Genomic DNA, 120,957 nt, shown 5'->3' with positions numbered 1-120,957 from the left:
ATACATGTATTACATAAGGATGCAGTCGATGATATAGAGTACAGTATATACGTATGCATATGAGATGAATAATGTAGGGTAAGTAACATTATATAAGGTAGCATTGTTTAAAGTGGCTAGTGATATATTTACATCATTTCCCATCAATTCAGTGTCAGTGTGTTGGCAGCAGCCACTCAATGTTAGTGGTGGCTGTTTAACAGTCTGATGGCCTTGAGATAGAAGCTGTTTTTCAGTCTCTCGGTCCCAGCTTTGATGCACCTGTACTGACCTCGCCTTCTAGATGATAGCGGGGTGAACAGGCAGTGGCTCGGGTGGTTGATGTCCTTGATGATCTTTATGGCCTTCCTGTAACATCGGGTGGTGTAGGTGTCCTGGAGGGCAGGTAGTTTGCCTCCGGTGATGCGTTGTGCAGACCTCACTACCCTCTGGAGAGCCTTACGGTTGAAGGCGGAGCAGTTGCCGTACCAGGCGGTGATACAGCCCGCCAGGATGCTCTCGATTGTGCATCTGTAGAAGTTTGTGAGTGCTTTTGGTGACAAGCCAAATTTCTTCAGCCTCCTGAGGTTGAAGAGGCGCTGCTGCGCCTTCTTCACGATGCTGTCTGTGAGTGGACCAATTCAGTTTGTCTGTGATGTGTATGCCGAGGAACTTAAAACTTGCTACCCTCTCCACTACTGTTCCATCGATGTGGATAGGGGTGTTCCCTCTGCTGTTTCCTGAAGTCCACAATCATCTCCTTAGTTTTGTTGACGTTGAGTGTGAGGTTATTTTCCTGACACCACACTCCGAGGGCCCTCACCTCCTCCCTGTAGGCCGTCTCGTCGTTGTTGGTAATCAAGCCTACCACTGTTGTGTCGTCCGCAAACTTGATGATTGAGTTGGAGGCGTGCGTGGCCACGCAGTCGTGGGTGAACAGGGAGTACAGGAGAGGGCTCAGAACGCACCCTTGTGGGGCCCCAGTGTTGAGGATCAGCGGGGAGGAGATGTTGTTTCCTACCCTCACCACCTGGGGGCGGCCCGTCAGGAAGTCCAGTACCCAGTTGCACAGGGCGGGGTCGAGACCCAGGGTCTCGAGTTTGATGACGAGCTTGGAGGGTACTATGGTGTTAAATGCCGAGCTGTAGTCGATGAACAGCATTCTCACATAGGTATTCCTCTTGTCCAGATGGGTTAGGGCAGTGTGCAGTGTGGTTGAGATTGCATCGTCTGTGGACCTATTTGGGCGGTAAGCAAATTGGAGTGGGTCTAGGGTGTCAGGTAGGGTGGAGGTGATATGGTCCTTGACTAGTCTCTCAAAGCACTTCATGATGACGGAAGTGAGTGCTACGGGGCGGTAGTCGTTTAGCTCAGTTACAATAGATTTCTTGGGAACAGGAACAATGGTGGCCCTCTTGAAGCATGTGGGAACAGCAGACTGGTATAGGGATTGATTGAATATGTCCGTAAACACACCGGCCAGCTGGTCTGCGCATGCTCTGAGGGCGCGGCTGGGGATGCCGTCTGGGCCTGCAGCCTTGCGAGGGTTAACACGTTTAAATGTCTTACTCACCTCGGCTGCAGTGAAGGAGAGACCGCATGTTTTCGTTGCAGGCCGTGTCAGTGGCACTGTATTGTCCTCAAAGCGGGCCAAAAAGTTATTTAGTCTGCCTGGGAGCAAGACATCCTGGTCCGTGACTGGGCTGGATTTCTTCCTGTAGTCCGTGATTGACTGTAGAACCTGCCACATGCCTCTTGTGTCTGAGCCGTTGAATTCAGATTCTACTTTGTCTCTGTACTGACGCTTAGCTTGTTTGATAGCCTTGCGGAGGGAATAGCTGCACTGTTTGTATTCGGTCATGTTACCAGTCACCTTGCCCTGATTAAAAGCAGTGGTTCGCGCTTTCAGTTTCATGCGAATGCTGCCATCAATCCACGGTTTCTGGTTATGGAATGTTTTAATCGTTGCTATGGGAACGACATCTTCAACGCACGTTCTAATGAACTCGCACACCGAATCAGCGTATTCGTCAATATTGTTATCTGACGCAATACGAAACATATCCCAGTCCACGTGATGGAAGCAGTCTTGGAGTGTGGAGTCAGCTTGGTCGGACCAGCGTTGGACAGACCTCAGCGTGGGAGCCTCTTGTTTTAGTTTCTGTCTGTAGGCAGGGATCAACAAAATGGAGTCGTGGTCAGCTTTTCCGAAAGGGTGCGGGGCAGGGCCTTATATGCGTCGCGGAAATTAGAGTAACAATGATCCAAGGTCTGATATTAGCTTATATCATAGAACAAAACGTATAAGATCTCCTAAGCCTGTGCTTAGCAGACCTTAATTTCAGCGTTTATCCAAAAACTCCATACATTTTTCCAAAGGCTTCATTCAAAGAACCACCATGGTTAGTGCCTACAAAAAGACGCCATTGCTATAGTCCGCCATAGCGGACGCGTTTTTGCCGCCTTTCATTTTTCACATTGTGAATTTTACAAAATGTTCAAGTTAATTGTGTATATGTTGTAGGCTTATATTGGCATGACGTTTTGATAGCTGTGTAATTCTCTAGGACAAGGTGAGTTTTATTATATTTGCCTCAATTTACTCTTAAATTCACAATGCAAATGATTGATTCCAGTTAACTGCGCACATCTCTCTAGGACAAGTTATCAAAACGTCAAGCCAAGGTAAACCTACACAAAACACAGACCTTATATAGTAGGTCTAAAATTGCAGATGGAAAAATGTATGGTGAAAAAACAATTAGAACCATTTCCGGGTTTTATGACTCATACTGTGGCACCCAATTGAGTCTGGGTAATTTAAAATCTGTAAATCTGCATTCCAGAATAACATATGACATGCAAGCCATTGTAAGTGTTTGATGTAATGTAATTTCAGGTAAAAATGTAAGTTTGTTATATTGCCCAACCATTCAGCAAATATACTTTCGCTTTGAAGCTAGGTGCTCTTCTAATGACACCGAATTAATAATGTTTCAGTTTTGATGCCTTCCCAACCCAGTAAATTATTGCTGATCGTGTATGGAATTGTGAAAGTGACAGAGGATTCGTTAGTCAGTAAATGTTATTGGGATTTCAAGGTCTGTTTTTTCATTGCATACTTTTAGAAGCAATGTTGGTAATGTATCTTTTGTAGAGGCTATACATTGGAAAAAAAGTCAACGCATCGTTAGAACAGTGAAAAAAATAAATATATTTTTAAAAGAAATAATACATCCGGGACATTTGCATTGCTAACAGGACAACCAAAATCCCCTCGTGTCGAGAAAACAAAGCACATTCCCAATCTCTAATCCCAATTGAGGGATGAATCACAAATCAATAAATTAACCAGTTAACTTTGATAAACATTCCAGATATAGCTGCTGATTTTCCAGTTAATTAATAAAAAGGTTCAGTTAAATATGGATCATTGAAGATATTGAGTCAGTTGCACGACCTCAATGAGTCAATCTTTCTTCATGAACTAGAAAGTTGAGTGGTTTGAGCTGGCTAACAATTTGATCCTGCTTTGAAATACAGTGCTTTCAGAAAGTATTCAGACCACTTGACGTTTTCCACATTTTTCTTTACATTACAGCCTTATTCTAAAATGGATTAAATAAATAGTTTTCCTCAGCAATCTACACACAATAATACCCCATATCGACAAAGCAAAAACAGGTTGACATTTTTGCTCTTTTATTAAAAATAAAATACTTTATTTACGTAAGTATTCAGACTCTTTCGCAATGAGACTTGAAATTGAGATCAGGGGCATCCGGTTTCCATTGATCATCCTTGATGTTTCAACAACTTGGGAGTCCACCTGGGGGTAAATTCATTTTATTGGACATGATTTGGAAAGGCACACACCTGTCTATAAAGTTCCACAGTTGACAGTGCCTGTCAGAGAAAAAAACCAAGCCGTGAGGTCGAGGGAATTGTCCGTAGAGCTACGAGAATGGATTGTGTCGAGGCACAAACCTGGGGAAGGGTACCAAAAATTTCTGCAGCATTGAAAGGCCTCCTCCATTCTTAAATGGAAGAAGTTCGGATCCAACACAACTCTTCCTCAAGCTGGCTGCCTGGACAAACTGAACAATTGGAGGAGAAAGGCCTTGGTCAGGGAGGTGACCAAGAACCCGATGGTCGCTGACAGAGCTCTAGAGTTACTCTGTTGAGATGGGAGAACCTTCCAGAAAGACAACCATCTCTGCAGCACTTCACCAATCAGGCCTTTATGGTAAAGTGGCCAGATGGAAGCCACTCCTCAGTAAAAGGCACATGACAGCCCGCTTGGAGTTTGCCAAAAGGCACCTAAAGTCCATGAGAAACAAGATTATCTGGTCTGATGAAACCAAGATTGAACTCCTTGGCTTGAATGGTAAGCGTCACGTCTGGAGGAAACCTGGCACCACCCCTACGGTGAAGCATGTTGGTGGCAGCATCATGACGTGGGGATGTTTTTCAGCGGCAGAGACTGGGAGACTAGACAGGATCAAGGGAAAGATGAACAGAGCAAAGTACAGATGAAAACCTGCTCCAGAGCACTCAGGACCTCAGACTGGGGTGAAGGTTCACCTTCAAACAGGACAATGATGCGAAGCACACAGCCAAAACAAAATAGGAGTGGCTTTGGGACAAGTCTCAATGCCCTTGAGTGGCCCAGCCAGAGCCCAGACTTGAACCCAATCGAACATCTCTGGAGACCTGAACATAGCTGTGCAGCAACGCTGCCCATCCAACCTGACAGAGCTTGAGAGGATCTGCAGAGAAGAATGGGAGGAACTCCCCAAATACAGGTGTGCCAAGCTTGTAACGTAAAAAAAACGAAGACTCGAGGCTGTAATCACTGCCAAAGGTGCTTCAACAAAGTACTGAGCAAAGGGTCTGAATACTTATGTAAATGTCATACCAGGTTTTATTTTTTATAAATTAGCAAAATTGTCAAACTGTTTTTGTTTTGTCATTATGGGGTATTGTGTGTAGCTCGATGGGGGGGAACTATTTAATACATTTTAGAATAAGGCTGTAACATAACAAAATGTGGAAAAAGTCAAAGGGTCTGAATGCACTGCACCTCTCTGGACTCATCCCCCCCATCTCTTGCATTACAATCTCCCGCATTTGGACCTTAACTTTTAATTAATAATTTACAATTTTGTTAGCGTCCCAGAGGTAGGAATAAGTTTGAAATCCTCTGGAGTGCAAAAACCCTGTTATTTCAAGAGAAACATCAGTCTCAGCTCAAAAGAACAGAGAGGGATTGATAGTACTCTGATAAGACAAACGTGTGACAAGAGTGAGGGGAGAGGTTATGGATATCGTACTCCTAGTTATAAAACATACAACACAAAATAAAAATATATGTTAACTCAAGATTTGGGTGAAAAAGTCTTCATTATTTCTTAGCATATAAATGAACATGAGCACATAAGAGTGAATGCAACATTGAATACTGAACTTAATCTGTCTTGATCTAGGAACGATGTAGAACTGATGGCTATGGCTGTTTTGGGAGAGAAGGGAGTCCTTCTACCAAGCCACAGAGCAGATCATGGTGGAGACTATGTCCCTTAACTCATCAAGTGAAAACTCCTCTGTTCATGACATCATTCCAGGAAAGTTCACTGTGGTCACCTGTAATCGAAGAGAAAAACATCTTCCCGGAACACTGACATGATTCTAGAGCCTCCATCCACATTGGAGTAGTAAGTGTTTGTGAGAAGGAGAGGTTGAACTCAGTAACCCCAAAGTTTCAGTGCAAAATAGCTTACTGTTTGTTGCATCATTAAGTACCACCATGGTCATGGAACAATATAAAAGTGTTTGTACAGCAATACAAATAAATACTTTTCAGTTCATTCCCTCTTTCACTTGTAAAAAATCCATAGAAAATACATTTAAAAAGTGTAAAAACGCAGAGGTAAAAGGAGAGGCAGGAAGTCTCTGTGACCATCTCCAGGTCTGCCTCTCCTCACAGAGTTAGATGGAGGACAACCCCTCCATCCATATCCCGCCCCAGGCCCTTACGCAGGCCCCAACGTCTCCACATCAGTAAGAACCTGATGGAGGATCTCGTCGATGACTGGACAGTCGTAGTTGACTTGTTCAAGGTCCAGCGCTGGGACAAACGTGACAAGGAGACGACCAATGCTCCTCCGAAGCTCCCTCAGCCTGAGAGACAGACAGACAGACAAAGAGAAAAAGGGTGTTCATGTACAGTGCCTTCAGAAACTATTCACACCCCTTGACGTTTTCCACAATTTGTTGTGTTACAGTCTGAATTTAAAATGGATTAAATTGAGACTGTCACTGGCCTAAACACAATACCCCATTATGTCAAAGTGGAATGATGTTTTTACAAATTAATAAAAAATGAAAAGTTGAAATGTCTTGAGTCAATAAGTATTAATCCCCTTTGTTATGGTAGGCCTATATACATTCTGGAGTAAAAATGTGCTTAACAAGTCAGGTAATAGTTTTTTTTAATGACTACCTCATCTCTGTACCCCACAGATAATATGTAAGATCCCTCAGTTGAGCAGTGAATTTCAAACACAGATTCAACCACAAAGACCAGGTTTTCCAATGCCTCGCAAAGAAGGGAACCTATTGGAAGATGGGTATAAATACATTTTAAAAAAGCAGACATTGAATATCCCTTTAAGCATGGTGAAGTTATTACACTTTGTATGGTGTATCAATACACTCAGTTGCCGGAGAGGAAGGAAAATGCTCAGGGATTTCACCATGAGGCCAATGGTGACATTAAAACGGAGTTTAATGACTGTGATAGGAGAAAATTGAGGATGGATCAACAACATTGTTACTCCACAATACTAACCTAAATGACAGAGTGAAGAGATGAAAGCCTGTACAGAACAAAAAATATTCCAAAACATGAATCCTGTTCGCAAATAAGGCCGTTTCTGTCCTGAAAATAAAATGCTATGATTAGGACAAATCCAACACAAACATCAATGAGTACCACACTTCATATTTCCAGGCATGGTGGTGGCTGCATCATGTTATGGGTATGCTTGTCCTTGGCAAGAACTAAAGAGTATTTTAGGATAAAACGGAATAGAGCTAAGCACAGGCAAAATCCAGGAGAAAAATCTGGTTCAGTCTGCATTCTAACAGACAATGGGAGACAAATGAACCTTTCAGCAGGACAATAAACTTAAAGTGGCTTGAAAATATATGGCAAGACAAAGGCTGTCCAGTAATGATCAGCAACCAACTTGACAGAGTTTGAAGATTTAAAAAAAAAACAATCATTTGCAAATATTGTACAATCCAGGTGTGCAAAGCTCTTAGAAACTTACCCAGAAAGACTCAACTGTAATCACTGCCAAAGATTATTCTAATATGTATTGACTTGGGTGTGAATAATATGTACATTTCTGTATTTCTCTCTCCCTTGTGGCAAGGATATGTAGTACAAACACTACGGGAGATAATAATTGTGCAAAAATGTCTAAAAACATGTTTTCACTACTGTCATTATAGGGTATTCTGTGGGTGAGAAAAAAACAACATCCATTTTGAATTCAGGCTGTAACACAACAAATGGTGGAATAAGTCTAGGGGTATGAATATTTTCTGAACGCACTGATGATCTGATGACCATACAGGAATACTGAAGGAAACAGAAGTGAAAATCTTATCCTCACGTCTGGGGTGCCTCCGAGGTCGAGCCATTAGCAGCACTAGTGGCCGCTACGTCTCCCCTCTCTGTCTGGGCAGCTGCAGCCTGAGCTGCTTCTCTCTCCTGTTTCTCTCTCTCCTCTTTCTCTCTCTCCCACTCTTGTTTCTCCCTTCTCAGCTCCACCACGTCCAGCTGCAGCGTCTCACACTGGGACAAGAGGTTGCCCTTTTCCTCTTTCATAGCCTCCACCTGGGGGTGGGAGAGTAGACAGGGACACAAAAGGGAATGGACGGCAGATGATTATGCGGAGGAAGATAAGAAATCACACCAGATAGACAAACCGATTCATGTTCACTTACACACAGTATGATGCATTGCCCCATCACCACCTCTTCATCCTCCACAAACCTGGTACATCAGGTTTCCATCAAACTAGCCTTTTTCACGGTATGGTAAAATATCAACAGCATACTTATAAAGGTATGGGGGATAAAATGGCCACTCACCTGGGAGCGTAGCATGTCACGTTCACAGTTGGCATTGCTGAGGTCCTGGAGCAGAGTGTCTACCTGTACAGCCAGCTGGTCACTGACCTTACTCCCCTCTGCCTGCTCTCGTTCTCCATCCCCTGCTCCAGTCTGACAGGCCAGGTGGCATTGCTCTCTCTTCACAGCGGCCCGGGAATGCTCCTGCATGCTGCCCTCCAGGTCATGGAGCTGGCAGGTCAGCTTGTGGACCTGTTCCTTGAACTGGTCCCTCTCATGGGCTGCAGCCTGCATGAGCTCCAGCAGCTGATCTTGCTGCTCCTGTGCCTCTGACAGGTTACGGAAGTCAATCCGAGGAAGGTCTGATGGGTCTGGGACAGATGGGCCAGCTGAGAATGGGCCTGCAGAGGATGGGCCAGCAGAGGATGGGCCTGGTGTGGATGGGCCTGGTGTGGATGGGGCTGCAGAGGACGGGCCTGCAGAGGACGGGCCTGCAGAGGACGGGCCTGCAGAGGAGGGGCCAGGTGTGGAGGGGCCAGGTGTGGAGGGGCCTGGTGTGGAGGGGCCTGGTGTGGAGGGGCCTGGTGTGGAGGGGCCTGCAGAGGATGGGCCTGCAGAGGATGGGCCTGCAGAGGATGGGCCTGGTTCTGTTCTCTTCCTATCTCTTTCCTCCTTCTTCTTGTTGTCCTCTTCTTTGTTCTTCACTTTTGTCCAGTTCTCTATTCTCTCCTTCTCCTTTTCCACTTCCTCCTTTTTCTTTCGCTCCTCCTCTTCATCCTTCACTTCGCCCCGTATGTCTGTCTGGGTGGTGATGCTCATCTGCTCTGAGGAAGGTGGTAGAGGGGAGAGGTTGGTCGCTGCGGTTCCCGTCTCCACGGAGCTTGTTCCTATGCCATTGGTCCTAACGTTGCCAGTGCCAGAAGGTGTTTCCACAGCCCTACTCTCTGACTTTACCTTGGCCATGTCAAAGGTTGCCTTCTTTGGAATAGGGGTGCTATTGGTCTCCAAGATAACAATGTCATCGTCATCCGTGATCTCATCATCGTCATCGTCAATCGGGATGATGACTGATGGGGATGACACATTCGTCTCTGCTGTCGTTGATGCGGATCCCATAGAGGTGTTTTGGTGGAAACCGTTCACCCTGGGTCTTTTGGTGTCCCTTTCAGAGGTCATGGCCAATGTTCTCTTCATTCTACAGAGGATATGGGGGCTTATTATGCACCATTAAACAAATAACAATGATTATTGACAGAATTTCTCTCTCCCTTGTGGCAAGGATATGTAGTACAAACACTACGGGAGAGAGACAGAGAACGAGAGAGAGCATACAAGAGAAGAGAGACTACCACTCAGACAGTGGCCCTACCTTGAAGGTGTTGAAGGGGCTGGAGGGGTTGAAAGAGAGCACACGCTAGAGATGATGGGCATGTGGTTGGAGGAAGGGCTGGTCCCTATGAAGAGAGAGATACATTTATATCAACACCTACATTATCAAAAACATCCCCATCAACATAACATACGCAGTTCACAGTAGACGTACCTGATTGAGTGAGGGGAGAGATCCTGAGAGGAGATGATCTGGGCCTAGCACTGAGTGGTGATGCTGTGGTAGCCCTGGTGCTCAGTGGTGCCTTCACATTAACTCTGACTGTGGGGGGAGCAGAAGCTGGAGACATCTGTACAGCTGTCCTGAAGCTCTACAAATGACAGAGGAAAGGAAGGACATGAGTAGGAAGATTGTATTGGCTGTTTTTATTCAACTAGCTAGTCGTCCTCGCCTCTGTACTAGGTGCTGCTATATGACATATCTAGACCCACCGATGTCTTTATAAGCTGCAGTTTCAGGTCCTCCTGTTGGCGCCTCAGAGCTTCGTTCTGCCGAGCCAGCGCTGCGATCCGCATCCGCTCTGCCTTCTTCTGCTCATCTTCATACTGACACACACACACACACACACCAGAGCCGGGCATTAGGACACACACAACAGGGTACACAAAATAAAAGGTAGAACAAATCATGTGTAGGCATGAACGGGGTGTGACACATACATAGACAGGCAGACAGACACACACAGAAAAAGCTAACCTGTTGTCGTTTCCACTCCTGCTGCATTTTGGTGTTCCTTTCACTGTGAAATAGAGCACAGTTTAATTTGATTGAAAATGAAAAGCCATAATTGCATTAATCTCACCTGCTGACATCATACACATTCTATGGAATCGCCTATCAGGTCCGAAATGATTGGCACCCTTGATAAAGATGAGCAAAAGGTTTTCAATGGGGTTCAAGTCAGGAGACAAATTTTGTCTTCAATTAACAATTTCTCGATTTTGATGTGTGCTTGGGGATATTGTCTTGCTGGAAGTTGCACTTGCGGCCTCCAAGTTTCAGCCTCCAAGGGGAGGCAACCAGGTTTTTGGCTAAAATGTCCTGGTATTTGGTAAAGTTAATGATGCTGTTGACCTTAACAAGTGCCCCAGGACCAGTGGAAGCAAAATAGCACCATAACATTTACATTTTAGTCAAGATCCACCACCATATTTTACAGTAGGTATGAGGTTATTTTCTGCACATGCATCCTTATTTTGTCGCCAAACCCACCACTGACTGGTGTGCATGCCCAAAGAGCTCTGTCATCTGACCATAGCAGCGGTTCCAATCCAAGTGGCAATGCTGTTTATCAAACTCTAGGCATGCACATTTGTTTGTTGCTCTCAATAAAGGCTTTTTCTTGCAACCATTCCAAGGAGCCTATTGGAATGGAGGTGGCATCTAATTGTAGATTTGGAGATGTGGTGACCCGGTAATGTGACAAAGTTTTGTAATTCTCCTACTTTGGCCCTTTTATTTGCCTCCTGAACCATCTTCCTCACTGTGCGTGGAGACAAGATACACATGCGTCCAATACTAGGCAAGTTTACCACTCTTCCAACGGTTTTAAACTTAGAAATTGTTGCCCTAATAGGTAGTATGTATTTGTTTTGCCATTGCCAGATTTATGAAGGTCAACAACCATGTCCCTTTTCGTTTGTGAGTTCTTTTCCTTTTCCCATTGTGATGGATGACAGGGAATTTACATGCATGTTACCTGATGTTTATACCCCAGTGAAACAGGAAGCCACGAAAGGCCATAATACAGTTCCTTAAACTGAGATGAATTTACAAAAGTAGACTGAATTAAGAATTTTTATGAGTACAAATACTTTTGACATGATCTCTTTTAGAACAAAACATTACTTGTTAAACAAATCTCTTTCTCTAAGCAATGCATATATAAAAATAATAATGGACCTGACTGTAGAACATCAACTCCTTGCCTACTGTGTTGCAAAATGAAGTGAGAACTTGCACATTAATCTGTCAAGTCAACAGTCAGGTGTAATTGCTGAAGCAGTTGGCAAAAAATTTGTCCGCCACTTTAAATCTTCGACATACTTCTTATTCTTTTGCACGCTACTCCTCTTACACCGTTTGGATTGAGTTGCTTATATACAACTTTTTAACATCTTTAATACTTTTTAAATTGTTAAGATTTTTGTCCTTATTTTTGTCCTCCATCCACTTTCATGGGATTTCCTCAACATTCTAAAAGGTCCCAGTGTAACACCACTTAACATTCCATTCACTGTAAATGCAAATTGACACAAATTAGCTACTTCTCTGCTTTTCAAATCTGAAATCGGAACCATAATATATTCTACCGATCAATCAATATAGTGGTTTTACTAACTGTGCCAAAGATATATAAACAACTGAAATTTTAAACATATGTCCAACAAGTTAGAGGGCATGACTTCTTGGTCTACTTATCTGCTATTCAAATCTGGAAACAGAACAGATCGATCTGTTACCAATCAAAAAGGACAATTGTTTGAGTAACAGCATCAACTACTTTGTCTGAACTTTTACAAACTGAAATTTTAATTAAAAGTCACAGCTGTTTAAAGTGACAAAAAGTAGCTAGCTAACATCAGCTTCAGCTCTCTCGTGTCATCATTGAGCAGCCCAAACGGAGCAGTTACTACGGATACTCACAGTGCATGGGGCAGCGCTGGGAGCTAGGGACAGACAGACGATCAGCTATAGATACTAATGAAGGAAGTTACTGTATTTCTAATTTCGGGTTAGGCAATCAGGCCTGGGTAGGGCTTGCCCTAAAAAGTCATGCCCATGCAGGGCTCTAGATAGAACGTAGCACTGGTTGCATTAGCCCAGGGCTTCGGGATACAGGTGTGAAACACTACATGTATCCACACACACACTTTATTTTTGCTTGATTGAGCTTGCCTGGCTTAATGGACCAATAGAATAGTCCCAAAATTGCAAACCCTGGCCATCTGACACTCCAGGCAGGCTAGAGAAAACTCTCAAAAGTATAGTATTTGAACATACAGTATTTGATAGACTTTTCTTTCCTAACAGGTCTGAAGGAAAAGTCACACAATCTTCTGTGTCCCTGTCCGATTACGTAAATCAGACAAAATCATGTCATGAACATTTCCTGCAAATTTTATCAATTTGTTTTGTTTATAACTCAAAGTAGATTGAAATTGAACTAGTGACTCGACTTGTGTATCCCCCTGGGGGTAGAGGAGCTATGAGGGAACGGGTGCCCTTATCCTGTCAGTGGGTCCCTCTTCCCACTGATCCCGATTCAGCCCAGAGAACTTCAAGAAAATCCTGCTGTTGTCCAAACCATTGTGATAAAATTTAAATTTAAAACTTCAATCCCTCCTTGTCTCCGGTACTCTATTATCACATTTTCCATATACTGTGGTATTCTAGGAGTGTATTAAAAAAGTGTAGTAGTGAGAGTGTAGTTATTTCTGATCAAATGTGTGATCCGATTGCCCCACAATCCAATGTATTAAGGTTGACACACTACATGACCAAAAGTATGTGGACAGTAATGACGTTGGGCCCGGGAACTGCTACAGCCTCCCCCGCTGCCTCGGGCGGATCGCCGGGCTCCCCCGCTGCCTCGGGCGGATCGCCGGGCTCCCCCGCTGCCTCGGGCGGATCGCCGGGCTCCCCCGCTGCCTCGGGCGGATCGCCGGGCTCCCCCGCTGCCTCGGGCGGATCGCCGGGCTCCCCCGCTGCCTCGGGCGGATCGCCGGGCTCCCCCGCTGCCTCGGGCGGATCGCCGGGCTCCCCCGCTGCCTCGGGCGGATCGCCGGGCTCCCCCGCTGCCTCGGGCGGATCGCCGGGCTCCCCCGCTGCCTCGGGCGGATCGCCGGGCTCCCCCGCTGCCTCGGGCGGTCCGCTCCTGATCCCCGGGTTCGTCCCCTTTGACAGCGTCCTGCAGCTGGAGTCACGCATCGGAGGGGGTACCGTCACGTGTACTCCCTCTCTGGCCTCTAGGTCATCAGGCTGCTGATTATCCCGCACACCTGTCACAATCGTCTCGCGCTCCTGCGCCTCATGACACTCACCTGGATGGACTCCTTCACCTCCTTGATTATCTTCCCTATATCCGTCACTCCCCTTGGTTCTTTCCTCAGGTGTTATTGACTTTGTTTTCATGTCGGTGCGTTGTTAGAATTACGTGTTTGTTTCATTTATTTAAACACCCACTCCTTGAACTTGCTTCCCGCTATCATCCAGAAGGCGAGGTCAGTACAGGTGCATCAAAGCAGGGACCGAGAGACTGAAAAACAGCTTCTATCTCAAGGCCATCAGACTGTTAAACAGCCATCACTAACATTGAGTGGCTGCTACCAACACACTGACTCAACTCCAGCCACTTTAATAGTGGAAATGGATGGAAATTGATGTAAAAATATATCACCAGCCACTTTAAACAATGCTACTTAATATAATGTTTATGTACCCTACATTACTCATCTCATATGTATATACTGTACTCTATATCATCTACTGCATCTTTATGTAATACAAGTATCACTAGCCACTTTGTTTACATACCCTACATTACTCATCTCATATGTATGTACTGTACTCGATACCATCTACTGCATCTTGCCTATGCCGTTCTGTACCATCACTCATTCATATATCTTTATGTACATATTCTTTATCCCTAAACACTTGTGTGTATAAGGTAGTAGTTTTGGAATTGTTAGGTTAGATTACTCGTTGGTTATTACTGCATTGTCGGAACTAGAAGCACAAGCATTTCGCTACACTCGCATTAACATCTGCTAACCATGTGTATGTGACAAATAAATTCGATTTGATTTGACTCTCAGCACACTCTTTACAGACAGACATTTTTGTGATCTAACTGCCCCACAATCATAATTAAATCAGGTTGATATAGTAGTCTATCAAAGTAACCAGACCAATTATATTACTAAATGTAACTGACTATATGTAACTGCATTGCTTCTAATAGTAGATAAATGTTTTTATACTTCTTCCACTGCCACAAAAATACTTTTAAAAGAGAAAGCAAGCCCCACAACTTTACTTCATGTAAAGTTATCATCTAGTTATAATTAGATTTCTTCCATCCACTCTAGAGCTTAAGCGATTTAAGTTATGAATACAAAACAAACTTCTAAAACCTACCGGCTGCCCCAACTTATATTGCTTGAGACATTTTTTTGATAGCATTTAAACTTTTTGTACTACAACAACATTTAAATGAGCTCTCAATGCTTTTTATGACAAAAAGGCCCATAGGCTTGAATGCTAAAAAAAAAATCTCCTTTTACCGTTTAAGCTATCAACTCCAAACCAATGTTCACACGTGCAGAATTACCTAACTTAGATTTCTTGCATTCAGAATTTCGATACCATATATACTTTTTGAACTATAAGCATTTTAATTGTTAATAAAAAAGCTCCATAGGCTTGAATGGGAAGTATTTGAATTTGCCACTGCTCATTCACCGTTTAAAGGGTAGGTAGTATAAACATAACCACATGTAACATATGGATTTGCATTAGTATACACATCAAAAGTCCCAACGCAAAGTTACCTCAACTTGAAAAATGGAAAGTATTACATAAAACCAAATCAGAATTCCTTAGAATGTCAAATTAATGTCAGAAATTAAATCAAATCGTTTGCACTCATGACTACTGGTTTAAATGTAATTTCTTGTTACAAATCAGCTTGTATGGTTGTTAGCCCTACCAGCCTGCTAACGTTACATTAGCACTGTGTACTTCAGCCAGTTGCTATCAACACCTAGTTACAGCTACGTTTTGAAATAGATAACGGCATCTAACCAGTTATCAAATAATGTCACCGGTATAAGCAGATTCCAGAGGCCGACCCAAAACAACGCTGCTGGAGGAGAGGGTGCCAGAGCAGGTTTCTAGTGAGGCTACACCACCCAGAGTATATTACTCGCTAACGTCCAGTCCCTAGTAGACCAAATCAAGGCAAGAGTTGCTTTCCAAAAAGATATCCGGGATTGTAACATACTCTGTTTCACGGAAACATGGCTAGCTGGGGACATGCTGTCGGAGTCTGCACAGCCAACAGGATTTTCAGTGCATCACGCCGAAAGGAATAAACATCTCTCCGGTAAGAAGAAGGGCGGAGGTGTATGTTTCATGACTAATGTCTCATGGTGTAATTGTAACACACAGTAACTCAAGTCCTTTTGTTCACCTGACCTAAAAATCCTCACAAGCAAATGCCAACTGTTTTATCTCCCAAGAGAACTCTCCTAGGTTATTGTCACAGGCGTGTATATCCCCCCTCAAGCGGATACTAAGATGACCATCAAGGAACTTCACTGGACTTTATGCAAACTGGAAACCATATCTCCCGAGGCTGCATTTATTTTAGCTGGTGATTTTAACAAAGCTAATTTGAGAACAAGGCTACCTAAATTCAAATCAACAGAGAACAACACAGTGCCACCGACGCAGCCCGCTACCAAAGACTGGGGGCTCTCCTTCTCCGTGGCAGATGTGAGTAAAACCTTGGTTTCATGCATGTCAACATTAGAAGCCTCCTCCCTAAGTTTGTTTTACTCACTGCTTTAGCACACTCTGCTAACCCTGATGTCCTTGCCGTGTCTGAATCCTGGCTCAGGAAGGCCACCAAAAATTCTGAGATTTCCATACCCAACTATAACATTTTCCGTCAAGATAGAACTGCCAAAGGGGGAGGAGTTGCAGTCTACTGCAGAGGATAGCCTGCAAAGTAATGTCATACTTTCCAGGTCCATACCCAAACAGTTCGAACTACTAATTTTAAAAATTACTCTCCAGAAATAAGCCTCTCACTGTTGACGCCTGCTACCGACCCCCCTCAGCTCCCAGCTGTGCCCTGGACACCATTTGTGAATTGATTGCCCCCCCATCTAGCTTCAGAGTTTGTTCTGTTAGGTGACCTAAACTGGGATATGCTTAACACCCCGGCAGTCCTACAATCTAAGCTAGATGCCCTCAATCTCACACAAATCATCAAGGAACCCACCAGGTACAACCCTAAATCTGTAAACAAGGGCACCCTCATAGACATCATCCTGACCAACTGGCCCTCCAAATACACCTCCGCTGTCTTCAACCAGGATCTCAGCGATCACTGCCTCATTGCCTGTATCCGCTACGGACCCGCAGTCAAACGACCACCCCTCATCACTGTCAAACACTCCCTAAAACACTTCTGTGAGCAGGCCTTTCTAATCGACCTGGCCCGGGTATCCTGGAAGGACATTGACCTCATCCCGTCAGTTGAGGATGCCTGGTCATTCTTTAAAAGTAACTTCCTCACCATTTTAGATAAGCATGCTCCGTTCAAAAAACGCAGAACTAAGAACAGATATAGCCGTTGGTTCACTCCAGACCTGACTGCCCTCGACCAGCACAAAAACATCCCGTGGCGGACTGCAATAGCATCGAATAGTCCCCGCGATATGAAACTGTTCAGGGAAGTTAGGAACCAATACACGCAGTCAGTCAGGAAAGCAAAGGCCAGCTTCTTCAGGCAGAAATTTGCATCCTGTAGCTCTAACTCCAAAAAGTTCTGGGACACTGAAGTCCATGGAGAACAAGAGCACCTCCTCCCAGCTGCCCACTGCACTGAGGCTAGGTAACACGGTCACCACCGATAAATCCATGATTATTGAAAACTTCAACAAGCATTTCTCAACGGCTGGCCATGCCTTCCTCCTGGCTACTCCAACCTCGGCCAACAGCTCCGCCCCTCCCCGCAGCTACTCGCCCAAGCCTCTCCAGGTTCTCCTTTACCCAAATCCAGATAGCAGATGTTCTGAAAGAGCTGCAAAACTTGTACGGGTCCAGATCAGCTGGGCTTGACAATCTGGACCCTCTATTTCTGAAACTATCCGCCTCCATTGTCGCATCCCCTATTACCAGCCTGTTCAACCTCTCTTTCATATCGTCTGAGATCCCCAAGGATTGGAAAGCTGCCGCAGTCATCCCCCTCTTCAAAGGGGGAGACACCCTGGACCCAAACTGTTACAGACCTATATCCATCCTGCCCTGCCTATCTAAGATCTTCGAAAGCCAAGTCAACAAACAGGTCACTGACCATCTCGAATCCCACCGTACCTTCTCCGCTGTGCAATCTGGTTTCCGAGCCGGTCACGGGTGCACCTCAGCCACGCTCAAGGTCCTAAACAATATCATAACCGCCATCGATAAAAGACAGTACTGTGCAGCCGTCTTCATCGACCTTGCCAAGGCTTTCGACTCTGTCAATCACCATATTCTTATCGGCAGACTCAGTAGCCTCGGTTTTTCTGATGACTGCCTTGCCTGGTTCACCAACTACTTTGCAGACAGAGTTCAGTGTGTCAAATCGGAGGGTCCTGTCCGGTCCTCTGGCAGTCTCTATGGGGGTGCCACAGGGTTCAATTCTCGGGCCGACTCTTTTCTCTGTATATATCAATGATGTTGCTCTAGCTGCGGGTGATTCCCTGATCCACCTCTACGCAGACGACACTATTCTGTATACTTCCGGCCCGTCCTTGGACACTGTGCTATCTAACCTCCAAACGAGCTTCAATGCCATACAACACTCCTTCCGTGGCCTCCAACTGCTCTTAAACGCTAGTAAAACCAAATGCATGCTTTTCAACCATTCGCTGCCTGCACCCGCACGCCCGACTAGCATCACCACCCTGGATGGTTCCGACCTAGAATATGTGGACATCTATAAGTACCTAGGTGTCTGGCTAGACTGTAAACTCTCCTTCCAGACTCATATCAAACATCTCCAATCCAAAATCAAATCCAGAGTCGGCTTTCTATTCCGCAACAAAGCCTCCTTCACTCACGCCGCCAAACTTACCCTAGTAAAACTGACTATCCTACCGATCCTCGACGATGTCATCTACAAAATTGCTTCCAACACTCTACTCAGCAAACTGGATGCAGTTTATCACAGTGCCATCCGTTTTGTTACCAAAGCACCTTATACCACACACCACTGCGACCTGTATGCTCTAGTCGGCTGGCCCTCGCTACATATTCGTCGCCAGACCCACTGGCTCCAGGTCATCTACAAGTCCATGCTAGGTAAAGCTCCGCCTTATCTCAGTTCACTGGTCACGATGGCAACACCCACCCGTAGCACGCGCTCCAGCAGGTGTATCTCACTGATCATCCCTAAAGCCAACACCTCATTTGGCCGCCTTTCGTTCCAGTTCTCTGCTGCCTGTGACTGGAACAAATTGCAAAAATAGCTGAAGTTGGAGACTTTTATCTCCCTCACCAACTTCAAACATCTGCTATCTGAGCAGCTAACCGATCCCAATTTTACCTACCTCATCCCCATACTGTTTATATTTATTGACTTTTCTGCTTTTTTGCACACCAATATCTCTACCTGTACATGACCATCTGATCATTTATCACTCCAGTGTTAATCTGCAAAATTGTAATTATTCGCCTACCTCCTCATGCCTTTTGCACACAATGTATATAGACTCCCCTTTTTTTTCTACTGTGTTATCAACTTGTTAATTGTTTACTCCATGTGTAACTCTGTGTTGTCTGTTCACACTGCTATGCTTTATCTTGGCCAGGTCGCAGTTGCAAATGAGAACTTGTTCTCAACTAGCCTACCTGGTTAAATAAAGGTGAAATAAAAATAGATTTTAAAAAAACATTTAAAAGTGTTAACCCTCGCAAGGCTGCCAGCCCAGATGGCATCCCTAGCCGCGCCCTCAGAGCATGTGCAGACCAGGTGACTGGCATGTTTATGGACATATTCAATCCCTGTTCCCTGTTCCCAAGAAAGCTAATGTAACTGAACTAAATGACTATCACCCTGTAGCACTCACTTCTGTCATCATGAAGTACTTTGAGAGACTAGTCAAGGATCATATCACCTCCACCCAAACTGTTACCCGAGATCCACTCCAATTTGCTTACTGCCCCAATAGGTCCACAGACGATGCAATCCTCATCACACTGCTCTATCCCATCTGGACAAGAGGAATACCTATGTTCATTGACTATAGCTCAGCATTCAACACCATAGTACCCCGCCCTGTGCAATTGGGTCCTTGACTTCCTGACGGGCCGTCCCCAGGTGGTGAAGGTAAGAAACAACAACTCCACTCTACTGATCCTCAACACTGGAGCCTCACAAGGGTGCGTTCTCAGCTCCCACCTGTACTCCCTGCTCACCCATGACTGCGTGGCCAGGCACGGGTCCAACTCAATCATAAAGTTTGTAGACAACACTACAATGGTAGGCTTGATTACCAATAACGACGAGACAGCCTACATTGAGGTAAGGGCAGTCGGAGTGTGGTGCCAGGAAAATAACTTGTCACTCAATGTCAGCAAAACAAGAGATTATCGTGGACTTCAGTAAACAGCAGAGGGAGCACCCCCGTATCCACAGACGGGGGCAGTCGTGGAGAAGGTGGAAAGTTTTAAGTTCCTCTGTATACATTTCACAGACAAACTGAAATGGTCCACCCACACAAACATTGTGGTGAAGAAGGCGCAGCAGCGCCTCTTCAACATCAGGAGGCTGAAAAAATGTGGCTTGTCACCAAAAAAAAAAACGCACTAACTTTTACAGGTGCACAATTGAGAGCATCCTGTCGGACTGTATCACCGCCTGGTACAGCAACTGCACCGTCCACAACCGCAGGGCTCTCCAGAGGGTGGTGCGGTCTGCAAAACGCATAACCGGGGGCAAACTACCTGCCCTCCAAGACCCCTACAACACCCGATGTAACAGAAAGGCTAAAAAGATCATCAAGAACAATAACCACCGGAGCCACTGCCTGTTCACCCCACTACCATCCTGAAGGTGAGGTCAGTACAGGTGCATCAAAGCTGGGACAGAGACTGAAAAACAGCTTCTATCTCAAGGCCATCAGATTGTTAAACAGCCACCACTAGCACAGAGAGGCGGTTGCCGACCTACAGATTTGATATCACCTGCGTCCAGCAAAACATTTGGTAGAATTAAAATGTTTTGAACTAGAATAAATGGCCTGGCAACTACCAAACGTTACTGTGGTGGGAAAACTCGCAGCATAATGAAAACACAAGCAACTTGTGCCACGAACCAGTATGGGAAATATGTTGCCATTATTTTGCTTCCATCAACAACTCACACAAAGCACTGTTGTCAATCTAACCGCATTTTGCGGAAGACCTAATGTTGGTTTTTCACTCCATGCATAGACAAAATAATGATGCATGTTTCAGCCTTAAGGTCAATTATCTGCAAATAGCCTAGATATACAGTTATGCATTGAAAATATCTTTAGATGCAGCATTAATTGTTCATTATAAACTGGTTGGTTCGAGCCCCGAATGCTGATTGGCTGACAGCTGTGGTATATCAGATCGTATACCACGGGTAAGACAAAACTTTTTTTTAAACTGCTCTAATTACCATGGTAACCAGTTTATAATAGCAATAAGGCACCCTTAGCAGCTAAGGGCTGCATCCAAGCACGCCGCATTGCATCATGCATAAGAACCGCCCTTAGCCGTGGTATATTGGCCATATACCACTCCCCCTCGTGCCTTATTGCTTAAGTATATGGTAGATGGTTGGGTTCTCACTGTTGCTTGTAGGTTTTCTGGTATGAAGGTTGGTCATCATCGGAGTCTTCAGGCTCTTCCTCTACCATGCAGCTCCTGGAAAGGCAGGCAATAATGAATGCCTATATACTGCCGCGGCAACGTCAACACACACAGGTACACACACAAATACATACACTCCGGTAGGCAAGTAGACATGCGCACAAACAAAGACCGAGGGGGCCCAAAGGCAGGGGGAGTGGGGGGGGTCACACAACATGTTACAGCACTTTATAAACATGTTCATTTAATCTAGGTGGGTTCGGGACACACCTGAATTGGGGGTCGGGATTCATGTGGCAGAACCACTTCTCTGGGAGCAGTCTGCAATCAATCCCATCTGGCAGCTTCCTCCAGCGCAGGCAGGTGTCACATTGCACCCAGTTCTGGTCCGGGCGCTTCCTATGGGGGTAGAGGTACGCAGAGGAACAAGTTAGAGGAGGGATGGAGACACAGAGGAAAGGAGAAAGGAAGATGGAGTAGTGTTTTACTTACATGGTGTCTTCCACTGGTACGGTGCTGTTAGGATCTTCTTTGTCTCTTTTAAAGCGGATCTCTTTCCAGTAGTCCTCCAGCTTAACCCCTAAGTTGTTGATGGTTTTCCTGCACAAAGAAAATAAGAAATAAACTATGACAGTTCACGTAGTGCCACTTTATCCAGCTAAATTATTAAAAGTACACCATCTTTAAAGTATGTGGGGAGATGGCCGCAAAACAGTCCGATTGTTTTGTTTCATTGAATGGAAAACGGTTCTTCAGGAAGTGTTCTTGAAGGGAGCACTCTCTTCTTCACCTATATGCGGTAAGAGTCCTTACCTGTATTTGTCGGTATTGTCAAAATCTTGCTTGTTGTGGGTGGGCTCCAAAAAGTTACACTCGATAACCCCAATGACCCCGAGACCTTGGATGTTGGCCTGAAGGGGGTAGAGGTGGTTATGAGTCAGTGGTGGAGGACATGAGGCATCCGATTACCACAATGGATGGCAATAATTTTTCTTATGCACAATCCACACGCCCAAACATACAAAAACACTATTTTACCTTGAGTTGAACGCCCACTCGCTCATAAGGTTTTATAAGGCGGTTCTTGTGGTACATCATGATGCCGTATTGGTCTTTGCTCTTGGTGTTGTACCCAAACGTGATGGGAATACGTCTGTTCTGGTACAGGACTTAAGGCCTCAAACAGGAAGGAGAAAAGATGACATATCCTCTTCGCTTTGTGAAAAAGACCATATTGTATCACTGTGTTGAACATGAAAATCTAGCTATGGAATGTATTGAACTAATAGTAGTTAAACATAGGTAAGTGATTATTATCGCAAGCTTATAAAAGTATTGTGTCTATGGCAGTGGCTGACGGTATTTCTTGTATGTAGAGTACCCATGTTTTCCTATTTCTATTTTGCCTCCAAAAGAAAACAAAATGAGTGTCTCGAGGATGTGACAACACGAACGCACAGGAAAACACAAACACGAACACACACAGTAAAGCCATCCACGGAGGCTCCTGCGTGGGGTAGGATACCACAAAGTTGGGCTTGTAATAGTCCTTAGCGATGTATGCCAGGCTCTTGGAGATGAGCTCAGTCTTCACTTTCTGCCCTCGAATGACGATCTGCATACGCGGCTTCAGGTACAGAATACTGCAGTATGCCTGAGCACACAAACAGAACATTGAGAGAATACAATAAACAATCAAAATACAACACTAGAAAAATGGGAAATAAAATTTCACACATACAAATGATAATGCACATGTCCAGTGTTTACAAACTCTGTCCTGGGGACCCCAAGGGTTGCAAATGTTGGTTTTTGCCCAAGCTTTACACAGCTGATTCAAATAATCAACTGATCATCAAGCTTCGAGTATTTTAAAATCAGCTGTGTAGTGCTAGGCAAAACCGAGTTTGGAAAACACTGCACTAGTCAAAGGATAAAGTATTTGAATCTAGCTAAAGCTACGCTGTCGTGAGAAATGCTGTATGGAATGTCAATATACTAATACTCACACGTAGCGAGTAGTAACTCTCTGGTTTTGTGAGCAGCTCCGACCGCCTGTATTGCTCACTGGTGCTCTCCAACACATCCAACGGGATTCTGATGTCGTAACTGGATGTTGTGAAATCAAATTCTGTCTGTCCTGTTAATGTCCTGTGGACAAAAATAAACACTTACTGTATAGACTCCTACTCAACCGTTTTGCATGCTCCATACTTCAAAAAGGGCCTCTGTGCCGACCCCTAATGGTGGAATTTTAGGTTTTGATTATGTTCAAGGAGAAAACTAAAGTGAAACCTACAATTCCACCAAGGGAGAAATCTGATGGCCAAGAGAGTGGCAATTCCAAAGGAGAAGTAACATTTGAAAGTAAATTCCACGTAGTGAAACTCAATAGTTGAGGGAGAAAGAAAGAGGGGAAAATGTCCTTATGCGGACTGTGTAAGAGAGGAATACCCAGGTGTGTGTGTGTGTCTGACCTGCGCAGGCTCCAGATGATGATGCGTGTTCCTGAAGAGCCCATGGAGCAGGTGGAGTTGATGGCTTTGAGCTCTGTGAGCAGCTCGTTCTCCGTCTTAAAGAGAGAGTAATACAGGATGTCCTGCAGACTGGCCTTGTGCTTCTCATTCACACGGAGTGCAGAAGTCAAGGACAACACACACAGGGACAATACAACCGACAGACTATAAAATGACACCGTGTACAAGTACATCTATAGATCACCGTCCCACCTGTCCAAACTGTTTGAAGGTGATGACAGTTTAAGCACTATGACGTGTGTGTATGTGCAGTGCGTATGTGTAGTCTCTCTATAGAAGGATATACTGGTTGTGTGCAACGCGTTGGAAGGAGACAATGGGTACGATGATCTGCTCTGCTTTAATCTGTGCCAGGTAGCTCTGTGAGAGCATGCCTACATGCATGGTGTCTCCATCTAGAGACTTGGAGAACACGATGGCGTCTCGTCCCAGACGCATGGACCCCGACTTGAAACCGTTACCGTAGAGACCAATCGGGTGCTGGCCGTTTATGACTGTCTTGTCACTGTAACCGAAGCTGAGGAGGGAGAAAGATAGAGAAACATGGTGGTTTTCTATGTACATCAATCAGAAACATGCATTCTTATAGCACAGCAGACATTCATTTGTTTTTTACTTGTCCCTGGTTTGTTCCGGGGACGTCCCTTAGGACGTTTTCTGAACATTTGTTTTTCCAGTTGTCAAGACATTACATGATGGTCCCATGGGAATGTTCTCTGGGAGGACTTCTGTACATTCCCTGGACGTCACGGAGGACCGAGTCAGGACGTTTTCAGGACATTCACCAGTGTCATCAGGATGTCACGTGATGGTCCCGAAGGGGGTGTTCTCTGCAGGACTTTTGTCCCGGCTTTTATCTAACCTGATTCACCCTGCTAAAGTAGTGGTAATGGTTCAGAGAACTGTCCATACCTGAGCATCTTGTGCATCTTTTCATAGTCCAGCCCATTTCCATTGTCCATGAAGATGAGGCAGTCTTGGCCTTTGAACTGGGTCTTATCAATCCAGAACTGCTTGGCATTGACATCTGGATCATAGGCATTATCTGGGGAAAAGACATAGAAATAAAGGATTTGTAAGCATAGAGGAATATGAACAGAATAAATCAGAAATGAAATTTTTCCACAAATATTGATTTTTCCACTGTTACTTTACAAATCACGAATCTCTTGCATAGTGTTTGCCACTATAGTAGACCACCCAAGCCATTTGCCCAATGCCAACACATCCACGCCAAACCAGCATAGGAGTACAAGCCAAATCACATTGCCATCTGTGTTGCTAATGCTGTGAAAAACTACCACACATCATCAGGGTTTTAGACACCCAATATAACATTAAAGCTGTGTAATGTAAAGTGTGATAGATATAATATGTCCTCCTTTGTTGCTTGTGCAACACGGACCATTAGAACAGGCTGGCTTTGACAGCTGTCACAGAGGATGCAACCCCAGCCTCTGCTGTAGAGGCAACATCCTCAAAACACTACTGGAACATTAGACTAACACAAACATGTGGTCTGGTCTCCCTCTCCCATCAACTACCTTCAAAATCACTCCCTCCCTCTATCCATCTCCTTTTCAAAATGTTCATCCCTACCGCCATCTTTGTACTACTATCTTCTATTGTCTAGCTCCTCCGCTCTCCATTATTGTCTGGAGTAAGCTTGAATCCAAAGGCCTCTCCAAAACCATACTGGCGGGGTGGGGTTGGCAGTGTGTGCAGATGGGAAACACTAGGCTGATGAGAGATATTGCTATAGCCTACGCCTTTGTTGCTCCAGGTACAAAGAGAGAGAAAGAGTGGGATTGGTTAGCAAAAGTGAGGGGTATTGAAGGAAATCAAGAATGTGAGATACTGCAACAGAGAAAGATGGAGATGAGAGATTGATGGTGATAGGAGGAAACTGTATCAGAGACATGCACAGAACTGTGATGGACATCTGAGACGGTATCTGGTGACAGGCTGAATACTAAACTGGGTTGGCAGACAAACTGCAGGCTGGCAGACTGCACTGCAGCAATAGAGACCTGCCTGAGAAACGGCTCACTGCCTGATAAGCAGGGCTCCAGAAGGCAACCATTTAGTTGACCCTATAACTATCTGTGCGAGTTACATTTTTAATTGGTTACACATTCTACCTGGTCACCTCAATCAACATGTCCTATTTTTGGGCCAGATGAAACATTGACTTGGTTAAACAGTAAACTGCATTATACTCATGACTCCTTTAATGAAATGGTCTGCCCTCCTGCCGTGCCTGTTTCGCTGGGGCCACCTGCTGTAATGAGCAAGCCTCGCCCCGTGTGCCCTGAGAAATGCATTCTGATTGGATAACATTTCAAAATGTAACTGCAGAGAAAAAACAACCTTGGAAGCAACTACTGTTGTCCATGTTAAAGAGAGGGACACGGGTATAGGTACAATTAGTTTTCTCATCTTTCTGTAGGTATTATTTGTAATTCTCAACTCTCAATGTTGAGCTCAAAGCACACAGTTATACAATCAATATATTCTGAATGTGGAGCATGTGAAATGTGCATATGCCATGGCGAGTGCACTAGGCCTCATTGGAGATGAGTAGGTAGTAGACCAATTACAAAAGTGTTTTTAGCACATTAAAATGTACTGTTTGATTAACATGGCTACTAGCAGTAGGTGTTATATTTAGAGTTAGCAATCTAGCTAATGTGTTTACAGTTTCCACTTCCTCAGGTGGTGAATGAGCACCAATTGAATTACGCCCATCTCTATATGTAATATTAGTGCATAAAGATAACGGAAAAATCATCTCTATTGAACCCAAAAAAAGCAAAATTCTGTAGCCCCATTTTGACAGTAAAAACAATGCATGATAATCACTGGATTAGATTGCATGTCAAAATATCTTGTATCATGCATTCCTGCTTAGACATGTTAGATGTAACGTGTTTATTGAAAACGATCCCAGTAGTCTACTACACACTTCTAAATAAAGCAATGTGATTGACCTTACAATCCCTTCACAAGATGATCACTCCTATTATTTCTATTGCGTGATGAATTTCTTTGGATGGTGCGACCAAATCATGGGCTGGTACTATCAACTGTAAAAGTTTGTGGCACCAGTACCACCAGGTTAAAACGTTACCCTGGAGCCCAGTGATAAGGCAAAGGGATTAATCATCATGGAGGCTGAAAGTGCGTGTGGAAAAAGACCACCCCAGGGACAGGACTGCTGTAGGATAGGCTACAGGCCTAGCCCGAAGGATAAAGAGCCTTATCCAGACACACTACTGTAGGCTAATTGTCAGAAACTATTGTAATATGGTTCAGAAAATATAAAAGGTCTAATCACAATGACGTCATTCGAAAGCAAATCAATGAGATGCAAAGAGAAGTGAGGAAGGCGAGCCGAGGAGGGAAGGGGACCTTGAACACCCATTAAGTTATATTCCCAAACAGTCTAGGGTATCAGAGGCATTACGGAGTGTTGGCATTCCCTCCTTTTCTGACGCTCTCGGTAGTTTGTGTGACAGAGCAGCCCAGCAGAGGGATTATTTCTCAGCATGGGTAAAATGTTCTTATATGCAACATCTATGGCCGCCAACTTGAAGAGTGGAGAAGGGAAAAAGGTAGAGAGGAGGGGCGAGACAGGGGATTACACGGATTTAGAATGATAGTCTGAGCTTCCATTAGGTTATATTCCCACTCATTGTAGGGTTCAGAGAGCTTTAGCATTCTCTGTCCACCTTGAATAGTTTTTGTGCCATAGCAGCCAAGAGCAATAACTTTTTATAGTAGTCTGGAGAACGGTAGTAGAAAGGTAGAGGCAGAGTGAGTATAGGAGGGGAGGACATGGCAGGGGAAAGAAAACGGCATATTCCGTAGTGTGATTTGAATTGAGAGCGATACTCACTGAACATCAATTATGTTATATTCCCACTCACTGTAGGTTCAGAGATCTTTAGCTCTTCAGTGTGTAGTCATACAGCATAGGTTTCATGTAGCATACATCAGAAAGCTACATTCCATGTTATGAAAATTCCAGAATGTTTCCAAAGTCACAGGTAATTACTGGTACATTTTAAGTTACTGAGAATATTCCCTCCCGTTGCAACCCTACTCTGGAAAACAGACATCCCCAGGGACAGGACAGAACCGCTGTGGGTCCGTCTATAGGACTATCACTTTAAATCTGTTTCTGGGTAACCTGTGAGAATAATATTGACGAATACATCGATACGGTGACTGAGTTTAACAGGAAATGAATAGGAAATGTTGTGTGCCCATAGTAACTATTAAAACCTACCCAAACCCCAAACCGTGGATAGATGGCAGCATTTGCGCAAAAATGAAAGAGCAAACCACCGCATTTAAAAATGGCAAGGTGACTGGGAATATGGCCGAATACAAACAGTGTAGTTATTCCCTCTGTAATGCAAACAAACATGTAAAATGTCGGTACAGAGACAAAGTGGAGTCACAATTCAACGGCTCAGACACGAGACGTATGTGGCAGGGTCTACAGACAATCATCGGACTACAAAGGGAAAACTAGCCATGTCGTGGACACCGACGTCTTGCAACCAGCCGGCACCAGACAGCATCTCTAGCCGCGTCCTCAGTGCATGCGCAGACAAGCTGGCCAGAGTGTTATCAGACATATTCAATCTCTCCCTATCCCAATCTGCTGTCCCCACATGCTTTAAGATATCCACCATTGCTTTTTTGGGTACAGGAACAATGGTAACAGAACCTTACACGTTAACCTTACACCCTAGACTAGAGGTCGAACGATTAATTGGAATGACAGATTAATTAGGGCAGATTTCAAGTTTTCATAACAATCGGAAATCTGTATATTTAACTAGGCAAGTCAGTTAAGAACACATTCTTATTTTCAATGACAGCCTAGGAACGGTAGGTTAACTGCCTCGTTCAGGGGCAGAACGACCGATTTTCACCATGTCCGCTCGGGGGATCCAATCTTGCAACCTTACAGTTAACTATTCCAACGCTATAACCACCTGCCTCTCGTTGCACTCCACAAGGAGACTGCCTGTTACGCAAATGCAGTAAGTCAGGGTAAGTTGCTAGCTAGCATTAAACTTATCTTGTAAAAAACAATCAATCATAATCACTAGTTAACTACACATGGTTGATGATATTACTAGTTTATCTAGCGTGTCCTGTGTTGCATATAATCTGACTGAGCATACAAGCATACAAGTATCTGACTGAGCGGTGGTAGGCAGCAGCAGGCTCATAAGCATTCATTCAAACAGCACTTTTGTGCGTTTTGCCAGCAGCTCTTCGTTGTGCGTCAAGCATTGCTCTGTTTATGACTTCAAGCCTATCAACTCCCGAGATGAGGCTGGTGTAACCAAAGCGAAATGGCTAGCGGGGTGCACACTAATAGCGTTTCAAACGTCACTCGCTCTGAGACTTGGAGTGGTTGTTCCCCTTGCTCTGCATGGGTAACGCTGCTTTGAGGGTGGCTGTTGTCGTTGTGTTCCTGGTTCGAGCCCAGGGAGGAGCGGGACGGAAGCTATACTGTTACACTGGCAATACTAAAGTGCCTATAAGAACATCCAATAGTCAAAGGCTAATGAATTACAAATGGTATAGAGGGAAATAGTCCTATAATTCCTATAATAACTACAACCTAAAACTTTTTACCTGGGAATATTGAAGACATGTTAAAAGGAACCACCAGCTTTCATATGTTCTCATGTTCTGAGCAAGGAACTAAAACGTTAGCTTTCTTACATGGCATATACTGCACTTTTACGTTCTTCTCCAACACTTTGTTTTTGCATTATTTAAACCAAATTGAACATGTTTCATTATTTATTTGAGGCTAAATTTATTTTTATTGATGTATTATATTAAGTTAAAATAAGTGTTCATTCAGTTTTGTTGTAATTGTCATTATTACAAATACATTTATTTTAAATCGGCCGATTAAAACCTCTTAAGCCCACCCGACACGCAGACGTCTCATCTAGCCATCAGCAAATGCAAATGTGCTACGGCAAATGCTAATAGCACTCGTTAAAACTCAAACGTTCATTAAAACACACATGCAGGGTACTGAATTAAAGCTACACTCGTTGTGAATCTAGCCAACAAGTCAGATTATTAAAATGCTTTTCGGCGAAAGCATGAGAAGCTATTATCTGATAGCATGCAACACCCCGAAATACCTGAAGGCGACGTAAACAAAAGAATTTGCGTAGCCAGCGCTACACAAATAGCAGAAATAAAATATAAAACATTCATTACCTTTGACGAGCTTCTTTGTTGGCACTCCTATATGTCCCATAAACATCACTATTGGGTCTTTTTTTTAGATTAAATCGGTCCATATATACCCAAAATATCCATCTATGGAAACTGTGTGTTCCAGAAAAAAACACTGTTTCAAAACGGTGTTTTTAAAATTAAAAAAGTTGATGATAAACTTTCACAAAACACTTCGAAATACTTTTGTAATCCAACTTTAGGTATTAGTAAACGAGAATAATCTATCAAATTGATCACGGGGCGATGTGTATTTAATAGCTCCACGTCTTCAAATCATGTTCGGAAATCTCTCTTCCAAAACTTCCTGTCGGAGACCGGAAGGAATGGGGTCTCTCTAACTCGTTTGACCAAGAAACAACGTCCAGGCAATTGACAAGACTGGCGACATCTTGTGGAAGCTGTAGGACTTGCAATCTCAGCCCCATTTAATTTGCTGTCCCACACACAATACATGCAAGTGGCGCATTGATATTTTTTCCAGTTTTCAGTGATCAGTTTTTCTTGCGCTTTTCGATGAAACACACGCTCTGTTAGTCACAGCCGTGATTTAACCAGTTTTAGAAACGTCAGAGTGTTTTCTATCCACACATACTAATCATATGCATATACTATATTCCTGGCATGAGTAGCAGGACGCTGAAATGTTGCGCGATTTTTAACAGAATGTTTGAAAAAGTAGGGGGTAGGCTTAACAGGTTTTAATTAATCGGTATCTGCTTTTTTGGGCCTCCAATAATCGGTATCGCCGTTGAAAAATCATAATCTGTCGACCTCTACCCTAGACCCACTTCAATTTGCTTACCGCCCCAATAGATCCACAGATGATGCAATCGCCATCGCACTGCACGCTGCCCTATCCCATCTGGACAAGAGGATGTAAGAATGCTATAGCTCAGCATTCAACACCATAGTACCCGCCAAGCTCATCATTAAGCTCGGGGCCCTGGGTCTGAACCCTGCCCTGTGCAACTGGGTCCCCACAAGGGTGCGTGCTCAGCCCCCTCATATGTACTCCCTGTTCACCCATGACTGCGTGGCCATGCACACCTCCAACTCAATCATCAAGTTTGCAGTTGACAACAGTAGTAGGCCTTAATTACCAACAATGATGAGACAGCCTACGGGGAGGAGGGTGAGGGCCCTGGGAGTGTGGTGCCAGGAAAATACCCTCTCACTCAACGTCAACAAAAGAAGCTGATCGTGGACTTCAGGAAACAGCAGGAGGGAGCACCACCCTATCCACATCAACAGGACCGCAATGGAGAAGGTAGAAAGCTTCAAGTTCTTCAGTGTACACATCACAGACAAACTGAAATGATCCACCCACACAGACAGTGTGGTAAAAAAGGTGCAACAGCACCTCTTCAAGCTCAGGAGGCCAGGAGGCTGAAGAAATGTGGCTTGGCACCAACTCCTACAGATGCACAATTGAGAGAATCCTATCAAACTGTATCACCGCCTGGTACAGCAACTGCACCGCGCACAACCACAGGGCTCTCCAAAGGGTGGTGAAGTCTGCCCAATGCATCACCGGGGGCAAACTACCTGCCCTCCAGGGCACCTACAGCACCCGATGTCACAGGAAGGCCAAAAAGATCATCAAGGACAACCACCCGAGCCACTGCCTGTTCACCCCACTATTATCCAGAAGGAGAGGTCAGTACAGGTGCATCAAAGCTGGGACAGAGACTGAAAAACAGCTTCGATCTCAAGGCCATCGGACTGTTAAATAGTCACCACAAGCACCTTAGAGGCTGCTGCCCTATATACGTAGACTTGGATTCACTGGCCACTTTAATAATGTTTACATATTTTGCATTACTCATCTCATATGTATATACTGTATTCTATTGAATTCTATTCTACTGTCTCTTAGTCTATGCTGCTCCGACAATGCTCGTCCAAATATTTGTATATTTTCTTCATTCCTTTACTTTAGATTTGTGTATGTTGTTGTGAAATTGTTAGATATTACTTGTTAGTTACTGAACTGTTGGAGCTAGAAACACAAGCAATTCGCTACACCCGCAATAACATCTGCTAAATGTGTATGTGACCAATACAATTTGATTTATAGGTCTACCCCAAGGGGAAAAAGAAGACTCATCCATTAACACTGTGGTTATGGGAAAAGAATCCCATCCAAAAATGAGACACTCAGCAGGATAAAATAGGTCACAAAATGAGCGCAGAACATTGCCACAGAGTAGCCATTTTAACACCATGATGCTCAGTGATTGGATAGTAATGATTTAATGACTCACAGTTGGACACAACGATTGGACAAATATGACAGGTGACACAGGTAACTTGGCGACTGGACAGTAGGACTGATGATGACTCACCTATTAATTCAGCGATCGCGCTGAAGGGCCAGGTGTGGCTGGTGGAGTTTGTGTGGAGGAACTTGGGACAGAGCTGTTAAGGGAGGAGTAGAGTTAGCCTATGTTGATGACATTAAATGGATAAAATGTTGTATATTACCACCTCCTTCAGGAAGCATTATGTTAGGGCTACTCCATTCTCAAATGACTGACAACCCTTGATGTCCTGACTGACTAACCTACATGTGTCCATCCCCACATCATGTGAGTTTAAAGTGTGAAAAGCACACCCAATACTCACTGCCTTTACTCATCTCACACAAACCTCTCTCCATCTAAACACCCCCCCCCGTCAAACACACACGCCTGTAGATTCAGAAGCTTCCCCAAGCACAGCCCAGGGCACATGGAGAGGATAGTCTTAAAGGATCGTCTTAAATTAGATAAGATGCATGTCCGGGTCAATATGGTCATTCTTGGCTATATGGTGGTGAAGTTAAGCTATACATCTCGCACTTCTGACCTGTGCAAGGATGAAAATAGACACTATTTCCCCATTTGAATGGCATAGGATAATTGGATGCAGCAACAGCAACCATACTGTGACCGAGGAGTGGAATCACTGGGGTATATATTATAGCTATGAACTGGAGACAGCGTCCAAGATGGCCGACCGTTGTTTTCAACGTAATCTACTCACGTTCGCATACGCTGTTTCGTGGTGGTTGCCATCTGCTTTACAACGCCGTGAAAACACGCCCGTTAGGCAATCTGGCGCTTTGATTTGAACACAATTCAATCTCCCGGATTTCCGAATCTCTCGACGCAACTCGTTTTTGACAATAGTGGATGAGCGCCATTGGGCTACTCCGTGTGTGACACTGAAAAATATTGCACGTCACCACAACAACACCGCATGACATTAGATGAGGAGAAACGCCTCTACAAAGTATCTATTTTCCCCAAGTTCAGAAATAGTTCTGTATTTATCTAGCAAACGACAAGATAGAAATATCCAGCTCCGCTGGTCAAAAGATGTTCCATTTTGCATGGGGACTGGGGGTTATCAATATCGCACGCGCTAACGGCAATCAACATTCCCAAAGGATATTGGCTAGCTAGCTAACGTTAGCTAGCTCCAAAACACACATTACATTATGCGATTGAACCAACAAGACTATCACCATACTTCTAAGTTTACTGCACAGCAATTTACGTCTAGATACAAATTCCAACAGATTACAGATACTGTAAAATATCATAATATGCTTACCGCACTTAGAGGCACTCCTCTCTGTACTTGCGACGCCATCTTCTCCGAAATGCAGAAGGGGCGTGGTCAACATGCACAAGTCCAACGCTAGGGCACCGCCCAGCGGGACATGACCCCGCCCATAACATGCTGTTGGTGTGATAAGAATAACTGTTAATAATAATCTGTTTAATCACGAACCAATTTATATACATTTTAAAGAAAGACACTGGCATCTTAGTATGGTTAACACCTAACTCTCGAAGTCCTCCTGACTTCAGAGTCTGGAATGGTTCTTTGATGTTGTCGGCACAATGCGTCGATAATGAAGGAGGCTGTGCTATTACTGGTTGGCTCTCCACTGTGTCTTTCTCAGTCAAAGACCCACACGACACAGCCCCAAGCCCCACCCTTCCATTACAACTGTTGGATTTCAAATATTTGTTTGTATTATTATGTTTTATTGCATTACAGGACCATGGTACAAAACTATATACAAATATCACACGTAACAGAAAAGTAAATAATAAACAAAACCAGAGAGACACAGTAAAAGTATATTAAAGACAAGTTACATTTGGACAAATTCTGTAGACACTTATTTGATCATTTGGTATTTATATATTTTAAATCAAATAAAATTGTATTGGTCACATACACATGTTTAGCAGATGTTGTTGCGGGTGTGGCGAAATGCTTGTTATATAATATTGTAAATCAATCAGAAAAATATTGAAACTTATTTTCTTACCATAATAATTTTGTACCCACTTTTTCTCCCCAATTTCGATCTTGTCTCATCGCTGCAACTCCCCAACGGGCTCGGGAGGCGAAGGTTGAGTCATGCGTCCTCCGAAACATGACCATCCAGCCCACGCTAAGGATAGGACCCTTTTTCTCAATTTTCGCCTAAAATGACATACCCAAATCTAACTGCCTGTAGCTCAGGCATTGAAGCAACGAAATGCATATTCTTGATACCATTTGAAAGGAAACACTTTGAAGGCTGTGGAAATGTGAAATTAATGTAGGAGAATATAACACATTAGATCTGGTTAAAGAAAATACAAAGAAAAAATCATCCGTTTTTTTGAATTTTTTTTGTACCATCATCTTTGAAATGCAAGAGAGAGGCCCGAATGTATTATTCCAGCCCAGGCGCAATTTAGATTTTGACCACTAGATGGCAGCAGTGTATGTGCAAAGTCTTCGACTGATCCAATTAATTTTTGTTCAAAGACTGCCCAAATGTGCCAAATCGGTTTAGTAATAACTTTCAAGTTCATAACTGTGCACTCTCCTCAAACAATAGCATGGTATTCCTTCACTTTAATAGCTACTGTACATTGGACAGTGCAGTTAGATTAACAAGAATTTAAGCTTTCTGACAAAATCAGATATGTCTATGTCCTGGGAAAGGTTCTTCTTATTTACAACCTTATGCTATTCGCATTAGCCTACGTTAGCTCAACTGTCCCATGGGGGACACACCGATCCTGAAGAAAACACCCGCCCGCTTAACCTGGAAGCCAGCAGCACCAAGGTTAGCCTGCAGGTGCCCGACCCGCCACAAGGAGTCACTAGAGTTCAATGATCCAAGTAAAGCCCCTGGCCAAACCCTCCCCTAACACAGACGACGCTGAGCCAATTGTGCGCCGCTCTATGGGACTCCCGATCACGGCCAGTTGTGATACAGCCCGGGATCGAACCAGGGGCTGTAGTGATGCTGCGCCAATCCCCAGCCCCCATGAACTTCATGTTATGGATTTGAAATTCTCCCAATAAAATGAACAAATTCACAATGTATTGGCAGTCACTGTGCATGTATGTCAAATAAAAAATATGAAATTTGAAAATACTTACAGGTTTACCCATCTTATCACTAATATATATTTTCATATCTGTCCAAAATATTTCACTATGCAAGTAATCTCAAAATAAATGCTCTATAGTCTAATTTTCCAATTTTCAAAAGCTACATTCTTTTTCTACATGAATTACATATATAGAAATACGACTATTACAAGGATAACATCTGTGAAGGATCTTGTTAGAGACGTATCTTACTTTATTAGTTATCAAATATTTATATGAATTAGTCCACCAATTCACATCAAATGAAGGTGCCCATTTGGATTTTCAAATCCAAACTATGAGTATGGTTGTATTCCCACAGCTAGGGATTGCCTAAATAGGTATCTCCCCTGACGAGGGCCTGTCTTCAATACAGACTCCTTTTGTCATACTGTATTCCATATGAAGCATCCAGACCTTATGAAAGTTGTCCAGTATACCCTTAATATTGTAATAAATAAAATCTAGTAATACATAACTTGACATTGTGGGAGTATAAACAACTTACCGATTAATGGCAATGCATTTATTAGACGCTCTAAATGCTTGGTTACACTGTTTCTTCAGATAACAGTTTGCAGTATCAACATTTCCAAACAAATAAAAACAGGAAGAAGGGAGAATCTGTAGACACCCAGAGAAAAAGAGAGGGATTGAGTACAAAGAACACACTCTTTGCCAGAATTCAGCCAGCCTTCACAAGACCATAACAAATCCAAATACAGTTGAAGTCGGAAGTTTATATACACTTAGGTTGTTGGAGTCATTAAAACTAGGTTTTCAACCACTCCACAAATGTCTTGTTAACAAACTATAGTTTGGCAAGTCGGTTAGGACATCTACTTTGTGCATGACACAAGTAATTTTTTCAACAATACAAACAGATTATTTCACTTACAATTCACTGTATCACAATTCCAGTGGGTCAGAAGTTTACATGCACTAAGTTGACTGTGCCTTTAAACAGCTTGCAAAAATCCAGAAAATGATGTTATGGCTTTAGAAGCTTCTGATAGGCTAATTGACATCATTTGAGTCAATTGGAGGTGTACCTGTGGATATATTTCAAGGCATACATTCAAACTCAGTGCCTCTTCGCTTGACATCATGGGAAAATCAAAAGAAATCAGCCAAGATCTCAGAAAAAAATTGTAGACCTCCACAAGTCTGCTTCATCCTTGGGAGCAATTTCCAAATGCCCGAAGGTACCACGTTCATCTGTACAAACAATAGTACGCAAGTATAAACACCATGGGACCACGCAGCCATCATACTGCTCAGGAAGGAGACGCATTCTGTCTCCTAGAGATGAACGTACTTTGGTGCAAAAAGTGCAAATCAATCCCAGAACAACAGCAAAGGACCTTGTGAAGATGCTGGAGGAAACAGGTAAAAAGTATCTATATCCACAGTAAAACGAGTCCTATATCGACATAACCTGAAAGGCCGCTTAGCAAGGAAGAAACCAACACTCCAAAACCACCATGAAAAAAGCCAGACTACGGTTTGCAACTGCACATGGGGACAAAGATTGTACTTTTTTGGATAAATGTCCTCTGGTCTGATGAAACAATAATATAACTGTTTGGCCATAATTACCATCATTATGTTTGGAGGAGAAAGGGGGATGCTTGCAAGGTGAAGAACACCATCCCAACTGTGAAGCACGGGTGTGGCAGCATCATGTTGTGGGGGTGCTCTGCTGCAGGAGGGACTGGTGCACTTCACAAAATAGATGGCATCATGACGGAGGAAAATTATGGATATATTGAACCAACATCTCAAGACATCAGTCAGGAAGTTAAAGCTTGGTCGCAAATGGGTCTTCCAAATGGACAATGACCCCAAGCATACTTCCAAAGTTGTGGCAAAATGGCTTAAGGACAACAAAGTCAAGGTATTGGAGTGGCCATCACAAAGTCCTGACCTCAATCCTATAGAAAATGTGTGGGCAGAACTGAAAAGCGTGTGTGAGCAAGGAGGCCTACAAACCTGACTCAGTTACACCAACTCTGTCAGGAGGAATGGGCCAAAATTCACCCAACTTATTGTGGGAAGCTTGTGGAAGGCTACCTGAAACGTTTGACCCAAGTTAAACCATTTAAAGGCAATGCTACCAAATACTAACTGAGTGTATGTAAACTTCTGACCCACTGGGAATGTGATGAAATAAATAAAATCTGAAATAAATCATTCTCTCTACTATTATTCTGACATTTCACATTCTTAAAATAAAGTGGTGATCCTAACTGACCTAAGACAGTGAATTTTTACTCTGATTAAATGTCAGGAATTGTGAAAAACTGAGTTTACATGTATTTGGCTGAGGTGTTTGCAAACTTCTGACTTCAACTGTATGTCCCCTTTTGTGTTTTAAACCTCCAGCAGAGGAATGATTTTTGTGTGCATGTTATTCAGTTTCACTGGAATATAGTAGGTTCTATGGATGGTCTTAAACTACAGCAATGTATGTCTGAGATGATATGAACATGACTGGGCATTCAAACATATCTGTACCTATTCATCATCATCAATAGCTTCTACCAGGTCTTCATCACATTTTTTTACATGTTTTGTGTCACCAGGAAAAGTTTCTATCAACCCTTGTTACAGTTTGGAAATCAACTTTGGAGGTTTGTGAGACTGTCTTAAAATAGCATCTGGCTTGACCAGTGTTTGCTGCCCAGAGAGAATAAAGTGCTGTATCAAAAATTCACCTCACCTCCATCACAGACTTCCCTGGCTGCCTAACCCTGCTGAGACCCCTGTCACCATCTGATCCTCCTACAGTAAAGCATGACAAAGAATTGCCTTATACAATATATTATCCAAGAATAAAATCAATGGTTCAATATTGGAAATTACCATTATTTCCAGATCTCAGACTGAAGCTTTAATCTTAAACTGCTGTACTGTAGCTACTGTAGGTCTACCCATCAATTCAATAACTTTGTATCATTCAATGATATTGTTAATAAACTGCTAAATTTACCTGAGCTCAGTAGACTGGTCTTCCCTGGCTGTCTGATCCAGCTGGGAACCCTGTCACCGTCTGATCCTGCTAAGGCATGATGAGCATAGTGTTGTGTTGGCCTACTGACTGCACTAGAAGGCTGCATCCCCGCGGGATCCCTGCGAGAGCTGCTGGTCCCAACAGAGATCATTGTGGCACTGTCAGCATTTTCAATGCTGTGGACAGGAGCGGGCGGTCAGACAGAGATCATTGTGACACGGTCAGGGCGGACGGTCAGACAGAGATCATTGTGGCACGGTCAGCATTTTCTATGCTGTGGACAGGAGTGGGCGGTCAGACAGAGATCATTGTGACACGGTCAGGGCGGACGGTCAGACAGAGATCATTGTGGCACGGTCAGCATTTTCTATGCTGTGGACAGGAGCGGGCGGTCAGACAGAGATCATTGTGACACGGTCAGGGCGGACGGTCAGACAGAGATCATTGTGACACGGTCAGGGCGGACGGTCAGACAGAGATCATTGTGACACGGTCAGGGCGGACGGTCAGACAGAGATCATTGTGACACGGTCAGGGCGGACGGTCAGACAGAGATCATTGTGGCACGGTCAGCATTTTCAATGCTGTGGACAGGGGAGGGCGGTCAGACAGAGATCATTGTGGCACGGTCAGCATTTTCTATGCTGTGGACAGGAGCGGGCGGTCAGACAGAGATCATTGTGACACGGTCAGGGCGGACGGTCAGACAGAGATCATTGTGGCACGGTCAGCATTTTCTATGCTGTGGACAGGGGAGGGCGGTCAGACAGAGATCATTGTGGCACGGTCAGCATTTTCTATGCTGTGGACAGGGGAGGGCGGTCAGACAGATCATTGTGGCACGGTCAGCATTTTCTATGCTGTGGACAGGAGCGGGCGGTCAGACAGAGGACTTTGGGATGAAAATATTTTTGTTGTAAATCAGATTATTTTGAAACTGTCCTCTTTCTGCTTTGCATGTGTTGGCCTACATATTGTATTAAAAACACATTTTTTTGCATTATTCACACACTCAGAATTCACTGCTTCAACTTCAGTATCCTACCTCTCCTAGTTGGACATGAGAGTTCAAGTACGCCTAGCATGTGTGGTCTCAATGAAATAGAGTAGGCTGCCTACACGGACGGAGAATCCCATAGCAGTTAACTTGAATATGAAATTAACTTAAAATATGATTTTACTGTAGTTTACTACTGCGTGTGTAAATACATTTTGATAATGGAAAGAAGTGAAGGGCGCTCACAACCAACGTGAGTCGAAGTACAAAAACACAAAAAAAAAAATCATAATTGAAATTGAAAAGGCACAACACATAGGTTGGGCTACTATGGTGAGCGAGCGTCGCCCCTTCTCGTTTTCAATAAGTATTGATTACCCATTTATAGGTCTCTGCCTGCAAATCGTCCTTCAAGGTAGGCAATATCCAATAGACCTATGCAAAACTTAGCATGTGTAGCTGTCATCGTTCTTGCTGCTTCTAAGTGGTGACTCACTTTTTTAGCAAAAAATAAACAATTTCAGTTTTGTGTTATGTTGGCATTAATACGTGTCAAATATCAGTTTGAAAACACTGTAAAAAAATCTAATAATCATTGAGTTAATAAAGCCTCATACAAACATGGTCTCTTTTTTTTCTTTCTTGAGTAAGGCAGCTCCAAAATGTTGAAGTTTCAGCCTAGCTCAGTGCTTTCTGTGGTGGTGGGGCAGCCAGTGGAAAATACAGAGGGTAGGAGTTGGTAACGTTCTTTAGTTCCGCCATGATTGGCTCAGTGTTCTGTCACTCATGGGGACACTACATCACTGCAAAATCTACTGGGAGAGCTCGGAAATTCAAGCCGGTTGGGTGCTGCCACAGAGTTACATTAGAAGTGCCACTCCAAGAAGGCTCAAGGTCTTTGGCCACAGATAAATTAACGTCAAATCACGTTATATCTACAGTAGCCTTGATTGAACTGACGGGATGAAACATTAGCTAACGTTGCATGTCAGTTGCAATACTAGCTCAGCACTGTGAATAAACACTAGTTTCATTTTTTTCTGTTAAGTTAAACAGCAGTTACCTTGCCAGGAACATCAGTCAACTAATCAACACAATCAATGGGGGGGCCATGAAAGGCCAGGGCTCCTGGGCACGTGCCCTGCATGCCTAGTCGACATGCACGTTTAGATAGCTGGCTTAACTAAATACCAATCGAAAAATAGTTAGATGGCATGGCTAATTGAGTGACTGACATAAGAAACCAAATTTGGAAATTGCACCAGGTGTATTCTACTATTCTTACAGTCAATAGTAAGTTGAGACCCTGACTGAGTTACAAAACAAACATATTTTTGGTGGGTTGGAGGCCCTAAGCGAAAGCTTATGTCACTTATGCCTTGAATTGCCATACTCTGCCTACTTCCATAATCACTTTAATATATAATTATTAGTGTGCATGTAAACTTACTCAAACCAAGATGGCAAAAAAACTAACATTTGAGAGAACCAAACCCATTGCACAATTTCTGATCAAATATTGCAATAACGGCCTTCTTTCCAGACCAGCATGGTTAAAGCTGTTCCTGCCCAGTAAGTCACTTGGGCCTCATCAGCCAGGCGACATGCATCTACCCAGAACACAAATCCCTGCCTCTCCAGATAAAGCTATAACACCTGCATACTTATGTTATTGACTCTTAGGGTTAGGTCTCTGAGGTTATCAAGCAAACATTCACAATATAAATTTTGAGCTCCATTTATTGAATCGTTCTTTAATATTGGTTTTTATTTACAGACCATAATATATTAATCCTGATATTAAAAAGTTATAATTTTCAGGAGGCCAGACATTCACATAATTTAGTTAAGCATTGAAATGTGAAGAACAAATCGATGATGAGCGGTAAGTCTAAACATTCCCCAAAACACTTAAAAACAGACAGAAGTCGAAGAGTTCCCTTGAATAAAATACCAAATTGACCCGCATGTTATTTTATTATATATCTAGAGGTTTTGCCATGTACACAAATCACATTCAATAATTTACCCACAAATAAAACTGCAACATCATGATTGATGACAAGCAGAGCTTTTGAAACATTTAAAACCAAACATCCTGTACTAAGAGCCTTAGAGTTCCCATAGTCACTGACCAGCAGGTATACTAACCTACTCCTGTCTCATTGGAATACATTACAGTCTGGCAGTCAGACAGACACAACTTGCTAATAGGAGGGAGGAGGTTTATGGAAAGCTTTGTAGAGCGATGGAATGGAATCAGCAGTCAGTACTGCTGTCACTCCCTTTGTTACAGTGGTACTTATTTTACAACCAGTATCACCTCTAAAAGCTACTGTAGCTAGCATCAGTATTACTTTAACTTTAAATCAGCACATTCAGACTTGTACTCAGAGAGCCCAATAACTACCACTCCGTTCCAGTTTGTGTCAGTTAATTCTAGATTATTTTAGAGTACCGATATCTCAAATGTAGAATATCCCATATAGACATGGAGTGTTCAGATTCAACCAAGTAAAGTAAACAATTCATCATTCAAAAGAACATCCCAAAAGATTGCCATTTAGCTGGCATACGCCTATAATAAAACATCGCTTTCAGCAGTTGTGGCCATTCTACAACATTCAATTGCTATAGTTCCAGTTGTCATTTCCTCAGCGCTCTAAGCTCTAGAACCTTGGTGCAGATCTAGCTCTCCATGGAGTCCAGGAACTCTCCCTCAGTGATGTGCTCCAGTCGCTTCAGGACTTGGTGGGCGTTGGCTGTGGGGTAGTCTGCCACAGGGTAGTCTGCAGGGCTGCTGGGTGATGTGCCCTGGAAGGAACAGCAGAGTGTATGGAGGAAGGGAACCAGCTGGGTGATGGAGGAGAGAGAGCGATGGGTGAGGAGGGGGATCTCCAGACGCTCCGTAGACGACTCGTCACTCAGCGCCTGGAATTATAGGACATGACATCAACAGAATGGGATGAGCAGATCGCACGATTGAGTCATGTTATCATAGTGACTATAAGAACACGAGTTCTCATGCTCTATAGTGTTGTTTGCATTCTCTTACCCCGTAGCGTTGGTGTAGAGCTTCTAGTACTTTGACAACATGGGGTTTGCACTCCAGCTCTCCCTCCAGGAGACCATTCTCTGGGCCACTGTAGCGGCTCATATCCACCTCTGGAACAAAGGCCCAGCGATACCTTGACACACACGCACAGACATGAGCAGAGAACATTTCATTGTAATCATGCTAAGCACAGCCTATACAGATGCTAAGCTGATATTAAGCAGTGTGAGGCACTCACATCTGAAAGAGGGGCATCTTCTCTGGGGGGAAGGCCAGGGCGGTGTCCAGGAACTTGCAGGCAGACAGGTACATGTCCAACTCTGGCTGGGGGAATGTCAATGGCCCAATCCCCATGGACCCACGTACCACTTTAGTCAGCCTGACAGAGAGAGGAAAAGAGGAGGGAGAACAAAGAAAGGGTGGTGATAGTTACATGAGAGACTGTCTCCTACATATTAGATAGATGGACAGATGTATTGATGCGTCTACAGTAGACTGAGTGATCATGGACTCACTTTGACACCTCTTTTTCTTCCGACAAGGCTTTCTCCAGACGAACAAATGTGTGAATCTGACAAACAAAGATCAAAGACACCATTAGAAGACAGGACTGGACAAACACTACCAAAGACTTTCTTTTGACATGCCACCTCCCCGCTGAAAACAATGTACATCGCTACAGTGTATACATGCATTGAAATTAGAAAATTAGGTCTGTGACGATATTTTCCATGGCAAAAAATAAAACACGAAGCAGACAAAACTCTTTGGTTGTTTAAAAACCTGCTGTATGTAAAATATTGTGTGATATAGCTTTGAAGATAAGCAAATGTGAATGAATGACAACATAATGATGTTTGTTTCAAACACTAGGGCTGTTTTCCTAAAGGAGTTAAGTGCGCTTCGTGATTTGTTTCCTTTCCATGATATACTAATGAGTATCATGATACTAGTTCCTTCCGGCCCTACAGGAAATCAACAGTGACAGGAAGTGATGTCATCAGGGTGGGGGTTGTTCCTCACCAGTTCTGTGACCATAATTGGCCAGAGGGAGGTGAGGTGCTGGGGGGAGATCCGCAGCATAAGAACACGGAACGTCAGAAACATCTGGGCAGAAACGGAGGGCGTTTGACCAATACGCAGAGCCTCTGTCAGCCGCTCTGAGGGAGAGGGGAGGAGGAGGAGAGAGGATAGGATACCCGCATTACATTATACTGTATATTAATAATTAATATTGGCCTTATAAAATGTTAATGTCACACACACTCATTATCCATCAAATGTGATGGTCTACACCAGTATTTCTAAATCCTGGCGCTCACACACTTCATTCAACTAATCAGATCCTCATCAATCCGGTGTGTGAGTGCTAAGGCAAAAACAAACAAAAAAGTAAACCCATTTGGGACCCCAGGAATGAGAAACTGGTCTACACACTTTGTCAATACACACAAATAAATGCCCAGAATACACAGAAAGCACACCCACCTTGGATGAGGGGCAGGTAGAGGTGGTACTGGTCTAACTCTCCACTGAACATGGCAAAGGCCTGACGCTTCAGTAACATGGGCTTCTGCTCTGCACTGGGGAACAGCTTCAGAGAACTGCTCTGCATGCCTGCAATACACACACACACACAGTTAACACACGCATAAATGCACTCACACACACACACCTACTCTACTTACTCATGAGGTCTTTGAACATGGTCTTCTCATGGGTCAGCAAGTGGTCGATGATGGCCCTCCAGCTAAAGAAACAGAGGTCAAACACAGTAATTTTCTTTTAACAATTTATTTTATAATATTGATTTGTCAATATTTACATGGCATGCACACACTTAAACACAAGCACAAACACAATCTTACTGGGGGGCACAGGAGACATCCATGGTGAAGAACAGAGGATCCATGTAGAGTTCGAAGGCCTCTTTTTTCCAGGCCCTCTTGGTATAGGCGTACCCACTCAGATTGCTCAGGAGCTGGGCACCTGCCCCGAAACTGGGCATGTTGTAGGCACTGTGGTTCTTCAGGTAGGGGAAGACGTAGTACATGAGGCGAGAGATGAGAGGGACGGCTTTCTCCTTCTCATCACTGCGATACACCATGTCCAGAAGAGGGGCTAGAACCTGCAGAGGAGGAGGGTCTGTCAGAAATAGAAACACATACATAGGCATGAGAGCAATAGGTGCACAGATCCACACACGGACACACCTACCTCTGCCAATAGCGCAAGGGCTTGTACACTGTACACAGAGGGGGCTGAGGAAGACACCATAGTGCTGGCCTGAGCTTCAGAGTCTGGAGAAAAGAAAGGAAAGGAAAGAAGGAGATGGGAACAGAAGGGAGTTGTTAATCATGAATATGTATGACTTTCTTCTCCAGTGCCCGCCCTGAGGGCCGACCCAAGGCTTAACCTCCTCATGGTAGCGGGAAGGATCTCCATCTCATCCTTCAGGCCACATCCTGGGTGCACAGCTCCCAGTGACGCAGCAGGGCACTTAGTTCCACTACTGGGGACCGGTTGACATGGGTAACACCAGAGGGGAGGCACTTTTGTGAGAATAGTGTCCTCTTTCCTCACTGGACCATTACACTGGGGGACATAATGTTGTGAGGAAGTGCCGTGTTTCCATGGTTACAGTATAAGTCTGTGGTCTCTCTCAGTCCACTCTAATGTAGACCTGAAGAGAACAGAGGAGAGGATGGAGAGGAGACTGTTGGTCGAGGTGGGCCCTCTTGCGTTTCTCAACTAATGATGTAGAACGTGCACTCTGTGCCGGGGTTTGGTTGCCATGGTTACCGAGGAGCATGTCCTGAGGGTTAAGGAAAGGGGTGTCAAACTCATTCCATGGAGGGTTTAGTGTCCGAGGGTTTTTGGTATTTCCTTTCAATTAAGACCTAGATAACCAGGTGTGGGGAGTTATTTACTAATTACTGACCTTAATTCATCAATTAAATACAAGTGAGGAGTGAAAACCCGCAGACCAGAGCTTCCCAAACTCAGTCCTCGTGACCCCAAGGGGTGCATGCTTTGTTTTTTGCCCTAATACTAGACTACTGATTCAAACCATCAAAGCTTGATTATTATTTGAATCAGCTGGGTAGTGCTAGGACGTAAACCAAAACGTGCACCCCTTGGGGTCCTGAGGATAGAGTTTGGGAAGCCCTGCCGCAGACACTAGGCCCTCCATGGAAAGAGTTTGACACGTGGTTAAGGAGATTAGCAGCTCTGATGTCAGAGTCTATCTAAAAGATAGCAAAGGAGTCAGGCGCAGGACACAGATAAGAGTAACAATCACTGATTTACTCAATCCAAAACGTAACAAAATCCCATTCCAAACAAGGACAAAACAGGACTCAAAGAACACACCGGAATACACGAAAGACAATCACGCACAAAACAGAAAGGGAAACCAGAGGGTTAAATAAGGAACATAATTATGAGATGGGAACCAGGTGTGTAAAACAGACAAAACAAAAGGAAAAATTAAACATGGATCGGTGGTGGCTAGAAAGCCAGTGACGTCAACCGCCGAACACCGCCCGAATAAGGAGAGGGAACAATTTCGGTGGAAGTCGTGACAGCACCCCCCCATTGACGCGTGGCTCCAGCAGCGCGCCGACACCAGCCTCGGGGACGACCCGGGGGATGAGACGCAGGGCGATCTGGATGGAGTCGGTGAAATTCCTGGAGTAACGATGGGTCCAAGATGTCACCCACCGGTACCCAGCATCTCTCCTCTGGGCCATACCCCTCCACGAGGTACTGAAGGCCTCTCGCCCGACGCCTTGAGTCCATGATGGCTCGCACTGTATACGCCGGGGCCCCCTCGATGTCCAGAGGGGGCAGAGGAACCTCCTGCACCTCAGACTGCTGGAGCGGACCAGCCACCACCAGCCTGAGGTGAGACACATGGAACGAGGGGTTAATACGGTAATCAGGGGGAGCTGTAACCGATAGCAAACCTTGTTCAGTCTCCTCAGGACTTTGAATGGCCCCACAAACCGCGGACCCAGCTTCCGGCAGGGCAGGTGAAGGGGCAGGTTTCGGGTCGAGAGCCAGACCCGATCCCCCGGTGCATACACCGGGGCCTCACTGCGGTGGCGGTCGGCACTCATCTGCCGCCTGATGGCCCTTTGCAGACGCACATGGGCAGCGTCCCATGTCTCCTCTGAGTGCCAAAACCATTAATCCACCGCAGGAGCCTCGATCTGGCTCTGATGCCATGGTGCCAGGACCGGCTGGTAACCTAGCACACACTGAAAAGGTGACAGGTTAGTGGAGGAGTGGCAGAGGGAATTTTGAGCCATCTCTGCCCAGGGGAGAAACACCGCCCACTCCCCCGGCCAGTCCTGGCAATAGGACCGCAGAAACCTACCCACCTCCTGGTTGACTCTGTCCACCTGCCCGTTGCTCTCGGGGTGAAAACCTGAGGTAAGGCTGACCGAGACCCCCAGGCGCTCCATAAACGCCCTCCAGACTTTAGAAGTGAATTGGGGACCCCGATCAGAAACTATATCCTCAGGCACCCCGTAGTGCCGGAATACGTAGGTGAACAAGGCCTCCACAGTCTGTAGAGCCGTAGGGAGACCGTGCAAAGGAAGGAGACAAGGATCGTGGTGTTACCCCGCGAGGGAGGAAGATCCGTCAGGAAATCCACCGAGAGGTGTGACCACGGTCATTGTGGAAGGGGAAGGGGTTGTAATTTCCCTCAGGGCACGTGTCTAGGTGCCTTGCACTGTGTGCACACCGAACAGGAGGACACATAAACCCTCAGGTCCTTGGCTAACGTGGGCCACCAGTACTTCCCAGCAAGACAGCGCACTGTCCGACCGATGCCAGGATGACCAGAGGAGGGTGAAGTGTGGGCCCAACAGATTAAACGATGGCGGACATCGATCGGAACATTCTTATGCCCAACCGGACACTGGGTAGGAGTGGGCTCTGAACGTGACGCCCGTTCTATGTTTGCGTCCAGCTACCACTGGTGCCACCAGGCAAGAGGCTGGAATAATGGGAGCGGGATCTGCGGACCACTCCTCTGTGTCATACATCCGGGACAGTGCATCTGCCTTAACGTTCTGGGAACGTGGTCTGTAGGAGAGGGTGAAAGAAAAGCGGGTGAAAAACATGGCCCAACTTGCCTGGCAATGGTTCAGTCTCCTCGCTGCTCGAATGTACTCCAGATTGCAGTGGTCTGTCCAAATGAGAAAAGGGTGTCTGGGCCCCTCAAGCCAATGTCTCCACGCTTTCAGAGCCTTGACAACAGCCAACAACTCCCGGTCCCCCACATCATAGTTTTGCTCCGCCGGGCTGAGCTTCTTCGAAAATAATGCACAGGGACGGAGCTTTAGTGGCGTACCAGAGGACTGAGACAGCACAGCCCCTATCCCTGCCTCGGACGCGTCCACCTCAACTATGAACGCTAAGGAGGGATCAGGATGAGCCAACACGGGAGCCGAGGTAAACAGAGCCTTCAGGTGACCAAAAGCCCTGTCCACTGCAGTCGCACCGGTCCCCCCTTTTGCAGTGAGGTAATGAGAGCCGCTACCTGACCAAAACCCCGGATAAACCTCCGGTACTAGTTGGCAAACCCTAAAAACCGCTGCACCTCCTTTACCGTGGTTGGAGTCGGCCAATTACGCACGGCTGAAATGCGGTCATTCTCCATCTCCACCCCTGATGTGGAAAAGCGGTACCCTGTTGGAAGAACAGACATTTTTCAGCCTTGACGTACAGGTCATGCTCCAACAGTTGACCAAGCACTCTGCGTACCAGGGACACATGCTCGGCGCGTGTAGCGGAGTATATTAGAATGTTATCTATATACACCACTACACCCTGCCCGTGCAGGTCCCTGAAAATCTCACCTACAAAGGATTGGAAGACGGCATGACGAGGTACTCATAACGCCCAGAAGTGGTGCTAAATGCTGTCTTCCACTCATCTCCCGCCCGGATACGCACCAGGTTGTAAGCGCTCCTGAGGTCCAATTTTGTGAAGAAGTGCGCCCCGTGTAATGACTCGGTCATACTGGCTATGAGCGGTAGCGGGTAACTGTATTTTACCGTGATCTTATTTAAACTTCGATAATCAATACACGGACGTAAACCTACATCCTTCTTCTTCACAAAAAAGAAACTTGAGGAGACAGTTGAGATGGAAGGCCGAATGTATCCCTGTCCCAGAGATTCGGTGACATACGTCTCCATCGCCGCCGTCTCCTCCTGTGACAGAGGATACACTTGACTTCTGGGAAGTGCAGCTTCTACCAAGAGATCTATCGCACAATCCCCCTGTCGATGGGGTGGTAATTGAGTCGCCTTCTTCTTACAGAAAGCGAATGCCAAATCGGCATATTCGGGGGGAATGTGCATTGTGGAGACCTGGTTTGGACCTTCCACCATAGTGGCACCTAAGGAAACCCCTACACACCTCCCTGAGCACTGACGGGACTATCCCTTGAGAGCCCTCTGTTGCCACGAAATAGTGGGATCTTGCGAAGCCAACCAGGGAATCCCCAACACAACAGGGAACGCAGGGGAGTCGATTAGGAAGAGACTAACTTGCTCCCTATGACTCTCCTGCGTTATCATAGTGAGCGGAGCTGTGACCTCCCTAATTAGCCCCGACCCCAAAGGACGACTGTCTAAGGCATGTATAGAGAAGGGAACATCAACAGACACAATAGGGATCCCTAATCTCATAGCAAAGGAACGGTTGATAAAGTTCCCAGCTGCGCCTGAATCTACTAGTGCCTTATGCTGGGAACGCGGGGAAAACTCAGGAAATTCTATCGACAACCACGTGTGCAACAGGGAGCTCTGGGTCAGTCGGGTGCCTACTCACCTGGGATGATCCACCAGCACTCCGCCTGCTGCCTCTACCTCCTGGGGAACCCCCCCAGCACTGACCAGCAGTGTGCCCTCTGCGGCCACAGTTGGTGCAGGGAATGGTCCCCCCCTCCGGTCCCCCTCATTGCAGCGCCTCCCAACTTCATAGGCGTTGGATCAGGAGCGCTGGGGGATGGAACTGACGGACCCCGATCAGGACGTCCGCGGGAGGCCAACAGGTTATCCAACCGGACCAATAGGTCCACCAGCTGGTCCAGTGTAAGGGTGGTGTCCCTGCAGGCAAGCCCCCGACGAACGTCCTCTTGTAAGCTACACCTGTAGTGATCGATCAGGGCCCGCTCATTCCATCCCGCTCCGGCCGCCAGAGTTCTAAAGTCCAGCGCAAAATCTTGAGCGCTCCTCATCCCCTGACGTAGATGAAATAGGCGTTCCTCCACCGCTCTTCCCTCCGGGGGATAATCGAATACTGCCCAGAAATGGTGGGCGAACTCCTCATAATCATCCAACATCTGACATTCCCTGCCCCAGATGGCGTTGGCCCATTCCAGGGCTTTACCGGTCAGACAGGAGAGGAGGGCGCTCACTCTCTTGCGTCCTGAAGGAGCTGGCCGGACAGATCCCAGGTAGAGCTCCAGCTGGTGTAGGAACCCCTGACACCCAGCAGCTGTCCCATCAAACGCCCTCAGGAGCGAGAGCTGAATCCCACTGGATTCTGATGACGGAGGTGGACATCACGGTAGGTAGTGGTGGAACCTGAGGAGACGACACAGGGTTCACGGGAAAACCCCCTCTCTCCCATCGGTCCATGGTTTGCAGCACACGATCCATGGCTGTACCCAGACTCTGCAGCATGGTCGCGTGCTGCTGAACGCGCTCCTCCATTTGAAGCGGAGGGCTGGCTGCACCTGCTGACTCCATGTATGTGGTGCGTGATTCTGTCAGAGTCTATCTAAAAGATAGCAAAGGAGTCAGGCGCAGGACACAGATAAGAGTAACAATCACTGATTTACTCAATCCAAAACATAACAAAATCCCGTTCCAAACAAGGACAAAACAGGACTCAAAGAACACACGAAAGACAATCACGCACAAAACAGAAAGGGAAACCAGAGGGTTAAATAAGGAACATAATTATGAGATGGGAACCAGGTGTGTAAAACAGACAAAACAAAAGGAAAAATCGGTGGCGGCTAGAAAGCTGGTGACGTCAACCGCCGAACGCCAACCGAACAAGGAGAGGGAACAACTTCGGTGGAAGTCGTGACATCTGACCCATTTTAAAGCCTAATGTACACCTTCCACTTCAAAATAACGTCAATTGAACATCCGCTTCCATCCGCAGCTCCTTGGAAAAGTGCCCTGGAAAAGTGCAAACATATACAGGAGTGGACGTTCGATATTGCATTTTTAGAGCGAACCTAGCATATGGTGCGGAAGCACAAGGTGGAAATTAGGCTTCAGTCTGTTCCTGATAGAAGCCAGGGATGTCTCCAGGTGTGTGTGTGTGTGTGTGTGTTTGGTTACCATAGAGGTCCAGGTTCAGTTCGATGGATGGCTCCTCGGTCTCAGGACACACCTGTGGCTGGTTCTTGACCTCTAGATTGCGGCTGAGCCAGCTGGTCTGTTCCAGAGATGACCCCGCCACCCCGCCCACCGCTTCCAGGATCTTCTGGGTCACTTCCTACAGGACATCAACATGGTAACCATCATTATCATGCATCTCACACTGTACCCTCTCAATCTTTCATTTTAATGAAACGTCCGGTCCTGCCCACACATTGCGGTGTGGACATGGGGGGACATGGGCGGACAGGAGCGGACGTTCGATATTGCATAATTTCATTCAATCGGACCTAGCAGATGGCGTGGAAGAGGAAGGTGTACATTAGGCTACAGCTAGGGCTGTGCTACTGTGCTCCATGTCTTACCTGCATGTCTCTAGTGTCCTTCTTATTGTCCAGGTTGGAGAGTCGGTTTACAAAGTCATTGAGGATCCTGTAGTAGGAGAGGAGAAAGATGCCTGTACAGCTATGGAGAAGTAGACTAGAGTGCAATAATATCTTGTTGATTCTGATACAGTAGCAAACCAAAGCATGTCTATTGATGTGGGGATGTACTACTTATGTTTGGAAATAACATTTACATTGTTTCAAACAACAGAGTGTGTTACGCTGGGAACAATGTCTACAGTAACAAATCAGTATGACCAGATGTATGCGCGCATGACTGTAAGGTGAGTTATTTGTGAACGAGTGCTGACGTCATTTCCTGTCACAACTTGTGGACTTGTTTATGTGCTGCTGTGCGTTTTGTTGCTAGTGTAACTTTGCTACCTGCCAACGTTACGTATTTTTTAAATTACCGTTTTATATTTTTATTTTTTCCCCTCGCTCAACTTTTTTCATTCAACTTTTTTACCCTGGACATGGTTCTACAGGACCTCCACCAGCTGAAGCTAAGTAGTAACATTAACATTATGCCTTCTAATTGCAGTCGCTGTACTCATAATATACAGGAGAACAAATCGCCTTATGGTGAGGATAGCCGTGCTGCAAGCCCAGCTTCAGACGCAATAGTTAGGTAAGGGTAATTTGCCCCCATAGGCAAGGCTCTAACTCCTCTAGCTCCACAAGGAGATAGGGTGCAGGCCAGGCAGCAGGCTGTGCCACCAATAAGTACAGATAGTAGTATAAATCCTCTCGCACAGTCCCTGCAGCCAGACAATTTTGTCATGGCTTCTGGAGGAAAATGCTGTAGGAATGCTCAACTGGTGTCGCTCATTCAGTCGACAGAAACTTTCAACCGGTTCTCCCATTAAGCAACGAGTCGGAGTCAGAGGCTGAGCCTTCTCTGGTCTCTCCTCCACACATTACGGGGTCTGAGACACCGAAGCCTCCCACCATTAGCTCTGACAAATTGAAAACCCTAGTTATTGGCGACTCCATTACCCGTAGTATTAGATTTAAAAAGAATCATCCAGCGATCATACACTGTTTACCAGGGGGCAGGGCTACCGACGTTAAGGCTAATCTGAAGATGGTGCTGGCTAAGGCTAAAACTGGTTAGTGTAGAGTATAGGGATATTGTTATCCACGTCGGCACCAACGATGTTAGGATGAAACAGTCAGCGGTCACCAAGCGCTACATAGCTTCAACCTGTAAATCAGCTGAAAGATGTGTTGACATCAAGTAATTGTCTCTGGCCCCCTCCCAGTTAGGGGGAGTGATGAGCTCTACAGCTGAGTCTCACAACTCAATCGCTGGTTGAAAACGTTTTTCTGCCCCTCCCAAAAGACAGAATTTGTAGATAAATTGGCCCCTTTTCTGGGACTCACCTACAAACAGGACCAAGCCTGGCCTGCTGAGGAGTGACAGACTCCATCCTAGCTGGAGTGGTGTTCTCATCTTATCTATGAACATAGACAGGGCTGTAACTCCTCTAGCTCCACAATGAGATAGAGTGCAGACCAGGCACCAAGCTGTTAGCCATCTTGCCAGCTTAGTGGAGTCTGCCACTAGCACAGTCAGTGTAGTCAGCTCAACTATCCCCATTGAGACCGTGTCTGTGCCTCGATCTAGGTTGGGCAAAACTAAACATGGCGGTGTTCGCCTTAGCAATCTCACTGGAATAAAGACCTCCTCCATTCCTGTCATTATTGAAAGAGATTGTGATACATAACATCTCAAAATAGGGCTACTTAATATTAGATCCCTCACTTCCAAGGAAGTTTTAGTCAATTAACTAATCACTGATCATGATCTTAATGTGGTTGGCCTGACTGAAGCATGGCTTAAGCCTGATGAATTTACTGTGTTAAATGAGGCTTCTCCTCCTGGATACACTAGTGACCATATCCCCCGCGCATCCCGCAAAGGCGGAGGTGTTGCTAACATTTACGATACCAAATTTCAATTTACAAAAAAAGAAAAGAAAAAAAAAGACTACGTTTTCGTCTTTTGAGCTTCTAGTCATGAAATCTATGCAGCCTACTCAATCACGTTTATAGCTACTGTTTACAGGCCTCCTGGGCCATATACAGCGTTCCTTTCCGAGTTCTCTGAATTCCTATCGGACCTTGCAGTCATGGAAGATAATATTCCAATTTTTGGTTAATTTAATAGTCACATGTATAAGTCCACAGACCCACTCCAAAAGGCTTTCGGAGCCTTTCCTCATAATCCTGGACTATCAGACCACCATTTTATTACGTTTGCAATCGCAACAAATAATCTGCTCAGACACCAGCCAAGGATAATCAAAAACCTTGCTATAAATTCTCAGACAACCCAAAGATTCCTAGATGCCCTTCCAGACTCCCTCCACCTACCCAAGGACGTCGGCGTGCAACAAACTGAGGAACTTCATTTAACCTTGCGTTATACCCTAGAAACAGCCGCACCCCTAAAAACAAAAAACATTTGTCATAAAAAACTAGCTCCCTGGTATGCAGAAAATACACGAGCCCTGAAGCAAGCTTCCAGAAAATTGTAGCGGAAATGGCGCTACACCAAACTGGAAGTCTTCCGATTTAGCTTGGAAAGACAGAGTAGCAGTGAGGGTACTATCATCCTATTTTTCCATCTTAATTGAGGAGAATAAGAACAATCCTAAATGTATTTTTGATACTGTCGCAAAGCTAACTAAAAAGCAGCATTCCCTAAGAGAGGATGGCGTTCACTTCAGCAGTGATACATTTATGAACTTCTTTGACAAAAAGATCATGATCATAAGAAAGCAAACTACGGACTCCTCTTAAAATCTGCCTATTTCTCCAAAGCTCAGTTGTCCTGAGTCTGCACAACACTGCCAGGACCTAGGATCAAGGGAAACACTCAAGTTTTTTAATACTATATCTCTTGACACACTGATGAAAATAGTCATGGCCTCTTAACCTTCAAGCTGCATACTGGACCCTATTCCAACTAAACTACTGAAAGAGCTGCTTCCTGTGCTTGGCCCTCCAATGTTGAACATAATAAACAGCTCCCTATCCACCAGATGTGTACCAAACTCACTAAAACTGGCAGTAATAAAGCCTCTTGAAAAAGCCAAACCTTGACCAAGAAAATATTTTTAAAAACTAAAATCGGACTATATCGAATCTCCCATTCCTCTCAAACATTTTAGAAAAAGCGGTTGCCCAGCAACTCACTGCCTTCCAGAAGACAAATAATGTATACAAACACTTCAGTCTGGTTTTAGACCCCATCATAGCACTGAGATCGCACTCGTGAAGGTGGTAAATTACCTTCTAATGGCGTCAGACCAGACCATCTGTCCTCGGGCTCCTAGACCTTAGTGCTGCTTTTGATACCATCGATCACCACATTCTTTTGGAGAGATTGTAAAACCCAAATTGGTCTACATGGACAAATTCTGGCCTGGTTTAGATCTTATCTGTCAGAAAGATATCAGTTTGTCTCTGTGGATGGTTTTTCCTCTGACAAATCAACTGTAAGTTTCAGTGTTTCTCAAGGTTCCGTTTTTAGGACCACTATTGTTTTCACTATATATTTTACCTCTTGGTGATGTCATTCGGAAACATAATGTTAACTTTCACTGCTATGTGGACGATACACAGCTGTACATTTCGATGAAACATGGTGAAGCCCCAAAATTGCCCTCCCTGGAAGCCTGTGTTTCAGACATAAGGAAGTGGATGGCGGCAAATGTTTTACTTTTAAACTCGTACAAAACAGAGATGCTAGTTCTAAGTCCCAATAAACAAAGACCCTGATCTATTTTGACAAACATATCAAGACTATTTCCATCTACGTAACATTGCAAAAAATCTGAAACTTTGTCCAAAAATGATGCAGAAAAATTCATCCATGCTTTTGCCACTTCTAGATTAGACTACTGCAATGCTCTACTTTCCGGCTACCCGGATAAAGCACTAAATAAACTTCAGTTAGTGCAAAACACGGCTGCTAGAATCTTGACTAGAACCAAGACATTTGATCACTTAAGGCTATGGCTGATTTCAAGGTTTTACTGCTAACCTACAAATCATTACATGGGCTTGCGCCAATCTATCTTTCTGAGTTGGTCCTGCCATACATACCTACACGTACACTACGGTCACAAGATGCAAGCCTCCTTATTGTCCCTAGATTTTCTAAGCAAACAGCTGGAGGCAGAGCTTTCTCCTATAGAGCTCCATTTTTATGGAATGGTCTGCCTATCCATGTGAGAGACGCAGACTCGGTCTCAACCTTTAAGTCTTTATTGAAGACTCATCTCTTCAGTAGGTCCTATGACTGAGTGTAGTCTGGCTCAGGTGTGTGAAGGTGAATGGAAAGGACAGTTCCTCTCTCTCCACTGGGATTCTCTGCCTCTAACTCTATTATGGGGGCTGAGTAACTGGCTTACTGGTGCTCTTCCATGCTGTCCCTAGGAGGGGTGCGTCACTTGAGTGGGTTGAGGCACTGACGTGATCTTCCTGTCCGGGTTGGCGCCCCCCTCGGGTTCGTGCCGTGGGGGAGATCTGGCCCTGTCCAGGGGTATAGTCGGACAGGGCCACAGTGTCTGCTGACACCTCCCGTCTCAGCCTCCAGTATTTATGCTGCAGTAGTTCATGTGTCGGGGGGCTAGGGTCAGTCTGTTATATCTGGAGTATTTCTCCGGTCTTATCCGGTGTTCTGTCTCCTCTCTCAGCCCTAGCACCATGCCTGATGACTCCTTGCTGTCCCCAGTCCACCTGGTCGTGCTGCTGCTCCAGTTTCAACTGCCTGCGGCTATGAAACCCTGACCTGTTCACCGGACGTGCTACCTTGTCCCAGACACACACACACACACACACACACACACACACTCGCTCACTCGCTGTCGCTAACTCTGAATTATCGGCTATGAAAAGACAACTGACATTTACTCTTGAGGTGCTGACCTGTTGCACCCTCTACAACCACTGTGATTATTATTATTTGACCCTGCTGGTCATCTATGAACATTTGAACATCTTTGCCATGTACTGTTATAATCCCCACCCGGCACAGCCAGAAGAGGACTGGCCACCCCTCAGAGCCTGGTTCCTCTCTAGGTCTCTTCCTAGGTTCCTGCCTTTCTTGGGAGTTTTTCCTAGCCACCATGCTTCTACATCTGCATTGCTTGCTGTTTGGAGTTTTAGGCTGTGTTTCTGAATAGCACTTTGTGACATCAGCTGATGTAAAAAGGGCTTCATAAAATCATGTCATTGATTGATTAGTCGCTTCGGATAAAAAAAGTCTGCTAAATGGCATATGTTATGTGATCAATAACAGACCGGTTTCTGGACATCAAGTGAACATTTTAGTACATGTGTCAGACGGATAAGAAGTTGACGACTAACCCCAGCAGCAGGAAGTGTCCGGGCGGAGCCAGGTTGAGCTGCACAGACTCTCTGAGGAGACTGAGGAGGGGTGCCACATTCTCCTGGAGCGCCTGAGCTGGAATACTACCACAGAGACAGACAGACAAACACAAACACAGACAGACAGACAGACAGAGACAGGAGGGTGGTGAAACATTGTTAAATAATATCACATGTAGGCAAGAACTGAAGTGTATTACTAACTACATGGCAGTATGTAGTTGTTTGTTACCTCTGGGTGTAGGCATAGCTGAACTGTAGCATGGGGATGTCTACCAGGGTGGACTTCTGCCACACAGACGAAGGAGAGACAGAAGGGAGTTGCATCAACTATGACCTTCAGATGACCACTATACCACCATGTCATTTCTCTCTGGGTTTAACAGTCAATTCTTTGTGTGTGTGTGTATACCTGGTCTCCTTTGATCTGGTGGGGTTTCTTTACCACCTCTTTGACCATCTGCAGGATGTTGTCTGTATGGAGCGTTCCCAGGGACTTCACCAGATCCACAATGGTCAGATGAGACTCACTGGACACAGGCAATATCTACAGAGATATGGAGAGAGAGAGAAAGGAGGAGATAGAGAGAGGGGGGGCATACTTTGTGTGTCACCCTCTTGTTGTGATGGAAGGTGTGTGTGTGTATGTATTTTTCACCCTCTTGTTGTGATGGAAGGTGTGTGTATGTATGTATGTATGTATGTATGTATGTATGTATGTATGTATGTATGTATGTATGTATGTATGTATGTATGTATGTATGTATGTATGTATGTATGTATGTATGTATGTATGTATGTGCCACCCTCTTGTTGTGATGGAAGGGGTGTGTGTGTATATGTATGTGTCACCCTCTTGTTGTGATGGAAGGTGTGTGTGTGTGTGTGTGTGTGTGTGTGTGTGTGTGTGTGTGTGTGTATTGTGATGGCCCTGATTTTTTCTGAACCGTCTCAGTGCTTCTCCTTCCAATAGGGTGGTTTCCCTTTAATTCCCAATTAAATAGCCAGCATCAGCTGCGCAAAAGTGGGGTTGTGATGGAGACGTGAATGAGGATGTGTTCAACCCTCAGTTCCGAAGCTTCTCTATTCCGTTGTTTTGTTGCCGTTAAACGTGTGTTTTGTAGCCTAAGAGAGTTTACCCAGGATCGGATCCACTCTTTGCGTCCGTGGACTACACCTCTCTGTTGTTCGTGGCCTTTCTCCGCTGGAGATCTGTTGGCGGATTGGATTGTCTGACTGACTACAACCTTTTTGTATACGGTCACCCTCTTGTTGTGATGGAAGGTGTGTGAGTGTGTCACCCTCTTGTTGTGATGGAAGGTGTGTGAGTGTATGTATGTGTCACCCTCTTGTTGTGATGGAAGGTGTGTGAGTGTATGTATGTGTCACCCTCTTGTTGTGATGGAAGGTGTGTGAGTGTATGCATGTGTCACCCTCTTGTTGTGATGGAAGGTGTGTGAGTGTATGTATGTGTCACCCTCTTGTTGTGATGGAAGGTGTGTGAGTGTATGTATGTGTCACCCTCTTGTTGTGATGGAAGGTGTGTGAGTGTATGTATGTGTCACCCTCTTGTTGTGATGGAAGGTGTGTGAGTGTATGTATGTGTCACCCTCTTGTTGTGATGGAAGGTGTGTGAGTGTATGTATGTGTCACCCTCTTGTTGTGATGGAAGGTGTGTGAGTGTATGTATGTGTCACCCTCTTGTTGTGATGGAAGGTGTGTGAGTGTATGTATGTGTCACCCTCTTGTTGTGATGGAAGGTGTGTGAGTGTATGTATGTGTCACCCTCTTGTTGTGATGGAAGGTGTGTGAGTGTATGTATGTGTCACCCTCTTGTTGTGATGGAAGGTGTGTGTGTGTATGTATGTGTCACCCTCTTGTTGTGATGGAAGGTGTGTGAGTGTGTGTGTGTCATCCACTTGTTGCAAAAATAAATAATAATAATTTTAAAACACTCACTTTGTTTGTGGTGTGTCTCTTGCTCCTCCGGCTGCTCCACACTGCTCCCACTGAGGCCATGAGCTGCACCCCATACTGCCCCGTCAGAGGAGTCAGAAACTCCAACACACGCTGCCTCAGGATCTACACACACACACACACACCAGTACCATCAGAGTGACACACAAATTCACATGCAGTACATATCATAGCACTACTTACTTCCCATACAAACACACTCCCACGCAAACATAAACACAGGCATACCTTGGAGCTCCTGAAGTAGACGGACGTGGAGGGGTGTCTGGTGGTCTGGGCGGAGTCTGAGCCCCTCCTCTGGGACTCCTCCCTCTTGACCACACCCCACAGCAGAGCCATACTACTGAGCATGTGTGGCAGCTCCTTGATCACAGCATTGCGTGCGTTCCGGACATCTGCAGGGTCACAGGCCACCAGGGACTGAGAGGGACAGATGGAAACATTAAACAATTGTTTTCTGCATTCAACTCTGTGTGTCTGAGTGGGTAGCAGAGTGATCCACCTACATGTTGCCAAATCAGTAGTGTGTGTGTGCGCGCGACTCACCTTCTTGTTGTCCAGTAGACAGTGGTGAGTGAGTGTGGTCAGTCCCTCCAGTAGCGTGAGAGGGTAATCAGGAGCAACGTTCTCCTTCCTGCTACTCTGTGTAGCCTTCCCCCCGTTGTGATCGTACTGTTTGACCAGCTCATCCAGGTTCCTGCAGATCTGGGTGATGAGCGGAGCAACGATGATGCCCAGCGAGCGCCCGAGGTAGGGCAGAGACGAACACAGCAGAGCCACCCAGTGGGGGTGCATGGCATAGCCGTACTGCGGCTGCAGAGCCCGGGCTGCAGCAGACACAAACATCCCCTGGGCTGTGATGGGCTGGGTCTGGACATACTGAGCTGCCTTGATGGACTGTTGGAACAGAACCCCTGTCTGCCATTCCTGCTTCATGGCTGAGGAGGCAGGGGTAGCTACAGGTGTGTCACGGGGCTCATCAGGGTGCGGGGTTGAACCAGACCCCCCTGGCCACACGTAGTACTCCAGGACGATGAGGGCCTGTAATAGCTTGAGCAGCTCCATCTGTAAGGGGTATTGCTCCTGCCCCCCTCCCCCTCCAAGATTCACCAGGCTCTCCTCAGACAGGCCCACCTGTTCATCGAACAGATTCAGACCCCCCAAGGCAGAGTCCTTCTCCACCCCTTTCTGGCTGATGTACATGGAGGCTGAGAGGGTGAGAAGGGTGTACTGCTGCACCTTACACCTAGCCAGCAGCTTGCGGATGGCCTCTGGGCCGACCCCAGCCTCCTGCAGGGTGGAGCTGTCCCTCTGACCCCACACCACACACCCCAGCTGAGTCACCAGGCGGGTCAGCACCCCCACGCTCTTCACCTGGACCTCCCTGTTCCCCTGCAGCTCCCTGGGACCCAGGGTGAGGTAGGACGGGTAGTGGGAATGTAGGAACCTCAGGCACAGCGATACCAGCAGCTCGATGAGCAGGGAAGGGGGAATGGAGGGCGAGGAGGTGGGCGAGAGCAGGCGTCCATGGAAGCCTCTTCCGTCCTGGGCCTGCTGGTGGCGCTGGAGAAGGTTGGAGACCAGGTTGAGGTGGGCGGCTGAGCTGGTGTCCAGGGAGGTGGAGGAGAGGGCGTCCACTAGAGGGCGCTGGGCGCTGCTCCTCAACAGACTGTCCAACAGGGCCAGGCCGTGGAGCAGGCGGGGCCAGCCGCCGGGCATTGAGTACAGCAGAACATGGCAGAACAGAGAGTCAATGACTTCACGCTTCTCACGCTCCTGTTTGAGGAGACGCGACTGAGCCATGGCTTCACGCTCCAGGTCATCCTCCTCACTCGACAGCGAATCGGACACCTGCGTGTGTTCCGATTCCACCCTCCTCAGGCAGCTGACCACACCTCCTTCCTCTACGCTACAACCGTCAGTGGCGGAGCTGGAGTTCTCTGTGGAGACCTGGGCACCACTGGTGTCAGCTGACTCGGTGTGTTCGCTCTCTTCCTCCTCCTCCTCCTCTTCCTCCAGCTCGTCTTCCCCCTCTGTGGCTTCGCTCTCATTGCAAGACACCCCCGTGTAGTCAGCCTCTGGATTGGTCGTCTCTGGGTCACGCTCTAGCTCCCCCCACAGGGCCTCCCGGTCCACCAGGATCATGTGACCCAGTGTACCCTCATCTGGTTGGGTGCTGGTTGCCATGGCGCCCGTGGAACCCTTGGTGGTGCTTCGACTTCTGCTGTTTAAATCTTTCAGATTACCTACAGAGAGAAAGAGGTCTACCAAAACATATACACACTAGGAGAGTAACATCCCTAAACACTCCAACAATCACCACTTAACACTCCAGAACACACACAAAACACACGCACGCACCTGCGGTGAGGTTCTGTTTGACACTCTGGATGGTGCTGCGCTGGGTGGAGGGGTGGAGCAGCAGCAGCAGAACAGGCTCCAGGATGCGGACCACGTCCTGCAGGGAGAGAGCCCTGACCAGCCAGCACTGGGCTGCAGCACTCACAGAACCATCTGGGCTGTTCAGACAGTCCACCACCACGCACAGAGACCTGGGACAGAGATACACAGAGTCAGTCATAGGGAGATGAGGGACAGACATGCAATTTTAAATAGTGCTCAGACCAGACAGACAAAGAGTCCATCTCAGTGATCTGAGGAAAGCAGAACAGGTTCACTACAGTAGTACAGTTGTGGTCTAAAGTTGAGAATGACACAAATATAAATTTTCATCAAGTTTGCTGCTTCAGTGTCTTCAGATATTTTTGTCAAGATGTTACTATGGAATATTGAAATATAATTACAAGCATTTCATAAGTGTCAAAGGCTTTTATTGACAATTACATGAAGTTGATGCCAAGAGTCAATATTTGCAGTGTTGACCCTTCGTTTCAAGAGCTCTGCAATCCACCCTGGCATGCTGTCAATCAACTTCGGGCCACACTGATGGCAGCCCATTCTTACATAATCATAATCAGAGTTTGTCAGAATTGGTGGGTTTTTGTTTGTCGACCCGCCTCTTGAGGCTGGGAACACAAATTCTCAATGGGATTAAGGTCTAGGGAGTTTCCTGGCCATGGACCCAAAATATCGATGTTTTGTTCCCCAGGGCACTTAGCTATCACTTTTGCCTTATGGCAAGGTGCTCGATCATGCTGGAAAAGGCGCTCAGGTGTTTTAGTACTATATCTCTTGACACAATGATGAAAATAATCATGGCCTCTAAACCTTCAAGCTGCATACTGGACCCTATTCCAACTAAACTACTGAAAGAGCTGCTTCCTGTGCTTGGCCCTCCAATGTTGAACATAATAAACGGCTCTCTATCCACCGGATGTGTACCAAACTCACTAAAAGTGGCAGTAATAAAGCCTCTCTTGAAAAAGCCAAACCTTGACCCAGAAAATATAAAAAACTATCGGCCTATATCGAATCTTCCATTCCTCTCAAAAATTTTAGAAAAGGCTGTTGCGCAGCAACTTACTGCCTTCCTGAAGACAAACAATGTATACGAAATGCTTCAGTCTGGTTTTAGACCCCATCATAGCACTGAGACGGCACTTGTGAAGGTGGTAAATGACATTTTAATGGCATCGGACCGAGGCTCTGCATCTGTCCTCGTGCTCCTAGACCTTAGTGCTGCTTTTGATACCATCGATCACCACATTCTTTTGGAGAGATTGGAAACCCAAATTGGTCTACACGGACAAGTTCTGGCCTGGTTTAGATCTTATCTGTCGGAAAGATATCAGTTTGTCTCTGTGAATGGTTTGTCCTCTGACAAATCAACTGTAAATTTCGGTGTTCCTCAAGGTTCCGTTTTGGGACCACTATTGTTTTCACTATATATTTTACCTCTTGGGGATGTTATTCAAAAACATAATGTTAACTTTCACTGCTATGCGGATGACACACAGCTGTACATTTCAATGAAACATGGTGAAGCCCCAAAATTGCCCTTGCTAGAAGCATGTGTTTCAGACATAAGGAAGTGGATGGCTGCAAACTTTCTACTTTTAAACTCGGACAAAACAGAGATGCTTGTTCTAGGTCCCAAGAAACAAAGAGATCTTCTGTTGAATCTGACAATTAATCTTAATGGTTGTACAGTCGTCTCAAATAAAACTGTGAAGGACGTCGGCGTTACTCTGGACCCTGATCTCTCTTTTGAAGAACATATCAAGACCATTTCAAGGACAGCTTTTTTCCATCTACGTAACATTGCAAAAATCAGAAACTTTCTGTCCAAAAATGATGCAGAAAAATTAATCCATGCTTTTGTCACTTCTAGGTTAGACTACTGCAATGCCCTACTTTCCGGCTACCCAGATAAAGCACTAAATAAACTTCAGTTGGTGCTAAATACGGCTGCTAGAATCCTGACTAGACCCAAAAAATTTGATCACATTACTCCAGTGCTAGCCTCTCTACACTGGCTTCCTGTCAAAGCAAGGGCTGATTTCAAGGTTTTACTGCTAACCTACAAAGCATTACATGGGCTTGCTCCTACCTATCTCTCTGATTTGGTCCTGCCGTACATACCTACACGTACGCTACGGTCACAAGACGCAGGCCTCCTAATTGTCCCTAGAATTTCTAAGCAAACAGCTGGAGGCAGGGCTTTCTCCTATAGAGCTCCATTTTTATGGAACGGTCTGCCTACCCATGTCAGAGACGCAAACTCGGTCTCAACCTTTAAGTCCTTACTGAAGACTTATCTCTTCAGTGGGTCATATGATTGAGTGTAGTCTGGCCCAGAAGTGGGAAGGTGAACGGAAAGGCTCTGGAGCAACGAACCGCCCTTGCTGTCTCTGCCTGGCCGGTTCCCCTCTTCCCACTGGGATTCTCTGCCTCTAACCCTATTACAGGGGCTGAGTCACTGGCTTACTGGGGCTCTCTCATGCCGTCCCTGGAAGGGGTGCGTCACCTGAGTGGGTTGATTCACTGATGTGGTCGTCCTGTCTGGGTTGGCACCCCCCCTTGGGTTGTGCCATGGCGGAGATCTTTGTGGGCTATACTCAGCCTTGTCTCAGGAGGGTAAGTTGGTGGTTGGAGATATCCCTCTAGTGGTGTGGGGGCTGTGCTTTGGCAAAGTGGGTGGGGTTATATCCTTCCTGTTTGGCCCTGTCTGGGGGTGTCCTCGGATGGGGCCACAGTGTCTCCTGACCCTTCCTGTCTCAGCCTCCAGTATTTATGCTGCAGTAGTTAATGTGTCGGGGGGCTAGGGTCAGTTTGTTATATCTGGAGTACCTCTCCTGTCCTATTCGGTGTCCTGTGTGAATCTAAGTGTGCGCTCTCTAATTCTCTCTTTCTCGGAGGACCTGAGCCCTAGGACCATGCCCCAGGACTACCTGACATGATGACTCCTTGCTGTCGCCAGTCCACCTGACCGTGCTGCTGCTCCAGTTTCAACTGTTCTGCCTTATTATTATACGACCATGCTGGTCATTTATGAACATTTGAACATCTTGGCCATGTTCTGTTATAATCTCCACCCGGCACAGCCAGAAGAGGACTGGCCACCCCACATAGCCTGGTTCCTCTCTAGGTTTCTTCCTAGGTTTTGGCCTTTCTAGGGAGTTTTTCCTAGCCACCGTGCTTCTACACCTGCATTGCTTGCTGTTTGGGGTTTTAGGCTGGGTTTCTGTACAGCACTTTGAGATATCAGCTGATGTATGAAGGGCTATATAAATAAATTTGATTTGATTTTGATTTGATGATTGTTCGTCACCAAACTGTTCTTGGATGGTTGGGAGAAGTTGCTCTCTGAGGATGTGTTGGTACCATTCTTTATTCATGGCTGTGTTCTTAGGCAAAATTGTGAGTGAGCCCACTCCCTTGGCTGAGAAGCAACCCCACACATGAATGGTCTCAGGATGCTTTTCTGTTGGCATGACACAGGACTGATGGTAGCGCTCACCTTGTCTTCTCCGGACAAGCTTTTTTTCCCAGATGCCCCAAACAATCGGAAAGGGGATTCATCAGAGAAAATGACTTTACCCCAGTCCTCAGCAGTCCAATCCCTGTTCCTTTTGCAGAATATCAGTCTGTCCCTGATGTTTTTCCTGGAGAGAAGTGGCTTCATTGCTGCTCATCTTGACACCAGGCCATCCTCAAAAAGTCTTCGCCTCACTATGCGTGCAGATGCACTCACACCTGCCTGCTGCCATTCCTGAGCAATTTCTGTACTGGTGGTTCCCCGATCCCGCAGCTGAATCAACTTCAGGAGACGGACCTCACGCTTGCTGGACTTTCTTGGGCGCACTGAAACCTTCTTCACAACAATTGAACCGCTCTCCTTGAAGTTCTTGATGATCCGATAAATGGTTGATTTAGGTACAATCTTACCGGCAGCAATATCCTTGCCTGTGAAGCCCTTTCTGTGCAAAGCAATGATGACGGCACATGTTTCCTTGCAGGTAACCATGGTTGACAGAGGAAGAACAATGATTCCAAGCACCACCCTCTTTTTGAAGCTTCCAGTCTGTTATTCGAACTCAATCAGCATGACAGAGTGATCTCCAGCCTTGTCCTCGTCAACACTCACACCTGTGTTAACAAGAGAATCACTGACATGATGTCAGCTGGTCCTTTTGTGGCAGGGCTGAAACGCAGTGGAAATGTTTTTTTGGGATTCAGCTCATTTGCATGGCAAAGAGGGAATTTGCAATTAATTGCAATCATCTGATCACTCTTTATAACATTCTGGAGTATATGCAAACTGCCAGCATACAAACTGAGGCAGCAAACTTTGTGAAAATTAATATGTGTGTCATTCTCAAAACTTTTGGCCACGACTGTAGAGTCAAGAAACAGAATACACTGGGGACCACAGCACAAACTGCTGTTGGACCCAGAGACCAACCACTGACCATACTTCAAGCTCTGTACTCACCGGTCAAACGAGCGGTTCAAAGACATGGTCCGGTTTGACTGGTTCTCCCTGGTCAGGTGCCACAGCACTGAGAACCTATGTAGGGCCTCCAATCGTACAGCCTGAGGGAATACACAAAACATACAGTGGGGAGAACAAGTATTTGATAACACTGCCGATTTTTCAGGTTTCCTCCTTACAAAGCATGTAGAGGTCTGTCATTTTTATCATAGGTACACTTCAACTGTGAGAGACGGAATCTAAAGCAAAAATCTAGAAAATCACATTGTATGATTTAAGTAATTCATTTGCATTTTATTGCATGACATAAGTATTTGACACATCAGAAAATCAGAACTTAATATTTGGTACAGAAACCTTTGGTTTGCAATTACAGAGATCATACGTTTCCTGTAGTTCTTGACCAGGTTTGCACACACTGCAGCAGGGATTTTGGCCCACTCCTCCATACAGACCTTCTCCAGATCCTTCAGGTTTGGGGCTGTCGCTGGACAATACAGACTTTCAGCTCCCTCCAAAGATTTTCTATTGGGTTCAGGTCTGGAGACTGGCTAGGCCACTCCAGGACCTTGAGATGCTTCTTACAGAGCCACTCCTTAGTTGCCCTGGCTGTGTGTTTCGGGTTGTTGTCATGCTGGAAGACCCAGCCACGACCCATCTTCAATGCTCTTACTGAGGGAAGGAGGTTGTTGGCCAAGATCTCGTGATACATGGCCCCATCCATCCTCCCCTCAATACGGTGCAGTCGCAGAAAAGCATCCCCAAAGAAAGATGTTTCCACCTCCATGCTTCACGGTTGGGATGGTGATCTTGGGGTTGTACTCCATCCTTCTTCTTCCTCCAAACACGGCAAGTGGAGTTTAGACCAAAAAGCTCTATTTTTGTCTCATCAGACCACATGACCTTCTCCCATTCCTCCTCTGGATCATCCAGATGGTCACTGGCAAACTTCAGACGGGCCTAGACATGCGCTGGCTTGAGCAGGGGGACCTTGCGTTTGCTACAGGATTTTAATACATGATGGCGCAGTGTGTTACTAATGGTTTTCTTTGAGACTGTGGTCCTAGCTCTCTTCAGGTCATTGACCAGGTCCTGCCGTGTAGTTCTGGGCTGATCCCTCACCTTCCTCATGATCATTGATGCCCCACGAGGTGAGATCTTGCATGGAGCCCCAGACCGAGGGTGATTGGCCGTCATCTTGTTCTTCCATTTTCTAATAATTGCGCCAACAGTTGTTGCCTTCTCACCAAGCTGCTTGCCTATTGTCCTGTAGCCCATCCCAGCCTTGTGCAGGTCTACAATTTTATCCCTGATGTCCTTACACAGCTCTCTGGTCTTGGCCATTGTGGAGAGGTTGGAGTCTGTTTGATTGAGTGTGTGGACAGGTGTCTTTTATACAGGTAACGAGTTCAAACAGGTGCAGTTAATACAGGTAATGAGTGGAGAACAGGAGGGCTTCTTAAAGAAAAACTAACAGGTCTGTGAGAGCCGGAATTCTTACTGGTTGGTAGGTGATCAAATACTTGTGTCATGCATAAAATGAAAATGAATTACTTAAAAATCATACAATGTGATTTTGTAGTAGGAAAACCTGCAAAATCGGCAGTGTATCAAATACTTGTTCTCCCCACTGTAACTGACATGTTAGTTAAACACAGAGGATGACTTCCTGTTTGTTTTATCACATGAGTTTAGGCTGGAGTATTTGTTCATATGTTAGGTGGCTATATGTAAAACCTCAGTGCTGTTTAAATGCATTAGGTGTATTGGATGGCTCTTTGCTGTAGGCGTCTAGTGTCTTGATATTACAGTAGAATCTTGTCAGTGTGTGTATGTGTTCTGTACCTTATCTCTGTGCAGTAAAGCCTGGCAGACGATGTCCTCACAGATGGATGCGGACGGGGCCAGGCAGTGGAGCCGATAGAAGAGCGCCACACAGGAGGTGTGCTGCTCTCGACGCTCCACATCCAGCTGACCCCACAGCACCTGGGCCACCCGCTGCATGGGATCAGAAAGATGAAATGTTAGAGGTGATGATGATCGGTGTTCATTTGAATCAACTTAACGCAGCAGCATCAGATTACTAATGATCCTGATTTGGTTAGGTAATAGGCAGCAGAAATGAAAAAAGGTGATGATGCTGTTGGACATAGCGTTACAGATGACACATCCACTAAGGAAATGTACACATTTCATCATATTATAGAGTAACACGTCAGACCAGCTAGGACTACTCATATTATGTTCCCTCTTTATGTAGCAGTAATACAAGCCCCCTGCCATGGTAGACCATGATTTCCTGACCTGGTAGAAATCTGTACTCTGCTCGATGGCGCTGAGCAGGCCTGGGTAGATGGGGGGTACAGTGACCATCTGCAGCCGTCCGCTCAGGGGGTTGGCGTTGCTGGCCTGGTAGCGCCTGGTCTTGTCCTGGATGACCAGGGCCAGGGATTGGGAGTGGTTGATGAGCTCCAGAAGAGAGGACACAGCCGTGTGCTGCACCTGGTAGTCCCTCGACAGGCAACACAGGGTCATCAAGGACCTCAGCCACAAAGGCAGGCAGCCCACGTCACTATCTGAAGAGAAAAAACAAAACAATATTTTGGTTACTTCCCATTCAATGAGTTCAAATTAGTCAAGATCATGAAAGCATATCAGTATACTGACTTGAACCAACATAAAGTGGTCAATTCAGCCCTGTTAGTAAGCCATGTTAGGAGTAGGAGTTCACACTAAAGCTTAAGCTTTTCATTTGAATAGACAAACCAGCACCCCAGTAAACCTTTTGGTTAAGAGTAGAGTTGTAGAGTTATACAAATTCCCCTATGTGGACTCAATTGTGTGAGTCTGACATGCAAGACTACTGATTGGCTAACTAACTACAGTAAGTTTGTGTAGAGCTGTATAGACTGACCTGTATGGGTAAACAACCATTATTGTGTAAAAGTGTATACTGTCACCTGTATGGTGGAACATGTCGCTGTAGAGCACCTGGCTCTCCTCCTCACTCAGGTACAGGGGGAAGGTGGTACACTCCAACAGCAGGTGGCATGCTGCCGTGAACGCCTGGCGGCACTCCTCTGAAATCTCCGCCCTGCCCCGGGGCATGTACCCTGCCCCCCAGTCCACCCCTCCTCCCGTGCTCACTCGCCCTTTCTTCTTCTCTGTAGGTGGGACAGGGAGGTCTGGGACAGGGGGGTCCGAGATAGAGCGTGGTTTGTGTTTGTTGGGGGTGAAGAGCTCGGCTAGCTTGTCTTTGATCTGGGTCGTGGTGATCTGAGGGCCCTCCTGGAACGAGGTTTTCCCACCAGGGGAGAGGGCAGCGGGGTCCGGCTGTACAGCCTCCTCCTGCCCCCTGACGTCCTCCACCTGAACCAGCAGGTACCTGGGAGGGGAGAGGAGGGAGAGAGAGATGGGGAGAGAGAGTTGATCAAGTCGTTTTGATTGATGCATGTTGTGCTTGATGACTGTGTGTTACATGTTTTCCAGATGTGATCATGTTCTCTACCAGGTGGTTATGAAGGTCAGTATATCCAGCAGACACTGGGTCATGGTCTCCACATTGCCCCCCTTCCTCCACACACCCTGGCACTCTTTCACGATCCCCACCCCCTCGGGGCTCAGTCCCACCCCTGGTAAGAGGTGCAGTTCCGAGGGTGAGGCGCTGATGCCCAATCCGCTGTCTTCAGACCGAAGGAGTGGGAAGGCTCTTTCTCCCTCTACCGGGCCAGTCTCCTGCTCCACAACCCCATTCAGCTCTTCCTCTGGTTCTGCGTTGTCATGATTAACGTTGACCCGACTGCCCTCTTCCCCCTCCTCGACCCTTTCCTTCTCCATATCCTGCATCTAAGGGGAGAAAATGTATGATCCCACCAGAATACCACCAATGAGGGAGTGGGTAGTATGACCTTAAAAAGGACAGTTAAAGAACTGTTTACTTGTCCTTAAACTCAAAAAATATTTTCTAATTTTTTCCCTAAAATTTTTAGAGAAATCCCATCGTGATCCAGTATCTGACTGAAAGAAGCTAAAGATCAGTGTAAGCTGTGTTTATGTGACAGACAGGCCAGTGTTACAGCTGGACTTCAGACCTTGTTTATATCTGCAGGGAGAGTGAAATTAGAAGATTGGTTGGCCTGTGTAGTCTGGATCTACCATCAAGACAAGAGGAGTACAGTACATGAGAGACAGCCTGACAAGGGGCTAACCCTGCCAGGAATGTTATCCATCAGTCAGACAGGTCACCTACCAGACAGTTCATCCTGAGGGCATGACCATTCTTAAGTACCTCACTAGTGCTGCATCCCTAACTCCCATTTTCCTTCTACTCTCCATATGCATGCCAGTTTCTCTGAACCACTGCACACACTCACACAGCCACTGACCGGAACAAATTGTAAGCTCTCCTCCGGTGTCGGTGACTTCACTTTCTGTGACTGTGACTCCACCTCCATGTCCATATAAGTCACGGGCATCTGGATCTTACTGAGCACCTTGAAGCAGGTGCGCAGGCCCTGTGTGAGCTCCGATAAGTCCAGACAGGTCATGTGGGTACGGAGTGCATGCAGCATGCGGCCAAGCATCTGGGGCAGGAACTGAGACTGGATGTCAGCATGGAGCTCCTATTGGACCAGACCAATCAGATAGGGTTAGAGAGAGCAAGAAAGAGAGGGAAAGAGAGAGAAAGAGGAAAAAAAGAAGCATGTGTGTGTGTGTGTGTGTACCAGAGGGATGACGTCCAGTAGGAATATGATGAGAGTGGAGATCTCTGTGACAGAGGGAGCAGGAGAGTCACTGAGATACTGCAGAGGGGGTGGCGGCAGGTCAGCTGGGTCGCTATGGAGACAGAGACACAGAGAGAGATCAGCTAAACAACATAAAAGACATTCGAGTTGGAGAAAGATGCTTTATAACAGCAAAGCTACAGTGACTATTCCAGAGGAGGTACAGTAGGTGCTAGTAGAGGCGTTACCTACCTGAGGCAGGTGCAGAAGTGGCAGGTAATGTAGTCCCACAGGAACTCACTGTTCATGGAGCTCACCAGCATGTTCACCGTCTTTATGATTTCTGATGCATTCTTGTTCTCTTTTATTTTACTGCACAGACAACACATCTAGGCAGTCACTATCATGTCGATCTCTTTTTAGGCCCAATAAATATCATTCATCTATATTAGTTCATTCTCCACTCGTCCCATCCTCTCACCTGGCTAGCTGGTTGCCTGTCAGGCCAGTGCTGGTGATAGACTCCTCCCCCAACATCTCTCTGCAGTAGCTGTAGAATGCTCTCACCACCTCCAATAACACACTGCCCACTATCAGAGGACCTGAGAGAGAACAGCATCATTATCATCACACACTGTCCACTATCAGAGGACCTGAGAGAGACCACCATCATCATCATCACACACTGCCCACTATCAGAGGACCTGAGAGAGAACAGCATCATTATCATCACACACTGTCCACTATCAGAGGACCTGAGAGAGACCACCATCATCATCATCACACACTGCCCACTATCAGAGGACCTGAGAGAGAACAGCATCATTATCATCACACACTGTCCACTATCAGAGGACCTGAGAGAGACCACCATCATCATCATCACACACTGCCCACTATCAGAGGACCTGAGAGAGAACAGCATCATTATCATCACACACTGTCCACTATCAGAGGACCTGAGAGAGACCACCATCATCATCATCACACACTGCCCACTATCAGAGGACCTGAGAGAGAACAGCATCATTATCATCACACACTGTCCACTATCAGAGGACCTGAGAGAGACCACCATCATCATCATCACACACTGCCCACTATCAGAGGACCTGAGAGAGAACAGCATCATTATCATCACACACTGTCCACTATCAGAGGACCTGAGAGAGACCACCATCATCATCATCACACACTGCCCACTATCAGAGGACCTGAGAGAGAACAGCATCATTATCATCACACACTGTCCACTATCAGAGGACCTGAGAGAGACCACCATCATCATCATCACACACTGCCCACTATCAGAGGACCTGAGAGAGAACAGCATCATTATCATCACACACTGTCCACTATCAGAGGACCTGAGAGAGACCACCATCATCATCATCACACACTGCCCACTATCAGAGGATCTGAGAGAGAACAGCATCATTATCATCACACACTGTCCACTATCAGAGGACCTGAGAGAGACCACCATCATCATCACACACTGCCCACTATCAGAGGACCTGAGAGAGAACAGCATCATTATCATCACACACTGTCCACTATCAGAGGACCTGAGAGAGACCACCATCATCATCATCACACACTGCCCACTATCAGAGGATCTGAGAGAGAACAGCATCATTATCATCACACACTGTCCACTATCAGAGGACCTGAGAGAGACCACCATCATCATCATCACACACTGCCCACTATCAGAGGACCTGAGAGAGACAGCATCATTATCATCACACACTGTCCACTATCAGAGGACCTGAGAGAGACCACCATCATCATCATCACACACTGCCCACTATCAGAGGACCTGAGAGAGAACAGCATCATTATCATCACACACTGTCCACTATCAGAGGACCTGAGAGAGACCACCATCATCATCATCACAACTGCCCACTATCAGAGGACCTGAGAGAGACAGCATCATTATCATCACACACTGACTATCAGAGGACCTGACCATCATCATCATCATCACAACTGCCCACTATCAGAGGACCTGAGAGAGAACAGCATCATTATCATCACACACTGTCCACTATCAGAGGACCTGAGAGAGACCACCATCATCATCATCACACACTGCCCACTATCAGAGGACCTGAGAGAGACCAGCATCATTATTATCATCATTATCACAAACTGCCCACTACCAGAGGACCTGATTGAGACCACCATCATCATAATCATCAAACTGCACACTATCAGAGGACCTGAGAGCGACCACTATCCTCACACTGCCCACTATCAGAGGACCTGAGAGAGACCACCATCAGCCTCATTATCATCACACAATGCCCACTACCAGAGGACCTGAGAGAGACCACCATCACACACTGCCCACTACCAGAGGACCTGAGAGAGACCACTATCCTCACACACTGCCCACTATCAGAGGACCTGAGAGAGACCACTATCCTCACACACTGCCCACTATCAGAGGACCTGAGAGAGACCACCATCATTATCCCACACTGCCCGTTATCAGAGGTCCTGAGTGAGACCACCATCATCATTATCATCACACACTGCTCACTATCAGAGGACCTGAGAGAGACCACCATCATCATCATCACACACTGCCCACTATGAGGACCTGAGAGAGACCAGCATCATTATCATCATCATTATCACAAACTGCCCACTACCAGAGGACCTGATTGAGACCACCATCATCATAATCATCAAACTGCACACTATCAGAGGACCTGAGAGCGACCACTATCCTCACACACTGCCCACTATCAGAGGACCTGAGAGAGACCACCATCATCAGCCTCATTATCATCACACAATGCCCACTACCAGAGGACCTGAGAGAGACCACCATCATCACACACTGCCCACTACCAGAGGACCTGAGAGAGACCACTATCCTCACACACTGCCCACTATCAGAGGACCTGAGAGAGACCACTATCCTCACACACTGCCCACTATCAGAGGACCTGAGAGAGACCACTATCCTCACACACTGCCCACTATCAGAGGACCTGAGAGAGACCACCATCATTATCCCACACTGCCCGTTATCAGAGGTCCTGAGTGAGACCACCATCATCATTATCATCACACACTGCTCACTATCAGAGGACCTGAGAGAGACCACCATCATCATCACACACTGCCCACTACCAGAGGACCTGAGACAGACCAGCATCATTATCATCATCATTATCACAAACTGCCCACTATCAGAGGACCTGAGAGAGACCTCAATCATCATCACACCCTCACTACCAGAGGACCTGAGAGAGACCCATCATCATCACACACTACCAGAGGACCTGAGAGAGACCAGCATCATTATCATCACAAACTGCCCACTACCAGAGGACCTGAGAGAGACCACCATCATTATCATCAATATCAGAGGATCACCACCATCATCCCACTATCAGAGGACCTGAGAGAGACCACCATCATCATCATCATCACACTGCCCACTACCAGAGGACCTAGAGCATCATTATCATAAACTGCCCACTACCAGAGGACCTGAGAGAGACCACCATCATTATCACACACTGCCCACTATCAGAGGACCTGAGAGAGACCACCATCATTATCACACACTGCCCACTATCAGAGGACCTGAGAGAGACCACCATCATCACACACTGCCCACTATCAGAGGCCTTGAGAGACCACCATCATTCATCATCACACACTGCCCACTACCAGAGGACCTGAGAGAGACCAGCATCATTATCATCATCATCACACTGCCCACTAACAGAGGACCTGAGAGAGATCACCATCATCATTATCATCACACACTGCCCACTACCAGAGGACCTGAGAGAGACCAGCATCATTATTATCACAAACTGCCCACTACCAGAGGACCTGAGAGAGACCAGTATCATTATCATCACACACTGCCCACTATCAGAGGACCTGAGTGAGACCACCATCATCATTATCATCACACACTGCTCACTATCAGAGGACCTGAGAGAGACCACCATCATCATCACACACTGCCCACTACCAGAGGACCGGAGAGAGACCAGCATCATTATCATCATCATTATTATCACAAACTGCCCACTATCAGAGGACCTGAGAGAGACCACCATCATCACACACTGCTCACTATCAGAGGACCTGAGAGAGACCTCCATCATCATCATCATACACTGCCCACTACCAGAGGACCTGAGAGAGACCAGCATCATTATCATAAACTGCCCACTACCAGAGAACCTGAGAGAGACTCCCATCATTATCACACACTGCCCACTATCAGAGGACCTGAGAGAGACCACCATTATCATCATCAAACACTGCCCACTATCAGAGGACCTGAGAGAGACCACCATCATCATCATCACACACTGTCCACTATCAGAGGACCTGAGACCACCATCATCATCATCATCATCATCACACACTGCCCACTATCAGAGGACCTGAGAGAGACCACCATCATTATCATCATCATCATCATCATCATCATCACACACTGCCCACTACCAGAGGATCTGAGAGAGACCAGCATCATTATTATCACAAACTGCCCACTACCAGAGGACCTGAGAGAGACCAGCATCATTATCATCACACACTGCCCACTATCAGAGGACCTGAGAGAGACCAGCATCATCATCACATACTGCCCAATATCAGAGGACCTGAGAGAGACCACCATCATCATCACACACTGCCCACTACCAGAGGACCAGAGACCAGCATCATTATCATCATCATCATCATCATCATCATCATCAGACACTGCCCACTATCAGAGGACCTGAGAAAGACCACCATCACACACTGCCCACTATCAGAGGACCTGAGACCACCATCATCATTATCATCATCACACACTGCCCACTACCAGAGGACCTGAGAGAGACCACCATCATCACCATCACACACTGCCCACTATCAGAGGACCTGACAGAGACCACCATCATCATCCTCATTATCATCACACACTGCCCACTATGAGGACCTGAGAGAGACCACCATCATCCTCATTATCATCACACACTGCCCACTATCAGAGGACCTGAGTGAGATGAACATCATCACCACTACACCCTACTTACCAGCAGAGGGCTTAAGACAGCTGGAGAGAGTGAGAAGGGGAGGGGAGGGGTGGGAGAGATGAGGCCTGAAGTAGGGGAGGTGTGTGTTTACCTATCTCTGGCTTATCTATAAGGCTGATGATGATGCGGAAGGGGCGTAGATAACCAATCACGCTCTCCGGGTCCGCCTCCACATCCTTCTGATTCAAGATGCTGATCAAAGCCTAAGGACAGAGACACAGAGGACACACACGGTTACACCACTGGGTATTTACTGAATTCAAGTTCACCTTGTTTTCATGGTTTCATATTAAAATGAATGACTTGCATTTAAGGGCAGGTGTTTTAAGTCCTTCATGAGGTTTAATAATCTGTAACAGTATGATTTATATACTGCCACTGATCAACAGTAGTGTTAGCTAGTGTGTCCAACCTGCACTAAGAGTTCTCTGGAGTGGGTGTTGAAGTAGAAGGCTGTGTGTTCTTCCACGGAGATGAAGAGGTCAGGGTCTGCAGCAACCATACCCCCCTTAATATCTGTGCCTGGGGAACAGCAACACACAGGGATACAGTTATTCACTTATATAATCAAGGCATACATTTTATTCTCTGAAAGGAGAGATGCAAACAATTGAGGCTACATGGATAAATTTATTAGGTAGACCTTAACGACATTAGCTAAAACTACATTTATTAGCTACATAGTGAAGTATATTCAGGCCTACTGCTAGACTACAACTCAAAGCCATAACTTCATTGTGTGTATGTGTGTGTGAACATGGCCGTGGTGCATGTCTATCCACACTAACTACCTAGCAGCCAGGCGTAGAGGCGTCTGTTGAGGGACATGTCTCTGCGGAGCAGCGTGAGGGAAGCAGCAGACACCACTCTGATCGTGTCCTCCCTAGTCATAGGAATACTGCCTTGGGTTGGGTCCTGAGGTAATAACAGGAACAGTTACACATGGGGCACAGGGAAAGGGGAGAGGATGAAGATAGAGAGGCAAAGAAGGAAGAGTTGAAAGAGGAGATGAAAGAGGATTAAGGGAAGAGCAGGACAGAGTATACAAGGAGGAGGAGGAGGTGAGGAGGAAGAGGAGAGGAGGAGGTGAGACGGAGGTGAGACAGAGGAGAAAAAGGAATGAGGAGGAGGTGGTGGTGGAGGAAGAGGAGGTAAACCTCTAACCTCTGAGAAAAACATTGACGCTTGCAAGGACACGGTGACTGAGTTCATCGGGAAGTGTACAGGGGATGTTATTCCAATGGTGACTATTAAAACCTACCCAAACCAGAAACCGTGGATAGATAGCAGCATTCGCACAAAACTGAAAGTGCGAACCACCGCATTTAACCATGGCAAGGTGACTGGGAATATACAAAGTGTAGTTATTCGTTCCGTAATGCAAACAAACATGCAAAATGTCAGTACAGAGGCAAAGTGGAGTCGCAATTCAGTGGCTCAGACAAGACTTGTGGCAGGGTCTACAGACAATCACGAAAAGCGAAAACCAGACACGTAGCGGATACCGACGTCTTGCTCCGAGACAAGCTAAACACCTTCTTTGCCCTCTTTGAGAAGGTGGAAGGAAAGCTTCAAGTTCCTCGGTGTACACATCACTCACAATCTGAAATGGTCCACCCACACGCAGACAGTGTTGTGAAGAAGGCGCAACAGTGCCTCTTCAACCTCAGGAGGCTGAAGAAATTCGGCTTGGCCCCTAAAACCCTCACAAACTTTTACAGATGCACAATTGAGAGCATCCTGTTGGGCTGTATCACCGCCTGGTAAGTCAACTGCGCCACCCAACCACAGAGCTCTCCAGAGGGTGGTACTGTCTGCCCAACGCATCACCGGGGGCACACTGCCTGCCCTCCAGGACACCTACAGCACCTGATGTCACAGGTAGGCCAAAAAGATCAAAGGACATCAACCACCCGAGCCACGGCCTGTTCACCCTGCTACCATCAAGAAGACGAGGTCAGTACAGGTACATCAAAGCTGGGACCGAGAGACAAAAAAACAGCTATCTCAAGGCCATCAGACTGTTAAATAGCCATCACTAGCCAGGTCCCACCCGGCTACTCATCCCTACAACCTTACGATGGGTGCTGCCCTATATACATTGAATTACTGACCACTTTAAATAATAGGAGACTATTCACTTAAATAATGTTTACATACTGCTTTACGCATATCATACAGTGGCAAGAAAAAGTATGTGAACCCTTTGGAATTACCTGGATTTGTGCATGCATTTGTCATAAAATGTGATCTGATCTTCATCTAAGTCACAGCAACAGACAAACACAGTCGGCTTAAACTAATAACGCACAAACAATTATACGTTTTCATGTCTTTATTGAACAGACTGTGTAAACATTCACAGTGCAGGGTGGAAAAACTACATGAACCGTTGGATTTAATAACTGTTTGACCCTCCTTTTTGCAGCATTAACCTCAACCAAACATTTTCTGTAATTGCGGATCAGACCTGCACAACGGTCAGGAGGAATTTTGGAAAAATCCTCTTCACAAACTGTATCAGTTCAGCAATATTCTTGGGATGTCTGGTGTGAACCGGTCTTTTGAGGTCATACCACAGCATCTCAAATCGGTTTGAGGTCAGAAACCTGACTTGGCCACTCCAGAAGGCGTATTTTCGTCTGTTGAAGCCATTCTGTTGTTGATTTACTTCTGTGTTTTTTTTGTCGTTGTCCTGTTGCGTCACCCAACTTCTGTTGAGCTTCAATTGGTGGACAGATAGCCTAACATTCTCCTGCAAAATGTCTTGATAAACTTGGGAATTCATTTTTCCGTCAATGATAGCAAGCTGTCCAGACCCTGAGCAAAGCAGCCCCAAACCACGATGCTCCCTCCACAATAACATTTGCTAAATATGTGTATGTGACCAATAAAATGTTATTTTAACGTTACTTACCAGGCAGGTGGCCAGGGAGAAGAAGAAGAGCAGGATCTCCAGCATGTTCCTCTGCACCAGAACATTTGAGTCCTGCAGAGACAGACACAACGCCTTCACCTGGGAGAGAGAGAGAAAGAGAGACAGACAGACAAACAGGTTATCCAACATGGCCAACACAACCCTACACTCGCTCACACTAACACACAATAACTCACCACCAGGCGGTTGTCATAGCCCAGCATGCGTGTTTGCTGGTGCGGGGGGGTTAAGCGGTCAAAGTGTGTGACGATGAAGAGAGAGGCGGGCAACCGGACTAGAGGGCTGACCAACACACTGCCCCACAGAGCCCCATAGAACACCTGCTGGCCCACCAACATAGACAGTCTCAGTAGCAATGCATCCGTCCTGGAGAGTGGGGAGAGGGGGAAGAGGATTCGTAATATCATGAAATTATCTATGCAAAAGAAAATACACTGAGTGGGCCTCCCGGGTGGCACAGTGGTTAAGGGCGCTGTACTGCAGCGCCAGCTGTGCCACCAGAGACTCTGGGTTCGCGCCCAGGCTCTGTCGTAACCGGCCACGACCAGGAGGTCCGTGGGGCGACGCACAATTGGCCTAGCGTCGTCCGAGTTAGGGAGGGTTTGGCCAGTAGGGATATCCTTGTCTCATCGCGCACCAGCAACTCCTGTGGCGGGCCGGGCGCAGTGCGCGCTAACCAAGGTTGCCAGGTGCACGGTGTTTCCTCCGAGACATTGGTGCGGCTGGCTTCCGGGTTGGATGCGCGCTGTGTTAAGAAGCAGTGAGGCTTGGTTGGGTTGTGTATCGGAGGACTCATGACTTTCAACCTTCGTCTCTCCGAGCCCGTACGGGAGTTGTAGCAATGAGACAAAACAATTGGATACCACGAAATTGGGGAGAAAAAGGGTTAAAAAAAAAAAAAAAAAAAAGAAAATACACTGAGTGTACAAAACATTAGGAACACCTAATATTGAGTTGCACTCCTTTTTCCGTCAGAACAGCCTCAATTCATCGAGGCATGGATTCTACAAGGTGTCGAAAGCGTTCCACAGGGATGCTGGCCCATGTTGACTCCAATGCTTTACCTCACAGTTGTGTCAAGTTGGCTGCATGTCCTTTGGTCCATTCCTTATACACAGAAGAAAATGTTGAGCGTGGAAAAACCAGCAGTGTTGCAGTTCTCAAACTGGTGCACCTGGCAACTATTATCATACCCCGTTCAAAGGCACTTCAATCTTTTGTCTTGCCCATTCACCCTTAATGGCACACATACACAATCCATGTCTCAATTGTGTCAAGGCTTTCCTCTTCATCTACACTGATTAAAGTGGAATTAACAAGTGACATCAATAAGGGATCATAGCTTTCACCTGGTCAGTCTATGTCATGTTTTGTACACTCAGTGTATATTGAAATATATATTGCAATTTTGCAGGTGTGTGTGCGAGCGCGTACCTGTCATAAACCTCAGCCCCCTCCTCCAGGCCAGGCAGTAGTCCAGTGATGAAGGCCTGTAGGCTGGGCAGTAGGGCCCTCTGTAGGGGGAGGTAGTAGCGCTCATACAGCGTCAACAGGGCTGGCTTCACTGCCATTGCAGCATGGCCCAACAATGGGAACAGCCCCGAGCTAACACACACACAAAGATAGAGATCAATACAACACATTAACTTACACACAAATCAGTACAGGAGAATGCAGGTCTTTTTTTACACCTTTATTTAACTAGGCAAGTCAGTTAAAAACACATTCTTATTTTCAATGACGGCCTAGGAATGGTGGGTTATCTGCCTCGTTCAGGGGCAGAATGACATATTTTTACCTCGTCAGCTCGGGGATTCAATCTTGCAACCTTACAATTAACTAGTCAACGCTTTAACCACCTGCCTCACATTGCCTGTTACGCGAATGCAGTAAGAAGCCAAGGTAAGTTTCTAGCTAGCATTAAACTTCTTAAAAACAATCATTCAATCATAATCACTAGTTAACTACACATGGTTGATGATATTACATCAGTACAGGAGAACACACAATCCATTAACACATGGACAGGTCAATAGGCCTACAACACCTCAGGACAGACAATACAGACGGACGGACACATCCTATGGGTTAGCACGAGTCCTACACCTGTAGATGAAGAGGTCCTTGGCCAGCCATTTGGTGCCGATGATCTTGAAGATGACCTCATAGGTCTCCAGGGCCTTGATGTGCACTCCGCTGGGCAGGGCCGGGTGCAGACACTGGGCCAGACGCTTCCCAATGATTAGCCTCTTGGGCAGCAGAGAGTAGCGCAGGTTACTCTGCAGGGCCTGGGGAGGGAGGATTAGAGAGAGGGAGAGCGGTGATGAAGGGGGGTAACTACCTGGTACCAAATGGTGCCTGTGGTGGTAGGTAGTGGGTTGTGTTGTAATGAATACCAAAGAAAAAAACAATTCATGGGTAATTATTGTGTATCTAATATGTCGTCATTTGTCTGGGCTATTGACAAAAAAATAGGTCATGCAGTACTGACACTGTCAACATAACCAAATAGATGAGCAGGAACTGGAAGTGTTGCTTTGTTTACATGACATATTAAAGTGGCCTGAAGGGATCCTCACTCATTCTCACATAGCCCCTAGACACACACAGATCAACACACACTGGCATTCTACCATAACACTCTGAAGCAAACATCCTTCTTGCTAAGTGTGTCACAAGCAGTGACCTACTAGTGTCCAAAGTCCCCTAGGGTGGAGCAAGAGACAGAGTTAGGCCATGTATTCTGGGTAGAGATCGACCGATTATGATTTTTCAACGCCGATACCGATTATTGGAGGCCCAAAAAAGCCGATACTGATTAAAATCGGTCATTTTTTTTTTTTTTTTTTTGTAATAATGACAATTACAAGAAATCTGAATGAACACCTATTTTAACTTAATATAATACATCAATAAAATCAATTTAGCCTAAAGTAAATAATGAAACATGTTCAATTTGGTTTAAATAATGCAAAAACAAAGTGTTGGAGAAGAAAGTAAAAGTGCAATATGTGCCATGTAAGTTCCTTGCTCAGAACATGAGAACATATGAAAGCTGGTGGTTCCTTTTAAGATGAACTTCAATATTACCAGGTAAGAGGTTTTAGGTTGTAGTTAATATAGTATTTATAGGACTATTTCTCTCTGTACCATTTGTATTTCATTAACCTTTGACTATTGGATGTACGAGCCTGCTGCTGCCTACCATCGCTCAGTCAGACTGCTCTATCAAATCATAAGACTTAATTATAACATAACACACAGAAATACGAGCCTTTGTTCATTAATATGGTCGAATCTGGAAACTATCATTTCGAAAGCAAAGCGTTTATTATTTCAGTGAAATACGGAACCGTTACGTATTTTATCTAACGGGTGGCATCCCTAAGTCTAAATATTGAATCTTATGAATATTCAGACATGAATCATATATTCAGACATTCATCTTTTTTTGACAATTTTAGTCTGCCTGGTGACATTCATGAGCTTGGGTCCCAGGAAAACACTGAACTTCTCATTTTGGTCCCAGGCTGAACACGTTTAAGAACCCCTGGTCTAGAGTGGCTTCATGTCTGAATATATTGTACCAGCCATGTCAACCGTACCTTGTTGAGTTTACCCAGAGAGGAGATGAGGTCGGCCCATTCACTGGATGACTCAAAGTTCCGCAGGGCCTTCTCGATGACTGCCGCGTAACTACGGTAACGGTAGTCATTCTGCAGCTCCTGCTCCTCGGGATCCATAATGCCTGACTCACGTCCCAGCATGCTCAGCGTGTGTCTGAGGAAAGGGGGAGGAGAACGGGAAACAGAGAGGAGATGGGGCGACAGAACAGATATTTGTTGTCAGACATCAATCCCTACATCAGGGTCATGTCCACAAGGCTCAAATTGGAAGAAAACAGAGTGAAAAGTGGAGCCTGGTACTAGCCTACATGTACCTGAAATTGAATTGTTTTGATACGGTGTCCCCTAATGAACACAACCCAGATTTCTGTTTGTAACATTGAGCTATGTTGCAGAGGGTTTTCTCCTGCACACACAAATTGATATGGTCACAGTGACACATGCGGTCACACACGCGCGCACACACACACACAGGAATCACAATGAGCTCATTCATGATTGGGTCTGCTCTGTGCTGGTCTGCCTGACCTGGCTTGAATTTTGAAAATAGTCTAACAGACAACCGGAATTTAGGACACAGGGCAACTGATTCCTGTTGAACACATCTACACATGCTCCCAGAGGAACAAACATCAGTGCCCCTATTCACAAAGTGTCTCAGCGTAGAAGTGCTGATCTAGGATCAGTTTGACCTTTTAAAGACAGAATCCGCAGTAGTGGGAAACATCGCCATTTGCAGCCACACCACCGTTGTTATTGTTTTTGTTGCTGAGGAGCATCGAGCAGAATGGTAAAAAAAATAATATCCAGTTCTCTATCACGCGTGGCTGTTTCACCATTAAGGATCAATAAGATGGGAGCACACTTACTCATGATTTGTCACATGCGTAGAATACAACAGTGAAATCGTTACTTACAAGCCCTTAAACAACACAGTTAAGAAAAATCTGTGTTAAGTAAAAAATAAGAAATAAAAGTAACAAATAATTAAAGAGCAGCAGTAAAATAACAATAGCGAGGCTATATACAGTGGGTACCGATACAGAGTCAATGTGCGGGGGCACCGGTTAGTCGAGGTAATATGTACATGTAGGTAGAGTGCGGTAGCAGAGAGAACCGTCTATGACTAGGGTGGCTGGAGTCTGAGAATTTTTAGGGCCTTCCTCTGACACCGCCTGGTATAGAGGTCTTGAATGGCAGGAAGCTTGGCCCCAGTGATGTACTGGGCTGCAAGCACTACCCTCTGTAGTGCCTTGCGGTCAGAGGCCGAGCAGTTGCCATACCAGGCAGTGATGCAACCATGCTCTCGATGGTGCAGCTGTAGAACCTTTTGAGGATCTGAAGACCCATGCCAAATCTTTTCAGTCTCCTGAGGGGGAATAGGTTTTGCCGTGCCCTATTCACAACTGTCTTAGTGTGCATGGACCATGGTAGCTTATTGGTGATGTGGACACCAAGGAACTTGAAGCTCTCAACCTGCTCCACTACAACCCTGTCATGAGAATGGGGGCGTGCTCGGTCCTCCTTTTCCTGTAGTCCACAATCACCTCCTTTGTCACATTGAAGGAGAGGTTGTTATCCTGGCACCACACGGCCAGGTCTCCGACCTCCTTCCTATAGGCTGTCTCGTCGTTGTCAGTGATCAGGCCTACCATTGTTGTGTCATCAGCAAACTTAATGATGGTGTTGGAGTCATGCCTGGCCATGCAGTCATGAGAGAATAGAGAGTACAAGAGGGGACTGAGCACGCACCCAAGGGGCCCCCGTGTTAAGGATCAGCGTGGCGGATGTGTTGTTACCAACTCCTAACCACCTGGTGGCAGCCCGTCAGGAAGTCCAGGATCCAGTTGCAGAGGGAGGTTTTTAGTCCCAGGGTCATTAGCTTAGTGATGAGCTTTGAGGGCACTATGGTGTTGAACACTGAGCTGTAGTCAATGAATAGCGTTCTCACATAGGTGTTCCTTTTGTCCAGGTGGGCCAGGGCAGTGCGGAGTGCAAAAGAGATTGCATCACCTGTTGATCTGTTGGGGTGGTATGCAAATTAGACTGGGTCTAGGGTTTCTGGGATAATGGTGTGCATGTGAGCCATGACCAGCCTTTCAAAGCACTTCATGGCTACAGATGTGAGTGGTACGGGTCGGTAGTCATTTAGGAAGGTTACCTTAGAGTTCTTGGGCACAGGGACTATGGTAGTCTGCTTGAAACATGTTGGTATTACAGACTCAGACAGGGAGAGGTTGAAAATGTCAGTGGAGACACTTGCCAGTTGGTCAGTGCATGCTCAGAGTACACGTCCTGGTAATCCATCTGGCCCTGCAGCCTTGTGAATGTTGGCCTGTTTAAAAGTATTACACGCTCAAGGTCCTAAACGATATCATAACCGCCATCGATAAAAGACAGTACTGTGCAGCCGTCTTCATCGACCTTGCCAAGGCTTTCGACTCTGTCAATCACCATATTCTTATCGGCAGACTCAGTAGCCTCGGTTTTTCGGATGACTGCCTTGCCTGGTTCACCAATTACTTTGCAGACAGAGTTCAGTGTGTCAAATCGGAGGGCATGCTGTCCGGTCCTCTGGCAGTCTCTATGGGGGTGCCACAGGGTTCAATCCTCGGGCTGACTCTTTTCTCTGTATATATCAATGATGTTGCTCTTGCTGCGGGCGATTCCCTGATCCACCTCTACGCAGACGACACCATTCTATATACTTCCGGCCCGTCCTTGGACACTGTGCTATCTAACCTCCAAACGAGCTTCAATGCCATACAACACTCCGTGGCCTCCAACTGCTCTTAAACGCTAGTAAAACCAAATGCATGCTTTTCAACCGTTCGCTGCCTGCACCCGCACGCCTGACCAGCATCACCACCCTGGATGGTTCCGACCTTGAATATGTGGACATCTATAAGTACCTAGGTGTCTGGCTAGACTGTAAACTCTCCTTCCAGACTCATATCAAAACATCTCCAATCGAAAATCAAATCAAGAATCGGCTTTCTATTCCGCAACAAAGCCTCCTTCACTCACGCCGCCAAACTTACCCTAGTAAAACTGACTATCCTACCGATCCTCGACTTCGGCGATGTCATCTACAAAATTGCTTCCAACACTCTACTCAGCAAACTGGATGCAGTTTATCACAGTGCCATCCGTTTTGTCACTAAAGCACCTTATACCACCCACCACTGCGACTTGTATGCTCTAGTCGGCTGGCCCTCGCTACATATTCGTCACCAGACCCACTGGCTCCAGGTCATCTACAAGTCCATGCTAGGTAAAGCTCCGCCTTATCTCAGTTCACTGGTCACGATGGCAACACCCACCCGTAGCACGCGCTCCAGCAGGTGTATCTCACTGATCATCCCTAAAGCCAACACCTCATTTGGCCGCCTTTCGTTCCAGTTCTCTGCTGCCTGTGACTGGAACGAATTGCAAAAATCGCTGAAGTTGGAGACTTTTATCTCCCTCACCAACTTCAAACATCTGCTATCTAAGCAGCTAACCGATCGCTGCAGCTGTAAATAGCCCACCCATTTTTACCTACCTCATCCCCATACTGTTCTTATTTATTTACTTTTCTGCTCTTTTGCACACCAATATCTCTACCTGTACATGACCATCTGATCATTTATCACTTCAGTGTTAATCTGCAAAATTGTAATTATTCACCTACCTCCTCATGCCTTTTGCACACAATGTATATAGACTCCCCTTTTTTTTCTACTGTGTTATTGACTTGTTAATTGTTTACTCCATGTGTAACTCTGTGTTGTCTGTTCACACTGCTATGCTTTATCTTGGCCAGGTCGCAGTTGCAAATGAGAACTTCTTCTCAACTAGCCTACCTGGTTAAATAAAGGAGAGAAAAAAAAAAAAAAACACCAGCTACAGAGAGCGTGATAACACAGTCGTCCGAAACAGCTGATGCTCTAATGCATTTTTCAGTGTTACTTGCTTCGAAGCGAGCATAGAAGTAATTTAGCTCCTTTGGTAGGCTTGTGTCACTGGGTAGCTCACGGATGTGCTTCCCTTTGTAGTCACTAATAGTTTGCAAGCCCTGCCACATCCAACGAGTGACTATCTGTTACGTGAGTGCAGCAAGGAGCAAAGGAAATTGCTAGATAGCATTAAACTTATAATAAAACAATCAATCTTAACATAATCACTAGTTCACTAGTTCATAATCACTACACATGATTGATGATATTACTTGTTTATCTAGCTTGTCCTGCGTTGCATATAATCAATGTGATGCCTGTTAATTTATCATCGAATCACAGCCTACTTCGCCAAACGGGTGATGATTTAGCAAGCGCATTTGTGAAAAAAGCACTGTCGTTGCACCAATGTGTACCTAATCATAAACATCAATGCCTTTCTTAAAATCAATACACAAGTATATATTTTTTAAACCTGCATATTTAGTTAATATTGCCTGCTCACATCAATTTCTTTTAACTAGGGAAATTGTGTCACTTCTCTTGCGTTCTGTGCAAGCAGAGTCAGGGTATATGCAGCAGTTTGGGCTGCCTGGCTCATTGCGAACTGTGTGAAGACCATTTCTTCCACACAAATTTGCCAGAATTGTACATAATTATGACATAACATTGAAGGTTGTGTAATGTAACAGCAATATTTAGACTTAGGGATGCCATCTGTTAGATAAAATACGAAACGGTTCCGTATTTCACTGAAAAAATTATTTCAGAAATTACTTCAAAAATTATTTTCGAAAAGATAGTTTCCAGATTTGACCATATTAATGACCTAAGGCTCGTATTTCTGTGTGTTATTATATTATAATTAAGTCTATGATTTGATATTTGATAGAGCAGTCTGACTGAGCGGTGGTAGGCAGCAGCATGCTCGTAAGCATTCATTCAAACAGCACTTTCCTGCATTTGCCAGCAGCTCGTCACTGTGCTTCAAGCTTTGTGCTGTTTATGACTGCAAAACTCCCGAGATTAGGCTGGCAATATTATAGTGCCTATAAGAATATCCAATAGTCAAAGCCATATGAAATACAAATGGTATAGAGAGAAATAGTCCGATAATTCATATAATACCTACAACCTAAAACTTCTTAGCTGGGAATATTGAAGACTCATGTTAAAAAGGAACCACTAACTTTCATATGTTCACATGTTCTGAGCAAGGAACTTAAACATTAGCTTTCTTACATGGCACATACTGCACTTTTACTTTCTTCACCAACACTTTGTTTTTGCATTATTTAAACCAAATGTTTATTTAACCTTTATTTAACCTGGAAGGGCTCATTGAGATTTTAAATCTATTTTTCCAAGAGTGTCCTGGCCAAGATAGGCAGCACCAAGTCATTACAAAAATTACAGACAAACAACATGAAGAACTACAAGTAATCTAGTAAAAACCATAGAATTCAGAAGAGTATAACAAAATCAAGCATTTCGCTACACTCGCATTAACATCTGCTAACCATGTGTATGTGACAAATAAAATTTGATTTGATTTGAAAAAAAAAAAAATCAAAAACAGCAAATTAAAAACATTGACAGGTCAGGGAATCAGTCAAATTGAACCAGTTTCATTATTTATCTGAGGCTAAATTGATTTATTATATTAAGTTAAAAATAAGTGTTCATTCAGTATTATTGTAATTGTCATTTTATTTACACACACACACACACACACACACACACACACACTGGGGAGAACAAGTATTTGATAACCTGCAAAATTGGCAGTGTTTCCTACTTACAAAGCATGTAGAGATCTGTAATTTTTATCACTTCAACTGTGAGAGACTGAATCTAAAACGGAATCTAAAACAAAAAAATCATACAATGTGATTTTCTGGATTTAAGTAATTCAATTTGCATTTTATTGCATGGCATAAGTATTTGATACATCAGAAAAGCAGAACTTAATATTTGGTAGAGAAACCTTTGTTTGCAATTACAGAGATCATACGTTTCCTGTAGTTCTTGACCAGGTTTGCACACACTGCAGCAGGGATTTTGGCCCACTCCTTCATACAGACCTTCTCCAGATCCTTCAGGTTTCGGGGCTGTCGCTGGGCAATACGAACTTTCAGCTCCCTCCAAAGATTTTCTATTGGGTTCAGGTCTGGAGACTGGCTAGGCCACTCCAGGACCTTGAGATGCTTCTTACGGAGCCACTCCTTAGCTGCCCTGGCTGTGTGTTTCGGGTCATTGTCATGCTGGAATACCCAGCCACGACCCATCTTCAATGCTCTTTCTGAGGGAAGGAGGTTGTTGGCCAAGATCTCGCGATACATGACCCCATCCATCCTCCCCTCAATACGGTGCAGTCGTCCTTTCCCCTTTGCAGAAAAGCATCCCCAAAGAATGATGTTTCCACCTCCATGCTTCACGGTTGGGATGGTGTTCTTGGGGTTGTACTCATCCTTCTTCTTCCTCCAAACACGGCGAGTGGAGTTTAGACCAAAAAGCTCTATTTTTATCTCATCAGACCACATGACCTTCTCCCATTCCTCCTCTGGATCAACCAGATGGTAATTGGCAAACTTCAGACGGGCCTCGACATGCTCTGGCTTGAGCAGGGGGACCTTGCGTGTGCTGCAGGATTTTAATCCATGACGTCATAGTGTGTTACGAATGGTTTTCTTTGAGACTGTGGTCCTAGCTCTCTTCAGGTCATTGACCAGGTCCTGCGGTGTAGTTCTGGGCTGATCCCTCACCTTCCTCATGATCATTGATGCCCCACGAGGTGAGATCTTGCATGGAGCCCCAGACCGAGGGTGATTGACCGTCATCTTGAACTTCTTCCATTTTCTAATAATTGCGCCAACAGTTATTGCCTTCTCACCAAGCCGCTTGCCTATTGTCCTGTAGCCCATCCTAGCCTTGTGCAGGTCTACAATTTTATCCCTGATGTACTTACACAGCTCTCTGGTCTTGGCCATTGTGGAGAGGTTGGAGTCTGTTTGATTGAGTGTGTGGACAGGTATCTTTTATACAGGTAACGAGTTCAAACAGGTGCAGTTAATACAGGTAATGAGTGCAGAACAGGAGGGCTTCTTAAAGAAAAACTAACAGGTGAATGAGAGCCAGAATTATTACTGGTTGGTAGGTGATCAAATACTTATGTCATGCATAAAATGCAAATGAATTACTTAAAAATCATACAATGTGATTTTCTGGATTTTTGTTTTAGATTCCGTCTCTCACAGTTGAAGTGTACCTATGATAAAAATTAGACCTCTACATGCTTTGTAAGTAGGAAAAACCTGCAAAATCAGCAGTGTATCAAATACTTGTTCTCCCCACTGTATATAAAAAAAATAGGCAGATTAATCGGTATCGGCTTTTTTGGGGTCCTCCAATAAATCGGCATTGAAAAATCATAATCGGTCGACCTCTAGTAAGTACAGTCACTGTGGGGCCGATGTCAACGATGCACTTATTGATGAAGCCAGTGACTGATGTGGTGTACTCCTCAATGACATCGGAAGAATCCCAGAACATATGCCAGTCTGTACTAGCAAAACAGTCTTGTAGATTATCATCTGACAACTTTTTTATTGACCGAGTCACTGGTGCTTCCTGCTTTAGTTTTCCCTTGTAAGCAGGAATCAGGAGGATAGAATTATGGTCAGATTTGCCAAATGGAGAGCGAGGGAAAGCTTTGCACGTGTCTGTGTGTGGAGTAAAGGTGGTCTAGTTTTTTCCCCTCTTGTTGCACATTTAACATGCTGGTGGAAATGAGGTAAAATGGATTTAAGTTACCCTGCATTAAAGTCCCCAGCTACTAGGAACACCGCCTCTGGATGAGCGTTTCCTGTTTGCTTATGGCTGAATACAGCTCATTGAGTGCGGTCTTAGTGCCATAATCAGTTTGTGGTGGTAAATAGACAGCGACGAAGAATATAGATAAACTCTTTTGGTAAATAGTGTGGTCTACAGCTTATCATGAGAAACTACCTCAGACGAGCAAACCATTGAGACTTCCTTAGATATTGTGCACCAGCTGTTGTTTACAAATATACATAGACTGGCACCCCTTGTCTTATCAGAGGCTACTGTTCCACCCTGCCGATACAGTGTATAACCCGCTAGCTGTATGTTATTCATGTCGTCGTTCAGCCATGACTTGGTGAAACATAAGATAAGTTTCATTGAGTCCAAGTACTGTCCCAAGTAACGCACATATATGGTTGCTGTGACAACCAATGGGATGACAAGAGTAATTTCAAATGGAGAAAATCCTAGATATGCAATAAACTATTTTATTTAGCTCTGAAAAATAATTATCACTGACATAAGGTTTAACTGTATATGTTCAATTGATCTCCTGCCTTAGGAAAGGTTGTTTTGTGTGTGTGTGTGTCTGTACACACAGTACAATCTGTAAATGTAATGGAGCAGAGAGACATGGAGCAGAGAGACATGGAGCAGAGAGAGAGAAACTAACAGAGACATGGAGAGAGAGAGAGAGAAACAAAAACATGGAGAGAGAGGGAGACGGACTAACAAAAATATAGAGAGAGAGAGGAGAGAGAGAGAGACTAACATATGGTGAGAGAGAGGGCAGGATTAGAGCAACAGAGACATCTGGACTCACTGTGGGAGAGAGAGGCTTTAACTAACATAGGCAAGCCTGCACAACACAGACACAAATAATATTATGCATAGAAACACAGGCTTTCCCTGGCTGTTTCGTTAAAGACGTGACGAGTCTCATTCTGGTCACTCCAGGACAGTACTCGAGAAGGTCAGTTTCCCTCTGGAAATCATTTCTCCATTAACAGAACACTGAGTAAGTCATATAAAACTTAAACCATTAATCCATGGAAACAGGAGAGAACATGGTGCTGCTGAGCAACACTAACATGGCAGCCACTAACCAAGTCAGAGTACATGTCAATGAAAATGCCTTGATCACACCTACAGTGTCATTGCGCAAAATGGTACGCAGCATCATCTGGATGTGTGTGCAACAAAAGGGCAACATTCACCTTCTGCTACCGTTTCTGTCAAGCTGTCTATGCATACAGTTTGATGCATTTGTTCGATAAATCCAACGTATGCGCCACACAAAACGCACTGCAACTGCCTCTGCAATGCAATGCTGCAAGGCAAACACAGCGTTCCATTGAAAATGAATGTACTTCTGGTGTACCAAAATGCAATGACGCTGTCGGTGTAATCGAGGCGTGATACTGGTATACCGGTCACCTGCCTACCCATAACCCCTTGCTCACATCCCAAGCTCAGGCCTCGTCTCTCCCCTCTATATGTGTAATAGCCTAGCCCTCTGTGTCTCTTTGTGTCTGTGTGTTCGAGGCTGTGTGTGGATGGTGAGATCACAGTAAGTTCAACCAGCTGATTAAATAGGGCCATCTCTAATGTTCTAGCTAGGGGCTGCTTGCTTGTTAGATATCCCTATAATTCTTTATCAATTTGTCTCCTCTACAACACTGATGTCTGTCAGTGTGTTGAAATCCTGGAAACAAGCTGAGCAGACAAACACGGATTGATTTCTGTCTCTGTACATTTATCTCAAACAAGTTTAGGGATTTGGAGACAGAATGGAAGATGGGAATCAGAGTTGGGCGGACAGACGGACAAGACGAGAAGCATAGGGAGCAGAGTCATATAACAGAGAGGGGGACAATAAAATGGCATGGGAGAGGATGGCTGACATTTTACATGCTCCTAACCAACTGTGAAATTTTGTCCCCAAAAAATTGTGTTGTTTGTAACTTATTTTTTTACTTATTTTGTACATAATATTGCTGCTACCGTCTCTTATGACCAAAAATAACTTCTGGACCTCAGAACAGCGATTACTCATCAAGAACTGGTAGAAGCTTTTTCCTTTAACTTCTTGGTGACAGGGCAAACACAGCGTGAGTAGCTTGGATGAATAAGGTGCCCAGAGTAAACTGCCTGCTACTCTGTCCCAGATGCGAATATATGCATATTATTATTGGTAGTAGTAGTGGATAGAAAACACTATCAAGTTTCTAAAACTGTTTGAATGATGTCTGTGAGAATAACAGAACTCACATGGCAGGCGAAAACCTGAGAAAAATCCAACCAGGAAGTGGGAAATCTGAGGATTGTTGTCTGAATGCTGTACTCAGATTATTGCATGGTTCGCTTTTTCCGTAAAAGTTTTTTTTAAATCTGACACAGCGGTTGCATTAATGAGTCTGACGTGAAGGATTAACTGCTTTCCTGGGAACAGGCCCGAATCCCCGTCATTTGCATGAAGAGAAGACTGAGAAAAAGGGGGCGGAGGTCGGGCTGCCTTCTGAGAATTCGTAGGCAAGCAAGTAAATCCCCACTACCAGACGTTCTATTGGCCAACGTGAAATCATTGGAAAATAAAATAGATGACCTATGAGCAAGATTAAATTACCAATAGGATATTAAAAACGGTAATATCTTATGTTTCGCTGAGTCGTGCCTGAACAACGACATGAACAACATACAGCTGGCGGGTTTTACACTGTATCGGCAGGATAGAACAGCAGCCTCTGGTAAGACAATGGGTGGCGGTCTTTGTATAATTGTAAACAAAAGCTTGAGCACGATATCTAAGGAAGTCTCAAGGTTATGTTCTCCTGAGGAAGAGTATCTCATGATAAGCTGCAGACCACACAATCTACCGAGAGACTATTCATCTGTATTTTTTGTAGCTGTCTACATACCACCACAAAACGATGCTGGCACTAAGACCGCACTCAATGAGCTGTATACGGTCATAAGCAAACAGGAAAACGCTCATCCAGAGGCGGTGCGCCTAGCGGCCGGGGACTTCAATGCAGGGAAACTTAAATCTGTTATACTGAATTTCCACCAGCATGTTAAATGTGCAACCAGACTGAAAAAAAAAAAAAACACTAGACCACCTTTACTCCACACACAGTCGCCCTCCATTTGGCAAATCTGACCATAATTCTATCCTACACCAGCCTCATCTCGGGAGTTGATAGGCTTGAAGTCATAAACAGCACAATGCTTGACACACAATGAAGAGCTGCTGGCAAAACGCACAAAAGTGCTGTTTGAATGAATGTTTACGCGCCTGCTTCTGCCTCCCACCGCTCAGTTAGATATTTAGATACTTGTATGCTCAGTCAGATTATATGCAACGCAGGACAAGGTAGATAATATCTAGTAATATCATCAACCATGTGTAGTGATTATGATTGATTGTTTTTTTATAAGATAGGTTTAATGCTAGCTAGCAACTTACCTTGGCTTACTGCATTTGCGTAACAGGCAGTCTCCTTGTGAAGTGCAAGCAGAGAGAGGCAGGTCGTTATTGCGTTGGACTAGTTAACTGTAAGGTTGCAAGATTGGATCCCATGAGCTGTCAAGGTGAAAATCTGTCGTTCTGCCCCTGAACGAGGCAGTTAACCCACCGTTCCTAGGCCATCATTGAAAATAAGAATGTGTTCTTAACTGACTTGCCTAGTTAAATAAAGGTATTAAAATAAAAATCAGCGATGAAAAATACCGATTTCCGATTGTTATGAAAACTTGAAATTGGCCATTCCGATTAAATCGGTCGACCTCTACAATGGAGGAATGTAGTCAGAGAAATGCTAATGAATGTCTTGCTCGAGCTGTGTATGCAACCGGTTCACCTCTGATGCTCACAGGCAATGTGTATTGGATTTCTGAATATTCTTTGCCCAGTTTACACCCCTCCAACCAGACACACTTTATCTACTAATTTGCTGGATGCAGAGTTCAACAGAGTTCAAGTGAAGGTCAAGCAAATCATATAGAAAGCAGACTGTATTGCAGTCATCTCTGATGGGTGGTCGAATGTTCATGGGCAAGGAATAATTAACTACATCATCTCCACCCTTCAACCAGTATTCTACAAGAGCACAGACACAAGGAACAACAGACACACCGGTCTCTACAATGCAGATGAGCTGAAGGCAGTCATCAGTGACCTTGGACCACAGAAGGTATTTGCATTGGTGACAGACAATGCTGCGAACATGAAGGCTGCTTGGTCTAAAGTAGAGGAGTTGTACCCTCACATCACACCCATTGGCTGTGCTGCTCATGCAACGAATCTGCTCCTCAAGGACATCGTGGCACTGAAAACAATGGGTACACTCTACAAGAGAGCCAAGGAAAATGGTAAGGTACGTGAAGGGTCATCAAGTTATAGAAGCAATCTACCTCACCAAGTAAAGTGAGAAGAATAAGAACACCACATTGAAGCTGCCCAGCAACACCCGTTGAGGTGGACTTGTCATCATGTTTGAGAGTCTCCTGGAGGGGAAGGAGTCACTCCAAGAAATGGCCATGTCACAGCCTGCCGATATGGACAGCCCCATCAAAAGGATCCTCCTGGATGATGTATTTTGGGAGAGTGGTAAGCAGCCTGAAACCTATAGCAGTAGCCATTGCACAGAATGAGGGAGACAATGCCATCCTGTCTGATGTTCAGACTCTGCTTGCAGTTAGAGAAGAAATCCGAACTGCCCTGCCCACTTCACTGTTGCTCCAAGCAGAGAGAACTGCAGTCCTGAAATAAATCCAAAAGCGTGAAGACTTCTGCCAGAAGCCCATACACGCTGCAGCGCACATGTTGGACCCTAAGTATGCTGGCAAGAGCATCCTGTCTGGTGCAGAGATCAACAAGGCCTATGGTGTCATCACTATCGTGTCTCGCCACCTTGGCCTGGATGAGGGCGAGGTTCTTGGCAGTCTGGCGAAGTACACTTCCAAGCCAGGGCTTTGGGAAGGAGATGCAATACGGCAGTCATGCCAACATATCTCATCAGCCACCTGACGGAAGGGACTTTGTGGATCTGAGACTCTTCCCCCTGTTGCCTCCATCAACCTCCAAATCCCACCAACATCAGTGGTCTTAGTGTGCAACTGGTCCTTGTTGGGAACACACACACACAACAGGCTGACCAATACAAGGGTTGAAAAATTGGTGGCCATCCGGGCAAATTTGAGGCTTTTGGAGCCTGACAACGAGCCATCCTCAATAAGGTTGGAAAGTGACAGTGAAGATGAGGCCTCAGAGTCTGATGTTCAAGAGGTGGACATATACAGTGGGGCAAAAAAGTATTTAGTCAGCCACCAATTGTGCAAGTTCTCCCACTTAAAAAGATGAGGCCTGTAATTTTCATCATAGGTACACTTCAACTATGACAGACAAAATGAGAAAAAAAATCCAGAAAATCACATCGTAGGATTTTTAATGAATTTATTTGCAAATTATGGTGGAAAATAAGTATTTGGTCACCTACAAAAAGCAAGATTTCTGGCTCTCACAGACCTGTAACTTCTTCTTTAAGAGGCTCCTCTGTCCTCCACTCGTTACCTGTATTAATGGCACCTGTTTGAACTTGTTATCAGTATAAAAGACACCTGTCCACAACCTCAAACAGTCACACTCCAAACTCCACTATGGCCAAGACCAAAGAGCTGTCAAAGGACACCAGAAACAAAATTGTAGACCTGCACCAGGCTGGGAAGACTGAATCTGCAATAGGTAAGCAGCTTGGTTTGAAGAAATCAACTGTGGGAGCAATTATTAGGAAATGGAAGACATACAAGTCCACTGATAATCTCCCTCGATCTGGGGCTCCACGCAGGATCTCACCCCGTGGGGTCAAAATGATCACAAGAACGGTGAGCAAAAATCCCAGAACCACACGGGGGGACCTACTGAATGACCTGCAGAGAGCAAGTAACAAAGCCTACCATCAGTAACACACTACGCCGCCAGGGACTCAAATCCTGCAGTGCCAGACGTGTCACCCTGCTTAAGCCAGTACATGTCCAGGCCCGTCTGAAGTTTGCTAGAGAGCATTTGGATGATCCAGAAGAAGATTGGGAGAATGTCATATGGTCAGATGAAACAAAAATAGAACTTTTTGGTAAAAACTAAACTTGTCGTGTTTGGAGGACAAAGAATGCTGAGTTGCATCCAAAGAACACCATACCTACTGTGAAGCATGGGGGTGGAAACATCATGCTTTGGGGCTGATTTTCTGCAAAGGGATCAGGACGACTGATCCGTGTAAAGGAAAGAATGACTGGGGCCATGTATCGTGAGATTTTGAGTGAAAACCTCCTTCCATCAGCAAGGGCATTGAAGATGAAACGTGACTGGGTCTTTCAGCATGACAATGATCCCAAACACACCTCCCGGGCAACGAAGGAGTGGCTTCTTAAGAAGCATGTCAAGGTCCTGGAGTGGCCTACCCAGGCTCCAGATCTCAACCCCATAGAAAATCTTTGGAGGGAGTTGAAAGTCTGTGTTGCCCAGCAACAGCCCCAAAACATCACTGCTCTAGAGGAGATCTGCATGGAGGAATGGGCCAAAATACCAGCAACAGTGTGTGAAAACCTTGTGAAGACTTACAGAAAACGTTTGACCTCTGTCATTGCCAACAAAGGGTATATAACAAAGTATTGAGATAAACTTTTGTTATTGACCAAATACTTATTTTCCACCATAATTTGCAAATAAATTCATTAAAAATCCTACAATGTGATTTTCTGGATTTTTCTCACATTTTGTCTGTCATAGTTGAAGTGTACCTATTATGAAAATTACAGGCCTCTCTCATCTTTTTAAGTGGGAGAACTTGCACAATTGGTGGCTGACTAAATAGGAGGAGGTCCAGGGAGAAGACATGGAGGCCTGAGAGGAAGACAACCAAAGCTTTAGTTTCTAGACTATAATTTTATGTATGTTGAAAACATTTTTGGGAGATGAGATGGATCATTCAATATTCCCTTTCTTTGTTCTTAAGTGAAATAATCCCACGTGAAGAGTCAACTCATTTAATTAAAACCTGTTGCGACTCTAGGGGCAGTATTTTCATTTTTGGAAAAAAACATTCCCGTTTTAAATGGGATATTTTGTCAGGATAAGATGCTAGAATATGCATATAATTGACACCTTTGGATAGAAAACACTCTAACGTTTCCAAAACTGTAAAGATATTGTCTGTGAGTATAACAGAACTGATGTTGCAGGCGAACGCCTGAGAAAAATCCAATCCGGAAGTGCCCCAGGTTTTGAAAGCGCTGCGTTCCAATCAGTCCCTATTGAGCAGTGAATGTGCCATCAACGAGCTTACGCTTTTTACGCATTCCCCACGGTGTCTACAGCATTGTGACGTAGTTTTACGCATTTATGTTGAAGAATAGCCATAGGCGGCCACATTGCGTAAGTGGTCACATGGTGGCTCCGAGAGAGATTCTCGCGTAAAATACAGGAGGTAGCCATTACTCCAATCGGTCCTACTGAAAAACGAATTGTCCCGACGGATATATTATCGAATAGATATTACAAAAACACCTTGAGGATTGATTATAAACAATGTTTGCCATGTTTCTGTCGATATTATGGAGCTAATTTGGAATATTTTTTGCCGTTTTCGTGACTTCAATTTCCGGGCGATTTCTCAGCCAAACGTGAAGAACAAATGGAGCTATTTCACCTACAAAAATAATATTTAGGGAAAAAAATGAACTTTGACTATCTACCTGGGAGTCTTGTGAGTGAAAACATCTGAAGTTCAAAGGTAAACGATTTAATTTGATTGCTTTTCTGATTTGTGACAAGGTTGCCTGCTGCTAGCAAGGCATAATGCTATGCTAGGCTATCGATAAACTTACACAAATGCTTGTCTAGCTTTGGCTGTAAAGCATATTTTGAAAAGCTGAGATGACAGGGTGATTAAAATAAGGCTAAGCTGTGTCTCAATATATTTAATTTGTGATTTTCATGAATAGGAATATTTTCTAGGGATATTTATGTCCGTTGCGTTTTGCTAATTAGTGTCAGGCGATGATTACGCTCCCGGATGGGGAGTCACAATTCGTAATTTATTTATTTTATTCTATTGGAAGGATTTAAATAATTTGCAATTATGTTTACTTATGATAAGGTAAAATGTTTATGTCTCTATATGATATGGTAAATATATCCAATGCAAAAAACATAAACTTTTAAATGGTATTAATATTAATTTGCATATATTTCCATTAATTCCCATATATTCCCATTAATTCCCATATATTCCCCACGGAAAGTTTCCACCTCTGAATATTCCCCAAAATGTGCAAACCTACGTACCAGACAAGCTAATTTACCTCTATGCTCGCTTTGAAGCAAGTAACACTGAAACATGCATGAGAGCATCAGCTGTTCCGGACGACTGTGTGATCACGCTCTCCACAGCCGATGCAAGTAAGACCTTTAAACAGGTCAACATTCACAATGCAGCAGGGCCAGACGGATTACCAAGACATGTACTCCGAGCATGTTCTGACCAACTGGCAAGTGTCTTCACTTACAATTTCAACCTCTCCCGGTCTGAGTCTAATACCAACATGTTTCAAGCAGACCACCATTGACTACCGACCCATAGCACTCACATCTGTAGCCATGAAGTGCTTTGAAAGGCTGGTCATGGCTCACATGCACACCATTATCCCAGAAACCCTAGACCCACTCCAATTTGCATACCACCCCAACAGATCAACAGGTGATGCAATCTCTTTTGCACTCTGCACTGCCCTTTCCCACCTGCACAAAAGGAACACCTACGTGAGAATGCCATTCATTGATTACAGCTCAGCGTTCAACACAATAGTGCCCTCAAAGCTCATCACTAAGCTAAGGACCATGGGACTAAAAACGTCCCTCTGCAACTGGATCCTGGACTTCCTTACGGGCCGCCCCCAGGTGGTACGGGTAGGGAACATCACATCACACCAGGCAGTCATGTCCACATCGCCAGCAAACATGGTCCAAGCACACCAAGACAGTCATGAAGAGGTCATGTCAAAACCTATTCCCCCCCAGGAGACTGAAAGGATTTGTCATGGGTCCTCAGATCCTCAAAAGGTTCTACAGCTCCACCATTGAGAGCCTCATGACTGGATGTATCACTGCCTGGTAAGGCAACTGCTCGGCCTCCGATTGCAAGACACTACCGAGGGTAGTGCGTACGGCCCAGTACATCACTGGGGCCAAGCTTTCTGCCATCCAGGACCTCTATACCAGGCGGTGCCAGAGGAAGGCCCTAAAAATTGTCAAAGAATCCAGCCACCCAAGTCATAGACGGTTCTCTCTGCAACCACATGGCAAGCAGTACCGGAGCACCAAGTGTAGGTCCAAGAGGCTTCTAAACAGCTTCTACCCCCAACCCATAAGACTCCTTCCTGTACATCTAATCAAATGGCTACCCAGACTAAAACGATTACCCTGGCTGTTTCGTTAAAGACACTGCCACATGTGCGGAGTCTCATTCTGGTCACTCCAGGACAGTAGTAGGTGAGCTTCCCTTTGGAAATAATTCCTTCAATAACAGAACAACAGTGAGGAAGCACAATAAAACTAAATCCATTGATCCATGGAAACAGGAGAGAACATTGTGCTGCTGAGCAACACTAACATGGCAGCCCCTAACCAAGTCAGAATAAGTGTCAATGACAAAGTACTCTGTCTGGGGTATACCGGTCACCTGCCTACCCGTAACCGCCTGCTCACATCCCAAACCCCATGTCCCTCCCATCTATATGTGTAATAGCCTAGCTCTCTGTCTCTCTTTGTGTCGGTGTTAAAACCTCTTGCGTCGACCCGAGACGCAATCGTCCCATCTAGCCATCAGCAAATGCAAATGCGCTACGCCAAATGCTAATAGCACTCGTTAAAACTCAAACGTTCATCAAAACACACATGCAGGGTACTGAATTAAAGCTACACTCGTTGTGAATCTAGCCAACAAGTCAGATTATTAAAATGCTTTTCGGCGAAAGCATGAGAAGCTATTATCTGATAGCATGCAACACCCCGAAATACCTGAAGGCGACGTAAACAAAAGAATTAGCGTAGCCGGCGCTACACAAATAGCAGAAATAAAATATAAAACTTTCATTACCTTGGACGAGCTTCTTTGTTGGCACTCCTATATGTCCCATAAACATCACTATTGGGTCTTTTTTTTTTCGATTAAATTGGTCCATATATACCCAAAATATCCATCTATGGAAACTGTGTGATTCAGAAAAAAACACCGTTTCAAAACGCTACGTCATTTTTTTAAATTAAAAAAGTCGACGATAAACTTTAACAAAACACTTCGAAATACTTTTGTAATCCAACTTTAGGTATTAGTAAACGTTAATAATCTATCAAATTGATCCCGAGGCGATGTGTATTCAATAGCTCCACGATTTCAAATCATCTTCCGAAATCTCTCTTCCAAAACTTCCTGTCGGAGACCGGATGGAAAGTGGTCTCTCTTCCTCGTTTGACCAAGAAACAACGAGAAGGCAATTGACAAGACTGGTGACATCGTGTGGAAGCTGTAGGACTTGCAATCTCGGCCCCATTTAATTTCGTGCCCCTTAAACAATACATGCAAGTGGCGCATGGATATTTTTTTCAGTTTTCAGTGATCAGTTTTTCTTGCGCTTTTTGATGAAACAGACGCTCTGTTATAGTCACAGCGGTGATTTAACCAGTTTTAGAAACGTGAGAGTGTTTTCTATCCACACATACTAATCATATGCATATACTATATTCCTGGCATGAGTAGCAGGACGCCGAAATGTGCGATTTTTAACAGAATGTTCGAAAAAGTAGGGGGTCGACTTAAGAGGTTATTAAAGGCTGTGTGTGGATGGTGAGATCAGAGTACGCTCAACCAGTTGATTAATTAGGGCAATCTCATGTCAACATCTCTAATTGACAGGAGTTAGCTAGGGGCGGCTTGCTTGTTTGTTAGCCATGCCCATAATTCTCTATCTGTGTCTCCTCGACAACATTGATCGTTAGTGTGTTGAAATCCTGGAAACAAGCTGAACAGACACACACACACATGGATTGATGTCTGTCTCTGTTTGTCTCTATACCTTTATCTCAGACAAGCTCAGGGATGTGGAGACAGAATGGAAGACAAAGAGACAGACAGGAATCAGAGTAGGAAGAAAGAGAGACTAAGATAACCATAGGGAGCAGAATTATATCACTGAGGGGAATCCAAACTGATGAGTAAGCAGTGGCGTTGACAGCCTTAAATCCCTTCCTCTTTGGGACCTAGCCGACAATGCCTAACACACTCAGCCACTAAATCCTGCAAATCACTGCCAAACTCAATGCATTACACAGATTAATTGCAATTTACTGCTGTGGTACACACATACATGCACAAAGCAGTAATTTCGGTATGACTGTGACTACCTCATAAAGCTGGTTGAGAGAATGCCAAGAGTGTGCAATGCTATCATCAAGGCAAAGGGTGGCTACTTTGAAGAATCTCAAATATAAAATATATTTTGATTTGTTTAACACTTTTTTGGTTACTACATGATTCCATATGTGTTATTTCATAGTTTAGATGTCGTGGCTATTATTATACAATGTAGAAAATATTTTTTTTAAATAAAGAAAAACCCTGGAATGAGTAGGTGCATCCAAACTTTTGACTGGTACTGTACATATAGATTGCATTTGGATTACTGTTACATTCTTGATTTCTTTATGTTGTACTTTTTATTTATTTATATTTATTTTACATCTGAATTATTTGTGTACTTGTTTGACATTTTACTGCATTGTTAGGCGCTAGTAACATAAGCATTTCACTGCACCCGCTATAACATCTTCTAAACTGTGTACTCGACCAATAAATTGATTTGATTTTGACACAAAGACACACACACACAAAACACAGTAATATCAGTATGACTGAACTGATTGACTAGCCTAGTCTGTCTAGCCCTGGACAGAAAATATGTGAATGGACCATTCTCTCACACAGCACTAGCCATTAGAACTACCTTTAATACAAGCTACGCTTTAATACAGATCCTGGATCAGAACCTCTACTTTAAAAAAGGTTAGGTCAGTACTTTGCCTTTAAGACACAACTTACTGAAAAGGCTAGTCTCAGAACAGTTGCTGACGCATCCACAGATCCACACAGTCAGATTCTCTCTTCTTTCCTTTCTGTCTCTCTTCCAATTTCTGCTAATGTTGTGAGTTCTCTCCTGACAAACAAGTAGGTAGGCAATGTGAACAGGTCAGGTTAGGTGCAGAAATACAGGAGGATTTGCATATAGGACAACCTCAAGCCTGTCAAGTGATCTACTAACCCTATGCAAACATCACTGTGTGGATACACAAATATCTTTCAAAAAATTGGTTTTAAATATATTTTCCTGGAATTTGATCGAATCACAAAATGTCTGTTTGAATTCAAACAAGGAAATGTCAATATTTAGGCCTGGAGCTACATCGTGTAAATACTCAAATACATTGTAGTTTATCCCAAAGTTGAACTTCAACACAGAATAAAGCCTGGAGCAGCCCGTCAAACACTCATTCTCCGTGTCATGAACATGCTGATAGGGAGCAGCGAGCACTCCAGTAAGCAACGTTTGCTCCTGCAGGGGGACTGTGTGTTTAGAGGGTGGACTCACAAAGAGCAAAGAGATATTCGTTACCAGATTATGAAACTGACTGTAATATAGCACTATTGCATAAGACTATGCCTTGTGAGACTTCTAATATGAATTGGACAGGCCAGAACTGCTAGGATGGGACAGACACTGCTGTTAAAGACTCAGTCATGGCAGAGCTCAGTCATGGCAGAGCCTTTGAATGTGACTCTATAGACCAGACAGCATTATGTAAGATGGCATGGCTATGGAGAGTGAGAAAGCAAATCAGGGATTTCCATCTGTGTGTGTGAGTGAGCAAGAAGAGGATTTCATCCAATCAGATGTTATTGGCAATGTATTAGGCAAGCTCCTGCTCTTCCAGCTAAATACAGTCTGTCTCTCGCTCAGCATCTTTGACAGGATCTAAAGGACCCGGAACTCTCATGACATCATCATCTACATGCTCTGTTGAAAATAACTCCTCAAATTCCACCACCTCCTCATCTTTCCTGTGGTGTTTATTTTTTTTGTTTATTTATTTCCATCCCCATTAGATTTTGCAGAAGCAGCATCTACTCTTCCTGGGGTCCACAAAAAAACATGACAAGTAACAAAACACTGATACACAAGGACAGTCCCAGAAATGTAAAATACAACAAAACACTAAAAATAATTAGTGTGTTAGAGTGTGTCCCCTTACAGTCCCCACCATTCCATGAGATGTTGTTTAATCCGATTTTTAAAGGTCATTTTGCTGTTTGCTTGAGTAATTGGAGATGAAAGAGAGTTCCATGGATGGCTCTGTATAATACTGTGCAATACAGTGAATTCGTTTTGGACTTGGGGACTGTGAAGAGACCCCTACTGGCATGTCTTGTGGGGTATATATGGGTGTCTAAATTTAATGTTATTTGATCATGGAGACAATCTGGAACTTTCCTCACAGTATTATTTCTCATAAAACTAGAAGCAGTTCATCTCTCGTCAACCCTCAACCAGGAAAGACTGGCATGCATGTTGTTGATGAAGCAGTGCAAAGCAACAATTTTTAAATAATTGAAATTGGATGTTTGTTGATGTTTCTGATTAAAAGGTAGGTCTGATAGAGTTGCCCACTCAGTCCATACAGTTGATTATGACAGCGGGTTTCAATCGCCACAAGACATGGCCCAAACTACCACGGTACATCATGTCCCTGTGGACCAACGAGTCAAATTAATTTGTATAGTAGGCTACAATGCACCATATTTAGATCATATTGATTCACAACAGGAAAACGTGAACTATGGAGAAAACAGCTAATTAAAATGGGAAAAATGTTGTATCAACCTGCTATCACGTGGTGCGGTAACAATAAAACACAAGGTGTATCTTATGGGTTCATCAATGACTCACCAACTGCAAAACAAGCTCCGGTTTAAGCTCTCAAATTTCCCTCAACGCCGGCAAAACGGTGATGGTTAACAGGTCTGGATGTAGCGTCCGTTCTGCTTGAAGAAACCGCCAACCAACCGTTATGTCTAGAGTGCGTTTCCCATTACCCAAATTTGTCTTGAGCAGATCCTGCTAAACCCAAAGGGGTGGCATCCCCAAACTCAGCTGATTCAATGCACACGAGCGGAGCTAGGAGAGTGCACTTCCTGCTCTTAGTAGGGGAAGGGGGGTGAATAGCTACGACCGCTTAGGAGCAGTATTTATCTTCACAAGCTATAAAAGCCCCTCACAAGGTCACTTAAACGTCTTCATGAATAAACGAGTCAACCGTGGTGGGTAAACCTGTTTCTTGCATTCAGTGTTCAAATCTGAAAGTATTATTCTCTCTTGTCTCACTGCCACCCCCGGCTTTGGTACATTCCGGGATGTGCGATGTTTAGAAACCTCTCGAGTCACTGTCAGGTATTGGTCAAAGCTGGGGCGAAGAGGACTGACAAAATAACTGCAAACAAGCTGCATGTTTAATATGTTTACTTTTTATCAACCAATCGTTTTCATTAAATGTTTACAGAGACAATTAAGTAACGTGTTTAACTATTCCGTGCACATCAACCTATCCCCTGGCTCGTTTTCATTAAATTTTTTACAGTCATTTTTTAGACAATGAAGTGACGTGTTTAACTATTCAGTGGACATCAACCATATTCTCTGGCTCTGCAAACACTTCACAGTGCAGTAGATATACTGCAAATAAAAGACAAATTACAATGGCTTTTTAATTGCTCTTTACTGATGTGGTTATTATACACCAATACCTTATGGTTAATTCACACACATATTTATTTATTTATTTTATTTACCTTTATTTAACCAGGTAGGCAAGTTGAGAACAAGTTCTCATTTACAATTGCGACCTGGCCAAGATAAAGCAAAGCAGTTCGACAGATACAACGACACAGAGTTACACATGGATCTGGATGTATATATATATATATAACTGCCAAAATAATGGAAACACGAGTTGATGAGGGAAGGCCTACAAAGTATTTTGAAAGCACTTCCACTCAGGTGTGGCTCCTGAGTTAATCAAGCAATGAACATTCTATCATGCTTAGGGTCATGTGTAAAATTCTGTCCAGGCCATTATTTTGGCTATAGGATGACAATGCCTCCATCCAGTGGCGTAGGCAGAAATCTGTTGATGGCACATAATAAACCATAGACCTATTAGACTAGAACATGATGCCCTGATATAGTCTAGTGGTTAAGAGCATGATTTCTGAAAGTGTTGAATGAAAACATTGTTGTAGTGCTGATCGTTGTCTCTGAATGTACTGAAAATCTCTTTAAGGCCCTTGATTAGACCAATGCAATCAGTGATTGATACAGGGGGACTGGCCGGCCTTCATGGCAAAATCACTGATATCAAATAACTTGGCAAATTCTCCAACATCCTCTTCTATGCACGGTCTCTTTTAAAAAATGTACACTGAGCTTTGTTTGGCCATTTTACTTGTTTTTGCTAGCTAAGTTGACTAGTGAGTCTTAGCTAGCTAACAGTGAGTAGCCTACACAGTGTAGCCTAGCCAACACAGCGATAGCTACGGTTTACAGCACATGGTATCAGTATGAAGTGACACAAGCCAGAACCCACCCTTTATTTAGAAATTAATAAGCTGATTGTTTCAGTTTTTTTGAATTAGTTTAACAGTAAATAATCAATAATAATTCAAATTCATTATATAGGCCTAAATTAAAATAGATTTTAGTACAGCACTCGATTTTATGTAAGATGTCATTGAGTGTCCTGAAAAGCATCTGCCAAATAAAATGTATTATTATTAATATAAATATCCCTTTCGATGTCTCACCCCCTCCCTACTGCTTGCTAGGAATTCTATCTGATGGTGTATGCATGTTTAGACCAGTGCTAGACTTGGACTGAAATATGTGCCGGTAGTCATTTTGGGTGCCGGTACTATTTATATTTAATGGATGGGGGCAGTGGCGTAGGCACGGGTGGGCGCAAGTCCACCCAATCAGATTGAGCAAAAAATTATTATAATATTTTCCAAATGGGACATTATTTTTCTTTTTACCTACAAACAGTACTTGACCTGGGCAGGAGTTCACCGGAAATGAGTACCCGGCACCTCAAATGTTCTTCTGCTTGAGTTCCTTCACCTCCTATAGAATATTAGCACAAAATTATTTGAGTTCACTTAAATATAAATAGTACCGGCACCCAAAATGACTACCGGCACATATTTCAGTCCAAGTCTAGCACTGGTCTAAACATGCATACACCATCAGATAGAATTCCTAGCAAGCAGTAGGGAGGGGGTGAGACATCGAAAGGGATATTTATACTGCTTGCTAGGAATTCTATCTGATGGTGTATGCATGTTTAGACCAGTGCTAGACTTGGACTGAAATATGTTCCGGTAGTCATTTTGGGTGCCGGTACTATTTATATTTAAGTGAACTCAAATAATTTTGTGCTAATATTCTATAGGAGGTGAAGGAACTCAAGCAGAAGAACATGTGAGGTGCCGGGTACTCATTTCCGGTGAACTCCTGCCCAGGTCAAGTACTGTTTGTAGGTAAAAAGAAAAATAATGTCCCATTTGGAAAATATTATAATAATTTTTTGCTCAATCAGATTGGGTGGACTTGCGCCCACCCGTGCCTACGCCACTGCCCCCATCCACAAGGCAGGAGTGGTCACTTAATGGTTTGATGAGTATGAAAACGATGTAAACCATTTGCCATCTCAGTCACCAGATCTCAACCCAATTGAACACTTATGGGAGATTCTGGAGTGGCGCCTGAGAGCGTTTTCCATCACCTTCAACAAAGCACAAAATAATGGAATTTCTCGAGGAAGAATGGTGTCGCACACCTCCGATATAGTTCCAGACACTTGTAGAATCTATGCCAAGGTGCATTGAAGCTGTTCTGACTCACCCTAGGCCTACATCCTACTAAGACATTTTATGTTGCTGTTTCCTTTATTTTGGCAGTTACTTGTATATATTATAGCAGCAGATGAAAGGGTCCTAAGTCAGGGTCCCTCATCAATTGTTGCATCTGTTGGTGACCCCGCCCATACCTGTACCTGTCTATCCACTACAAACTCCCCCTGGGGCTCCAGTGTTGCTGGAGGCAACAGCGCCAGGTACACAGGTGTGTCAGCCCCCTCCGCAGGCGTCTTGGTCCCATTGGGATAGGTCATGTCAGACTTCACCCAGCCCGGGCAGCAGGAGTTTATCAGAATCCCTCTCTGGGGCATCTCTCTTCTTAGCCTGCGGGCGTGGATCCGGGTAAGGGCCATCAGGCCTATTTTGGACACCCCATAGACGGAATTTGGCCAGCCCTTGTTGATGTGGTCTCCAGCTTTGGCCTCGGCAACAAAGCGCTTCATCAGAGCCACTAGCTCCTCCTCTGTGATGTCATCACTGCAGAGCCTGGCCTGGAGGTCCGGAGAACACATATAGAGGGTGATATAGCCCACGATGCTGGCAACATTCACTATCCTCCCTATAACAGACAGACATACAGTTAAACTTCTTGGATATAGGGGGCGCTCTTTTAATTTATGGATTAAAAAACGTGCCCGTTTTAATTGCAATATTTTGTCACGAAAAGATGCTCGACTACGCATATAATTGGCAGCTTTGGAAAGAAAACACTCTAAGGTTTCCAAAACTGCAAAGATATTATCTGTGAGTGCCACAAAACTCATGCTACAGGCGAAACCAAGATGAAACTTCAACCAGGAAATGGGCAGAATTTTTGAAGCTCTGTTTTCCATTGTCTCCTGATATGGCTGTGAATGCGCCGGGAATGAGCCTGCCCTTTCTATCGTTTCTCCAAGGTGTCTGCAGCATTGTGACGTATTTGTAGGCATATCATTGGAAGATTGGCCATAAGAGACTACATTTACCAGGGGTCCGCCCGGTGTCCTTTGTCTAAATTGGTGCGTAATCTACAAGCTGCACGCAGTCATCCAGTGATTGAGAGGAGAGAGGAGGCTTTCAACGAACTATATATCATGAAGAGATGTGTGAAAAACACCTTGAGGATTGATTCTAAACAACGTTTACCATGTTTCAGTCGATATTATGGAGTTAATTTGGAAAAAAGTTCGGCGTTTTGAAGACTGAATTTTCGTTTTTTTTTGGTAGCCAAACGTGACGCACCAAACGGAGCAATTTCTCCTAAACAAATAATCTTTCAGGAAAAACTGAGCATTGCTATCTAACTGAGTCTCCTCATTGAAAACATCTGAAGTTCTTCAAAGGTAATGATTTTATTTGAATGATTTTCTGGTTTTTGTGAAAATGTTGCCTGCTAATGCTAAATGCTACGCTAGCTGCGCTAGCTGTTACACAAATGCTTGTTTTGCTATGGTTGAGAAGCATATTTTGAAAATCTGAGATGACAGTGTTGTTAACAAAAGGCTAAGCTTGAGAGCTAGCATATTAATTTCATTTCATTTGCGATTTTCATGAATAGTTAACGTTGCGTTATGGTAATGAGCTTGAGGCTGTATTCACGATCCCGGATCCGGGATGGCTCGACGCAAGAAGTTGAAGGAAACATCATATGTAGATGAATTAAGTGATTTGGCATGGGTGTTGTTAGGCCCAAAACGAAGTCAAGATAATGTCTAGATGTTTTTTATAGTGGAGATCACGTTTATAAAGTGCCTGGCTGGGCTGATGAGACAGTGGATTGGATTGCGCAGTCAGATGGAACAGAGTAAATAAACATTTTAACGTCATAGATTTAGACGGCGGTAACTTGTGTAATAGACACCGACTGGAATGCGGTTTTAACCAATCAGCATTCAGTATTAGACCCACCCATTGTATAATTATGTAATAATGGCCGAGAAGTCGGTATTTGGAGGATATACGGGTGTTGTTCGTCTCAGGCCGGCAAACCGCGCCAATATATTCTCCAAACAACGGCTTCGAGGGCATTATCACTTTATTACAACGGGTTAGCAATACATTCAAATAATGATTGACATATTTTAATTAAAAACGTTAGACATATTTGAATTAAAACGTTATTTTTATTAATTTATTCATACTATTTCATCCTTCCACAAGATATAGTCCTGACACAAATCTAGGCTTGCTACCAAGCCGGCCGGTCGTTCGTTCTATTGGTTCGGCTGCCAGAGATGCAACCAAGTCGTTCCGTCTTATTGTTCTGTATCTATGGACGCGATCCAGTCGTTCGTTCTAAATGTTCTATTGCCATACTGGCTGGCAACATTCGTATGCCTTGCTTGCTATCTAACTAACTACGGCTAATTTACAGTCACGTCAAAAAGTACAGCCAGAATAACAGCAAAGTAGCCGCATTTGTTTAAGCTGTTTTCCAGTGGCATTTATTTGGATACATCCATAACAATGAGCTAATAAGGCACGATTTCGGCTGGCATAGAAAATGTGCTCACTCGTCAGAACACAGCTAGCCAACAACACAGCGAAAACGATCACTTCAAACTGAAGCTGGAAAGACCGCAAACTAGCTGCACTTCGTTTCGTTTGACCTTTTTTTCCAACTGATATTTCTTTGTATATATCCATAAAAATAATGCCAGCTGATTCATGATTTCAACTGGCTGAGAAACGCTGCCTGCCTGTCTGTCTCCTCCCAACACATATATTACTATTGGACAGCTGGAAATCAAATTTGAATATTGAAACAATGTTTCAAATGTCGGAGAGACAGTGGGTTGAGCAGTCAGATGGAACAGATACATGGGCATTTTAAGGTAATATATTTCAGATTTAGCCTTTGGAATCTTGTGGAATAGACACCAACTGGAATGCAGTTTTAACCAATCAGTATTCAGGATTAGACCCACCCATCGTATAATACAAAATAATCACTGGGTACACTACCAAATCAGTGATAGTTTTCCCCCATGAAACAAGGGTTTACCATCTTTCTTCAGGAGAGGGAGAAATTCATTGCACATGTCTCTGGTGGCGAAGAAGTTGGTTTGGAGAATGCGTTCTGCTTGGCTGCCAAAGGATGCAGGGTCACCTCCTGGACACAGAGGGAGCTATTAGTTCACTTTAAATGGCACTGCATCCTATGCCAGCTAACACACAATACTCTTATTGCAGGGTTTCCCAAACTCGGTCCTGTGGCTAGTTTAGTTTTTTGCCCGAGCACTACACAGCTGATTCAAATAACCAACTCATCATAATAATAATCAACTCGCTTTGATTATTTGAATCAGCTGTGTATTGCTAGTGTGTCATAGACTTATGGTGTGTGTTTGTGTAACATTAATGTGTAGTTACGTTTTGGGGCGATGCCTGCGTTGTTGATCAGCACATCCAGACCCCCGTACTCCTTCATGAAATGCTGCCGGGCCGCCTGGATGCTGACCGGGTCTGTGATGTCCAGCTGGAGGAGTCTGGGCTTGAGTCCCTCCCTCTGCAGATCCTCGACAACCATGGTCCCCCTCGGGACGTCCCGGGCACTCAGATACACATCCCCTTTAAAGCCCTGGCACAACGCCTGCACTATGGCTAACCCCAGGCCACGCGTGGAGCCAGTGACCAGAACCACCTGTGGACCAGACATCACCTCAGAGAGAGAAAAATCAAAAGCTATAGATTCAGAAAGTTATAGAGCAGGGGTATTCAAATCTTACCCTACGAGGTCTGGAGAACTGCAGTTTTTCTGTTCTACTTGATAATGAATTGCACACAACTGGTTTCCCAGGTCTAAACCAGTCCCTGATTAGAGGGGAAGAATAAAATAAAAACATCTATGGAACTGGCTTCAAGGTCCAGATTTGAATTTGAGGGCTAGTCTGAGCTACCGATAAACATACAATTCACAATACATTAACATGTGTTTAACATGTTGCCGATATAAATTAAAGGTATGTTGCTCCTGCACAGGGCTAGCATGCCTAATTCAACTCATCAAGGTTGATTTGGTAGTTTAATCAGTTGTTTTAGTGCTGGTCTAGAACATTAGCTGGCACACCGTAAAATAGATTTGAAAAAAATCCATCATATCCACATAATCTAAAGATACATTAAAATGTAACTCCCTGAGCAATTTAAACAGTGCAGATTATAATTAATTTACACCAGTGAATAAAGAATAATTTATATTCAGATGTATCACTTACCAGTGTGAATGTATAAACTGTTACAATGTAGTATGGAGCACACCACCGTCTTTGCAGCTAACACAGTATGGATTGATACACCTAGAAGTGGCAGAGAATATTGTCTTGAATTAGCGGAGGTCTAGAATGTGACAAAATGTCACCGTACTTTTTCAGCTAACTAGCTCGCACTGTTTCTCCCTCTTATCTTTCCCTAATCTTCTTCCTCATTCCCACCCACCCACCGCCACCCGCTTCCCTTCCCCCTCCATCCCCAACCTCTCTTATAAACACAAAGTGGGAGTTTTATCTAAAAAGAAAGATACATTAATAATCCATTATGAACAGCAACTTACAGTATCATTCAACACAATAACGGTCAGAGGAGTAGAAGCCCTGCCCGAGCATTCGATTTCTTCAAGGTGCTTGTCATGACAGGAAGGAACAACTGAGATCAAGATTCAAGACATAACATGCAACATACAGTACAAGTCAAAAGTTTGGACACACCTATTCTTTCAAGGTTTTCTCTTTATTTTGACTATTTTCTACATTGTAGAATAATAGCGAAGTAACCAAAAAAAGTGTTAAACAAAACTAAATATATTTTATATTTGAGATTCTTCAAAGTAGCTACCCTTTGCCTTGATGATAGCATTGCACACTCTAGGCATTTCTTTATTTTGACTATTTTCTACATTGTAGAATAACAATGAAGACATCAACACTATGAAATAACACACATGAAATTATGTATTTACCAAAAAAGTGTTAAACAAATCCAAATATATTTTATATTTGTGATTCTTCAATGTTGCCTTGATGACAGCTTTGCACACACTTGGCATTGCATAGTCCACAATGCATAGTAGAAGCTGTTAAGAAGTATTTTGGTCCGAGACTTTGCGCTCCTGCTTGCTGTGTGGTAGCAGAGTGAACAGTCTATGATTGGGGTGGCTGGAGTCTTTGACAATTTTTAGGGCCTTCCTCTGACATCGCCTGGTATAGAGGTCCTGGATGGCAGGCAGCTTAGCCGCAGTGATGTACTGGGCCGTACGCACTACCCTCTGTAGTATCTTGCGATCAAAGGCCGAGCAGTTGCCATACCAGGCAGTGATGCAACCAGTCGGGATAATCTCGATGTTGCAGCTGTAGAACCTTTTGAGGATCTGAGGACCCATGTCAAATCTTTTTAGTTTCCTGAGGGGCAATAGGCTTTGTCGTGCCCTCTTCACGACTGTCTTGGTGTTTGGACCAATCTAGCTGGTTGGTAATGTGGAGACCAAGGAACTTGAAGCTCTCAACCTGCTCATCTACAGCCCCATGCATGAGAATGGGTGTGTGCTCAGTCCTCCTTTTACTGTAGTCAACAATCATCTCCTTTGTCTTGATTACGCTGAGGGAGAGGTTGATATCCTGGCACCACACCTCCAGGTCTCTAACCTCCTCCCTATAGGCTGTCTCGGCATTGTCAGTGATCAAGCCTACCACTGTTGTGTCATCTGCAAACTTAATGATGGTGTTGGAGTCGTGCCTGGCCAAGCAGTCAAATCAAATCAAATCAAATGTATTTATATAGCCCTTCGTACATCAGCTGATATCTCAAAGTGCTGTACAGAAACCCAGCCTAAAACCCCAAACAGCAAGCAATGCAGGTGTAGAAGCACGGTGGCTAGGAAAAACTCCCTAGAAAGGCCAAAACCTAGGAAGAAACCTAGAGAGGAACCAGGCTATGTGGGGTGGCCAGTCCTCTTCTGGCTGTGCCGGGTGGAGATTATAACAGAACATGGCCAAGATGTTCAAATGTTCATAAATGACCAGCATGGTCCAATAATAATAAGGCGGGAACAGTTGAAACTGGAGCAGCAGCACGGCCAGATGGACTGGGGACAGCAAGGAGTCATCTTGTCAGGTAGTCCTGAGGCATGGTCCTAGGGCTCAGGTCCTCCGAGAGAGAGAAAGAAAGAGAGAAAGAGAAAATTAGAGAGAGCACACTTAAATTCACACAGGACACCAAATAGGACAGGAGAAGTACTCCAGATATAACAAACTGACCCTAGCCCCCCAACACATAAACTACTGCAGCATAAATACTGGAGGCTGAGACAGGAGGGGTCAGGAGACACTGTGGCCCCATCCGAGGACACCCCCGTACAGAGCCAAACAGGAAAGATATAACCCCACCCACTTTGCCAAAGCACAGCCCCCACACCACTAGAGGGATATCTTCAACTGCCAACTTACCATCCTGAGACAAGGCTGAGTATAGCCCACAAAGATCTCCGCCACGGCACAACCCAAGGAGGGGGCGCCAACCCAGACAGGATGACCACATCAGTGACTCAACCCACTCAGGTGACGCACCCCTCCCAGGGACGGTATGAGAGAGCCCCAGTAAGCCAGTGACTCAGCCCCTGTAATAGGGTTAGAGGCAGAGAATCCCAGTGGAAAGAGGGTAACCGGCCAGGCAGAGACAGCAAGGGCGGTTCGTTGCTCCAGAGCCTTTCCGTTCACCTTCCCACTCCTGGGCCAGACTACACTCAATCATATGACCCACTGAAGAGATGAGTCTTCAGTAAGGACTTAAAGGTTGAGACCGAGTTTGCGTCTCTGACATGGGTAGGCAGACTGTTCCATAAAAATGGAGCTCTATAGGAGAAAGCCCTGCCTCCAGCTGTTTGCTTAGAAATTCTAGGGACAATTAGGAGGCCTGCGTCTTGTGACTGTAGCGTACGTGTAGGTATATACGGCAGGACCAAATCAGAGAGATAGGTAGGAGCAAGCCCATGTAATGCTTTGCAGGTTAGCAGTAAAACCTTGAAATCAGCCCTTGCTTTGACAGGAAGCCAGTGTAGGGAGGCTAGCACTGGAGTAATATGATCAAATTTTTGGGTTCTAGTCAGGATTCTAGCAGCCATATTTAGCACTAATTGAAGTTTATTTAGTGCTTTATCCGGGTAGCCGGAAAGTAGAGCATTGCAGTAGTCTAACCTAGAAGTGACAAAAGCATGGATTAATTTTTCTGCATCATTTTTGGACAGAAAGTTTATGATTTTTGCAATGTTACGTAGATGGAAAAAAGCTGTCCTTGAAATGGTCTTGATATGTTCTTCAAAAGAGAGATCAGGGTCCAGAGAAACGCTTGAGGTCCTTCAGTTTTATTTGAGACGACTGTACAACCATTAAGATTAATTGTCAGATTCAACAGAAGATCTCTTTGTTTCTTGGGACCTAGAACAAGCATCTCTGTTTTGTCCGAGTTTAAAAGTAGAAAGTTTGCAGCCATCCACTTCCTTATGTCTGAAACACATGCTTCTAGCGAGGGCAATTTTGGGGCTTCACCATGTTTCATTGAAATGTACAGCTGTGTCATCCGCATAGCAGTGAAAGTTAACATTATGTTTTCGAATGACATCCCCAAGAGGTAAAATATATAGTGAAAACAATAGTGGTCCTAAAACGGGACCTTGAGGAACACCGAAATTTACAGTTGATTTGTCAGAGGACAAACCAGTCACAGAGACAAACTGATATCTTTCCGACATCAGTCATAAGTGAACAGCGAGTACAGGAGGGGACTGAGCACGCATCCCTGAGGGGATCCAGTGTTGAGGATCAGCATGGCAGATGTGTTGTTACCTACCCTTACCACCTGGGGACGGCCCGTCAGAAAGTCCAGGATCCAGCTGCAGAGGGAGGTGTTTAGTCCCAGGATCCTTAGCTTAGTGATGAGCTGTGAGAGCACTATGGTGTTGAACGCTGAGATGTAGTCAATGAAGAGCATTCTCACGTAAGTGGTCCTTTTGTCCAGGTGTGAAAGGGCAGTTTGGAGTGCAATAGAGATTGTAGCCACTACTTCCGGCGCCGACAGAGATGGCCGCCTCGCTTCGCGTTCCTAGGAAACTATGCAGTATTTAGTTTTTTTACGTGTTATTTCATACATTGGTACCCCAGGTAATATTAGGTTTTATTACATACAGTCGGGAGGAACTACTGGATATAAGAGCAACGTCAACTCACCTTCATTACGACCAAGAATACAACTTTCCCGTAGTGGATCCTCTGTTTTGCCCACCACCCAGGACAATGGATCAGATCCCAGCCGGCGAACCAAAACAACGACGCCGTAAAAGGGGCAGACGAAGCGGTCTTCTGGTCAGGCTCCGGAGATGGGCACATTGCGCACCGCTCATACTACTCTCCAATTTCCAGTCTCTTGACAACAAGGTTGATGAAATCCGAGCAAGGGTAGCATTCCAGAGAGACATAAGAGACTAACATTCTTTGCTTCACGGAAACATGGCTCACTCGAGACACGGTATCGGAGTCGGTACAGCCAGCTGGTTTCTTCACGCATCGCGCCGACAGAAACAAGCATCTTTCTGGTAAGAAGAGGGGCGGGGGGGTATGCCTTATGATAAACGAGATGTAGTGTGATCATAACAACATACAGGAACTCAAGTCCTTCTGTTCACCTGACTTAGAATTCCTCACAATCAAATGTCGACCGCATTATCTACCAAGAGAATTCTCTTCGATTATAATCACAGCCGCATATATTCCCCCCCAAGTAGACACATCGATGGCCCTGAACAAACTTTATTTGACACTATGTAAACTGGAAACCACATATCCTGAGACTGCATTCATTGTAGCTGGGGATTTTAACAAGGCTAATCTGAAAACAAGACTCCCTAAATTCTATCAGCATATCGATTGTGCTACCAGAGCTGGTAAAACCCTGGATCATTGTTATTCTAACCACCGCGATGCATATAAGGCCCTCCCCCACCCACCTTTCGGAAAAACTGACCACGACTCCATTTTGTTGCTCCCTGCCTATAGACAGAGACTAAAACAGGAAGCTCCCACGATCAGGTCTGTTCAACGCTGGTCCGACCAATCTGATTCCACGCTTCAAGATTGCTTCGATCTCGTGGACTGGGATATGTTCCGCATTGCGTCAAACAACAACATTGACGAATACGCTGATTCGGTGAGCGAGTTTATTAGCAAGTGCATCGGTGATGTCGTACCCACCGCAACTATTAAAACATTCCCAAACAAGAAACCGTGGATTGATGGAAGCATTTGCGCAAAACTGAAAGCGCAAACCACTGCTTTTAACCAGGGCAAGGTCACCGGAAACATGACCGAATACAAACAGTGTAGCTCTTCCCTCCGCAAGGCAATCAAACAAGCTAAGCGTCAGTATAGAGTCAAAGTAGAGTCGCAATTCAACGGCTCAGACACAAGAGGTATGTGGCAGGGTCTACAGTCAATCATGGATTAAAAAAGAAAACCAGCCCCGTCGCGTACCAGGATGTCTTGCTCCCAGACAGACTAAACAACTTCTTTGCTCGCTTTGAGGACAATACAGTGCCACTGACACGGCCCTCTACCAAAACCTGCGGACTCTCCGTCACTGCAGCCGACTTTAGTAAAACATTTCAACGTGTTAACCCTCGCAAGGCTGTTCCCACATGCTTCAAGAGGGCCACCATTGTTCCTGTTCCCACGAAAGCTAAGGTAACTGAGCTAAATGACTACCGCCCTGTAGCACTCACTTCCGTCATCATGAAGTGCTTTGAGAGACTAGTCAAGGACCATATCACCTCCACCCTACCTGAGACCCTCGACCCACTCCAATAGGTGCACAGATGATGCAATCGCAATCACACTGCACACTGCCCTAACCCATCTGGACAAGATGAATACCTATGTGAGAATGCTGTTCATCGACTACAGCTCAGCATTTAGACCCTGGGTCTCGACCCTGCCCTGTGCAACTGGGTACAGGACTTCCTGACGGGCCGCCCCCAGGTGGTGAGGGTAGGTAACAACATCTCCACCCCGCTGATCCTCAACACTGGGGCCCCACAAGGGTGCGTTCTGAGCCCTCTCCTGTACTCCCTGTTCATCCACGACTGCGTGGCCATGCACGCATCCAACTCAATCATCAAGTTTGCAGACGACACTACAGTGGTAGGCTTGATTACAAACCACGACGAGATGGCCTACAGGGAGGAGGTGAGGGCCCTCAGAGTGTGGTGTCAGGAAAATAACCTCACACTCAACTTCAACAAAACAAAGGAGATGATTGTGGACTTCAGGAAACAGCAGAGGGAGCACCCACCTATCCACATCGACAGGACAGTAGTGGAGAGGGTAGAAAGTTAAGTTCCTCAGCGTACACATCACGGTCAAACTAAATTGGTCCACCCACACAGACAGCGTGGTGAAGAAGGCACAGCAGCGCCTCTTCAACCTCAGGAGGCGGAAGAAATTCGGCTTGTCACCAAAAGCACTCACAAACTTTTACAGATGCACAATCGAGAGCATCCTGTCGGGCTGTATCACCGCCTGGTACGGCAACTGCTCCGCCCACAACCGTAAGGCTCTCTAGAGGGTAGTGAGGTCTGCACAACGCACCACCGGGGGGGCAAACTACCTGCCCTCCAGGACACCTACACCACCCGATGTAACTGGAAGGCCATAAAGATCATCAAGGACAATAACCACCCGAGCCACTGCCTGTACACCCGCTATCATCCAGAAGGCGAGGTCAGTACAGGTGCATCAAAGCAGGGACTGAGAGACTGAAAAACAGCTTCTATCTCAAGGCCATCAGACTGTTAAACAGCCACCACTAACATTGAGTGGCTGCTACCAACATACTGACTCAACTCCAGCCACTTTAATAATGGAAAAATTGATGTAAAAAATGTATCACTAGCCACTTTAAACAATGCCACTTAATATAATGTTTACATACCCTACATTACTCATCTCATATGTATATACTGTACTCCAAACCATCTACTGCATCTTGCCGTCTTTATGTAATACATGTATCACTAGGCACTTTAAACAATGCCACTTTTATATGTTTACATACCCTACATTACTCATCTCATATGTATATACTGTACTCGACACCGTCTACTGCATCTTCCCTATGCCGTTCTGTACCATCACTCATTCATATATTTTAATGTACATATTCTTCATCCCTTTACACTTGTGTGTGTATAAGGTAGTTGTTGTGAAATTGTAAGGTTAGATTACTCGTTGGTTATTACTGCATTGTCGGAACTAGAAACACAAGCATTTCGCTACACTCGCATTAACATCTGCTAACCATGTGTATGTGACAAATCAAATTTGATTTGATCATCTGTGGATCTGTTTGGGCAGTATGCAAAGTGGGTCTAGGGTTTCTAGGATAATGGTGTGCATGTGAGCCATGACCAGCCTTTCAAAGCACTTCATGGCTACGGACGTGGGTGCTACCAGTCTGTAGTCATTTAGGCAGGTTACCTTAGTGTTCTTGAGCACAGGGACTATGGTGATCTGCTTGAAACATGCTGGTATTACAGACTCACTCAGGGACATGTTGAAAATGTCAGTGAAGACACCTGCCAGTTGGCCAGCACATGCCCGGAGCACATGTCCTGGTAACCCGTCTGGCCCATTGGCCTTGTGAATGTTTAAAGGTCTTACTTACGTCGGCTACAGAGAGCGTGATCACACAGTCGTCCAGAACAGCTGATGCTCTCATGCATGTCTCAGTGTTGCTTGCCTCAAAGCAAGCATAGAAGTTATTTAGCTCATCTGGTAGGCTTGTGTCACTGGGCAGCTCGCGACTGTGCTTCCCTTCCCCACATCCGACGAGCGTCGGAGCCGGTGTAGTACGTTTCAATCTTAGTCCTGTAATGGTGCTTTGCCTGTTTGATGGTTCGTCTGAGGGTGTAGCGGGATTTCTTATAAGTGTCCAGGTTAGAGTTCCACTCCTTGAAGGCGGCAGATCAGTGCGGATGTTGCCAGTGATCCATGGATTCTGGTTGGGGTATGTACGTAAAGTCACTGTGGGGACGATGCCATCGATGCACTTATTGATGAAGCCAGTGACTGTGGTGTATTCCTCAATGCCATCGGAGGAATCCCGGAACATATTCCAGTCTGTGCTAGCAAAACAGTCCTGTAGCTTAGCATCTGCGTCATCGGACCACTTTTTTTTATTGATCGAGTCACTGGTGCTTCCTACTTTCGTTTTTGCTTGTAAGCAGGAATCAGGACATTGGAATTATGGTCAGATTTGCCGAAAGGGGGGGCGAGGGAGAGCTTTGTACCCGTCTCTGTTTGTGGAGTAAAGGTGATATAGATTTTTTTCCCCCTCTGGTTGCACATTTAACATGTGGATAGAAATTAGGCAAGACTGATTTCAAATTCCTTGCATTAAAGTCCCAGGCCACTAGGAGTGCCGCCTCTGGGTGGGCGTTTTCAAGTTTGCTGAGTGCGATCTTAGTGCCAGCATCCATCTGTGGTTGTAAATAAACAGTCATGAAAAATATAGATGAAAACTCTCCTGGCAGATAGTGTGGTCTACAGCTTATAATGAGATACTCTATTTCAGGCGAGCAAAATCTAGAGACTTCCTTAGATTTTGTGCACCAACTGTTTATAAACATACACAGACCGCCCCCCCTCGTCTTACCAGAGTGTGCTATTCTATCTAGCTGGTGCAGCTTATATCCCGCCAGCTGAATGTTATCCATGTCGTCATTCAGCCACGATTCGGTGAAACATAAGATATTACAGTTTTTGATGTCCCGTTGGTAGTATATTCGTGATCGTACATCTTTTAACTTATTGTCAAATGATTGTACGTTGGCAAGTAATATTGATGGTAAAGTAAGATTTCCCACTCACAGTCGGTGGATCCTTATTAAAAAGGCACCCCGCCCTGTGTCCTCTATATCTGCATTTCTTTCTCCTGCCAATGACGGGGATATTGGCCTTGTCGGGTGTCTTATGCATATCCTGTGCGTCTTGCTTGTTGAAGAAAAAAATGTTTGTCTAATCTGAGGTGAGTGATCGCTGTCCTGATATCCAGAGGCTCTTTTTTGCCGTAAGATACAGTGGCAGAAACATTGTGTACAAAATAAGTTCCAAATAACGCGAAAATCCCCCACATAATACAATTGGTTAGGCGCCCGTAAAACGGTTGCCATTTCTTCTGGTGCCATCTTCAACCTGCAGGTCAGGTTGACTGACTGGTCCTGCCTCTCAATCTCACTGATGCAGTTCAGCATGCAAACACACAACTCACACCATAAATAGATGTATCAGCAGTTCATGCGTACAGTATTTGGGAATAATCATGGCTATCCAATGCAACTAATGTTTAGTGGCAGTTTCACTGAACTGCGTCTCAGAGGAAATAGAAAAACAGAATTACAGATCAAAAAAATGTATCTAGTAATTAGTTGATACTGAACCATCCACCTCATCGAATAAAAAAGGGTACCTATTTTACATACGTAAGGTAGGGGAGAATGTAGAACAGCCAGGCATAGCCATTGACTGGCCACACACAAAAATAAATCATTATTTTTGCAGAAGCAAGACCTGTACTGGTAATCTCAATCAGTTGGACTACTGCATGTAACATTCTTATCCATGTGTGCTTTGCACTTTTGACTTCACATGCAGCAACCTTACAACTGACATGAATGTGGAGTAAATGGACATGCAGCTCATTAGATTGAAGTGACTTTCACCCAACCTTGCCGACAGCAACACTGAAAAGTGAATCTCATGTTTTGCCACTAGATAGACAAAAAAATGTATGCAGCGTGTTTCAACACGTTTGCTCAATGGCACTGGTCTGAGACTGGTTATTCAAGTATCATATATTACAGTGCCTTCGAAAAGTATTCAGACCCCTTTACTTTTTCCAAATTGTTACATTACAGGCTTATTCAATAATATGCACATACTACCCCATACTGACAAAGTGAAGACAGACATTTTGGTAAATATATTAAAAAGAAAAAAATGCTTATTTACATAAGCATTCAGACCCCTTGCTATGAGACTCAAAGTTCAGCTCTGGTGCATCCTGTTTCCATTGATCATCCTTGAGATATTTCTACAACTTGACTGGAGTCCACCTGTGGTAAATTCAATTCATTGGACATGATTTGGAAGGCACACACGTCTATATAAGGTCCCACAGTTGACAGTGCATGTCAGAGCAAAAACCAAACC

General features: G+C 45.0%; 3 protein-coding genes across 9 annotated transcripts; all 3 read right to left on the bottom strand.

Moving 5' to 3' along the window:
• Positions 1-5,363: 5,363 nt before the first annotated feature.
• Positions 5,364-33,696, bottom strand: LOC112241032 (MORC family CW-type zinc finger protein 3). The gene is made up of 19 exons (XM_024409223.2): positions 33,553-33,696; positions 32,301-32,373; positions 24,580-24,712; positions 23,952-24,184; positions 23,608-23,764; positions 23,140-23,281; positions 22,656-22,784; positions 22,169-22,288; positions 21,944-22,041; positions 21,623-21,730; positions 21,401-21,529; positions 21,110-21,184; positions 10,208-10,250; positions 9,943-10,056; positions 9,665-9,821; positions 9,491-9,575; positions 8,143-9,316; positions 7,662-7,885; positions 5,364-6,159 (listed from the first exon to the last, which is right to left on the bottom strand). The coding sequence occupies exons 1-19, from the start codon at positions 33,589-33,591 to the stop codon at positions 6,012-6,014; spliced, it is 3,381 nt and encodes a 1,126-aa protein (XP_024264991.1). The 5' UTR covers positions 33,592-33,696; the 3' UTR covers positions 5,364-6,011.
• Positions 33,697-41,117: 7,421 nt separating this feature from the next.
• On the bottom strand, positions 41,118-104,126 carry LOC112241003 (protein dopey-2). 3 transcript variants are annotated; one of them, XM_042319806.1, is made up of 37 exons: positions 103,710-104,126; positions 101,807-101,921; positions 81,871-82,045; positions 80,372-80,553; positions 79,700-79,870; positions 78,442-78,631; positions 78,245-78,343; positions 76,119-76,242; positions 75,740-75,849; positions 75,419-75,530; positions 70,737-70,857; positions 70,508-70,627; positions 70,256-70,367; positions 69,905-70,153; positions 69,040-69,377; positions 68,492-68,916; positions 67,836-68,107; positions 67,377-67,529; positions 65,532-65,632; positions 60,998-61,188; positions 59,183-60,882; positions 58,865-59,056; positions 58,619-58,741; positions 57,072-57,206; positions 56,892-56,947; positions 56,639-56,743; positions 51,236-51,302; positions 50,832-50,988; positions 44,668-44,750; positions 44,319-44,578; positions 44,139-44,200; positions 43,939-44,067; positions 43,474-43,610; positions 42,966-43,021; positions 42,689-42,829; positions 42,451-42,583; positions 41,118-42,326 (listed from the first exon to the last, which is right to left on the bottom strand). In XM_042319806.1, the coding sequence occupies exons 3-37, from the start codon at positions 82,030-82,032 to the stop codon at positions 42,084-42,086; spliced, it is 7,011 nt and encodes a 2,336-aa protein (XP_042175740.1). In that variant the 5' UTR covers positions 82,033-82,045; positions 101,807-101,921; positions 103,710-104,126; the 3' UTR covers positions 41,118-42,083. The 3 variants fall into 3 exon arrangements, with proteins under 3 accessions (XP_042175740.1, XP_024264985.1, XP_042175741.1); XM_024409217.2 differs by lacking the exon at positions 101,807-101,921; XM_042319807.1 differs by lacking the exon at positions 101,807-101,921 and having other exon boundaries at positions 69,917-70,153; positions 103,710-104,125.
• Positions 104,127-106,417: 2,291 nt separating this feature from the next.
• Positions 106,418-111,398, bottom strand: LOC112240976 (carbonyl reductase [NADPH] 1). 5 transcript variants are annotated; one of them, XM_024409179.2, is made up of 5 exons: positions 111,261-111,376; positions 110,926-111,006; positions 110,081-110,369; positions 109,713-109,820; positions 106,424-107,288 (listed from the first exon to the last, which is right to left on the bottom strand). In XM_024409179.2, exons 3-5 carry the CDS (start codon positions 110,364-110,366, stop codon positions 106,813-106,815), a joined length of 870 nt encoding a protein of 289 aa, XP_024264947.1. In that variant the 5' UTR covers positions 110,367-110,369; positions 110,926-111,006; positions 111,261-111,376; the 3' UTR covers positions 106,424-106,812. The 5 variants fall into 5 exon arrangements, with proteins under 5 accessions (XP_042175738.1, XP_024264947.1, XP_024264959.1 ...); XM_024409191.2 differs by having other exon boundaries at positions 110,081-110,351; positions 111,261-111,375; XM_042319804.1 differs by lacking the exon at positions 109,713-109,820 and having other exon boundaries at positions 106,418-107,288; positions 111,261-111,398.
• Positions 111,399-120,957: the final 9,559 nt, after the last annotated feature.

Source organism: Oncorhynchus tshawytscha, linkage group LG03 (assembly GCF_018296145.1).
Source record: "Oncorhynchus tshawytscha isolate Ot180627B linkage group LG03, Otsh_v2.0, whole genome shotgun sequence".
Classification (NCBI taxonomy): domain Eukaryota; kingdom Metazoa; phylum Chordata; class Actinopteri; order Salmoniformes; family Salmonidae; genus Oncorhynchus; species Oncorhynchus tshawytscha.
The sequence above is the reverse complement of the archived record's forward strand: the minus strand, read 5'-3'. Positions and strand labels throughout refer to the sequence as shown.

Excerpts from the sequence above, each read along its gene's own strand:
- LOC112241032 (XM_024409223.2), bottom strand. The coding sequence starts at position 33,591 with ATGGCGTCGCAAGTACAGAGAGGAGTGCCTCTAAGTGCG. Across the intron at positions 21,731-21,943 it reads GACAATACCGACAAATACAG|GAAAACCATCAACAACTTAG; the intron begins GTAAGGACTCTT and ends TTCTTTGTGCAG. Across the intron at positions 10,057-10,207 it reads AGGAGTGGAAACGACAACAG|TATGAAGATGAGCAGAAGAA; the intron begins GTTAGCTTTTTC and ends TGTGTGTGTCAG.
- LOC112241003 (XM_042319806.1), bottom strand. The coding sequence starts at position 82,032 with ATGCTGGGACGTGAGTCAGGCATTATGGATCCCGAGGAGCAGGAGCTG. Across the intron at positions 75,531-75,739 it reads CCAGAGAACTCTTAGTGCAG|GCTTTGATCAGCATCTTGAA; the intron begins GTTGGACACACT and ends CTCTGTCCTTAG. Across the intron at positions 56,948-57,071 it reads ACCAGATCAAAGGAGACCAG|AAGTCCACCCTGGTAGACAT; the intron begins GTATACACACAC and ends TCTGTGTGGCAG.
- LOC112240976 (XM_024409179.2), bottom strand. The coding sequence starts at position 110,366 with ATGTCTGGTCCACAGGTGGTTCTGGTCACTGGCTCCACGCGTGGCCTG. Across the intron at positions 109,821-110,080 it reads CGCAGGCATCGCCCCAAAAC|GAGGTGACCCTGCATCCTTT; the intron begins GTAACTACACAT and ends CTCTGTGTCCAG. Across the intron at positions 107,289-109,712 it reads CCCTCTCCTGAAGAAAGATG|GGAGGATAGTGAATGTTGCC; the intron begins GTAAACCCTTGT and ends TGTCTGTTATAG.